The sequence below is a fragment of the Balaenoptera physalus genome (genome assembly GCF_965194825.1).
Source record: "Balaenoptera physalus genome assembly, chromosome: 6".
Taxonomy (NCBI): Eukaryota; Metazoa; Chordata; class Mammalia; order Artiodactyla; family Balaenopteridae; genus Balaenoptera; species Balaenoptera physalus.
The window spans coordinates 124,329,088-124,436,955 of NC_138885.1; the positions used below are offsets into that span (position 1 = coordinate 124,329,088).

Genomic DNA, 107,868 nt, shown 5'->3' on the forward strand with positions numbered 1-107,868 from the left:
GATGAATGGCTTCAACATAAAAGCTCAGTGTCACTCACATAAAAGATATTGAATTAAGGCTGACCTGGAAATGTGATAGTTTAACTTCCGGTCCCAACTCACTTGTGTTCTTTTCTTGTTTCTTCTTTCTCAAGAAAATAAATATATCTTTATGGTACTACCACTAAGCGCTCAGTTTTAAACTTAAGTCACTTTACTATCACAGGAACAACTGCAGCCAATTAGTTGCCATATTGAATTTAGTTTTTTGTCATCCAGTTTCATTTAGCAAACATTTATTGATATTTTACTGAGTGTCAGGCACTGGTAAGATTTCTGGGGACCCAGCTGCAGACAGAGGTGCAGCAGTGTCACCTGAAGTTTTGGGAACCTGTCGTGCTTCAGAAATACAAGATTTTAATGCTATTTCTTATTTATTTGTTTGTTTGTTTGTTTATTTAGGCTGCACAGGGTCTTAGTTGAGGCACGTGGGATCTTCGTTGTGGCATGTGGGCTCGTAGTTGCAGCAAGCACGCGGGATCTAGTTCCCTGTTGGACCACCAGGGAAGTCCCTAATTTCTGAACTCAAGACAATATAAGAGATAGTATATCTTGATCAAAAATAAGCTATTCTGGTGATATTCTAGAAATGAGCAGACTGCTTGCTGGTCTAATGAATTTCTTTTTTTGTTTTTTAATGAATTCCTTAAGGTTCTTCAAAAACATTCCAATCTGGGAGTGTTAAGGAAAATATACCTTTTTAATTTTTTTTTTTTTTTTTTGGCCACACCATGCGGGTTGTGGGATCTTAGTTCCCCGACCAGGGTTTGAACCCAGGCCCATGGCAGTGAAAGCGCCGAGTCCTAACCACTGGACCACCAGGGAATTGCCAAAAAAACATACCTTTTTAAACGGAGGAGTTTCAGATTCTGGTTTGATATCTATAGGTTTCCTCCATTATCCGAAAGCAGGGTGTCCTATGAAACATTTCGTAAGCCAAAATGGTATAAAAGCAGATAAAGCACAGATGCTTATAGACACAGTTCAAAGCTATGGCGGCTTGAGGCTGAGATGCTGACTGTAGCTCCTGGGGAAGGAGCTTGGCAGCGCCAGTCTCCTGTTCAGGGTGCCCGCTGCCTTTATAATGGCTCCCCGCAAAACACACACTGAACCCTATTTCGTTTTCTGCTTTTTTGTAAAATCAAAAATCCTCTTCAGATTTCTTTTGGTTATAGAAAACAGGTACTAATGCAGGTCTTTTGTAAAAGCCAAGGGGCGTAAAGCGAACTTTCGAAAAGTAAGGAATAACTATATGAGAAATTGTGTCAGTGAATATAAGACTTTAACAGGCCCTTTAGGAGATTCAGAAAAGCAATCTTTCTCTGGCTGTCTGTCTCTCACTCACACACACACACACACATAAACACACACATACACACACACACACATGGCTCTCAAGGATTGTTCATGTCAGCAAGAGATAGGGCACATATATAAATATTTATAATATAATACTAAAAATAAGTACCCTGGGAGGTACAAATGTAAAACAAAGGGGTCTTAGAGGAGGAAGGAAGGCTGGAATAAGAAAGGAGTCATGAAAGTGACACTTGAGCTGGTTATTAAAGAATCTGGACATAGGGAGGGGGTAAATAACATTTCAGGTAAAGGGAAAAAGTAGAACAAGCAACAGCCAAGAAGAAGAGTAATACATCGACCTGTGAAAGGATGGGATATGTGACTTGGAATTCAGATCATGGAAGGTCTCAAAAGCCAGACTAAGAAGCTGCATCAGCAACCACAGAAGCAAGGTAAAAATTTAGGGTGACAAGTGTGTAAATCGGTGAGGTGGGCAGGTATAGTGGTGGGGACTGTAGACGTCAGCAGTGCACACCCTCCAGCTTCAGTTGATTACTGCATGCAGATGTGCAGGCCCTAAGTGGCCAGTCCTTACAGTTTTTCAAGAGAAGGGGGAAAAAATCCAAGTTTTATATAAAATCACAAAATTGATTCCATTTTTCATACAGTGAGGGCCAAACAAAATTTGTATGCAGGCTCAGGGTAGCTTGTGGTACCCAATTTGTACCTCTACAAAATTGACTTCTTGTGTGGATAGTAACATTATCTTTCTACTTCACAGCAGCCTCAATTCTTTTTTTTTTTAAATAAATTTATTTAGTTTTTTTTTTTTTTTTTAATTTTCATTTTTGGCTGTGTTGGGTCTTTGTTGCTGTGCATGGGCTTTCTCTGATCCCACTGATGGTAGCCCACGATTGTTTCATGTGTCAGGGTAGGTTCACCGCCCTAACCAACAAATCCTGGAGTTCAGGGACTTAACACCATAGAAGTTTACTTCTGTCACACATGTTTACTTCTGTCCAGTGTGACTATTCCTGCTTGGTTGGCTTTCCTGACAGCCGTTTTTAGGTTCCTTCCATCTCATGGCTCTCTGCCTTCTCTGGATCCTAGAGTATTTTCCTTTGGCTATAAACCGGGAAAGACAGAGAATGGAGGGTCACACGTGGGAGTGTTTTAAGAGTCAGACCTGCAGTTGGGCATATGTTACTTGGACCCACATGCCACTGGTTATGATTCCATTATGGATAAACCAAACTTCAAGAAGGGTGGGAAGTGAAGTCCAGCTGTAAACCCAGGAGGAAACAGGAAATGGTCTGGTAAACGAACATCTGGTCTCTATCATATTTTCCAAGCAGTGCTTTGGTTTCATCCAGCACTGGCTCCTTGACTCAGAACTACATGTGAAGGTCTTACTTCATAGTTAGGTATAAACAAGGTTGAAATGACAAGCTTTAGCTGAATGCAAGAAATGTCACATAATTCAATGACTTTTCTAGATCATTAGTCCCTTTTATTCACATTAGCCAAAAAATGTATTGCTCTTCTGTTCTCTCCTTTCACCTAAAACACGTAAGATATTCCACCTCCAAAATTCACCAATGCAACCTTGGTGATTCACTCTTTATCTGTAATCCAAGAGCAGCTCTTCTTTCTACTCCTATAATGGCACCCTTCATCTAAAGTGCACTCAATATACTTCACTTGTATCATTTAAAAGGGTGAAAAACATGCTTGAATGTCATTAGGCTTTTATTTCATACCAGGAAACAAGCTCATCAAATACTTTCATGAGGGGCTTCCCTGGTGGCGCAGTGGTTGAGAATCTGCCTGCCAATGCAGGGGACACGGGTTCGAGCCCTGGTCTGGGAAGATCCCACATGCCGCGGAGCAACTGGGCCCGTGAGCCACAGCTACTGAGCCTGCGCATCTGGAGCCTGTGCTCTGCAACAAGAGAGGCCGCGACAGTGAGAGGCCCGTGCACCGCGATGAAGAGTGGCCCCCGCTTGCCGCAACTGGAGAAAGCCCTCGCACAGAAACGAAGACCCAACACAGCCAAAAATAAATATAAAAAGAAATAAAAATGCAATAAAATTTAAAAAAATACTTTCATGAGGTAACACCTTTGATCAAGGCAAGATTTAATTAAGCAAATGATTAGCACTGGGACCTGATCAAAATATAAATGTCAATGTAGTGATTATTCTTTCTTCTTCTGTATAATGAGTGGTTCAGACTAGCTCACTTCCGTGATCCCATCTGATTCTGCCATTCCATCCATTCCAAAGAGCAAGTGCATGAACCCTGTCAGTGGTACATGCAGGACAAGCGTGAAGGCTCCCAATCCCTAGTCCATTTTGATGCTCTAAACATCATTATGACACTTAGTCTTATGTCTCAGAACATCCCTACCAGAGAGAAAACCCACTTGCTTGCTCTGAGACTGATGGGTGAAAATCATATACAGAAGTTTTAGAAATGATAAGCAATTATTTCCCATCGATTCAAAAGTTCACAAGAGTTGAACTTATATTTGAATAGCATTTGGATGGCTGCCTCAGAAAAATTCCTAAATTCAGTAATTATGCTCATACGATTTTGAATACAGAAAGCACAGAGAACTGATAGGGCGTAAATAAAATATACACACATGTAACACTTCCAGATGAGGTAGTCTGATTTTTACTTTATGATTTATCATTCTTGAGCTTCTTTGTGTGTAGGTAAAAAATTTAAATTTTCTTCCAACTTAATTTGCTCTCTGCTCTTACATTTTTAATGAAGTGTTCAACTAATAGTGGAAGTATGTATACATCATTTTCTTTACAACTATTACTATCATCATATAAGATTAGACATTTTAAGTAGAACATAATTGATTTTATCCATTTTTCTTATTATGTGCCTTGGTTTATTCACTCATCCATCCATCATTTCAGTTTTAGCTTTTAATATTATAATTAGCCAAACTCTGACCCAATAAAAGAGCATTAAAATTTGGCTTCAAGAAATAAAAATACTTATTTCTAAAAACAGGAAAATATAATCAATCCTTTAAATACAGATTCTCCAAAATTATTTAATCCTACATAAGTGAAAGTTATGTTTATAATTTAAGACATTTTTAGTTTATTTTATTAAAGGGAAATTAATATTTTAATACTTCCAACACTGACTGCATTCATCTTCAAAATTATATTTTTATAATTTTAAAATTTATTTTTGTACCATTCTTAAACACATAAAAACTTAAATTATTTTTGAAACAATTTTCGACCATAAACCCCTTACAAGTCCGTTAGTTTTTTTTCTTCACATTTATATAGTCTCAAATTTTACAGATATTTTTCTACCATAGAGGAAAAATTTTATTAAAACTGGAGGCTTCACAAATTCAACAGATTTCTCTCCCTCCAAAAAACAGTATAAAAGAGAGTTTAAAGTCACTATTAAAGCCGTATGAGGATTATCTCACATTTGGAACCAAGTGTTCTCGTAATTTTTCCTCTTCTTCAGTCTAAATGTCTTATTTACTTCAAAATATTATCAAGTAAACTATGCTGGCATCTTTCTACTAAACATCCACTTTACACAAGATTAACATTTTAAACATGCACAAGTATAAAATAAGAAGCAAAGTTCTCTTATAAATTATAGCAATATCAGGTGTAGCTCATAAAGCTGGTTATAAGATCATGCTAACAACAGCAAAAGCCCACATTAACTCACACAATTGCGTAAATGCTCTCTTTACCACCCTCCATGGAAACACTCACTATTTTCCAAAGGAATGAGTAAAAATTACCACTTTGGAATAATACTGTTAGTTAAACAAAGGACATGTCAAGGACATGAAAACAACTCTATCTAATCTAGAAGACGGTTAAGTCTACCCTTGTTAGGAACTATGCTGTTAAGCCCTGAAGGGAAATGCTTAGAACGTTCAATAAGGATTAAAAAAAAAATTTAATGACCCTCCCTTCACAAATTATTGAAAGAGTCATTGGCTTACTCACATTCCAGAGCATCTACTGAACTTAATTTAAAATTGCAGGGACCATGTGAAAAAAATATATTAACACTTACCAATAAAGTTTATTGATTAAAACTTAGAAAAGTAAAGTTAAAGACAGTTCTGAGTGATATTTCATGGGTATTATAACACAAATCCTAAAGAAGAATTACTAGCTGTAGAAGAACAACATCTGTTGTATGTTTGATGAAAAAGCTTTATACTGTTTTAGAAGACTTGACATGGGAAAAAGTTTGAATTAACAATTCACTTGGGCTTCCCTGGTCATGCAGTGGTTAAGAATCCGCCTGCCAATGCAGGGGACACAGGTTCGAGCCCTGGTCCGGGAAGATCCCACATGCCGCAGAGCAACTAAGCCCCTCTGCCACAATTAATGAGCCTGCGCTCTAGAGCCCTCAAACCACAACTACTGAGTCTGCATGCCACAGCTACTTAAGCCCGCACGCCTAGAGCCCGTGCTCCGCAACAAGAGAAGCCACCGCAATGAGAAGCCCACGCACCACAACAAAGAGTAGCCCCCGCTCTCCACAACCAGAGAAAGCCTGAGCGCGGCAACGAAGACCCAATGCAGCCAAAAATAAATAATTTTTTTAAAAAATTCACTTGATTTATCATAAGAAATGTCAACTTTACATTTGTTAATGAAAGAAAAGTAGTAGATTTAAAGGGTGATTGAGTCATTAACTACATGTAAAGAGATCAGATTATCAAAATGTGGGTGAATGGTGAGAAAAAAGTCAATAGGAGCAAAACAATAAATTCTCTTCTCTCATTTGCTGTCACCTGCTTATGAAGTTCCACCTTGATAGGTAATTGCCTAGAAAATGAAGAGGTTATATTAGAAGGACTTCACCAAGAATTATGGGTAGCAATTTCAAGCATAAAATCTGATTAAAAAAAAAATTATATTCATAAAAACATGCTCAAGTTCCTCAATAAAAAACTTAAAAAAAAATGAAGAGGTTATATTAGAAGGACTTCACCAAGAATTATGGGTAGCAATTTCAAGCATAAAATCTGATTTAAAAAAAATTATATTCATAAAAACACACTTAAGCTCCTCAATAAAAAACTTAAAAAAATTTTATTTGGAAGTTTTTATACAAGTTTAATATTTCTTATCTTTCCTTTCCCTTGGTGGTTTTATTACAATTATATGATATAAAGAAAACATAATGACAATTATATGATATAAAGAAAACATAATGACTATTTTCACCAAAGTCCATGTAAGATGTCCCCCAAATCCCTCAAATTTACCCCAGAGTGCCATATCATTATGTTCACGCTCTACGCGTGCTGTTGACACGAAGTCTGAGGAGGCCCCGCTATAACTAGACAGTGTCTAATATGGAATTCCCCAGAATATGTGGAGTACATTTGAATGAGATTCAATCAATACCTTCATCCAAAAATGGTGGAGAGCTTCAAAAGGACCAGAAAAACTTACATCAATTTACATAAAGTTTATCTTTACACGATGTTTTTTAAAATAAAGAGTTCTGCCATATTAAAAAAAAAAAGCTAAAGCACAAAATCAAAGATCTAAAGTAAACAAAGTGATAAAAATGACAAACTTCAATCTGATGCCCTAATTGTAAATACATGATAAATTTGAGGAAATATTAGATATTAAAAGCCCCATAATTACTTCATATACTAACCTGAAGTATTTCCTTTTAATAATGGTTATATTTTGGAGTTGGTCAATTTTTCCTCATGTTCTTCTACTCTTGTCTTGCCATCTTTCCCTAAATACGTCCGGCATGATGAATCAAAGAGGACATCTTCCCCTCATGTTGGATTCTCCAACAGCAAGCACACTCTTCTCTTAGGAAGAATACTAGAAGGTCCCTAACCACTGCAACATGATGACATTTGACCTCAAAACTAACATTGAAAATGCACAGGGAAGACATCAGAAGCGGGGCACCAGACGGAACAGTACAAGCTATTTCCCTAGAATGTCTGATCACTTCTACCACCTGGTTATATAGAACTTTCCAGGAAGCATGAATGTGACATAGTCATAATAATAACAGTCAGCAGCAAATATTTTCTTTGGGAGATGAGGAAAGAAAAAGGAGGAAAGGTACCTACTATACAGGCTGCAATAATATTAAATGCTCCAAGTAAGCCTAATAAACAGTGTCTTCAAATATATTAGATATACATGAAAACATACTGGAAACAAAAATCTCTCAAGCAACTAAGGGTGCTTGTAACATAAAAGATTATTAAAATAATAGTATTAATAAGTATTATTGCTACTGTTATTAATCTTTATTATACTATTTTTATAGTAAGGGAAGTTATAGACACTTTTTCAGATGTCTCAAAACCTTAATAAATACATAGAGTTTGTACAAAACACAACCTTATTGGAATGCCCCTTATATTCAATTAAAAGGTAAAATTAAAACCTCAGCCTAGATAGCAGCTTCCAAGGCATCAAAAACACTTAAGGCCTATACTATCTTTGGTTGTTGCCCTTAATTCCAGCTCTGAAAAATTAATGAATTCAGGACATTAAAATCAGATACACTGTATCTGGACTGAAATTACAGTATTAAGTGTATTAAAAATGTCTAACGTCATGTATGAACTCTGAACTATTAACATAATTTTGAATCATTATACAATTTAAAAAGCTAAACATTTAGAAAAAGTATTATCGATACAAGATATACTTTACATTCAAAATCATGGATAATGACAATATAGTTTACACCCTGTCAGTAGAGGACCAAATGCAACACAATAAATGTATTTAAATTAGCTCAAAAATATGACATGGAGTTAAAACACTGCAAACAAACATTCAGCCTATTGAGCAATGAAGCAGTTGTTTTAACATCCAAGTAGTCATATACAGTATAATACAGACACGAATAATGATAAATACATTATGTTAAACAACTTTAATTTTTGCTAATTAAAAAAAAATCCCTTTTAAGTTATTTTTGGCATGGTGCCAGAGGCTCTGTCAAATAACTGGATGCAAGGCACTGCTTATTTACAGGTTCACAACATGTAGCACTTGGAGTCTTCAAGTAGATGCATGGTTAAAACGTAGGCTTGTTCATATATTCTTCCATTGTCTGAAAGAGAACCATAGATTAGAGCAATTTTCCCTTAAACCACATCCTTTAGCGGACTGTGAAAATTCTTCATTCTCTTACTCATTTATTTTGCCATTAGAGGAAAGAAGTTTTTGTTTTTGTTTTTGTTTTGGCTGCACCACGCAGCTTGTGGGATCTTAGTTCCCCGACCAGGGATCGAACCCAGGCCCGCAGCAGTAAAAGTCCAGAGTCCTAACCACTGGACCACCAGGGAATTCCCAAAAAGAAGTTTTTGAAGTGTACATGGTCATAAATCTTTGCATTCTAATCAAGAAAGGTGGTTCAAAGTTTGAGTATAATTTGTATACACATCCATACGGCTGGAATTAAATAACTTTCAACAGAGAAATGGCTAAGCTTGACCATGAAAGGAATGTCTGATAAGAGAAATGCTAAAGCAACAGCTGCGAAGCTATCACTGTTGACTTCAGAAAAATGTGCCTGCTAAAATAACCGTGAGGACTACCTCCAGACACAGGCATTAGAGAAATTTGAATTGTATTTGTATAACGTATGCATCATTACATACATACATAACATGCGTATCATTACACATACAGAACATCTTATTGCCAAGACATAAGGGATAAACAGACCATAATTCTTAAGAATTTCTTTCACGTATTTTGAAAAGGCTTTCCTCCAAAGTACATAAATTATGTTCCTTCATCCTCCTCATCACTTACCAAGTTTGTTAACATGCCACAAGGCCCTAATTTTTTCCCAGTACTTTAAAAAAAATGTTTAAATGGATTCACGACCACAGGCAGAGTTCAAAGTTACAGTCATGCTGCAAGCCCTTTATTATGCATGATGGATGGACTTCCTCTTCCACCCTCTCCTGTTATAAACATATGTTTGTGTAACAAATATATTTGTGTAACAAGGCCCCTGGGTTGAATCAATCAGGGAGCTCAAGGGGGCAGCCCTTGGTAACACCCCTACCTCTTCCATGGAAGTCACAGCACAGCCAGCAATGCTTAACCTGTTCTTAAGCTTGAACCCCAGGAGATGTGATTCACGTGCACCTGCCCGGGAAGACATCGACCAGCCTTGCCCAAAGAGACCAAGACCGTGGCTAAGCAAGACTGCTCAGAAGATACTAGGGTTAGAAATCAGGTTTTCTAACTGTGTTCACCAGCTCTACGTAGAACTCCAGTCCTCCTCTGCTGAAAATACCTGTGGTCCATTATCCACACTTTCTTATAAAGCTCTTAAACCTCCTGGATGAGCAATGGCCAAGAGAAGCCCACACCTTAAGACCTCTGCCCTGTCTCTCCTCTTACAGATACTGCCCATGTCTGTCAACTTGGCAGGGGTATCACATTGGCCAGGGGCCCATGACTGTTTCTTGGTACCTAGAGTTTATCCCATTTAGAAGAGTATACAAAATTACAAATATAAAATTGGGTATAAAGTTTACTTAGAATGAGAAAAAAATGAAGGTAGATTACAATTTTGTTTTAAATTACAAATATCACAAAATCCAGAACAATAGCAGAATGGGTTTTATTCATTAAGTGCCTGACACACTTCTATAATATCTTATATGTTCATTATGTGGCCACAAATTCTTTGCAGCTGAGCTATCTTACCTTTGCAAATTTGACCATATAAGCCTGCAGCCTTAGAAGGGGTCTGGGCCAGGAAAGGCCCTGGAGTTGTCACTTCACTGGCTTCACAGTTCATTGGCCTCTAGCTATTGGCACTGCTTCACACCACCGGATAAGTCAATCTGCCTGAGACTACGCTGGCTGCCCTTTCTGAGCTGTGCTGTTACTTAGAGTTACATGAGCCAATGACATATGAGGTTCGTACTTTCTTGGGCTTGCCCCCTTTAAAAGCTGGAACAGACTTTTAAGGCTGGCACAAACTTAAAGAGCTCTGCCCTAGCCTTTCACAAGAGGACTAGGGTATCTTGGGACCCCAGTTATCCATCCAGCACAGCAGTGTTTCTCATGCATTCAGCACTATGCATGCTACGAATTTTTATTGCATTATGGTTTAACCTGGTTAAACTATAATGCAATAGCTGTTTAACATGGTTTGTGTTTTTAAGGGTGACAGTGTTGGGGTGCACCTAGCCAGTTCTCATGAATCCACACATACACATATGAGGAATCCCACTGCTTGACCTAATGAGGTACCATTTGACCCTCCCTTCTTAACTTGCTTTCTTATTCTGTGGTTGGAACATCTTCTGTTTGTCGCCCCCACTGGTGATCCCAAGAATTGCAACCTCTGTATTTAAGGATCACTACCTTCTCCTTTCAGAGTTTCTTTTTCCTTCTAATCATTTTTGCACCATTGTCCACAGGTACTTTCAAAATAAGGTACCTCTTAAAGTCATCCCCAACCAATTAAACTGTTCCTTTCTTTCCATATTATCAACACCTAGCCCCGGTACACTCAGAATAAGCTCTGAGCATTTAGGGCTTTAAGACTTCTTACTAAAAATGTAGAGACGGTCTTTTTATTCTAAAAAACTTACTAAAAATGTAGAGAAGGTCTTTTTATTCTAAAAAACTTTTATTGGGTAGGGGTCAGGGAAAAGACCAGGGCCTACTCTGAGATTTTCAGTTGTGCTAAAAGTAAAAGCAATATTACAAAGGCCTCCCTTAAACTTAAGCAACTAAGTTTGTATTCAATACAAATACGTGCTCAGGTCCAAAGGACAGGGAAAAAAGAAAGCAATAATTTTTTTCTCTTTATGCAATTATATTACTTGTGCCTATTCATATGCTCAACTGCTCTGACCAGATATACAAAGCAAACCATATATACAAAGTCAATTTTTCAGCCAGCTCCCCAGATGTTCATTGACTTAGCTGAAGTACCAGATCCCAAGAGAACACCGGTAACACTGTTTCTATTTGGCAGGTGCTGTGAATTCAGTGAAAGATTTAGAGGGCAGTCATGATACTGCCTGCCCACTATGGGGAAACGGCAGCTAAATGGAGGGTCCCCTGAGACTCACCTATCAAGACCTTCCACTCAATCACCAGGGACACCAGGGAACGACCAATTAATGTTTAATTGTGAAAGGCCTCTCTCTTGAAATAGCAGTCAATACCTGCTTCCCAGATTTAAATGGAACTAGAAGCACCAGATAACCCACAAGCCCTTTAAATTCTACTTCCTACAGAGGGGAAATTCAAAATAACCCAGGTATATCTTGGCCCTAATTCAAGGAGCTTTAATTACTGAAGTGCCAAAGACCCTGTTAAATGTCTGTTTCTCCTATAACGTGATTCCACAGTAAGGACTCTGAGGATAGAATTATAAATAACCCCCTGGCATATTTTAAGAAAGGTTATGTAGAATTTCCAAACCACTCGATTTCTCAAGTACCTTGTAAAATTCCCTTCCTGTGTCATTTGGAGAGAGCCAAGTGAACATCAGAAAGTTTAAATGCATTTTTTTGAGGTGATAACACGTCTAGAAATAAATGCATCAGCTTCCTAATAGGCAAGCACAGAGGCTCAGGGGTACCCTGTATCTTTCTTGGTATCCATTCACCTGAGGACTGGTTCCCTAGATGGGCAGGAGCAAGTAATCAGCTCAAAGATGTTCCAAAACTGTTGCTTGGAAGTCGTGTCTAATGTTTTATTAACTGAAGCAGGCTCTTATTTCCAAACAGCAGCAAGAATGGCTTTAATGTCAATTTTTAAAAGACACTTGATAATGCTCTGGAATCTTCTGACCAGCTATCATGAAAATAGAAAGATAGATTCAATGATGCTGTGAGAAGAAGAACCTAGAGGTGGCAGAGCTGGGATGGAACCCAGCTCCCCAAAGGCATGCTGGGAGGGCAAAATTCAGTGGGGTGAAGCGCTCTTTTTCACAGTGCCCACGGGAGGACTGAAGGGGTTAATGTAGGTACGTTCCGTTATTAGGGACGATGCCAATCTGGACTGTATCTACAAGAAAAGCCCCAGTGTATTTTATACAAGTATCACAGAGTCAGGACATGACCAAATGGCTGCTGCAGGGCCCATTTATCCCTTGACAAGCAAGCCACAGAATTCCCTATTTATTTATGCAAATAGGAGCACACATACAGCCTCCCAGGAAGGTAGGAAATTTTCATTAATATGATGATCGCCATCTTCAATAATCAAGCTCTAGTATCCCTGGCAAGTAAAATCATGAGGTATAGCTAGTCTCCTTTCCCAGGGCAGCACAGATATTTTAATGAAAGGCTTTTTATACCTCCCATAAAATTATTCTTGAAAAGAATAGCACCAAGTATGCAATCCCTTTTCGATAGTGTGGTATCCTCACTGAAAAGCTCAGACATGAAGAGCAAAGACTCTGGAGCCCAATTACCTGGGTTCAAATCTCTAACCCATGCTTACTAGCTGTGTGAGGTTGAGCAGTCATTAAACCTCTCTGTGTCTTAGTTTACTCATCTTTAAAATGAGGGTAACAATATACCTACCTCTTAGAGTTGCTGTGATAATTAAATAAGTTAATACACGTAACTTACTTAGAAACTGTACCCTGGGACTTCGCCGGTAGTCCAGTGGTAAAGAATCCGCCTTCCAATGCAGGGGACTCGGGTTCGATCCCTGGTCAAGGAACTAAGATCCCACATGCCACGGGGCAACTAAGCCTGTGCGCCACAACTACTGAGCCTGCACGCCTCAACTAGAGCCCGCGTGCTGCAAACTACAGAGCCTATGCACTCTGGAGCCCACGTGCCACAACAAAAGATCCCACATGCTGCATCTAAGACCCAATGCAGCCGAAAATTTTAAAAATAAAATAAAAATTAAAAATAAAGAATTTACCTTAAAAAAAAAAAAAACTGTACCCAGCACAGAGTAAACACCCAGTAAGTGTCAGCCAATCTATCACCACTACCACCATCACCATCACAGCACCACCATCATCTTTTCCCGGGGCATGAGAAACTGTGTACTGACCTCCTGTAACATATCAGAATCCTCAATGGCTTTAATAGCAGATTTCTTGGATGTTTCCTGAATTTCTCCACCTATTATAAACTCGTCCAGGATAAAATAAGCCTTTTCAAAATTAAAGATAATATCTAGCTCGCAGACCTGGTAAGACAAAAACGAATATTTTGATAAACTTGCAGTAGTATCAGGGGAAACATGGGCCAGTGATTCAAGCTGTTCAACAGTGACACCCACGTGGCACACCAAAGATAAAAATATCAGATGGTATTTTAAAGCCAGAAAAGTAGAACTACGGAAATCCGGGCCCTGAATAAAAGTAAAAGCACATTCTATTAAAGCAGAGCATGTCCTTAGATAATATTGTTTCATGTCACAACAGGAAATTTGAGACTCAGTCCAGGAGTCAAGCTGCCCAGCTCATCTCTCCATCCGCACAGATAAAAGCTGAGCCGCCCTGCGTTTCAGGCACCAGGGCAGTGCTTCGTTGCTCCTGCCCTCTGGTCTGTACATTTGGCTCCTAGCTTTAGAACTCTCAGAAGCTCATTCTTCAGAGGCAAATTAGCTCAACTGTGTTAATTTTTCTCAAAATTATGTCCCAGGCTGGTGCTTCTCAAACTACAGAGTATATCCCAATCACCCAGAAAGCTCATTGAAACACACACTACTGGGCCCTACCCTGGAGTTTCTGATTCAGTAGGTCTGGGTAAAGCCCGACAGTTTGAACTTCTAATGGGTTCCCAGGTGATGCTAATGATGCTGGTGTGGGGACCACACGTCAAGAACCGCTGCCACTGTCACAGACCAAAGCAGAGTCTGATAGATTTGGTTAAATGTAGCAAGTAGCAAGACCACTCCCCATAATCCAAATAAGGCTCAATTCCAATGCTTCAACCAGACAGCCACTCAGGCACCATCCTTGCTGTTTCCCTTCTCACATATCCCTCAACTGTCGCTTTCCACACCTTACGGAAGGTCTGCTCACTGAAAGTTTTCAGTCCTCTCCCACCTTTATGGCTCAACAGCAACTGATACACTTCACCCATCCCTTGTTTGAAAATCTCCTCTTGCTTACTCCCTGATGTTGGCAATACCACTCAGTGCCATTTTCCTCCGCCATCTCTGATGATCCTTCTCAGACTCCTTGGATGATTTATCTCTCCCCGCGCCCCCCACCCGAAACTTGCATTCATTTAAGAAGTATTTACAAAATGCTTGGGACACATCAATCGGCAAAACAAACATCTCTGCAGCAGGATGCTTACATTCTAGGGACCCATCTTCTTCTTAAAGACTGGTGCTTCCCAAGAGAGCCTCTTCTCTTTGCAACACGTACATTCGCCTAGATAATCTCATTGACTCTCTACAGCTGGGTCTTCCATGCAGGTGGCTTAACAAAGTGAGATCTTTGTCTGGGCCTGATCTCCCTCTGCAGCGCTAATCCAATATTTTCACCCACTAACCAGACATTTCTGCCTGGATATTCCTCAGTCTACGTCCCCGTATTCCAAGCTGAATCAGGCATATTCTTTTCCCTTTAGTCCCTATTTTGCTTAGCAGCTGCAAGCTCTATCTAGTGGCTCAATCTAATTCATTCTACAGTTCAGCTTAAGTTCCCCTCCCTCTCATTCCTCTCTCCCCCTTGATCTCATCCCTCTCAATTTGATCACCAATTTCTATTGATTCCACCTTGTAAATGAACCCCTAACCTCTTGTCCATTTTCGCCGCTGCTCAGGCCTGCAATGTCTCTCGCTTGGGGTGCTGCAGTGACTTTCTAGGTGGTGTCTACCCACGTGAGTCCAATGACCACTAGCACTTTGCTAAAATGCTGATCTGGCCTTTCCTGGGTGAGGTCTTCTGTTCAGGACAGTTTTGATTCCTCAGCATGGCATATAGGAATCTTTACAGCCCAGCTCTCTGGCTTCCTGTGCCGGTACCCACACCATGCTAAAGCTACACGTTCCACAAACTCACCCCATTCTTTCATGCCTTTGCCCTTTGCACATTCCAGAAATTCCTGGATTGTTCCCCAAATGTCTTTTCCTTTATTCTGCTGGCAAAATCAAACTCATTTTTCAAGGCCATATTCAAAAGGTATGAGCACAATGATTCCCCCAAATCCTCTTTTCTCCCATAGAGATTCTGCATCACTTCCTTTGTGTTCTCTTACATCTTGTGTGCCCAAGTATACGTTTACTTATCAATCACTTCCTCTTGTATTGTGAGCTCAGGTACAGAAATTGTCTCAGTCATCCATATACCTCTGGAGTCTGGCACATAGTAGGATGCAATAAATGTTCTCAGGATAAATGAATGAGTCGGCCACCACACAGGCCTTATTTTTATGATGCTGGGGACTAATGGCTTCCCAGATCAACAATCCTCTGATCCTGCTGAATTCTATGACTTTACATAAAATGGATGCCAATATTTTAACAAATTGCTCCATATATTTAGGATTTAGGTCAATAAACTTGCAGACTCTCCAAGGAAAATGGTTTATATTGACAGATTCAACTGAATCTAGAAGCATAAGAACAAATAAGTACAAAACCACTATAATAAATCGCCAGCTCAGAAAAACTAATCTAATGAATCTGCAAAGGTTATGGTCTCTTCATTCGTTAGAAAACAGCATCAAATCAACAAGTGTGTGTGTGTGTGTGTGAGTGTGTGTATATACACACACGCACAGCTAATTTCCCCTTCCCTACAGGGTCTGTCTCTTTCTCTCTCTCTCCACACATACACATACACACACATATATGTGTAAAACCAGTTGAAAATAAGAGTCTATTCACTGGGACATGATACTATAATCCAGGACTTCCCCAGAACTTTAGGGTTCCCTCTTGAGAACAACCATCAGAAAAAGGATGGCATCATAGGAGGAAATATTCTCAGCTTATAAACCCCTTTATTTCTAGAACACTCACTCCAGGAATTTGAATGAGACTAGAATTGAGCTTCCCAGGCAAAAATGTAGAGATCAGAGTACAGGTTAAAAGTACAACAATGGACTGGGAATAGTATTTGCAACATATATAACAGAAAGGAAAGCATAGTATCCATGGTATAGAAAGAATTCTCATGAATCCCTAAGATAAACACCACAACATAAAATATCAAATAAAGGCTGTCAAGAAGCAATTAATAGACAAGGCAAGAAATGGAAAAGGCCAATGCACATCTAATAATATATACAGCCTCACTAGTAATCAGAAAAATGCAAATTGAATTAATGACCATCTGACTATTAAGAAGAGATAATATCCATTGATGGTTAAGTGTATGGATAAATAGGTACTCGCACTCACTGTTGGTGGGATTTGTAAATTTTATAGGCATTTTGAAGGCTCAAATTGTAGTGTCCATCAGTTTCAAATGTATAAATCCTTTGACCCAATAATTCCACAAGGAATTTATTCCTATGCTATACCCAAACCAGTGCATAATAATATATATTAACAACAAGGATGATGGCAGCATCATTTATAATAAAAATTGGAAAAAACTCAAAAATCCAGCCATGATAGAATTGCTTAAATAAAGTATGGTCTACCCCTACTTGTGTATCATATTATATACCATGGGAATTCTATGAATAAAGTTGGAAAGAATGAAGTAGATTTCCATGAATAGATGTGGAAATAGCTCTAAGATAGACTGGTAAGGGGAACAAAAGAAAGTTGCAGAATAATATGCATAATACAATACCATTTTTTATTTAAAAAACTGTATATGTCTAGAAGGATATGTAACAATATGCATTATTTTGCAATTTTAAACAATATAGATAAACAGAAAGAAAGCACAGTAGATTAGACATTCATGCACATTAAAGAAGGTACAAGAAGTAAGCAGTTACCAGAGATCACAAGAGGTGGGAAGTCAGGATTTATAGTAGCAAGAGCTGGGGGACCCCAGAGTTCAAGGCAGGTGTAGACCAGGAATCCAGGACAGACAGGAACCTCATGAGAAGAAACGAGCAACCAGAATCCTGCAAAGTGAACTTGACAGATACTAATGCAAGTTCTCTGGGAACTTCTCATACCTCACTCTCCACTCTCCTAGCAGCAACCCATCCCCAAGGCTGCAGGGCTCGCCAATGGCCACAGGGCAATTAATTTACTGCACCTAGTTTCAAGGGGTAGGGATAAGGTTAGGTAATATGCAAAGGCAGATACACACACACACACACACACACACACACACACACACACACACCCCTTGATTATACAGTTACTATCTCCAGATTATAAGGGAAATGGCTACACAAGTTCTACTGGCCTTATAGAGAATGTTACAAACAAGCAAGTCATTCATATACAGCAACTTCAAAATACTACTCTATTTGCTATTCTTTGAGTCTAACCCCAAGGGGTTATTGTACCTGAGAGTAAGAAGAGAAAACACCTCAGAACCTGAGACATAATGTAGATTTCTTCAGCTACTGTCTAATTCCTCAAATACTACTCCTAATTCTACCTTCAGGGTGCTGCCCCAGTATATCAGAAATGTACCCTTGATGCTCAGATGAATGCACTCCATCTAATTCTGCAAAAGCACATGGCTTCTGTGTTAATAAACACATGAGCCTCTTTCCTTATTTTTTCTCATTTTCTCATATCTCTATATTCTGGAAGAAAGCTTATAAAAGGAAAAAGCAGTGGTAATTTAACGTTATCTTTGATCTCCTAGCCTTGTGCTTTACTACAATTTTACTATAATTTGGCTTGAGGAACTTCTGTTATAGCATAATACATGATGTAGTGAGATTATTTCTGGCATTTAAATAACTAAATCTTTTTGGATAGAATCTAAGAGGGACCTTCCTTTACTGAATTCTGTTCTAAAGTAAGTACAAAAAGTTCAAGTTATGTACAGCAAATGCATAAAAGGATGTATAAAATAATAATGCAAAGTACAGTTACATAGCGATTGACAGTTTATAAGTATTGTTAATTACACTATGTCTTTGATCCTCATAATAGCCCCCATGAGATGAGCGGAGTAAATATTTCTATTCAACTTTTTGAATGTCATTTTTCTTATCTGTGAAATAGAGATCTATGATGAGTCAAATCTTGGGTTTGGTGAGAAAGCCAGCTGACACCAGGATCCAGCAGGACACAGAGCACCTCTCCCCCGACAACAAGAAAACTCTCTGAATCAAGACAGAACCTCTCCAGCGCAGCAACCTCTGCACCGTCTGGGGGCATCAGTAAAACCTCCCATAACAGCCTGTAATGGGAAAATATGGTAGGTGTCTAAGTCCTCAAACTGACCCTTATCTACTGCGAGACTCTGAGGCATTGCCTCTTAGCCTCTATAAACTGGGCTTCATGCTACTTACTGAAGACCGAAAGATTAACTAGTTAATCCTTGTCAATCTCCTGGGAATTGAAAAGTGCTAAAATAAATAAATACATTAGTAGCCAGAGATTTTGATTTATCTGTCATAGGAAGGTAATATTTTCTAGTCTTACGAGAAACTCAGTACAGAGTTCTTTTCTGGGATAATATAAGGGTAAAATTCAAGGAAACCTTCAGGATTAACACAAGAGGAAAAGAAAACCAAAGAGAAATATATCATTCCTGAGACAATGTCATAAGAATCAGTATTGCTGGGCTAACTCATCACAGCGAATTAATAAGAATTGAATGGGTACTGGGCACAGAGGCTTGAACTGCTCTTAGCTGCTCTTAGCTTAATGAAAGATTCATTGAATTTTTTTAGTGAATTAAATTTTGGTCCATGACAAAGACAGAGCTTCTAAAGGTATGCCAAAATAGGATGAAAAATTAATAATGTTAGAGAAATAGGAATGCATTCTGATTCTACTGACACTTTAACTGGGCTTAGAATTACTGAAGTTGATTCAAATTCTCTCGAGAAAGCAACGTGTTCTGAAATATCTGATATTTGGTCAGATAAGATTGAGATAAAATTAAATCCCAATTCACATTACCACAGTTGGATAAATCTAAGAAAACACAACAGGTCAAACCAGAGTGCAGAAATGAGGGGGAAAAGGCAGGCTATGGGAATCTCTGGGCCTTAGGAGAACTCTTTCAGGGCTTTGCTAAAGGCCAAGTCTGTGGTTTATTTCAAAAGAAAGTACTGCAATGTCAGAATTCCTCTGAATAATTGAAAGCATAAAATTAAATAATCTCAGGTTTGAAAACTTGCCACAATATATTTTCAAATCTCTCTTTAAAAAAATGAAAGTAAACTTGGTGAACCAGGAGACAGCAAAAGAAAAATGGTCTGTCTTATTATTTCTATACACTGACCAACAAACTGAAATCTCTGAAGCAATATTTAGGTCTTATAACATAACTTACAAGACAAAAAAAAAAAGAAGAAGAAGAATCAAAGAGAGGGAGAGAGGGAGGGAAAATTATTTCAGAAACCTTTCAGGTACTCATCCTTGTGAAAACTGTTGCAACAAATCTGATAAAACCTTAAGCAATACTTCAACTGCTGTTCATTCCATTATATAGAATACAGTACAGAAAACTCTTCTGAAAGCAAATTCTCCTAACAGTACTTAATAAAAATCTAGACAGTGAGGAGGCTGGAGCAGCGGTCTGGGACCAATGTTTACAATGAGTAAATGCCAAGCTAAGAAATTTGAATTGTATTCATTAAAGATGGAGGAGAGTGACTGACTGTCACCAGAGATCTTTGCATTGGAAGGAAAATGGTAACAAACAGGCCAGGAAAGGCAGGCAGAGATGAGCCCAGAGGCAGAAAGGGGGAGAGGTGAGGTTTAAAGGAAAAGCAAAACTGTAATCCCAAGTGAAACTATACTAGTGAGAGTGAAAGGAGATGAATTTTCATCCAATTTGAATAGACAGAGGCAGACTTAAGTAAAGGGTGGAGAAATATGTAAGGAACACTGTCCTTCTGCATTGAAAGATCCTAGGACATAATAATTTCAAGCACAAGACTGAACAGGTTTTCAGGAGCTGATTTTTAGTTCTTGTCACGTGAAGACTGAGGTGACTGTGAGAAGCCCAGTGAAGACCGTCATCAGCAAAGTGAAGAAGAGTCATCTGGTGATGGATTTCCAGGAGAGAGAGTCTACTAGACACACAGGAGTGAAGAAAGAAAGAGCAGGAGGGCATTTAGAGGGCAGGGGGAGGGAGGGAGCTGGGGAAGAAACCAAGTTGGGGCCTTCAGAAACACAGGATGAGAATTAGCAGAACTCAGTGTCAGGGCAAAATAAAGAGGAGCGGATTTAAAGAAAGGATTGCACTGAGCAAGGGTCCAGTGCTGCAGAGAGGTTAAGGCAGGTGAAGATTAAAGCAACATCACTGGTGTTGACCATTATGATTTCCTTGCAGGAGTAAAGATGAAGCCAAGCCATAAGCTGCCGCAGAGTGAATGTGTTCTGGGGATCAGGGCACCTCGTAGAGTGTATTCCTTGGCACTAAATGCATGGAGACTGAATAGCAACGTGAAGGAAAAGGATTTTGGTTTTGTTTGTCTGGTGTTTTGTTCTTTTTTTTCTTATGTATAAATAATATTAAAGAACACTTGGAGCTTAGTAAAAGAAACCAGAGAGAGGATAAAAAGTCACAATAGAAAAGAGAAGACAGTCAATGGGGAGTAAAGGACAAAATATCAAGGAATCCTTCACAATTAAATTCTAGTTTATTGAAACAAGGTGTCTAGTGTGGCTGTGGTCTGGACATACACACACCGCCTGCCTCTGGAAAGCTCTGGATCTTCCATTTACTAAGAATTACAGGAAAGGGGGAAAGCCTTGCATTCTGATCCTCGGTGCAAATGCAGTTCATATTTTAGACTTGAGAGAGAGAAGGAATGTGATGACAGACAGAACTGAAGCCAGAGCTGAGGTGGAGACTGACTCAGTCTAGAGACCAGGACACCACTTACATTTCCAAAGTATTTGTCCAGCATCTCCACATAACGATGCACAATCTCTAGTGTCAAGAGCTCATTGTCCTGATTTTCTACTGCACAGCAAAAATATAAACTAGCATACCTTGAAAAGAAAAGAAGATAACGTAAAATATAATGGCACATTACACAACCTGAAGATGGTTTTTTCCCATGAATATGCAGTTACCACTTCCTCTCCGGGGATTCTCCTGTCCACATCCAAGAGGGAAATCATTATTCATCATATCCAATATCCTCCCAAAATGTAAAATAGAATATATAAAAAATATGGTGGGGATTGGGTTACTTCTGTTAATTATGTGAAAGGTCCTCAAAACTTTACCTTGAGGAGCTGTGATCAGGGGACAGAGTCCTTTGACCCATGGCAATCAGGGTGCCCGTTCATGCCCCGCCCTGGATTGTGAATTGTCCTTTCTAAACTCCAGAGCCCTGACCAAGGGGCCCAGGGGCCCACGTGCCCACCCTCTTACTTCATACTGTACTGCAGTGTGTCTCCCACCCTCAGCTTATCAAGTCCTCCCCTCCCATGTGTGTTTCTTCTGCCTAAAATACTCCTCCTCACCCCATACATGTGGCTCACTCCTACTTCTCCTGTAGCTCTGAGCTTGGATGTCCTTTCCCCCAGGAAATCTCTGTCCTCTCTGACTGCACTGGACGCCCCTGCTATGCATTCCTGTGCCTTCCTCACAGAGCATCCACAGCTCTTTCTTTTTTTATATAAATTTATTTTATTTACTTATTTATTTTTGGCAGCGTTGGGTCTTCGTTGCTGCATGTGGGCTTTCTCTAGTTGTGGTGAGCGGGGGATACTCTCCGTGCGGTGCACGGGCTTCTCACTGCAGTGGCTTCTCTTGTTGCGGAGCACGGGCTCTAGGCATGTGGGCTTCAGTAGTTGTGGCGCGTGGGCTCTAGAGCGCAGGCTCAGTAGTTGTGGTGCATGGGCTCAGCTGCTCTGCATTATGTGGGATCTTCCTGGACCAGGGATCGAACACATGACCCCTGCATTGGCAGGCGGATTCTTAACCACGGCGCCACCAGGGAAGCCCGCATCCAGAGCTCTTCATTCCGTATTTCATGGCCTGTCTCTCCCTCACTAAATCAGTGGCTTCCCAAAGGCAGGTACTGAGTCTGAGTTGTTCACCGTTGTTTACTCAGTAGTTATAGATATCTGTTGAGAGAACTGCTGAAGCCTATTCTTCATGTAATGGTTTAAATCACAACTGAACGCCAAGTTGTAGAAACCAGGCAGAGAGTAGGGACAAGCCTTTTGTCGGCAAGTATTTCTGGGACTCTGTCTTTCTATCCCTGGGATGCTTATCACTATAAGGGGCCTTTGCTGACATCTCCCACGATGCTAGTACGAAAAGTTTTGACCCTGGACCCAGCAAGAGAAGCTTGCTCCAGGCACTTCCTGGTAATTTACTCCATTGAATACAGCCTTTGATGTTACCTCTGTCTTTCCCCTTCCAGTTTTATAAACACACCTTGTGAGAGCAAACACATCCCTTTCTAATGTGTGTTTTCCCTCTGAAAGTTGCAGTATGATGTTGGATGCAGGGTCAGATCGGCTGTGTTCTGGTCCCGGTTTAGGCATCAGTTATCTGGGTCTTTATGAGCAAAATGGCTTTACCTCTCAGGGCCTCAGTTTCCTCACCTAGAAATTGAGGTCCCTTTCTAGTATGGTCTTGCCATGGCAAGCAGGTACAGTAAAGAGAGGATATACAGTCTTTAAAGTCAGAAAAATCTGGATTTGAATCCTGACTCTGCTGATTACCACTCAATTACTGTGACTGGGAACTAATTACTTAAACTCTCTGCGGCTTCAGTTTCCTCATCTGCAACGTGAATAATAAAGAGCTGCCATCTCTCTATCATGTTAACCTTTTTTCTATAGCATTTGTTATTAACTGAAACTGTTTTGTTTGCTTAACAGATGAATAAGTTCCAAGAGAGCAGGAATGTTCTGTGTCTTGTTTGCTACTGTATGCACAGTCATTAGAACAGTGCTGGAAATATAATAGATGCTCATAATTTCTTGAATGCATGTGTGCATTATCAACACATAAATTAAGTATCTAGAATAAGTATCTAGAATCCATCCTGGCACATGGAAAGCCTTTCAATAAATGAGAGTTTTCTTCTATTTAGTCTACTGGTACAAACATTCGGGCTCCAGCCTTCAAAGATTTCAGTAAATGATATAATTGGTGTTGCAATCTAAAATGCTCAGGACTAAACAAACCAAATAGTAATAAGAAATCCAGCTCTCATAAAGTTACTCACACCTTTTATAAACAAGTTTTAGCTCCTTCCAATCAACAAAACTGCTTGTCCTCTGACCACGAGAGAGAATAATCTGAACAATTTCCCGGGTGATCTTTTTCCTTTCCTTGTCAGGGAGAGTAGTGTACCATTTCTGCAGCCGTAATTTCCCTTGTCGACTGAAGAGCAATATGAAATGAATCTAGAACAAATAAAGGAGAGAAAAAAAAACAGAATTTGGTCAGCCAAATCATTCTACCATAGATATTAAAATACAGCAGCAGGGTTTACAAAGGATTATTCTGAACAGAGGAAAAAAATAATTACCAGCATGAAAACTATCCCATCTGACAATTACATTTAACCAAAAAAGAACAAAGAAATGTATACACCACAAACATAGCTTATTTATACTATAGGAGAGAGAGGTTTTCTTTTATGAGTCACAGACTCATAGTGAGAAAAAATATATCAAGGCAGAACAGAACTCTTTTGAGAAAATATTAAATTCTTCCTTCACAAGCCAAAAAAAAAGTTAAAAACAGTAGAAGGGTTTACTTTAAAAATTATACTCTTGCTTCATATCACAAGTATAGAAACCAAATGATAATATAGACATAAAGAAGAGAAGTAAGGGAAGGAAATAAGGATGAAGCAAGGGGGAAAAGTGAGAAAACTAGAAGGGGACCATATTCTAATTTTTTAATAAAAATTATATATATATTTAAGGTGTACAGCATGATGATTTGGTATACATATACATGGTGAAGTGATTACTATAGTCAAGCTAATTAACATATTATCTCCTCACACAGTTCTCAGTTTTTGTGTATGATGACAGCACCTGAAATATACTCTCTTAGCAAATTTCCTGTATTCAATCTAGTATCATAAACTATAGTCAGCATGCTGTACACCAGATCTCTAGATTTATTCATCTTACATAACTGCAACTTTGTTCCCATTGACCAGCATCTCTCCATTTCTCCCACCTCCCCATCCCTTGTAACCACTGTTCTACTCTCTGCTTCTGTGAGTTTGATGTTTTTAGATTCCACATATAAGTAAGATCATGTAGTATCTGTCTTTCTGTGCCTGTCTTATTTCATTTAGCATGATGTCTTCTAGGTTCATCCACGTTGTTACAAATTACAGGATTTCCTTCTTTTTAAGGCTGAATAATATTCCATTGTATGTGTACGTACATATATATACACATACACACAGCATACTTTCTTTATCCATTCATCTGTCAATGGACACTTAGGTTGGTTACATGTCTTAGCTATTGTGAATAACACTGCAATGAACATGGGAGTGCAGATATCTCTTTGAGAAACTGATTTCATTTCCTTTGGAAATATACCCAGAAGTAAGATTTCCCTTGGAAATATAGCCAAAAGTACTATCATATGGTATTGCTATTTTTTAATTGTTTGAGGGACCTCCATACTATTTTCCATAATGGCTGTCCCAATTTACATTCCCACAAACAGTGTGCAAGGGTTCCCTTTTCTTCACACCTTCACCAACACTTCTTATCTCCTATCTTTTTGATAATAACCATTCTAACAGGTATAAGATGATGTCTCATTGTGGTTTTGATTGGCATTTCCCTGATGATTAGTGATATTGAGCATATTTTCATATACCTGTTGGCCATCGGTATGTCTTCTTTGGAGATATGCCTATTCAGGTCTTTTGCCCATTTTTTTAAAATTGGATAATTTGTTTTCTTGCTATTGACTTGTTTGAATTCCTTATACATTTTGGGTATTAACCCCTTAACAGATGTATGGTTGCAAAAATTTTCTTCTATTCCATAAGTTGTCTCTTTACTTTGTTTTCTCCTTTGCTGTGCAGAGGCTTTTTAGTTTGATGCAATCCCATTTGTCTATTTTTGCTTTTGTTGCTTGTGCTTCTAGAGTCGTATCCAAAATATCATTGCCCAGATCAACGTCAATGTCAATATCAATGTCAAGAAGCATTTTCCGTAGGTTTTCTTCTAATAGTTTTACAGTTTCAGGCCTTACATTTAAGTCTTTAATCATTCTAAGTTGATTTTTGTATGTGAAGTGAGATAATGGTCCAATTTCATTCTTCTGTGTGTGGATGTTAGTTTTCCCAACACCATTTATTAAAGAGACTGTCCTTGTCCCATTGGGCGTTCTTGGCACCTTTCTCAAAGTTCAAACTAAGTCTCAAATGTAAGCTCTTTACTCCACTTTGTGGGTTACTTGGCTGAGAGTTTTAGAATCAACCATCTCAAGATACAGTTTGGCATCACAATAAATGTTTACAATATAAATAGTGTGTTGACCACATTAGGAAGAAACCTGATTTTATTTTCAATTAAGTTTCAAAGTGTGTATTTGAAATGCACATTCCTATTTCAATGAATTTTGAAAGCTTTCAATGAATAGAAGACGCTGTAGAAATTTACTGTGGAGCCTGGGAGGTACGGAAGATTTGTTTTTCATAAATTGTCAGATGGTCCGATCTTTATTTTATGAGATTAGGTTTTCTCAATCCACGGTATGAGAAGATCAAGTTTAGAATCATAATTTATTCTGTTGCGTGTTTGTTTTGTTTTTAAAAAAATAACTTTCATTATTGAGGTTAACTGTGTCATGGAGGGAACAATATATACTAGGAGCCAAAATAATTAAAATTTTAAAACTTTCTACAAATAAAATATTCAACTCTTTTTATTAAAGAGATTTGGCTCTGAATGTCACAGCACAAATCATACAAACTCAGTCGGTGGATAAATCCAAAGCCAACAGAAAACAAGTTCTCTCCTCAGAGCATCCCCTCCCCCAACCTATAGAATTCGAGGTCTTCTTTTTTTTTTTTTTAAACATCTTTATTGAAGTATAATCGCCTTACAATGGTGTGTTAGCTTCTGCTTTATAACAAAGTGAATCAGTTATACATATACAATATGTTCCCATATCTCTTCCCTCTTGCATCTCCCTCCCTCCCACCCTCCCCATCCCACCTCTCTAGGTGGTCACAAAGCACCGAGCTGATCTCCCTGTGCTATGCGGCTGCTTCCCACTAGCTATCTATTTTACATTTGGTAGTGTATATATGTCCATGCCACTCTCTCACCCTGTCACATCTCACCCCACCCCCTCCCCATATCCTCAAGTCCATTCTCTAGTAGGTCTGTGTCTTTATTCCCGTCTTGCCACTAGGTTCTTCATGGCCTTTTTTTTTTTCCCCTTAGATTCCGTATATATGTGTTAGCATACTGTATTTGTTTTTCTCTTTCTGACTTACTTCACTCTGTATGACAGACTCTAACTCCATCCACCTCATTACAAATACCTCCATTTCATTTCTTTTTATGGCTGAGTAATATTCCATTGTATATATGTGCCACATCTTCTTTATCCATTCATCCGATGATGGACACTTAGGTTGCTTCCATGTCCTGGCTATTGTAAATAGAGCTGCAATGAACATTTTGATACATGACTCTTTTTGAACTATGGTTTTCTCAGGGTATATGCCCAGTAGTGGGATTGCTGGGTCGTATGGTAGTTCTATTTGTAGTTTTTTAAGGAACCTCCATACTGTTCTCCATAGTGGCTGTATCAATTTACATTCCCACCAACAGTGCAAGAGTGTTCCCTTTCCTCCACACCCTCTCCAGCATTTATTGTTTCTAGATTTTTTGATGATGGCCATTCTGACCGGTGTGAGATGATATCTCATTGTAGTTTTGATTTGCATTTCTCTAATGATTAATGATGTTGAGCATTCTTTCATGTGTCTGTTGAGGTCTTCTTAATAAACTCTATTCTTTCTTAGAAAGGAAACATCTGTTAATAAGGACTTGAAAACCAAGACATGGCCAGTGAAAAGAAAGCAAGTTAAAAAGCCCTGCTCGGGCTTCCCTGGTGGCGCAGTGGTTGAGAATCCGCCTGCCAATGCAGGGGACACGGGTTCGAGCCCTGGTCTGGGAAGATCCCACATGCCGTGGAGCAACTGGGCCCGTGAGCCACAACTACTGAGCCTGCGTGTCTGGAGCCTGTGCTCCGCAACAAGAGAGGCCGCCATAGTGAGAGGCCCGCACACCGCGATGAAGCGTGGCCCCCGCTCGCCGCAACTGGAGAAAGCCCTCGCACAGAAACAAAGACCCAACACAGCCAAAAATAAATAAATAAATAAATAAATAAATAAATAAATAAATAAATAAATAAATAAATAAAAGATGTTCATGAAATATTAAAAAAAAAAAAGCCCTGCTCAACTAGCAGCTTTAAGAAAAATCACCCTCAGTCTGGAATTTTAAGCATCTGCTTAGAACAGAGCATTTTCTTAAATACACATTTCACTATCAGCACAGGTATAGATAATTCAATAATGAAACACAGCTACCGCTTTCTAAGAATCACATTGAGAAAGGTATTTTTTGCTTCCAAGAAGAGACCATCATAAAAGTGACATTCTAAAAGTACACAATTGAATGGGAATAGAATAATAAAACCCCAGGATCTTGAGAACAAGGTTCAGCTTTGGATTCTCACCGGTGGCTAAGACTCTTCAATCCTATTATTTCTAGTGACTGGTCAGACCTTTGCTGGAGAAATGAAATCCACACATTTTCTTGGTGTTTACTTTGCATTTCCTGTCAGAAAATTTTCTTCTTCACATCTAACCTAAATCTTTTCTGTTACAATTTAAACCGATTTTCCCTGATTTTATCCACAGAGCATATTAAAAGACAATATATCACTACCCTTGAAATAATAACGAACTCTTCATATACTTGAAGACAGACTTTAAAGTGTACCTGGTGTCCTTCCCTTCCGGAAGAAACCACCCTGGTTTCATGTCTTCTTATTGGTTCTACTATCAGATTTCAAAACCATCATTGTTACAATTCCTCCAGGATTACTTCATAGATAAATGTCGCTTTTAATTTAAGGAGCTCAGATCAAGGAGCTCCAGTGAGTGGCTGGAACTATTGCTGAGTTTAATTATGGATTACTTTCTATTTCGTCTATTGCAACTTTCTCTCAAGATCAAGTGCCTGCCTTCTTAAACCGCTCAACAAGGTAGACAATAAACAAATAACTCTTTTTCATTCTAACAATGAATTCAAAGAGAAAGGATGATCAGGAACGTAATACACACATCCATAAAGTGATTTAAAATATTAAAATGTGTTTCAAATTCAAAAGAAGTAACAAATAGGTTCAAGTTTATCCAATAATTGCATTGCATAAGACAGTGTTGACAGATTTCATCCTCTCAAGTTCTGCTCTGAGGGAGAAGTAGTGTCGCTCTCTCTCCAGAGTTAACAGTGTAGCATGAGAAAACTGGCGGAATGAATTGTAGTGATTCACAGGAGTTCATCACCTCGAGCAATTAATTGTATCCAATTTATCAGTTTAGTCATTCAAGGCATATTTGGATAATATGTTTCAAGAGGTTAATCAAATACCATTTTTGATTAGCATTAGCTTGGGAGTATGAGAAAAAGGCAATTGGGAGGGTTTGGGTTTTTTTCCAATATTTACAAAGAGCCAACTTCAACTCAAGTTGATGTCATAAACAAACTTCAACTGACTTCAGAACACCCAGGTATTTTGTTTCAATAATGGTGCTGGCAAGAAAGGAATAATGGAGAGGCTGATTGGTAATCCTCTTCTGGGAAACGCCAACTCCAGAAACAACCATAACATCCAACGAAGTGTGATGAGCAAGGCTGACTTCTTACATTTGGCCCAAATGCTCTGGCCTTAGGTAAGGCATCTGATTTCACTGAGATCTCCCCTCCCTCATTCAAGGTTAACCTGAGACAATCGCAGAGGAAATAATCACATAGGCAGCTGAATTAATTGTATTGTAGAGACCTTAGGGCACAGATCATTTATTCACTCAACGCATATTTACTGAGGGCCTACTCTGTGCACTATGAACCTACAACGTAAAACTTGGTTCTTTACCTTGAAGTGCTTTTAATCATGATAAAGAATACAAAAAAAAAAAAAAAAACCCAAAGTAAACATATTGAATTAAACCACAGGGCTTTATCTCCTCTACCTCCCAAACTGTCACTAAAATGACAATAGTAGAAGTTTCTTAAATGCATTAACCCTCAAAGACTAGGAGAATGACAGGGGATGTGATAGCAGCCAAGAGATTTCAACAAATCTTTGGAAGATGGAAGGAGACAGAAGAGTGATAACTAACTTAGCAAAATAAGGAAAATCGTAGCTTAAGAGGCAGATTACAAAGACAAACCAGCCAACTCTCCCAGAGAAAGCCTGAGGGCAGCACTTGTGGGTACCATGGCTCCACAAAGTTCTAAAAACAGGGACACCGGCTAAAGGTCTACCTACAGAGTGGTTGGCATGGACCACCCGTGGCATTTCCAGGGGATTACAGCTAAGTGAGGACACTCACGCATGTGTACACACATAGCACACATGCACAGACAAGCACTCCTCAGTAAGTTCCCAGCTGCTTTATTCAAGGGCACAGAAATTTAGTGGAGGTCATGCAGTTGAAGCACCTCTTAGCTCGGCTTCCTCTGGCCCCCCGTCAGTAATGGATACCAAGCAGCTGCCAATGATAACCCAAACAAGGCGCGGTTTACTCAACCCGAGAAGCTCAAGTTTGTGCACTGCCGCATTTCTTCTCTGCTTAAGGCTCTCAGAGACCTTACACAAGCAATCTATGCCCGTAAGAAGAAATATTTAGAGACACCTGCAACCCTCCTGGATCTTAAACGTAATTCAGAGCCTGCAAAGCTATATATGTATCTTCACTAAGAGAGAAACATGTCCCTGCACCTCTACCACCAACTCTGTTGTATAAAAAACCCATCTCCTAATCAGGAAATGGAATGATTCCTCCCTGGAGACACTAAATGGCAGAGAAAAGACCTCTAGGTACTAACAATGGAGATTTTCAGGCCACCTGACTATGCCCTCAGAACTGCCTATTGGCATCTTAGCACCCACTTTTAAATATGAGCAGAGGCCAAGGATTACCAGACATTTGAGAATAGTCTCTAATGTCAAAGAAAGAGACTGAGAAAAACAAATAGAAAAAAAGTAAGCACTGGATACAGTAAGAAAGCATGGCGCAGGACAAACTGTTACACACACACACACACGAACATGAATATGTTCAGAGAGTTCAAAGAAGATGGAGTTCCTATATCAATAAAACAAAAAGCATTCTACTGGGGAAAAAAGAAAAAAAAACTCTTGCAAATTAAAAAGTATGGTAACCAAAATAAAGTCAGAGGACTCTCCAACAGATCAGAACAAACAGAAAAAGATGGAAAATTACAGGAAAACATAAAACTATTAAGGGGTCAACCCAGAACGTACAAAATCCAGAGAGCTACAACAGAGATAATGGAGAGGAAGAAAATCTCAAAGAAAGAATTCAAAAAATGTCCTAGGTCTAACAAGATGAGACTTCAGATTAGAAGGCTCATCACGTGCCCAGCACAATGAATTTTAAAAGTACATTGCATGAAACTTCAGAACAGTTATGATAAGGAGAGCAGCCTAAGAGATTCCAGGAGGACAAAAAGTTCACACTCAATGGATCAGTAATCAAAAGAGCATCAGGGGACTACCCTGGTGGTGCAGTGGTTAAGACTCCACTCTCCCAATGCAGGGGCCTGGGTTCAATCCCTGGTCAGGGAACTAGATCCCACATGCATGCCGCAACTAAGAGTTTGCATGCCACAACTAAGGAGCCCACATGCCGCAACGAAGGAGCCCATGTGCCACAACTAAGGAGTCCACCTGCCGCAACTAAGACCCAGCACAACCAAATAAATGAAGAAATAAACATTTAAAAAAACAAAACAAAACAAAAGAGCATTGGACTCCTCATTTGCATTTGTTGGAAGACTACACGCCTACATCCAACCAAATTATCAATCGAGTGAAAGAGGGGAAGTGACCTTTGAATTTTCACACTTGCAAAGACTAAAAATAGAGAAAAATAAAGAAATTTGCACTCAGTATATCTTTCTTAGGAAGCCACTGCAAGACGTCTCTGAGCAAAGAGTAGAGAAGAGTTAGATATGGTTACCTAGGGCACAGGGAACGCAAAGCAAAATGATGCTGAAAGGAAAGGCCAGAATGACAGCCACATATCAGACCAAGAAAGCCAGCATTCCAGATGGAAGTGGCGGAGGCTGGAGGAGGGGGAGGGGAAGGGAGAAATAGAATTTATTGATCATTTCATTTCTTTTTACAGTTGGAAAAAATATTGATAGCCATCTGAAAGATCTGCTAGTGCGTTGGTGGGAAAAAACAGGGATAGATACATAGAAAACCAGGCCAGTGGAAAAAATATAAACTCCAGAAAAAGAAATGATACAAGCAAGAAATCATCATCCTTAAAACTACTTTGGGAGAAAGAGAAGTGAGGAAATATGCGTGTGAGAAGGAAGTAAATGCCCAATTACCATGACAGGAAGGCAGGAGACAATGTAAAGAATTAGGAGTAGAAAACTGCCAGCATAAGCATATTATTTAGAAATATAGATGTAACTACCCAAAGAAAGACTGCAATTATTGAAAGTAATTACCTCTAGGAGAAGAACATGGTAAAGGAAAAGAGTTGCTGTGTTTCATTATAAATTATATGTCTGTTTGATTTTTTTTAACTATGTACCTATATTACTTAGATTTTAAAATTTTTTAAGGAATTAAAAATAAATAAATAAGGGATGGTGGAATGCCTATATTTGACAGTGACATTAAAAGCATATTCTGAGGGGCTTCCCTGGTGGCGCAGTGGTTAAGAATTCACCTGCCAGTGCAGGGGACACGGGTTCAATCCCTGGTCCGGGAAGATCCCACATGCCACGGAGCAACTAATCCTGTGTGCCACAACTACTGAAGCCCACGTGCCTAGAGCCCGTGCTCCGCAACAAAAGAAGCCACCGCAATGAGAGGCCCACGCACCGCAACAAAGAGTAGTCCCTGCTCGCCGCCAACTAGAGAAAGCCTGCAGGCAGCAAGGAAGACCCAATGCAGCCAAAAATAAATAAATAGAAATAAAAAATAAATTTAGTTTTAAAAAAACGTATTCTGAGATATTTTCTCTTCTCCCTCCTAATATTAAACTCTGAAATTTAGAGGGAAAAATCCTTAAATACATTAACTATTCTAAACTATCAGTTATGAGCTCTCATTTGATTTTATCTGAGGCAGTTTTATCTTTCAACCTGTACCAGTACATGAATAAGAGTGCCATTACTTTACTAGCTTCCAGGTGGAATAATACATTTTATGCCCTGATTTTACTTCAAGCACATAACATTTGACCAGAATTTTACTGTTCCTAATATAATTTTTAAAAAGAGAGGATGGATTAAAAAGTTTTTGCAGATTCTGTACCTATCCTTCATGTACTAACAATTCACTATACATCCCCCTTAGCTTTCACCTGTGCAGCAAAGACATTCACCTCTGAAGCTTCTTTTCATACCATGGGTTTCTCAATTCCCTTATCATTTTGCATGTTTCTTCCTGGATCATGTCTAACTCGACTCTTTGCTCATAACAGGGACTTAGTAAATATTGGTGGAAGTGTTGAATTTTGAGAAACGGCAACTAGCCCTTTATTGATATTCTGAGTAGAGAACTGGGTTTTCTATAAGGGTTAGAGAACACTGTGGTTTGGGGTTTTACTGGGGTCATATGCTTGTAACTGGGATTACTTTTCTCCAGATGCAATAAACTCAACTCTCACTTGCTGTATTTGCCAGATCTTCTGGCAGCTTATCCTGTCCGGCTTAACAGTTCTCTGGCCAGAAGAGCTTAATAGCATTTAAAAACCAAGAGCTCCCGCTGCCCTATTCTCTCTGCTAGATCAGTTGTAAAAAATGTTACCCACAACTGGTCTGGGCACTCATTCCTTCGGGGTCCCACAGTTGATACTTGCACGTAGGAATGATCCCTTTAACAATTAGCCTGATTTCCTTCCTCTAAGCCTGCTCGGAAAGCGACAAGACCAACCCTCCAAGGCTCCTGCCTCTCATGCATCTCCCTTTGGTCAGAACCCCTATCAGAGGGGTTTCCAGAAAGTAGAAAGAAGGGATATCCACTGCTTCTTCACCAGCCTCATGTATTCACCTTCTCATTGGGCTCCAGTTCCCTCTTCCACAAGCCAAGTTTCCTTCTCTCCAAAAAGGTCATTTGCTTAAGCTTCCAGTGATCTACCTTTATTATAGATGTTACCAGCATGCCCCAGGTGGAAATAAGAAGATGATGTCAGGGCTTCCCTGGTGGCGCAGTGGTTGAGAATCTGCCTGCCAATGCAGGGGACACGGGTTCGAGCCCTGGTCTGGGAAGATCCCACATGCCGCGGAGCAGCTGGGCCCGTGAGCCACAATTACTGAGCCTGCGCGTCTGGAGCCTGTGCTCCGCAACAAGAGAGGCCGCGATGGTGAGAGGCCCGCGCACCGCGATGAAGAGTGGCCCCCACTCGCCTCAACTAGAGAAAGCCCTCACACAGAAACGAAGACCCAACACAGCCATAAAAATTAATTAATTTAAAAAAAAAAAAAAGAAAAAGAGAAACCGCAATTTGAAAAAAAAAAAAAAAAGAAGATGATGTCAGACCGCAAAGTTTCCCAGAAGTCATTTACTCGTGTCCTTAGGACAAAGGTTCATGGACAACTGGCTAGACCTCTAACTTAGTGACTCTTTGAAACTAACTAGTTGCATGCTGGAAATTTTTTTTTTTTTTTTTTTTGGCCGTACCACACGGCTTACAGGATCTTAGTTCCCCAACCAGGGATTGAAACCAGGCCCCTGGCAGTGAAAGCACTGAATCCTAACCACTGGACCACCAGGGAGTTCCCTGGAAATTAAAATTTTAGTTTTTTCAAACTCGCTATATGCCACCCAACCCAAATGGTGTACCTCCACCGCTGTTTCAGATTTGATCCAGGACATGCTGTGCGTTTACCACCAGGCCAACCCAAATTGGATTCAGCACATGAAGGGCATTTATCACTAGGCCAGGCCTTGGCCAGGGCTGGGGGGCAGTAGAGCCGGTTGGTTGTTAAGTGGGAAGACTCTGGTGATATAGGCAGCTTGAGAGTTTGCATTTGAGTCCTGGTTCTGTCATTTGTGAGCTAAGTGGACTTGGACAAGTTACCTGACCTCTCTGGTCCTCAGTCTCCTCATCTATAAGATAGGGATGACAACAGCAATGACATCAGTAATGTTAGAGGGATACGATGATGTCACCCGTCTACCTTTCAGTGCGGAGCCTAGCACAGAGTAAGCTCTCCATAGATACTTGCTATGGCTAACGAATCATCCAGGAGCCAGCCCAGCCCGTTTACAATCCCATTTATCTTCACTGAGGCAAGCAAAAAATTCCCTGCTTCCACCTTTGGAATCACTCCATGTCTACCCCGTCACTTTTCCACTCATTGGTCCCCACATTCTGATGGGAAGTGTCTGTGACAGCCATTTCATAGGTACCCAGAAAGGCATTCTGCTGTTTCTTTGGATAATAAACCATCCAATTTCTAGCTGATTTGCTACCTTGCCTTCTCAGTCACTCTGTCTCATCAACCACCTTCTCAATGCTTAAATAAGGAGCTTGGTCCAGAGATAGCCCAAACGTGCAGGTAGTCCTATAGGGTTCCTTTCTTTCTTTGAACTGCTGACCAGTGGTATTCTGATCATGTATTTGTTAATTCTCTCCAAGTTCCCTGTAAGGTTTTTACTTGGGGGTTCCTCATTTTTTCACTTGTGTGTCTGTGTATGGCTCTAGTTCCTTTTTCTATAATTGAGTAACAACAGGAGTTCAGGTTTTTCACCTTCCCTCCTGACTCTTTGTTTGAACTGCATCACACTTCTGTGGCGGGTCACGCTCACACCTTCCCCACCAGATTCTCTTTCACGGGGCAACAGGGCTCAGCGGGAATTCCGGGGCAGGTGTGGCACTGAATCCGCTGTCAGCTCCCCTCTCTGGGCCTCATCTCCTCCTCTAAGAAACAGGAGAGCAGGGTCACGTATTCAAATACCTTTCACAGGCTGGGCAGAGGCAGGCAACATTTTCAATGAGAGTAAGGGTTCCGTATTCAAAAGGGATGGAAGACACAAAGTCAAACTGTAAATCACAAGTTCCATCTGAAGGGACAGCCTCAACTCAGCCATAGGAAGGTATTGCCAAGAAAAACATTCAGCCAGTATTGCCAGGCCTTCAGATATTTTTTTCTTTTTTCCAGAAGAAGCCTGAAACCTGGATGATTATGTGAAATACTGGGATTGTTTTAATATTGGCAATTAATAGGAATAATGATAACAAAACCCTGTGCAAGCCAAACAAAGCACATTGTGAGTGGCTGTGGTCTGTGAGCTGCATTTGGGCTGCAGGCCTCATTTGAAACTGCTGAATTAAATGACAGCTGAAGAGCCATATTTCACGAATGCCTTTCTACAGCTTTATTGCGCTCAACAGATTTCCCCTTTTTTTGTGGTTTCTGAATCTACCTGTTTGAGGAAGTGGCCCTCAGACCCCAGAATCTGGCTTCCACCTCTCAGCCTACTATTATTGTTGAAACTATTCTCAGATCAGTGTCTCCTGTTAACTCTTAGTCATCAAAATTTTTAACTTTTTTTTTTCCTCAAGATTTCCAGCTCAGGTTTCTGCTTCCACAGTACAGGAAGAGAAAATATATATGGAGAAGTAAAATCTACACAATCTCAGGATCTCATTTTTGGCTAATTATGTCAACTTTCTTCCTGAGTTAAAATGTTGAAAAGCTGCCACATCGGCCAGTGTGTTTCAAATCCTTTCCCAGGCCTTGCACACCATCTGGTGGCAAAACTATCTATTTATAACAAGTGAAATGCTCAGTGAAGAAGGAAAATTAGGTGAATTGGGTGAAGAAGAAAGAGTTAGGAAGAGTAAAGTAAGAGGGGCAGCAAGAGAAAAAAAAAAAAAAGGAAATGAGATGGAAACAAAAGTCATGAGTAAGCCACAAATTAAAAAGTCAACTGCTGAGAATTAGCTCAAGACCATTTATGTAAAGCTTTAAAGATGCTTCTAAAATTGTCTGTTATCCATCTGCTTGTATTACACAGTAATGTTTATTGGAAGAAAGGAAGGAAGGTAAGAAAGAAGGATGGAGAGATGGATAGTTATACAAAAAGGACAGGATAAGCAGCCTGTTAGGGGTTGAATTGCATCACCCAAAGATTCATATGTTGACATGCTTCCTAACTCCAGCACCTCAGAATGTGACCTTGGTCACTGCAGATGTAATAAGTTAAGATGAGCTCATACTACAGTAGGGTGGGCCCCTAATTCAATATGATGGGTGTCATTATAAAAAAGGGAAATTTGGACAAGACATGCACACAGAAAGAACACCATGTGAAGATAAAGGCAGATCGAGGTGATGCAGCAGAAGTCAAGGAACACCAAAGATTGGCAGCAAAGTACCAGAAACTGGAAGAGAAGCATGGAACAGACTGTCTCTCAGAATCCTCAGAAGGAACCAGCCCCGCTGAAACCTTGATTTTGGACTTCCAGCCTCCACAACTATGAAACTATACATTTCTATTGTTTAAGCCGCTCAGTGTGTGGTACTTTGTTACAACAGCCCTGATATACAGCTTGTCTCTGGCTTTTCATTTTGTCTTTTTTTTTTTTTTTTAAATCTCAAAATCACCACCATTGTTTTCTGTCATTACAATTCAATATCATAAAACTAAATCATCGGGACTTCCCTGGTGGCGCAGTGGTTAAGAATACGCCTGCCAATGCCGGGGACACGGGTTCGAGCCCTGGTCTGGGAAGATCCCACATGCTGCAGAGTAACTAAGCCCGTGCGTCACAACTACTGAGCCTGCGCTCTAGAGCCCGCGAGCCACAACTACTGAAGCCCGCGCGCCTAGAGCCTGTGCTCCGCAACAAGAGAAGCAACCGCAATGAGAAGTCCACGCACGGCAACTAAGAGTGGCCCCCGCTCGCCGCAACTAGAGAAAGCCTGCATGCAGCAACAAACACCCAACGCAGCCAAAAATAAATAAATAAATAATTTAAAAAAAAATACGAGGGCTTCCCTGGTGGAACAGCAGTTAAGAATCTGCCTGCCAATGCAAGGGACACAGGTGCAAGCCCTGGCCCGGGAAGATCCCATATGCCGTGAGCCACAACTACTGAGCCTGAGCTCTAGAGCCCGCAAGCCACAACTACTGAGCCCACGTGCCACAACTACTGAAGCCTACGCGCCTAGAGCCCGTGCTCCGCAGCAAGAGAAGCCACGACAATGAGAAGCCCGCGCACCGCAACAAAGAGTAGCCCGCGCACCGCAACAAAGAGTAGCCCCCGCTCACCCCAAGTAGAGAAACCCCGCACACAGCAACGAAGACCCAATGCAGCCAAAAAATAAATAAATAAATAAAATTTAAAAAAATAATATGATCATCTCAATAGATGCAGAAAAAGCTTTTTAAAAAAATCATCTACATTCCAGAGATAAAGTCAGCAGATTCCATTCAACTTAGCAAATATTTATTCAGTGTCTACCCTAGTGAGGTATTTAAAATGAAATAACCACTCATTCCTGGACTCACAAAATGCTAATACCATTAGAAAGGACAGCAGAGCTGATTTGGTGCAAACCTTATCTCAAGACAGAGAGCTGGTGACTGGACCCTCAGTTGGGTAGTTAGCAAGTGGCAGAGTTAAGACAATCTCCTGGCCCCCAGCCCAAGGCTCTTTGCACTTGGCACCTCAAACCACTTTTTTCTGGCAAAGCTAATTAACTACTACTTTTTTTCCCATTTATGAAAATAATTACAATAGGCAAGTCTTATGCTAATCCCAGAGACCTATTTACAATGACTGGCATGTGTTGAACACGTGCCAACACCATGCTAAGCACATTACATGCAGTACCTCATTTAACCCTCATTAAAACTGTAATATGTAGATACTATTATTACCCTCATTTGATTGGTAAGGAAACTGGGTCCCAGCAAAGTTAACGCCAATTGACGCCTAGGTTCATGCCCCTAGATTTAGGTCCCACCCATGACTCTAGCATGACACAGCAGCCAGTAGCTGAGCACACATCCCAAACCCAAATTAGTGGCTGCAAATCTACACTGCCAACACGGAGGTGGAACCACTAATTATCTCCACAATGCACTCTCAAGTGAGCATGTGTGCTTTGCCAATGCCATAATCACCTTTCTTCCAGTTTTCCCGGTCCCTGATTCCAAACTAGGGGAGGTTGGAAAAGACAAGACTCTTCTGGATCAAATGAAAGGAAGGGGAGTTTCTAAAGTAAGGATATTAATGGTAAAATTTACAAATTGCATTTGTATGTATGTCCATCTTGAATATTGAATCTTAGGTGAAGTCTTAATTTTGCAGCAGTGTTGTAGGGAATGGGCACTTTGTTTCTAGTTAGTTGCAAACCACCTTAAACTAACAGCTAAAATTATACAGGCATTAAGCTCATATGTGTACAAGTCAAGTAAAACGAACCTGTGAGAAAACATTCCTGGAGAAACAAGTGAAGTAAGAATCTGCCTCTGAATGGCCAGCAAAGAAAAGGCCAACGTTGAACAGAAGCCTTTAAATCCATCAGTGGGCATAGGAAGTAGGAAATAGTGGCCATTACAGCTTTAACATATGTTGATGTACAATTTTCCAAAATACTTCTGAAGATTGTGCCTTTATATTTACAATATATGGTGCTACACTTCTGGTGTCAAGACAAAATTATTTAGTCTCAGAGTTTATTCCGCTTTAAAGTATCCATCGGATACTTTAGATGTGTGTTTAATACCATTCCAAATTACTTTAACAAATATATGCTTAATGCCTCGTTGTCATTCAGAGCTACATCTGACTTCTTATACTTCTAAAAAAAAGTATTTTGGTTTCTCACAGGCTGTTCCTCGACCTACTTTGCTTTGAAGTCTCAGAGAGGGTTTTCTTTCCCCCTTTTGCTTTACTTGTTTTACCCAAGTAGTATACATAATTGAGTTACAATTTTTTTCAGAACTTTTGCAAACGATGGTGAATCTGAGGTTAAATTTGAATACTTTCCGTGCCTTCACTAGTTTAAGTATACCAGAAACCTCCATTTCTAACACTGATCAAGTACAGAATCAAATGTTACAGGAGAGCTGGTGGTACTAAGTAAAGGTTTTAACAAATGAGAGACAGAGAATGTCAAACTTTTAACTTCTAGAAAAACAAAAATAAAGACAAACTTGAGTACAAACACTAGAAAAACTGCATAGCTCTCTAGCAGGTATGCTTGCCAAGTTAAAAAGAAACCAGACAGGTTCCAACTGAGTGGATGCTTTCACTTTTGAAAGTGCCAAACCCAAATAACCCCTCCTGGTAATCAGGCCAGTAAATGCAAAATGTATGTCTTGTGAAATTCATGGTCATATTTCAGTTTTTGGTATAAGGGAAGAATTATTTTTATATCATTTTAGCTGTATATATTTTCATATCATTTAGCTATTGTTTTTATATAATTTTATGTCCTTTAGCTGTATTTCATATCATTTTAGCTGCATATCATTTTAGATTCCCCTTTTTTCTTTTCTTATTTTTGGAAGTTAACTTTATACTTTCACTATTCAGAATATATGTAAATACTTATATATAGCTATATAATATATATATGCTGAGATATTGTTCATGTTTACTTTTTATAGTATTTGAAGAAAAAAGTAATAGTATAAACAACATTGCAGTGGTTCTCCCAAGGCATCATTTCAGGTAGTTTTTATTTTCTTCTTCACATTTCTGGGGTTTTTTCCACGTTTTCTATAACAATTGTGTATTAGTCACAATTTTTAAAAAATTTAAGTTACAATTCCTAGGGAAATATAGAATATAGTAGCTAATCCAACACAGGAAGGGAAGAACTGGGCTTTCTGGAATGCTGGATAGCTAGAGGCAGAGCTATTACTCAGGGACACCAGAGCAAGGACTCTGCCACACACCCCAGCCCATGTCCCAACACACTCCAGCCAAGAAAATACGGCTTTGCTGATGTTTGGCTTACATCAAGAAAGAGACTAATACGTGTAAGAATTTCCTTAATCAGAAGTGAAAAGGGGCTTCCCTGGTGGCGCAGTGGTTGAGAGTCTGCCTGCCAGTGCAGGGGACACGGGTTCGAGCCCTGGTCTGGGAAGATCCCACATGTCGCGGAGCAACTAGGCCCGTGAGCCACAACTACTGAGCCTGCGCGTCTGGAGCCTGTGCTCCGCAACAAGAGAGGCCGCGATAATGAGAGGCCCGCGCACCGCGATGAAGAGTGGCCCCCACTCGCCGCAAGTAGAGAAAGCCCTCGCACAGAAACGAAGACCCAACACAGCCAAAAATAAATAAATAAATAAATAAAATTTAAAAAAAAAAAAAGAAGTGAAAAAATCGGTAACATAAATTCTTCCCAATGGCAAGATAAGGCCTGAGAACACAAGAAGGTCACAGAGGTAGAAAGGGCTTCAAGGATTTGGAGAAGCCCATCTTGTCACCCTGTCTTCACCAGCAGCTGCTAACCAACATCATCCCTGAGGGCCCCCGGAAGCCAGGCTGAGGAGCTCTGCTTCTGCTTCTCCCTGTGTAGCCCCATCCCTTTGGATGAGTTTTAAATTCTAGGCTAATTAATGGGGATTTAACGCTACCTGGAAGGGGGATTTTTTTTTTTTTTTTGGTCATTCCATAGGCCGCTGGAAGCATTACAGAAGGAAGGACTCTTTCCAATCACTTTTCATTTGAAAGTTGTATGATGTATAAGTTCTAATTTTAAATGACATCTTATCATTAATGCAGACCCAAATAGGCCCCTACATTTTGATTCTTTGATGGCAAATCAACTAGAATGCACTAGCGTCATGAACTAGAAAACAATGCAGCTAAATTTCCTTGGAAATATTCAACATTTTCTTTTCAATAAATTTTGACAGGCTGGAGAAGTTTTAGGAGAGCTCATTAGGAAGATCATAACAATTACTTCCACCATTGCCCCCTTAACATCTGTTCTTAATTCAGCAGCCAGATCGATTGTAGGTCAGAGCAGGTCATTCTCCTCCTCAAACCCTTCTCTCCAAGCAAGAGCCAAGTCCTTACCATGACCTACACGAGGCCTTACTCCACATGCCCCTCTCTACCTCTGAGGTCATCATCTACTCCTGCCCTCTGCTCAATGCTCCCTTCCCCCAAATATCTGCTTGCCTCACTCCCTCACCTCCATCAAGTCTATTAAAAAATCTGCTTCTCAGTAAGGCCTACCCTGAACACTCCGTATAAAACGTGCCACTCTCACTACCCTACCTCAACACTCCTACTACTGAACCCCGCTCCATTACTTTTCACAGTATTTTTGACCTACTATTTTACTTATTATGTTGTTGCTACTCCACAACCCTACAATGTAAGCTCCAGAGCCAATGATTTTGCCTTTTGTTCACTGTTGTTTCCCACTCTTCCAGAACAGTGCCCAGCACATAGTAGGTCCTCAAGAAATACCTTCTGAATGAATGGATGAAGTTCTATGGCAGATCAACTCTTGTGTGAAGATGACAGACAACGATTTACTTAATAGTAGTTCCATAATACAAAAAAGAAAATACAATGTGTAAAATGTAATCACTTAATTAACTTACAATAGAACTGTGAGAATTCAGAAGATTAATGTTTAGAATACTGATGGGTTTCGAATTATGTCTAAATCCATTGCTGCCTCACATTTTAATGGCAGATTTTGCCTGTGGGAGAGGAGATAAATTAATTTTTTCTGGAAATTGTTGATGTACTATCAGCATACAAGTATATTTGGTGTCAATCTCTGATGGATAATTCCAGGACAACATACTAAAAGCAACATGAAAACACTAAGAATTTTCCTTCCTGTAAATGTCATTGTAAAAAAAAAAAGATGCAATGATCCATCATAGCAAAGTCAAAAAACATCTCCCTTAGCCCATTTATTGGTAAGACTAACAATCATAAAGTAACTGCCATGGGGACTGAACATTTACTTGAACTCAAAACGAAGAAATGAGCATTTAACTTTTCCAACTGGCTACCAAATATCTGTTTTTCCAATACATTCAACATTATCCCCTCCTAGAAAATGAGACAGAGACAATAAACAATCAGAAAACAAATAATGGCCAAAAGAAAAGTCTTGACAACACAAAAGTAGACTAGGCTGTGCATCTGAGATGCACCTAGATTATGAGAATTCCCACTGTACAAAAGCAGAAAACAAGCCTCTACCTAAGGACACTTGAAACTGTAGGTAAGTATGAATTGAAATTTAAGAGTTTTCTTAAAGACATTATTAGGGGTAGCCATTTTACTTTTTTGTTTTTCTGGAAAAACTTAAGTTTTAATTTCCAAGCCACTAAATTCAGAATGGGGATCCAAGCCTTTGTCATCATCCATCCCCTTCTCTTCTCCTTATGATTTTTCTAGGTGTCCTTCAAGTCACAGAACAGCAGCAACGTCCACCAGCTGCAGAACGCTAGAATGAGTGAATAACTGATTCCATCAGCACTAGAATCAAGGGCTTCATAACAGTTTTCCCAATAATGCTTCTATCAATAATACTGAGAACGATGTAATAGAACACCTTCTAAAATCAAGAGGCCTTTACATCTTTGACCATGGCCCTTCTCAAGTCAGGGCTATTGACTGAGTCCACTAGGCTTCCTGTAGTTCATTCAAAATCAATCTTGGAGTTTTTTTGGTTTAGAAATTAGAAAAGAGCTATATGGATCAAGAGCAGAGAGCAAAATCTGTGTGAGCGATTTTTCTATGACTTTCAAAACCTGTCGTTTAGAATTGATACCTAGAGATGGAGTACAGCATCTCCATGTGGTATATTCCTGGGCCTTCATCTCCTACCTGAGCCCAAGAGCAAGAGAACAAATAGATTAAAATCTTGGGGAGAAGAATAAATAGTACAACAAATAACAGTAATTTATCACCATTATACATTATTCGGAATATCATTTGCTACCAGTCAGTTTCCATTTCTTAAGTTGGGGCAACTGAGGAACAGAGAGGTTAAGTAACTTGTCCAAAGTCACACAGCTATAGTTGATAGAACTGGGCTTGGAAGCCAGGCAGGTTGGCAGCAGATCCCCAACTCTGAATAATTTTTGCCAACTATAGCCCTGTTTGGAGGACACAGCCTGGCTAAGCCCACTCTGACACAGCCCCTGCATGCCTCTTGTAAGCCATTTTCCAAAATATGGACACTATGAGTGCCAATGTGTGGGACAGCAAAGACAGACAAATCAGCCTCGGAATCTGAGGTAACCCCACTGAATGAAATTTAGAATCATGCATTACTCAGACCGTCACAGAAAAAAACCAATGAGTCTGAAAGAGGCATTCTTTATGTGGCTATTAGCTTGTATCCCACTACCAGTTCAAGATCCTGGCATACACAATGAATCAATATATTTTTATAAATCCTTAAAATATTTTGCAAAAGGCAAAATGGAAGTGCACAGAATTTTATGAACACTGCATGTATTATCTTGTTAGGCATAAGGTTTGAAAAGGTGCCACAATACCTATAGCCTTGTTTGGGCACTTCTTTGTTTTGTCACATGCCAGTGGCTTTAGACTATGGAAGTGGCCTGGGCTTTGTGCCCCCTCTGCCTCCCAGGCTCTAACCCCCTGTGGCTCTCATTGCCAGGAAGACTGCGCTGGGCAAGTCAGAGAAAAATCACAGAGAAGAGACCACGGTGGACACAGCTGGCGTCATTGAGTATCCCACCCTCTGTTCTTTGTTTCGTCCGTTAACCGTGGTAAGCAGCTGTTCTCTGCCTTTCCTTTTCTGTTCTGCTCTGTTTAGTTCACAGCTTAGGAGCAGAGACCATGCCCATCAGTACTGAGCTTAACAAAGAGGCAAAAATGACAAAGGGCTGGGCTTTCTGCTTCTCAGACATCACCTAATTCTGAAACTGAATATGCTTGGAAGCTAACATTTAAACCATCCCTGGCCGCCCTCTAGGCCACAATAATCAGGGGCATGTGGCCAAGACAGGTTTTCCAATGACCCTACCAAACAGCACAAATAAAATTCTCACTGATCATGTAAACAGCCACCATTTGCAAAATATGTAGTCTCATGTTTCAAATATAGTTGTACTTCAATCAAAACGAGGCTTGTACATTAAACAAAAAAATACTAAGACTGTATAGGAGATTTCAGGCTGACAATAATAACAAAGACCCAATCTTTATTTTAAATGAATGTGATTTCATTTTTGATTTGGACTTTTGGACTTTTAATTCATTCTACCAATAGGAGAGATAAAGTTAGGAAAACAATACCATTGATTCTGAAAGTAAATATCAACGTTCTATAAACCACATTGGAAAACCTTTGAGAATCTTTTGCTATAAAACTAGGACATTCATTGGTTCTCCTTGGTTGGTAAATTTCAGTTGTGGCCTCCAGTGTAGGTCATATTTTCTTTGAGAGGAAGAGTCTGAAGGAACTCATTCTGGAAGAAACCATCCAGGGTTGATTTTGGATGTAATTCAAGGAAAGCAGAGACTGGGTTAAATTCTAGACAGACCCAAGTAATGATTCTTCAGGGTCTGACTCAACTCTCAGATAACAATCACTTTCCCTCCTATGTTTATGAACTAACTTCAAACTCCTAAGGACTGTGGTAGAAACAAGCCTAAAATGAATATTGCATAGATTTGTGAAACCAAACTAACATGTGAACCTTGTGAGAAAAACAAAGGCAATGGGTCCTAGTTGACTTAAATCTAAAATTTTTTAAATTCCACAGCAAATAATCCAAGCACATAAACCATTCTTATTTATACATTATTCTGCATTCCACAGAACACAATACTACTAGAATGAACTTTGTCATCAGCTAGGTTAATTGGTTAAATTAGGAATGTAAGTAATATAGTCAATGATAAATCTCCATGACAGATAGTAGATGATTATTTTTTCCATCCCCATGCCTTTGAAAAAACTACTTCAGCTGGTCACTTGCCAAAAGCGAATCAATAGATCAGATGGCCCTTTCTGCACAAAGCCAGGGTTCCAGGCATGAACACGCAGCACTGCTAAAAGAAGCAGGAAATGTAAGTAGTCACAAGCTATCACCATCAAGATAACCACCAGTAAGGAACAGATAGTGAGTGTTCATTTGAGGGCATGGATAGATGCACCGTAATACCTACATTCATGACTGAGCTGTAAGGCTAGTAAATGGCAGAGAGGGATTCCAACACAGATCTGACTGTAAAGCCTGAGGTCTTCCCGTTATCCACACATCAGTCCTTCCCACAATCAAAGGCAGTCTTCATATGTGCACAGTGTAGATGGGACTGCTTTACACTACATGAGTCTTTTGAGTCTGTGTTAAATAGATGCATAACACTAGGCTCAACAATACTGCAGACTGTTCACAAATGACTACGTGCAATCCCCATAACTTGGCAATTAAAATAAAATAGTCCATAGGCAGCGTGATTAGCCCTCTGCAGAAGACATGTTCCAATCAACACAACCACGGTGTGGTCAGAGGACGACACGGCTGGAATGACAATCAGAAAGTGGCTCCAGGATCTACTCTACAGGAGCCTGTCTGAAGAAAGCTGTGTTAACAGCAGTGGTCTGGTTAGATTCCTTGAAAAAGAAGACAGTTTGGAAGAATTTGTGAATGCACCTCCAGGGGCAAAGGTGCCCCCATCTGGCCTCTGTGATTATCTGCTGTTGACTTCTTTACCTCAAGTGGAGACAGATGCAACAGCTATGAGTTATATGACACTAGAGACATTGTCACCGGCCCACCAACTCTCACTACTCCGGTCCTAAGCCCCCCAAAAATCTTCTGGTCATCATCTAACTTCTCAGGGGGCCTTTCCTCCAGGAAGATGCGAATCTGCTGACCAACTAAAATGAATGCAGTATTCCACATGACAATTATAGTTATCAGTAAAAATGGCCCACTGCATGGCAGGCACAATGCTGGGTATGTTTATATGCATTATATTGTTTAATCCACATATCGAGGCAATATACCAACATTAAAGACAATAATAATAATAATAATAAATTAAGTTTCTGACACTTAAAAGACTTTCCCGGAGTCATCAAGCTATAGATGGCAGGGCTAAGTATTGAATTCAGGTAGCATTCTATAGCTTTACAAGAAATGTCCAAGGTCTAAGGATAATCTGTAAGAGAAAGGTAGACTTGTTGGTAGACTTCCTAAAAGTATATTTTGGATTTATGAGTATTGCTCTAAGGACAAAGTGCAGAAATTTTAGCAGATTTCCGAAAGGATTCTTACCCCAGAAAACTTTAAGAATCACCAGCTGCTTTGAAGAGGACATTATTTAATAGTCACAGATTTAAGCTTCAGTCATGGAGAAATAGTTTAAATATATTTTAACTGCCAACAAAGTAATTTCAGGGCAGTTACATGATAGTGAGTCTGGGCTTCTGCTCAAATCTCATTATATAACCCCTTTCTGGGCTCTCTGTATTCTTATAACGTGATGAGACTAAGGCTGGGCAGTAAATAAACGCGCACCGGCTAGAGTGCACCCGTTCTCTACCTGGTGGTCTCCGGCTCCCTACACAGCAGTAGCTCAGGGAACACCAGACCACACCCAGCACTGGCCTGGCCCATCTTGGGTTCATGGCAATCAGCCATGTGCAGGCTGAAGACGGACTTGACATCTTCAAGTCTGAAAACTTGTTTCTTTTTTCATTGGACCTGACAAATAGTATCACTTTTTTAAGGGGAGGATGCGACAGATATTTTGGGGTCACTTTTGCAGGAAATAACCATTCTTTACGTCATCCAGCAGAGAAACAGGCAATGAAAGAAAAGCACACTCTATTTTTCTCAATTCTTTCCCTTGCCTAACATTTTGAATACTCATTTAAAATTCAGAAATCTAACCTACTTTTAGCAATGTATAACTACAATATAAACTGTAAAGTCATTGGCACCCATAAATAAATATGGCAGTTGGCAGTAAAACTGATGTTTAATTATAAATCTTTCAAGGATGTTACAAAAAGAATACCACTCCAAGATGCTTTGGTCTATTATATCTCAATAAAACTGGGAAGAAAAAAGAAGCTTTGGAAAGAAAAGTTCTATTCTGTTTGTGATTATTTCACAGTTAATTAAAAAAGAATTTGTGCCTTTTTTTTTTTTTTTTGGTCACTTTTTCAAGGTCCAAAATTTTTAGCTTCCATATCTAAGACTCTAGTACAGAATATAATTCTAAATTGGAAGAATATTATGGAAGCATTCATGTTGTAAATATTTGCTAAAAATATAATGATTATCGCAGTTAGTTATCTTAAATATTCTGTTCTTGAGCTCTTACTGATAAAACACAATTGTCTTCACTGGTTATAAAAAGGAGCTCAGAAAAATGAGATTTAAAAGCTGACTTTGTTTAAAAGTCTTGACATAATTCTTTTTAGAAAGATTTAGTGGGGTCTTTAAAATATCAACGTTTTGATCCCAAAACTGACTTATGTGCAGCAGAGATGGCGCTAACGCAAATTTTATTGGCATAATGTTTGCTAAGCAGTTGCTCCAAAAATTACTATCATGATTTAAAAGGCATTTTTGATACTGATTTTACTAATAAATATGGATCAACATCAGTTAATCACACAAGCCCATTATTACAAAGCAAGTCACTTTAAAAAGGTTTTTTCTCAGACCAAAAGTTATTTGTCTTACAATTGACATAGGGTAAGTCTTTTTCCAAATGCTTTTACACAGGAGCAAGAGTTGAAGTTTTCACATTGGTCCATTATGTTTTAAAATATTTTATTCTTCAATAAGTTTAATGGTTTGAATTTAAACAAGCAATGACATATAGCTGCTCAATAAATAAATATATTTGGCCTGAATTTCCTTAAAATAATGACCATGGGTGTTAACTAGACATATTGCAGTGATCATTTCACAATATATACATATACTGAATCGTTATGTTATATTAGTTACACCTGAAACTAATATAATGTTATATGTCAGTTACATCTCAAAAAAAAAATGTTTATAGCAATTTGGCATTGCCCCAACACCCAAGCTCATGATCAGGAGGTTCATCTCAATAAAGAGGAAATAAAAAAGAAAAAATTATGAAAGACAGATTCAAGTATTTCTGAGATATGGGTGTAGTTGTTCAACTTACCTACTATAAAAGAAAATGAACATAAAACTTTAAATTTCACTTTAAAATCTTTCTGAACAGAAAACAAAAAAGCCAGACCTTCCTGAACTGTCCTCCCAACAAATGACAGGGAGAAAATCTCCTCTGGCATTCAACATCCTCCACCAAATGACTCCACTTTTTCTCGGGAACTAGGTTTCTGTGTGTGTATGTTTCCCAAACTGATTCCCAGATGCAGCCATGCCAATCTGCTTGCAGGCCCTGAAACGCGCCTTGTTAGAACCCATCTCACACCCCAGCTCCTCCTTCCTCTCCCGTGCCCGAAATATACTCCTCACCCAACCAAGTCTATAACATCCTTTCAGAATCTCTCATAAAATTTACACTTTTCCCCATGTACCCTATCCCATCCCAGCTACATCTCTATTTTCGACATTCTTGAAAGAAACGTGCAAGTTGTTCTATTTATGTTTTCCCTCCCTGTGGGATAAGAAGCATAATTATTTCTGTCTCCTTTATATCTCTTAATAATCTCCAATTCCGGGTACAGACCACACAGTGGGTATTCAGTAAATGTGTACCTACAGCAAAATAATAATGCTGTGCTTCTTTTACACTTGATTGAAACCAAAAGTGCACTTAATCCTGTGCCTAAACACACAGATAGATGTGTGAGCAATGCAATGATTCGATGTAAAGTTACGTGAGCTCTGTGGGTATGGCCTTCATGGTACATGACAACCCCACCTGCAAGCTGCGCTTAAGAGGAGCCCAGCTCCTGATCAACAGCAGCAGAAGAACGTATGAACCAACAGTTCAGCAGCAGGCTTGCCCTGCTTCTGAATCTGACACATGCAGAAAATAATGTATATTGGGTTTGGAGAGGCATATGACTTTCTTGTAGCTGATTACAAACTGTGAGAGCCAGAAAGGATTTTTAAGATTCTCTCTCACCTCAAGTGACAGCTGAGGACTGGCCCCGGGAAGTTAGGTAACGTGGTAAATAAAGGTCATGGTTATTGGCATAGCTGGGTACAGGACCCGAATCCCCTTATCTTCCCGTCTAGCAATCCTTCCAAGCGTCATGCTCTTGTGTCTTTCTAGTGATGTTTGTCTTAGGCTGCTATTAAAATAAGCTTTCCTTTTCAAAACATTCATTAGAGTGATGGAGGAAGGTAACAGCAATTGTTTCTTAGAGAAACACAAGGAAACTAGCCCACTCAGAGACAAAACACACACACACATCCCTGAACACACCTGCAACTTCAGTAACATTGTTTCTTGGCTGCTAAGAAGGCAATCCATCTCCAAAACTATGCAGCTGCGTGAAGTGAGGCTCCTCCTGACTCTGGACAAGCCTAGAGCCCGTGCTCCGCAACAAGAGAAGCCACCGCAATGAGAAGCCCGGCACCGCAACAAAGAGTAGCCCCCGCTCGCCGCAACTAGAGAAAGCCCGTGTGCAGCAATGAAGACCCAACACAGCCAAAAATATAAATAAATAAATAAAATAAAACTGATTAAGAAAAAAAGGTGCATCTTTAAAAAAAAAAAAAGAAAGAAAGAAACCAGTTTGTCATGGTAGACCTTCAGCAGGCCCTCCTCCAGGACTTACATTTTCTTAACACCACCTTTCTGTGTTCTCTACTTATTAACCCCATCCCACTCACATACATACCAGACACACACACCCTTTTCTAAAAAGCTGAAGGGAGGGTCACCTGCTCCTCCAGGCTCAGCCCCACGCCTGTCTCTCCCATGAGCCCCTCCCATGTCCTCCTGCATGGAATTCCTGCAGCAATTATGTAATCTGAACGACATACTTCACAGCTTAATTATCTACTCCCATACTCATCTAGGTTTCCTACGCATGTGAGAAATTTCTTCCCAACAACACAAGTTTCTTGTAATCAAGAAACAGATCTCACACTTGTGGGGTTTTCTTTTCTAATAACCTCCTTGGTTAAGAACACAAGGATTAACAAATGAAGAAGAAAAAAAAAACCCTGAAAAGTGATTCATGTACTATTTCTCCATTTATCATTTCATCTGGACAAGGTAATCAACTTAGGGTATATCAACAATACCTGTCGGTGGTTTAATTTTGTCTTATAGTCAATATGTCCCTAATTAGGTTTTCTCCTGGAGTCTTTTGAGAAGCAGACTGGCCTTTGGTTCTATTTCAAATCATTCAAGGAGGAAAAGGTCCTAGAAATAGGGAGCAGAAATTCCAAGCAATTTTCAATTCGCCTTTGAAGTCGAATGAAACCTTAATAACTTGGGACCCCATTCATATTTCATAGTGATGCTTATTTGATCTTTCTTAATGTGAATTTTTTTGTGGCCGGGAACAACTTGCTATGATTACTATGCTAAACTCAGTGCCCTGCATCGTAATGATCACTTAAACGTTTATTAAGAACCTTCCTTTTTCTTCCTATTGCAGCCTATACTCCACACTCATTAAAAATCTGTCCCCAGGGCCTTTATACCTCGACAACCATGCCAACGGTTGTGCACAAAATTTAAGAGGTGGGAGATTGCACATCCATCATACTCTTTGAAAATTCAGGTTCAATCTGACAGACAGACCTGCCTTGTTATATAGTCAAGCCTCCTCTTTTCCCCTTATTTTTTTTACAAAGATTGTCAACGTAGACTAGATTTTCTGCATTCTTAAAGTATCCAAATCGTGAGGCCAAACAGACTTAGAAAGGTAGGACTCATACACAGGACACTTTGAATTGAGGACCTGACTTCTTACAAAGAAACTGGAGGCAAGCAGTTGTTTCAGAAATAAAAGGAAAACGTTCTGTACACACTCTGAGTTTAGAATCACATTTTTTTAAGTGTGGTATTACAATAACCCTTATCTTCTCCCACTTCCCCAATATCTGCAGTCTGTGATATTTTGTTTCTTTGTTACATCTGTTCAAATAAATTTCTCATTAAAAAAAAAAAAAAAACTTAAGAACTATTTTTAAGTTTTTCATTAGCTTTTTCCTATTTCCCTTAAAAACGTCCTGGCTAACGTTTATGGAATGTATGCCAGGTGCCAGCCCCCGAGCTAAGGGTTGAACTGGATTGGCTCATTCAATCTTCAGGGAAATTTAGGAAGCGGGCCTGGTTACGAGAGCAAAGAACAGAGCCTCCCAGATCACGCAGCCTGCACCCAGGAGCCCAGGGCCGTCTGCCTCACCACCACGTCACACCTGTATCCCACACCTGCCTTGGAAATGAGCACAGGCAGGCTTCCTGAAACGCTGTAGGCATGTCACCTCCACAGGCAACGTGTGGCTCAACATTTACACAACAGAGATGTCTCCTCCAGCAGCACTTCTGCCTCCCGAGGAAGTTCGGACACTTCTCTTAAAAGAAACAGTCATCTTTTTCAGGCCTCTTGTAGCCTCACCTGCATAATGAAAAGTTGCTGCCCTGATTTTTTTTTTTTTTCAGGGAAGCCGAGAGAAGCTGTAGGTGGGCAGCAGACACTGAAACTGGGGGCTGAACTATTCAGTCACAATCTGAATCTGGTACTGGGCTTGACTGATCTTTCCTGACTCTTTCAGGGACAGGACTTCTCAATCTTGCTAGAATGTTCCGCTGTCTACTGAACACAGTGAGGCCAACCCTAGTTCATCTGACAAGCATCTCTGTGCTTTCATGGTTCCGTCCTGTGAAGTGACTAGCAATATTATTTTACCTTTTTACCAAAAGTTTTCAGAGTCGCTGAAGTGAGAAAGATGGATCACATTTTTTTTCCCCTCAGCTAGTCTCGATTCTCATTCAAAAGCAAGGTACGGGGCTTCCCTGGTGGCGCAGTGGTTGAGAGCCTGCCTGCCAATGCAGGGGACACAGGTTCGAGCCCTGGTCCGGGAAGATCCCACATGCCGCAGAGCAGCCGGGCCCGTGCACCACAACTACTGAGCCTGTGCTCTGGAGCCTGCAAGCCGCAACTACTGAGCCCATGTGTTACAACTACTGAAGCCTGCACGCCTAGAGCCCGTGCTCCACAACAAGAGAAGCCACCGCAATGAGAAGCACGCACACCACAACGAAGAGTAGCCCCTGCTCGCCGCAACTAGAGAAAGCCCGCGAACAGCAACGAAGACCCAGTGCAGCTAAAAATAAATAAAATAAATAAATTTATTTTTAAAAAAAAGCAAGGTACAAACAGGAGTCCTGGAAGCCTGACCAAGAGCCCAAGTTAAAGAGAATAGAAGAGAGAAAGTGTGTGTGTACATGTATGTATGTGCACATGTATGTGTGTGTACATGCATGTGTGTGTCTATGTGTGTGTGTGTGTGTGTACGTATTTTAAGGAAACTTCTGCTTCCATCCCAATTCCAGACACATCCAGGCTTAAGAAGTTACAAAACATAGGGAAAAACAAAGCAGAGTTTTGCTGGAGAAGTAATATAAATGGGAACATTTTTTAAGTCATTTTTCATATAATTTAAAAGGTGCTATGTTCAAATACAAAAAAAACTGAGATGTCTAATAGAACACACAATAAAAAGTGACTCTTTTTACAACACCAGATGCTTAGAGCCCTTCCCAGAAACCATCACTGTCTCTAGCATACCCTTCTACAAGTTTTCTGTTTATTTGCAGGTATATCTATGTCATCATTTTACACAAATTTGTCTAAGCTGACAAATTATACCACACCTGACAATCAGGGCAGACCCAGGAAGAGCTGGGGAAGCCATGGCATCCCGTGCCCCGGGCTCCGCTGGGACGTGGACAAAGGCAATGAGAGTAGCAGAAGCACTGACCCAAGGATCTAACCTGCAGCAAACGCGGGGAGAGGATACGGCTGAGAACTCCCCATCCAGTCAGAACTGGCTCAGGAAATGGCCAAGCACAGTCCGAGCCAGCCGGACGAACGGCCCCACGACCTCAGGACAAGAAGGGAAGGGGTGGCAGGGCCTGACGTAGCCACCAGGATCAGCACTGCTCGGGTCCCCATGCCACCTGCCTGGGAATCATCTACAACTTCCATGAAGTAAAAATGAGATAAGGACGAACCAGTGCTTTAGAGTATAATCCTCTTCTGTATGCTTGATACAAAACACATCTTAAGAAAGTTTAGAGAACTTCCCGCCAAGAACGTGGGCTCCAGGAGAGCAGGAGAGCTTCTGGCTTGTTCAATACAAGCTCTGGGGCCTAGATCCAGGGCTGGCTTTTGTGGACACCAGAGCCCTGGGTTCACAAAGGGAGCATCCTTGATTTAATGCTCTGCTGCCATTGTCTTGAAATTCCCAATAAATTCTGAACGAGGGATCCTACATTTTCATTTTGCACTGGGCACCACAAATTATATAGCCAGTCCTGCCTGGAACACTGCTTGTCATAGGGCAGGTGTCCAATTTATTTGTCAAATGTACACATGAGTGAATTAATGGAAGTTGCCTGAAAACATGGGTCTACAGAACAAACTCAGCCTCCAGGCCAATTCTGGCCCTCCACCTCTTTTGGTAAATAAAGTTTAATTAAAACACAGTCACAAGGCTTCCCTGGTGGCGCAGTGGTTGAGAATCTGCCTACCAATTCAGGGGACACGGGTTCGAGCCCTGGTCTGGGAAGATCCCACATGCCGCGGAGCAACTGGGCCCGTGAGCCACAACTACTGAGCCTGCGCGTCCGGAGCCTGTGCTCCGCAACAATAGAGGCCGCGACAGTGAGAGGCCCGCGCACCGCGATGAAGAGTGGCCCCCACTTGCCGCAACTAGAGAAAGTCCTCGCGCAGAAACGAAGACCCAACACAGCCAAAAACAAATAAATAAAAATTAAAAAAAAAAAAAAAAAGCTCAGCCCAGTGCTAAATGGCCTCCGTTTATTTTAAAATAAATAAATAAATAAATAAATAATAAATAAATAAAACACAGCCACAGCCATTTGCATCTTGTCCGTGGCTGCTTTCACTCTACAACAGAGGGGATGAGTAATAGTGACAGAGACTGTAAGGCCCAGAAAGCCTAAAATATTTACAATCCGGCCCTTTACAGAAAAATGTTTCTGACACCTGCCTTAGAATACTGTCTCAAATTTCTCTTCCCAAATAATTGGAACTGCAGAAAAGGCAGGTAGCCTTGTGAGACCTGGAGGGTCAGCCTTAAGCAACTAGCCATAAACAAACTATTTCTTAGGCTTTTATCTTTAAAGTTTATGTGAATTTTGCCTCTTGGACCCAAATGCATTGATGTTTTAATGCAAAAACAAAAAAAAAAATTTTTTTTAACCTATAATGAGCTGGATGAGTTGCTTTAACCCCTGGAGGTCCCCCCTTGACAAGGGTGAGTATACAAAGGGTAGAAGCACCACAGTTTGCAGATTGTGGCCTTAGTTCCTCCTCCTTAATAGACCCAGTGTAGAAGGAAGGCTCCAGTAGCATCTAAGTGGCCACTGAACCTTGCCACACACCCATCATTTCTTACCGGCCCAGAAGCCCTGCTAGAGAAGATCCAACAAGGACATTAAAAACGGAATCCTGCATGCCTATGTTCTTGACTGAATGTAATATAGGTCTATGCCCCATCGCACTGAGGGACTAACAAGCGGTTATATTATTTTTCCCCAGGCAGTTTTCAGAAACTATTTAGAGAGAGCTATTTCAGAACCCAGCTCTACCTGTTGGGAAGTGTTCAGACTTGGGACTTTGTGGGAGATTTTTTGAAGGAAGGACAGCTTCCTCAAAATGGTCAGTGGCATTTCATTTCTAACTGAAACAGTGTGCAGTACCCCCTTTCCACTGTAAGAATTCTTAATTTATCCCACGTTAGCAGTCATGCAAGAAGTACATTTTCTCTTGTTAGTCAGAGTGCTGGCAAGACAGTTTAGTACACCCCTGAGAAGATTTTAGGGGTGCTTGCCTCTGATCTCTGCGTACATTCTTTTACATCACAGGATCTGGAAAGGGAGCGTCTCCTGGGTAAAGGGCTAGAAAACAAAGAATTGCATCAGAGAAAAACAAGATTCGTGAGAAAGGGAGACTATTAGAGAGGCAAGGGGACTTTCCCTGGTGGCGCAGTGGATAAGACTCCATGCTCCCGATGCAGAGGGCCCAGGTTCAATCCCTGGCTAGGGAACTAGATCCCACATGCATGCCACAACTAAGAGTTCACATGCCACAACCAAGGAACCCACGTGCTGCAACTAAGGAGCCATGAGCTGCAACTAAGAGGCCCATGAGCTGCAACTAAGGAGCCCACGTGCCGCAACTAAGACCCGGTGCAAACAAATAAATAAATAAATATTAAATAAATAAATAATTTAAATAAAATGGTGTAGCTGCTGTGGAAAACATTAAAAAAAAAAAGAGAGAGAGGCAAAGACAGGCCCCAGGAAAGAAGGAACACCAGTGAAATCTCAGCTCACTCGGACAATCTCTGTACAGTAACAAGAAAATAAAATTGAAAGAATGATTCATAGAGATGTCAAGGAATGCTAATCTTTGGGCACTCATACAGGAACTTTATTTGTGTTAGGGGAAGGGGTGACTTTATCCATTATGTCTTCATCCGTAATAAAATAATTCATGGGACCCAAAAGGACAGACATTGGAAACAGTGGGGCAAATACACAATCTGCTGACCATTTCCTGCCAGCTGTTGTCAATAAAATACCACACAAAAATCATAACCTGCTGACAGTATGTGTCACAGAAACCAGTAATGGGAACTCAGATGTAACAACCCTGGGGAGGGGTAAACACAAGTCTCACTGGTGCTGTTGGGAGGCCCGTGGGAAGGGCCTGTTGCGGGTGAACCCTCTTGGGAGAACTGAACACCGCAGAGGGTCTCTTCCCAACCCCTCAACCCCACATTAAGTGCTGGCCAGCAGCCCAGACCACGTCTCAGTGGAGGACGGCGCTCGCTACCGCTGCCATAATAGGCTTCCTCACTCTCAAGCTGGAATTTAAACCATCAAAATAACAATACATACTAATCACAATTTACTTAAGCCTCAGACAATAAAATTGATATATTGGGTGTTGGAGACGGTGTCACATGCAGGATCTCCAGGTTCAGAGTTAGATATCTCCACCCTCACCCTCTCGGCTTCTCACCGTTCCTATTTCTCTGTAATACAGTGAGATTATGATGAACGTGGGAAACTTGGAATTACCCTATTTAGGAAAAGGAAGCACTCATGCTGTTTCTAACATAAATTCAGACAAAGAAATAACTTCAGAGTTCAGCTTGGGAAGGTGAATTTACTGTATTGTCTTGCAAATTTAAATAGAGAAAAATTTTAGATACTTACTGATTCACTTAAAAATTATAATCAACCTATTACACATTATCAGAAACAACTCTTTAATGAACAGTAACAATATTTTCCAAAGCAAAAAAAAAATTAGTCAGAAGAGTGGCACTGTTTTACTTTTTGGCAAATTTCCTTAATGTCTGGCTCAATAGGAGACAGCTGGACTCTGCTACCGCTTTTGCATTCACTCTGTTGCACTCTCCCAGGTCACGTTAGCCTTGAGAAAACTTCATGTACAGTCATGTAGGGATGAACGTGTAAAGGGCAAAGAATATCTCTGTGCTATTATGAAAATCGTTTTGGCCTTGTGGACCTCTAAAGTCTTGGGGACGCCTAAGTGTACCCAGACCACACTTTGAGAACCACTGCCTTATGAGTTGGGAACAGTTATTATCTCCATTTTACAAATGAGCAAACTGGCATAGAGAGGTCAAGTCATGGGCCAAGGACACATTGCTGGGACAGGTCAGAGCAGGTAAAATACAAAGAGCATGATACCCTCATTTGGTTGTTTGTTGCAAGAACTGACTGAGATCATGAAGGTAAAGAGTTGAGCATCCGCCTATCACAGGCACTCAACGACATCAATATTTCCCATTGGGCTAGATCTAGTAGAAAAGCTAGGGAAACTGCACATTTCTGATCAACTCATCATTTGACACCAGCAAGAAAAAATAAAATTCCACTGCAGGTGTTGTCCAGAGCATGGACCCTACACAAGCTCTCAGGATGGAAGATTTTTGCTACTCAGAAACTCCGGGGCCTTACTCCACCCTCCATTAGGCAAAAAATGTGGCGGGCTATACACATGTCACCTTCTTCCTTGGGAAACCTGAGCAAGCCAGGAGAGCTGCTCCATTATTTACAGCCTCCTTTTTGCATCATGCTATATTTACAAGGAACCCTCAACAAACAACAATGGCGCCTCCAGTCTGTGCAGCCAAACCTCTCCTTGGAAAGCATCTGTGGTCTTCCCGTCCAGGGGCTCGGCACTCCACATCTCTCTTTGTCCATCAACTATCATAACCCACAGGGCCCTCCTCCTCCTGCCTGTGGTGGGTACTCAAGCCCAGAGTGCAGGTCACTTCTGTTCCTCCTCTGAATGGGAAGTGAGCTCAGCTGGGGAAGTGGAACTCGTGCAGTTCAGGCCACCGAACTCTCAAAACACTACCCTAAACAGAAGGCAAGAACAAGAGGTGCCTGAAGCTATTGCTTCCATCCAAGTGCAGGCAACCAGGATCTCTCACCTGGAGCACTGCAAACTGGTCTCCCTGTCTCCACTTCCACACCTCCTCACACACGTACCCCAGGCTACTCTCCACCAACAGCCAAAGCGATCTTTAAAAAGTATATAAGGGATAAAGTCAGTTTTCATGTTTAAACAGCTCCCAAGGCTCCCCCACTCAGTGGAAATAAATTCCAAACTCCTTCACTTCGTTTCTTAGGACCTGCCTCATCTGGCCCCTGCCTACCTTTCTCCCTACAAGCAAGGGTCCCTTCTCTCTGGCCTTTGCTCTCTCTGCTCCCACTGCCCGCAGAGCCCCCCTAGGACTTCCAACAGCTCAGAGGTCACCTCCTCAAGGAGGCCTTCACTGCCTGCCCGCTCTGCAGCTGCCGCCTCTCCATCCCTCCACCCGGTTGTACTTGAGACTTTAGAGCACTTACTCTAGGAAGTTATCTTCATTTTACTGGTATATTACTCATCTCCCTCCTTCCACATCGTCCTCCTAGAAGGTAAGCCGCCTATAGCAAGGGCTCCACCTGGTCCCCGCGACATCTCCAACCGCCTGGCACCGCGCCTGGCACAGACTAAGCGCTCAGCAAACGGTGGAATGAATGAAGCGGCAGTGCCCGAGAGTCCCAAGCTGGCGTCCCTAGCGCCCCGGGCGCATCCGCAGCGTCCGGGCGCCGGGACTACAGGCGCGGGCGGGCCGGCGGGGCTGGGGGACCGGCGGGGCGGGACGAGGCTGCTCGCCCACCCGGCCGCGCGCCCGGCTCGGCGCAGCAGGTGCCTCCCGGGAGCGCGCACACACACGTCCGCCCTGGTCCGCGCCGCCGCCCCGCTCTCCAGCACTAACCATGGTGGCCGGGCCGCCGCCGCCGTCCCCGCGGGCGAGAGACGAGCGCGGTGGACTCGAGGGCGAGAGGCGAGCGCAGGAGCCGGCGCGGCTGACAGGTGAGGTGCCCGCCTCAGACCATGGCTGCTTCCCACAATGCCCTCGAAGCGAAAGTTTGCAGACTCCTCCCCGCGCCTCTGCCCTCCCTCCCCTCCTGCTCCTACCAGCTCCCTCCCTGCCCCCTCCCTCCCCCCTCCCCCTTCCTCCCTCCTCCCCCCTCCCCCCTCCTCCCTCCTCCTCCTCCTCCCGCCCCGCCCCGCCGCAGCTGGCCCCGCCCGGCGCCGCGCGGGCTGCCCTAGGTGCGAATACACCTGCGCGCGCGCCTCTGCCTCCAGCCTCTTAGGCCCAGGCGCCCGGAACCAGACCCTGCGGGCTCCGCGCTGAGCAGCCCCGCGCGGGGAGCGCCGAGGGGGCTGCTTTCCTGACTCTGCGAGCGAGTGTGCCATTCATTCATCCCACAAACGTTGATCAGACCTGGCTAAGAGATCTCCGGAGACACTTGCGGGAAGTGTCACTGGTTGTCTTGTCCTAAACCGCATAAGGGGGGGAGCGTTTGGCAGATCTGGAACTCTGCTGGCAAGAAGCGATTTCTTGCCTCGGATTTCTTTCTTTTCATATATATATACATAATCACACATATTCATGCATTATATATATATATCTGCAATCCAAGGGCATAGGTCATTTTAAACTGGCCCGGTTTTAATAGGTCTCTCCTAAGACTGTGGCGTGGAGCCTCTAATCTCTCTCCTTCTCCCCTTGGTTTTTCTTGTCTGGAGTTTCCACCTGGGCCGTTAGGAGTCTCCAAACCCCCAAGTTGTAAGCAGAGTTATGAGTGCATTTTTATGTTCGTTTGGGAGAGTCGGTTTTATCAAATACCTAAAGAGATTTGTGACCCTAAAAGAGATCTGTGCCTGAGTGGTTTCTGGAAGCCAAAATTGGTGAAAATCCTCAGATCTGCCTTCTGCGGTGTGGTCCAGCCCAGGTGACCTGGAAATAAGGGAAGCTCCATCCTTCTGTGCGTTGATGCCACATTAATCAGTGCTTTCTCTGTGCAGAGTCCTACAGAAGGAGGGTGGGAGATCCAGCTGGGAACAAACAAGCGCTTTCTTCTGAAGCTTATAATCTCTTGTGGCTCAACAAATAATAAACAAATAAATAGATCATTACAAAGTAATGAGTGCTAAGTAGGTGAGAAGATTACCAAGAAGATGAGTACAGGTTGCTGGGACAGGCACAAGGGAAGCTACATTTATTTAGCTGGGGTGTCAGGGAGAGCCTCCCCCTGAGGAGGTGACATGAGATGTGGAGGTGAGATACCAGTGCACTGAAGGAAAAAAAAAAACAAGAGTTGTCCTTCTCAAAAGACCCCAAAGAGAGCCGCTGTGTCTGGAGTTAAGTGAGAGGAGGTCAGAGGGTGGGCAAGAGGCAATGGGTCTTCCCTACCTTAAGGCAACCCATGCACTAAAAGCCACCAAGACAACCCCAGTCTCCAACCTGGAAATTCTCAACTAGAAGAGGATTATTTAAGCAATAATTAAACCCCAGGCTATGGGATGATCTGCAATTTACTGTAAATTTAGGAGAGCTGCTTTCTAAACTAATTCTACCCCCAGGGTACATTTTCTTCCTTTCTTGGGCATTTTGGCTTCGTCTGAACTTTGTGCCTCCTCCTTTCTATCTGACTTCAGGGCAGGGCCCAGCCCTGTCCCACCCACCTTGCCCATTCTGTGAAGCTTCTGCTTTAAGGATTCTGTTGCTAGTGGAAAGAGATGGGAATGCTAAAGGTGAGGCTTAAAGCTATAGAAGTCTCAATGCTCTTGTCATGACAGTTAAGTAAAAGATAAAAGCAGAAGAAAAAAGCCCTTACTGTGTGGCCCAGGTTAGGAAAAGCTTGGGTCAAGAATAGGAGCATCCTTTGCCTTCCCTCACGACCTTGCTGAGATGGGCAGAGGACACTCTCCTGAGCTTCTGCCCCCTAATGTTCTTCCCTCCAAATTCCCACATCACAGCCAAAATCACCCTCAGGGCAGGACACTTCACATAGGTGGTCTTATCTGGCCTTCAAACAACCTGTAAAAGAGGGGGTGCTGTGCCCACCGTACAGATGAGAGCCTGAGTCTCAGAGGCGGTGAGACCAAGGCAAGCATAGACGGCTAATGAGGCCGAGCTGAGCCTACAATCAAGGCACCAAGGTGAAACAGGAGGAAAGGAGGCAGGGCACAACATTTGAAAGAATGACATAGCCCGAGGACATGACATAAACTGATTAGAACCAAATGGGTCCAAGATGGCAGACAAGTCGACTTCCACTAGACCTTGAGCCTAAGTATACGCTCACTGTAACACATCAGCAAGCTAAGTGACACACCCACAGGCTCCATGACAGTTCCAAGACCAACCATAACGATCAAAAAGTGGGCAGTGGCCCAGTTCCTGGAAATCCTCGCCCCTTCCCGAAATAGCTGGAATACTCCTCCCACTCATTAGCCTATGAAATTACCCACCACTATAAAAACTGACAACCCCATACCGTGGTGCCTTTCTCACCTTCTGAGATGGCCCACACTCTGTGGAATGTGTTTCTCTCTAAATAAATCCACTTCTTACCTGTCACTTTGTCTTTCACTGAATTCTTTCTGCAATGAGACATCAAGAACCTGAGCTTCATTAAGTCCGGAAACCAGGTGTGTGATCTCAGTTGGAAGACTGTGGGTTTTGGCTGGGTTCCAGTCCCAGCCACGTGGGTTCAAGTCCCAGCCTGGGTTTAGGCTGGGTTTGAGTCCCGGCACATGGGTTCAAGTCCCAATCTGAGGTGCACGGTTTCAGCTGGCGACCACGAAGGGATAGTGATTAGGTAAGAAAATGTTGAGAGTTTGGTCTTGGTTCTAAAGAGGCCCATGGGATGCCACGAGCCAGGCACACTGCGGAGGACGCTCTGTCAATTGTCTGCTCATTTTTGACCGGCAGGTCAACCCCATATACTTATGCACGTCCAACAGCAGATCCACGACAGAACTGTCAATTCCTATACTCTTCTCCTTGACTCTGAGGTTTTTCTCCTACCTTCTTGCATTCTTGTTCATTCCTGCTCTATTTCTTTCTTTCTTCTATTAGCCCCAGAAGACCTGTGAGACCACCAAGGTGTACTTTTTATTACTTTTACTCCCCTCCCTCTGACCCTTACAAGTGCTGACCCTTCATTCCCAGCTTATAGCTAGACCAACCCCCGCTCATCGTCAACACCATTGGGGACGTCTTCTGTGCCATTTCTTTGCAACTTTTGGGGCCCTAACCTGGTTGGGAGACTACCTTGGAAAGGATAGCATCTAAAATCATAAGTGCAAATCTTGACCAAATTGTGCAGTGGATTTTGACTTAAGAGTGGAATTTGGATAGCTCAGGAGTTAGAGACGTCACCTCAGGCTTGTCTGAAATGGGCCAGGCTGCATCAATCCCAACCAATACCCCCTGGACCATATACTCTGGGACTGGGAAAGATTTGGACAACAGTAATTAAAAGGAAAACCTTAGTAGGTTATGTAATCAGGTTTGGCCACAATATGAGTTAGGAAATTTAAAATGAAGTACCCTATGTTCAAATTTTCATGGCCTTGTATCTAAGCAATGAAACCCAAAAGAAATCTAAGGCGTGTGTAGCTCAGACGGATAACTCTAGGAAGGACACAGAGGACTTTTTAACTGACCCACCCTACAGGGCCATGGATCCTGAACGTGGATCCCCCTTCCCCCGAGGTACAGGCCCTTTTGGCTATGCATTTCATAGCCCAGTCTGCCCCAGACATCAGGTGCAAAATTCAGAAAGCAACTGCTGGTCCTCAGACCCCAATAAATGGTTTGTTCCAATTGGTTTATTTGGTTTTCAGTAATAGGGATGTGGCCAAAAAGGCTGAACACACCCAGAGAAATATGCAAAAGACCCAAATGATTGCAGTAGCTTTGTCCGCTCAGAGACCACCAAAGGGGAAGCTGCCTTTTCTGGGCCAATCTGGCCCTGACAGACCCCAAGGCCCACGGGTACCCATATAAGGCCAGTGTTACCCTGTGTGGACAAAAGGGGCACTGGAGGGAGGATTGTGATTGATGTGCCCTTTGCAAACAGCCAGGGCATTGGAAGAGAGAATGCCCCAGATGCCAGAGAGTGACGGGGCCCCCTCCTCCACTGATGGTTTTGCAATCAGAAGACTGAAGGGGCCCAAGGCCGAAAGTGGCTCTGCCTAGAGATACCATCTACATGGCTAATGTCGAGCTGGGTGGTCACTGATGTGGCAGGCCGCTTGATAGAATTTCTTATAGACACAGGCGCAAGCTTCTTGGTCTTAACCCAAAGGATTGGAAACCTTAGCAATCATAAGGAATATGTAAGGGGGTTGTCAGGGAAGAGACAGGGACACACTTTCCTGGAACCCCTTTTGTGCAAGATCAAAGGCCAGCTGTTTTTACATTCCTTTCTGTTCATGCCTGACTGTCCCATCCCTTTAATGGGAAGAGATTTATTAACTAAGTTAGGGGTCACTCTGTTTCTCGAGGGGCAAGGGAACCACCCTCATCACCAAATGGTTCTAACAAAAAGCAAAAAGAAACAGATAAAATCTGAAGCTAAAATAGAAGCCTTAGTAGACCCTGGAATGTGGAATATCGAGGTTCCGGGCTTGGCCAAAGATATCCAGCCAGTGATTATTAAGTAAAAAGTGTTATATAGTGTCTGAATATAAGGTACAAATTTCTCAAACCTAGGGAAGATCCTCAAAGATGTTTGTAAGTAGATTACCAAAATAGGAGGCCACTGGTCTGACTAAGCTGACCATAGCTGATATTCAGAGCCTGATGGGAATTTTGGAAGAGGCCTTCTCCCCTAAGCTAAATGAGGAAAAGTAAAACTTAGGTGAATGGGTATGTCAGTCCTTCAGTATCATTGAGGTAACCACCCAATTCTTTGAAAAAGAAAACAAAACTGGGGACTTCCCTGGTGGCGCAGTGGTTAAGAATCCGCCTGCCAATGCAAGCAACATGGGTTCGAACCCTGGTCCGGGAGGATCCCACATGCCGTGGAGCAACTAAGCCCATGCGCAACACCTACTGAGCCTGCGCTCTAGAGCCCGTGAGCCACAACTACTGAGCCCACGTGCTACAACTACTGAAGCCCACTCACCTAGAGCCTGTGCTCCACAACAAGAGAAGGCACCGCAATGAGAAGCCCACGCACCGCAACAAAGAGTAGCCCCTGCTCACCGCAACTAGAGAAAGCCCATGCACAGCAACGAAGACCCAATGCAGACAAAAATAAATAAATTAAATAAATTAATTTAAAAAAAAAAAAAAGAAAACAAAACAAAACTGTCCTTGTTTGACAAATGTAGTCTTTATAGGACCAGAGGTGTGGCTCCAAAAATAATCCAAAACCCACCAATCCTTTTACCACTCCCAAAACATTACCTATTTATTTTAAGAGGCTTGTAAGTATTAAACAAAGGGGAAACAAAGTCATCCTAGGAGGAATTTGCCTGTACCTTTGAGATGAATATGTCCTATCTGGTCTTCTCAGGAAGCCTTATCTCTGCCATCTTTTTAAATGCAAATTTTTAAAAAGAGGGTAAAGTAATTTAGAACTTGAAGTGTCAAGGATAAATAGAAATCTTAAGTGTCTTTTCTGTAAACACTAGTAAAAAGGGTTTAGCCATCTAGGTAGGTGACCTTGATTTTCCATCTGCTAGAAGCCCAATTTGAATCCAACCCCTTGTAACTGATGGTTTTATGCTGTACCTGACTCAGGGCTGAAATTTTGGAATGGGAACTATGAGGCCTCTGTGTTTGTGTGTTCATATGTATCTATATGTGTGTTGTAGGTGTGTGGTATTGCCAAAAATGAATTCGTAAAAGAGCTCTACTTAATTGGCTTTAAAAAAAATAAGCAATTATATAAATACTCAGAAAGAGAAAATAATCTGGCCAGAATGAATTTCAGGTTCATGTCACCTGGAAAATATTCAGTACTAAACTGATATCTGGTATTGAAGGTGTCTTAAGCGTGTTGGTTTGGTTAATACAGGCAAGTTAGCGTCATCAATGTTGAGTATAATACTTGTGTTGTACCTAGGTTTATTAGAGGTCAAATAAGACCTTATTCTGTTACAAATTTGTCAACAAGAAAAGTAACTCAATGTGAAAAAAACTTCTAAGAAAAGTAAGATATGCGTTTTTAGTAAAAGAAGGTGTGAAGAATGAAAAATACTGAAAAGAGTTATGCATGATCAGGATTTTCTAAGACTGGATTGAATTTAGTTGAGTAAATGGATTTTGTTAGGAATGGGCTGGAACAAGACTGGATTTGGTTTCTCCCTCCAAAGTATTCTTGAAATTCTGCTTTTGACGACAGATTGTGTGAGTTTCTTTGCCTTTAAGTGACTTGTATTTGCTTTTGAGATCTTTTGTAACTTTGGTTAAGGAATAAGTATTGTCTCACAGTGACCTATGACCTTATTTGACCAAGTGTTTTAAAACTTTTTGACAAACTTCCCAAGTATCAAATTTTAATTGTTTCTTTTGATTTCCAGCTAACTTTGGGGTACTTTAGAGGTCCCCTGAGGTATCTTTTTTTTTTTTTTTAATAAATTTATTTATTTATTTATGTATTTATTTTTGGCTGTGTTGGGTCTTCGTTTCTGTGTGAGGGCTTTCTCCAGCTGCGGCGAGCGGGGGCCACTCTTCATCGCGGTGCGCGGGCCTCTCACCGTCACGGCCTCTCCCGTTGCGGAGCACAGGCTCCAGACGCGCAGGCTCAGTAGTTGTGACTCACGGGCTTAGTTGCTCCGCGGCATGTGGGATCTTCCCAGACCAGGGCTCGAACCCGTGTCCCCTGCATTGGCAGGCAGACTCTCAACCACTGCGCCACCAGGGAAGCCCCCCCCCACCCCGAGGTATCTTAAAGAGAAATATTTAACTAGGATTATTTGGTATGTTAAGTTAAATGTAATCAGTCAGAATTCTGGTTATTGTAACCAAGTTTCTTTATTGATTACAATATAATCATATGTTTAACCATGACTTTTAAGTCTTTTGTCATTTATAGATATTCTTGAAGTCTGATGCTGTTACAAAAAGTGCTTCATCATCAAGGAGATTCATAGAAAAGCTATGGAAGCAGTCACAACAGTTCCACACCAAGATGATGGCTATGCGAGGATTACAGCCCATACTGACTTAAAACAAGGAGCTGCCCTGCCCCTGGGGCCCCTGGATCAGGCATCCAGAGATTTTCACTCCCTGATGGGCAGGGTCCACACCCCCACGCAGCCCTGAAGCAGTTACAGAAGACGGACCATCGCCCTTCTGCTTCTCATAAGAATATGGGAGTAAAATCTCTGAGGCGGGAATGAAACAGGAGGGAAGGAGGCAGGGCACAACCTTTGAAAGAATGACATAGCCCGAGGACATGACATAAACTGATTAGAACCAAATGGGTCCAAGATGGCTGACAAGTCAACTTCCACTAGACCTTGAGCCTCAGTATATGCTCACTGTAACACATCAGCAAGCTAAATGACACACCCACAGGCTCCATGACAGTTCCAAGACCGACCATAAGGATCAAAGAGTGCGGGGTGGCCCAATTCCTGGAAATCCCCGCCCCTTCCCGAAATAGCTGGAATACTCCTCCCACTCATTAGCCTATGAAATTACCCACCCCTATAAATACTGACAACTCCATACCCTGGTGCCTTTCTCACCTTCTGAGATGGCCCACACTCTGTCTGTGGAGTGTGTTTCTCTCTAAATAAATCCGCTTCTTACCTATCACTTTGTCTTTCACTGAATTCTTTCTGCAATGAGACATCAAGAACCTGAGCTTCATTAAGTCCTGAAACCAGGTGTGTGATCTCAGTTGGAAGACTGTGGGTTTTGGTCGGGTTCAAGCCCCAATCAGAGTTTTGGCTGGGTTCAAGTCCCAATCTCAGGTGCACGGTTTCAAAGGCTCGAGTTGATTCTCGCTGAAGCCTCACACATGGCAGAGCCACTCAGGACACTCAGTGGGGGACAAGCCGTGTTTATTCAGAATACCCATGGATCTTAGTGGAATTACTTGCATTTTTGAGTCTTGACTTCCCTATCCCATCTTTGCTCCCTTTTGAACTCCACAGCAGGTCCACCAATAATGAGGCCAACCCCGGAGAGGACACAGAGGCCCTGTAAATCACGATGCTCCACTGGGAAGATGGTCCAATCCTGAAGGTGCCTTTGATTCCAAATCTACTGCCATAAGCAGAAGCCAGGGAGCACGGTGGGTGATGTGGTTCAGATCAGGCCATCTCTGAGCAGATTGGTGTGATTCTGTGCACAGAGCCCTGGTATTAGGTCAACTCGATTTATGAGTTTCACTTCTCAGATCACTCTATAACTACATAGTAACAGAAAGTACAGAGAATTCAGTAAAAGCCGCCATGGAGTCCATAGAGGGGAAGTGGGGTGGGTGAGGTTACAAATCAGGGACATGGGAATAAAGCAAAATGATGACAGTCTATAAACCAGAATATCTAGAAACTGATATTCTAGAAATTGAGGAAAGTAAAGCTACAAGTTTAATAAAATAAAAGAAGAGGACTTCCCTGGTGGCGCAGTGGTTAAGAATCCGCCTGCCAATGCAGGGCACATGGGTTTGAGCCCTGGTCTGGGAAGATCCCACATGCTGCGGAGCAACTAAATCCATGTGCCACAACTACTGAGCCTGCGCTCTAGAGCCCGCGAGCCTCAACTACTGAGCCCGCGTGCTGCAACTACTGAAGCCTGCGCGCCTAGAGCCTGGGCTCCGCACAAGAGAAGCCACCGCAATGAGAAGCCCGCGCACAGCAATTAAGAGTAGCCCCTGCTTGCCACGACTAGAGAAAGCCCGCGTGCAGCAATGAAGACCCAACGCAGCCAAAAATAAATAAATAAATTTATAAAAAAAAAAAAAAAAAAGAAGAAGAAGCAAAGGAGAAGCCAAGTTCAAAGCCAGCCTGTGCAATTCCTGCATGGCAGCACACGTTTGATTGAAGCCTGGCCCTGCTGTTCTTCAGTGCCTTCCCATTAGTGTCTTAAGCAATCAACATCTCCAGTAATCCCCTCTGCAGTGTTCAGGAATTCACCTCGTCATGGGGAAACTTGTGGTTTGAGGACTTATGTTTTTAGGAAACTTCTTTTCAAAACTGGACATTTTTTATTCCAAATTAAAGAACCCTATCCAATATGTTTCTAAAGAATATTTTTAGAAAATTTTCAGTTAAAAAATATTATAGGTTCACTGTAGATTTGGAAAACACAGGAAAGTGTTGTTTTAAAGCCCCACTCTTAATCTTACCATGAAGAAGTAACCACTGTTACATTTGGTATATTTCCTTTCAGACAGATTTCAGACAGAGGAGAGGAGGGAAATTTAGTTTTTAAAACAAATATTGGAATCCTACCATATGTACTGTTTTATATCCTACTGATATTTTTTTGTTTGTTTGGGGCTTTTTTTTTTTGGTAACTGAACAAATATTAATTGAGCATCTGCTTTGTGCCAAGAACTGTGTTGGCTACTGGGCATAGAACAATGAGAAAAAAAAAAAGGCATGGTCCCTCTCAAGATGAGTATGCACTGCTATAGGGAAGACACTTTTTTCTGTAACTAACATACATAAATGTGTGATTATCACAAAGGAGAAAGTGCTGTGCAAACAGGTAGTAAAAAAGTTCCTAGCAGACATTTGTTGTTTGCCTCTCCAGGATCCAGTCTCCCTGCCTCCTGAAGTCCCAGTTTAGGTTTGGGGACCCAACACACACATAACGCTTAGCCTTAGGAGTAGCACATGGCCTGACAGTGTCCTAGTGGATCAAAGCATTGCTTTCCCATGGTGACGATGATTGGTTCTAAAATAGGCATATGCTTGGAGTCAAGTAACCTAAGCCAACAAGACTAAATTCTGGGACACTTATTGGAATCTCCTTGGAGAAGTATATCCACTCTTCCTCCTAGGTTTGAAGGTGAAGAAGGAAGCCGGAGCCACTGCAGCCATCTTAGCATGAAAGGTGAGCTTCTCTTTGGAACCAGCACCAAAGAAATGCGGCCAAGAGACACTTTTTGAGTCCTGGATCAAGCCAGAAACTAATCCTGGATTTTGCAGTTACCTGAACTAATTTGGTTGTCACAGTTTGGGTGATTAAGATGATTTGAGGCATAAATGAGTCAGGTAAGGTTTCTCTGAGAAAGGGAGGTATAAGGTGAGATCTGAGGAATGAGTAGGAGTTAAGCAGGCCTGGAGCAGGAGGGAGGTGAGGAGACCAGTTGAAGGCAAGAAACAGCATGCTCGTGCTCAGGAGCCTGGAGCAGGTGAAGCTGCAGAACATGGGTCCAAAAAAGCTTGAGTGCAGGGACGGGGCAAATCACGCAGGGCCCTGGAGGTTGGATTAAGCATTCAGAATATGAGATCAAGAAGTGGGAAACCATTTAAGCCTTACAAGTAAAGAAGTGTCAAATTTGTATTTTAAAGATGTTTATTAACAATTTGCTGTGGTGCGGAGAATAGAACTGGTGGCAGACAGGAGAGGATACAGGGCGTCTGAGTGGTCTTTGCAATATTTCAAGTGAAAGATGATACAGTGACTTTGACCAGGATGCTTGTAATGGATTTTTTAAAAATATATTTATTTATTTATTTGGCTGCATCGTGTTTTAGTTGCGGGATCTTTCGTTGCGGCACACGAACTCCTCTCTAGTTGTGGTGCACAGGCTCTAGAGTGCACAGGCTTACTTGCCCCATGGCATGTGGGATCTTAGTTCCCCTGACCAGGATCGAACCTGTGTCCCCTGCATTGGAAGGCGGATTCTTAACCACTGGTTCACCAGGGAAGTCCCTGGATTTTTTTACTTAATGCTATTTTGTGAGAATCTCTCAATATCAATTTCTAGTTAAAAAAAAAAACAAACAAAAACACAGTGACTTCCCTGGTCACGCAGTGGTTAAGAATCCGCCTGCCAAGGCAGGGGACACGGGTTCGAGCCCTGGTCTGGGAAGATCCCACATGCTGCGGAGCAACTAAGCCCATGCACCACAACTACTGAGCCTGCTCTCTAGAGATGGGCGAATCAATAAGAAACCTGTTTGGACTTCCCTGGTGGCACAGTGCTTAAGGATCTGCCTGCTTATACAGGGGACACAGGTTTGATCCCTGGTCTGTGTGCCACAACTACTGAGCCCATGTGCCACAACTACTGAAGACCGTGCGCCTAGAGCCCGTGCTCTGCAACAAGAGAAGCCACTGCTCGCCACAACTAGAGAAAGCCTGCGGACAGCAACGAAGACCCAACGCAGCCAAAAACAACAACAACAGCAACACCACAATACTTAAAGGACATATAAATAGCCTATTCTTGGGCTATGCATATTCTATTTCCTTATAACTGACACATAATGAAATTCCAGGAATCTAAGTCCTTATGACTAAATACTGAGATTGTTTCCACTTGTTATTTTATGAATATTATTCAATACAATGGAAATCTTGTACATAAAATTTTTCTCCAAGCTTCTGGTTACATCAGGATAAATTCATAAAATTCAAATTACTAGTTGAAAGAATAAACCTTTTGAAGCATCTCTCTCTATATATATCCAGCTCACACTGGTCTATATTCCCACCAGTAATAAACAACCCACGTAACTCTTGAATTAAGAATAAATTTCAGTATAAACAGAGTCAGCTGAATTCAGTTGGAGAAAACTCACAACTCTGCTGGCCTGTCTCAGTTTAAATTCCTGCCCACACATTTAAATATCCTTTAGGGCCAACTGGCAGTCTCACCACATCCCCCAGCCAACTTGCTCCCCTCTGCTGAAGGACTGTTGAAGACCTTCCCTCCTCATACTTCAGCACCTCCTCCCCTTTCCTCCCAACAGCTTTTTATTCCACTGAGAAAATAGAAGCAATCAAAAGACACAGTACTATATTTAAAATAGATAACCAACAAGGACTTACTGTATAACACAGGGAACTCTGCTCAATACTCTATAATAAGCTAAATGGGAAAAGAATTTGAAAAAGAAGAGATATATGTATATCTATAACTGAATCAGTTTGCTGTACACCTGCAATTAACACAAAATTGTTAATCAACTATATTCCCATATAAAATAAAAATAAAAAAAAAAAAAGATAACTTCCCCAGCCTTAAAACACCAGTGTTCCAGCCTTCCCGAATTCTCTCATGTCTCCCCTTGCTCGTCCCTCCATTACTACCACGGATGGCCTGTCTGGACCTGTCCGCTTGGGCACGAAGTACCCCCCGCCCCTCACAGAGGCAAGGAGCCTGTTCTGGAATTGCCACACTTTTTTTCATCATCACTTCCTCCCATTCTACAAACCCACCCCCATACAACATTTAAACATGCAGTAATATCCTCCATCCTTTAAAAACAAGACAAAACTTCCTTTGGCCTCGTGTTCCCTTCTAGCTGCTACCCTATATCTCCTCTCTCCTTTGTAATAATGTTAGGGGAACCACTGACTGAAACCGCCCACCCGGGCCAGGCACCACAGTAACCATTTGCATGAGTTATCTTGCGACAGGAGGTTGTGGTAAGGAACGCAGAGGTAACAAGCCACCACCAACCAGAAGAATTCGGGAAAGGTCAAAAGGAGAGAGGAGACCCCTGTCCAAATGTCCTACCAACTTCCCAGAATCCTTCTCGCTGGAATCCATCTGGGCTGAGCGATGCACGTGCCACCAGGAAGGACCCTGAGTCAAAGTGATTGGCCAGAGACAACCCGGAAACGAACCCCATCACCATAAAACCTGAGACTGTGAGCCACACGGCAGAGCAGGTCTCCTGGGTTCCCTCACCCTCCTGCTCTCCGCCCTGGTGCCCCTTCCCAATAAAGTCTGTTGCTTTGGCAGCACATGTGCCTCCTCGGACAATTCGTTTCATAGTGTTAAACAAGAGCCCGCTCTCGGGCCTGGAGGGGGTCCCCCTTCCTGCAACAATAAAGACTCAGTTAGCTGTTACTCCCTGTCTTTGCCTCCTCTGATCCCACATTCTTTTGAACCCACTGCCATTAGGCTTTTGCCTCCACCACACTGCTTTTATCCGGATCGCCAATGGGCTCACGTTGCCCAGCCCCGTGGGTAGCACTCAATCTTCATCTCAGTCCACCCATCAGCCAGGTTTGACCAAACTGCACGCAACCTCCTCCAGGAAACACTGTCTCCTTGGCCTCCAGGACACCACTCTCTCAGCTCTCCTTCTGCTTCACTGGCCCCGTCCTTTTGCCTTTGCTAAATCCCCCTCATCTTCCAATCCTCTAAGCATTGGCCTACCCAGACTCAGTGTTTGGACCTCTCTCATCTTCACACTCACTCCCTAGTTTAGCTGAGATGTGGCATGAGTGAAGATAGTATTTCAAAGCCACTAGTGTGTATCTGACCCAATTTTTTTTTTTTTTTTTTTTTTTGGCTGCGTTGGGTCTTCCTTCCTGCGCTCAGGCTTTCTCTAGTTGCAGAGAGCAGGGACTGTTCTTCATTGCTGTGCGCAGGCTTCTCATTGTGGTGGCTTCTCTTGTTGCGGAACCTGGGCTCCAGCCACATGGGCTTCAGTAGTTGCAGCACGCGGGCTCAGTAGTTGTAGCTCGCGGGCTCTAGAGCATAGGCTCAGTAGTTGTGGTGCACAGGCTTAGTTGCTCCGTGGTATGTGGGCTCTTCCCAGACCAGGGATCAAACCCGTGTCCCCTGCTTTGGCAGGTGGATTCTTAACCACTGTGCCACCAGGGAAGTCCCCGGACCAATTTTTGAAGGGCCCTAATGTCAGTCAAATAATTCCTGTTTTACTTTTAGACAATGAGGATCTATTGAAGTTTTTATAGTGGGGGTGAGCATGTCAGGAGGGGTTTCAAGTGGAAAAGGTTAGCGTGTGGCTGAAACAAAGCTGTGCTTGAAAGAGATTAACTTGAGAAGGTATTTGTCTGCAGGGCATAAGGACATGATGCCTGGAGGGACTGTTCAAACAACTAGATGCCCAATCAAGTGGGACTTTAAGTGTACTTTTTGAGATTTGAGAAGAAACTAGTAACCTGGCCAAGAAATTCAGTGTGTGTATGTGACTTAATTCATTGACATGCATGTAGGCACATGCACACATGTGCATACACACACACACACACACACATCCCCAATAAAGGCAAAATTTCCACAAGAATTCAGTTCCTTTGTGTTATGGCTTTTATTGATTATTGAAACCAATCACCAGGGAAGGCAGTCCACAAACTCTCAAGCTGTTTCCATTTCTATATAAGCTTGTTTCCAACATGATTTTCATGCAGTAGGGATTTATGGAAAGAGGGGTGCAAGCCCTAGAGCCAGAGTTGTGGTGGGGCTGGGAAATATCCTTGAGGAAGGTGGGAAAGCCAGATGCTGCAGGTTTACTGTTGAAACCAAGCGGGGCCCTGTGGGGCTCCCAGGCACGGAGGCCCTTTTGTTCCCTGTTCCTTGTAGGCAAGACTGCAGCCTCCATGACCTTCCCTGCGTTCCAGAGTTGAAGATTTGCTAATCAAGGGAGGAGTAGCCGAGAAACCACCTGAGGCAAGATTAAAGGGACCAGAGAAGTTCATCAAGATTAGGAAGACCAACCACCTGAGACGAGATGAAGGGAGTGCAAGCCCTGCTCACGCCCTCATCTTGCTGGAGACCCCACCTTTGAACCATTGTTATAAAAGCCCTCATCAAATCCTCCCGGGTTGCTACGCAGTTTTTCTAGGCAGAAGCCCAGTGTGTCCCCCTTTGCCCGGCAAAGTAATAAAGCTGTCCTTTTCTACTTCACCCAAAACTCTGTCTCTGAGACTTGATTCGGCCCCGGTGTTACCAAAAGAGAGGCCAAGCTTTTGGTAACACTGTCACCCCTACAGGTTCTCAGTGGCGGGTACTTTGAGGCTCTCCCTCTTAGGGGAAAGTCCTAGACTGCCAGGCCCCATTGGTGCCTCCATAAGTTAAGTATGCCCATTATCTCTAGAGACCACAAATTGGCTTTAAAAACATAGCTACATGCGTATCACCAAGAGTGGGCTGGTCTAACATCTCTTCCTGACATACTGAAGGATTCATGCAGACATTGCAAATCCCTGAGAATGTGAAATTATTAAAGCATGAGACAAATATCCCTGCAGTTACCTGCATTTCTGCCTTAGAGGTTTAATGGTATCTAACCAGAGGTATGTACTGATTAATACTATTCAAATGTTAATTTATCACACTGTAAATGCCAGATTGTCTTTAGAAAAGAAAAAAGGTACAAAGTGTGCCTTTGTGTGTGGGGGGGGGGGGAGTGATTATGCAAAACCCTTCCTGATTGCATTCTTAACAGTAATCTTTGGAATCTGCAAATAAATGAGACTTACTGATGTCATCAAACAAGATTTGTCAGGAAATGTACAAGGTCATTCTTTTTTCCTAATCATAATGGTAATCTAGTTAAAGGCTAACTAAAATAAAAATAAATGGAATGGGAGGAGTAGTCCCTGGGTTTCTCATTTTGTTAATCTGGTCAAATACAAGATACTTCAACAAAGCAGGCAGATGGTTATCACTGCCACACCGAAGGAGAAAAGAAAATGGAATGCAGATACACCTTGATATTGGCTGGCAGCTACAATTACCATTAACAATGCAGAATATGTCAGTGTAATGGATGCCATGGAAACTAGAGAGCCTTAGAAACAATTTATTGTGTGAGAGCTGGTCTTCTATTTGATCCTCCAGTCATGTTCAGAGACTTGCCTTCCCCATTCTGGGTCTTAGTTTCAAAGGATTGGCATCAGTCCTGACTGCTGCATTGCGCTTTTGTCTGACTTCTGCCACCATTTTCTCACTACTTATATCCACCCGGCTTTGAATTCTGAATGCTCAAACAATCACCATGGTCCAGGAAGTTCTTGTGGCCACTCACAATACCCAGTGGTGACGCTGATGAGTTGCCCAAGACATAGATGTGATGTTTGGGGCCAGATTTATAGCTGGGTAGGAGGGGGCTTCAGTTTGTTCTGAAGCTTAATGCCACATTGGTATCATACATTGGCAGTCTCCTGTGAAATATACTGAACTCCCTGGTTGATATTTAAATTTCACATCAACTAGAGAATCCTTTGCCTTGGTGTTCCTGATAAGCAACAACTTCTGGTTTTGTAGCATTTAGTCGAACTCCCCATGTAATCCTGTGGTCATGTGTAGGCTAAGCATGTGTACAGAGTCACTAGATAAATGTATATGTTGGGCAAGAAACTGAACGTCAAAGCCAGTGATTTCAAAATCCAGGGCGGGGAGTGGGGAGGGCGATGGAGAACAATTAGAATCACCTGGTCCTCAAGTGAGTTGGGACAGGGAAAGAGTGGAGAGCTAACATCTCCCCAAGGTAATGTGCTAGGATTGTCTTATGGGAGGAGAGGAGTTTCTGCAATCAGATGCCCTGAGTGCAAGTCTGGTCTCTCTTCTTACCCGCCATATGAATTTGGGCACCATGTTTAACCTCACTGTGCCTCAATTTCCTTATCTTATTCTTATGCCTCCTAAAGATGTTAGCAGTATTAAAAAGTCCACACTCAATAATTATAGCTGTTACTACCACTAGTAGTAAATTTGATAAGTATTAACTTTATTTAAAAGCTGCCTTGTATACTCACTGACCAAAACATCTTTTCCAAAGCTGATGTGCCTTCTTAAAAGCATGTTTCAAGGCCATGGAGAGAGCTAAGTGGGATGCATGGTAGCTCCGTGGGTCCAGCCAGCTTGTCCGTAGCAGTGCAAACCACACTTGACTTTCACATGAAACTCAAGTAATAAGCAGAATAATAATCTGCACACACAAGCAGGACTTGGGCGATCACATGGTCTCAAGGATCTTTAGGGTAAGTGATGTGAATGCCTAGGGGAGATGGTTACCTAAGAAAATGTCAGCTCACTGCCTCCTACATTCAGGAATTTGTGAGAGAGTATTTTTCCTCCTTCTGTTGAAAGAGATCAGGTTCTCTGCCTTCTAATTTCCGTCCTTAGAATATTATGCCATCATAAATACCTGATTACATGTTGGCTTTTTTCTTTTTCTTTTTTTTTAAATAATATAACGAACATTTATTAACTGCTTACTGTGATTGCAGTAGAGGGTTTTAAATGTATTGCCTTATTTAATACAATTATCCATTGATATAGGTTGTATGTACTATTTGCATTTTTTTAAATTGAAGTATAGTTGATTTACAATGTTGTGTTAGTTTCTCGTGTACAGAAAAGTGATTCAGTTGTATATATATCTACATAGATATATTCTTTTTCATATTCTTTTCCATTATGGTTTGTTACAGGATAATGAATATAGCTCCCTGTGCTCTACAGTAGGACCTTTTTGTTTATCTATTTTATACATAGTAGTGTGTATCTGTTAAGTCCAAACTCCTAATTTATCTCTCCCCACCTTTCCCCTTTGGTAACTGTAAGTTTGTTTTCTATGTCTGTGAGTCTATTTCTGTTTTATAAATAAGTTCATTTGTATCATATTTTAGATTCCACATATAAGTGATATCATGTGCTATTTGTCTTTGTCTGACTTACTTCACTTAGTATGATAATCTCTAGGTCCATCCATGTTGCTGCAAATGGCGTTATTTCATTCTTTTTTTTATGGCTGAGTAGTATTCCATTGTATATATGTACCACATCTTCTTTATCCATTCATCTGTTAGTGGACATTTAGGTTGCTTCCATGTCTTGGCTATTGTAAGTAGTGCTTACAATAGGGGTGCATATATCTTTTTGAATTAGAGTTTTATCCAGATATATGCCCAGGAGTGGGATTGTAGGATCATATGGCAACTCTCTTTTTAGTTTTTTAAGGAACCTCCATTCTCTTTTCCATAGTGGCTGCACCAATTTACATTCCCGCCAACAATATAGGAGGGTTCCTTTTTCTCCACACCTTCTCCAACATTTATTATTTGTAGACTTTTTTTTTAAAATAAATTTATTCATTTATTTATTTGTTTGTTTTTGGCTGCGTTGGGTCTCCATTGCTGTGCGCGGGCTTTCCCTAGTTGCGGCAAGCGGGGGCTACTCTTCATTGCAGTGCACAGGCTTCTCACTGCGGTGGCTTCTCTTGTTACGGAGCACGGGCTCTGGGCACATGGGCTCAGTAGTTGTGGCTCGCGGGCTCTAGAGCTCAGGCTCAGTAGTTGTGGCACACGCACCGAGTTGCTCCGTGGCATGTGGGATCTTCCCGGACCAGGGATCGAACCCGTGTCCCCTGCATTGGCAGGCAGATTCTTAACCACTGTGCCACCAGGGAAGTCCCTATTTGTAGACTTTTTAATGATCACCATTCTGATTGATATGAGGTGATACCTCATTGTAGTTTCGATTTGCATTTCTCTGATAATTAGCAAAGTTGAGCATGTTTTCATGTGCCTATTGGCCAACTGTATATCTTCTTTGGAGAAGTGTCTATTTAGGTCTCTTGCTTATTTTTTGATTGGGAGGTTTTGCTGTTGTTATTATTGAGTTTTATGAGCTGTTTGTATATTTGTAAATTAAGCCTTTGTCAGTTGCTTGGCTTTTTTCTAATATGGGTCAGTATTCTAAAAACAGTGTTAGGAGGTAACAGATACTGACAATTTTATCTTTATTTCAAATATTCTGCCCTTTTGATATAGTATTTTAAGACTTGGGTGAAGCAAATAATTAGCAGGAATTCATTCAGCCGTGAGGTTTTCTATGCAGGCTCAGCCCCCTCTTTATCTATTTTCTTAAACCACAGACTTTTCCTCTCTGGTCATACTTTTTCCACTCTTGTTTCCTCCCTAGTCACACATTTTGGAAAGTACTGAGATTGTTCCAGATATTCTGTGTAAGTTATTATCTCTCTTTTGTAGATGAGAAAACTGAGGCTCAGAATGGTGAAAAACTTGTTAAGATCACCTCACTAGTAAAGTGCAGAGCTGGGGTTCAGATTGGGCAACCTTGGCCCCAAAGTCTAGTATCTTTCCACTAAGTGATCTTTCAGCACCCAGCCTGTGTTTTATCCAGACCTTGAGCTTTCCTTTATTCTTGTCCTCTTTATTCCCAACTCCAAAACTTCCAGCATTTTCGAGCACAATCCTGAAGAAGGTTCCCTGTTCTGCACACACTGTTCACATCTCCTTCTCAAGCCTGATGTATGGGAGTCCCCATCCTGGACACAGGCCAGGGTCCCACGGATGGGAAGGACGAACTCAAACACCCATGAGAAAATTCCTGCCATGGGAAGCCATGAGAACTCTGGCCCCACTCACTAGAGCCAGTGGACCCCAAACGTCGGTGTGCACAGAAATACTGAGGAAGGAACATGCTAAAGATATATATGCCAGCCCCTCCTGAGAAATGCAGACGCAGGAGATCTGTTCCAGGGCACAGAGTGAGGTAGTTATGGGCTCACATTCTACTACAAGGCTTTGATTTTAGTCCTGGCCTCACCACTTACTAGCTCTGCCACTTTGGACTGACTGCCTAGCTTCTCTGTGCCTCAGTTTCCTCATCTGTAAATGGAGATAACACCAGCATGCAATTCAGTTTTGTTGTGAGAATGAACCACAATAATAATACCTGAAAAGTGTCTAGCGTGGTACCCGGTACATAGTAAGTGCTTAATAAAAGTTAACTGTTCTTGTTGATATTAAATTTTGTGAATTTTTTCTTAGGCCAAAACAAAGATCTCACTCGGACTGTTTGCCCCCAAGACTAGTAGAGGAGCTGGAGTTCTGAGCTTGCCCTCCCTGCCCCTGACACCCACACACATTCTGGAGCCCCACAGGCAGTTATTTTTCAGTTCAGTTCTGTCTGGAACGCTCCCTAATAAGACGCTCTCCCTGAGAGCTGCCTGGGTGGAGAACCCCAAAGTCAAGGCAGAGACTACCCCGAACTTTCCAGCATAAATGATTCGAGGACTCACAACTTGTGAAGAACCCAGAGCCACTTTCCTTATTCGCAAGCACTGCTCCATTCACCACCATTTCTTTCTTTTCTAAGCCCAATTCAGAAATTCTTTATTTTGTCCCTACTATGTGCTGGGCACTGAGCTAAGTGCATAAGCACCAGTGGATGCAACAGACAGTATCCAGTGAATTATAATCTAGTGGAGGGATGGAAAGTAACCAGTACACCAACAAAAACACTATAATTGGAAATTGTGGTGAATTCTATGATGGATGAAACCAGTGGCCAGAGTATAATGGGGAATCTAATTAGAAAGGGAATAAAGGGAGAGAACGTCTGATGAAGAGACCTTTAACCTGAGGGCTGAAAGGGGACCAGCCAGGTAAAGGGGATGGGAGAGGACAGGTGAGTGCTTGGAGGAGCTGAAGGAGGGCAGGTGGGGCTGGAGCACAATGGAGAGCAGAGCAGTTGAAGAAGACCTTGGTCCCAGGTGAAGTAGGCCTCGAGGGCTCTGATAGAGCTAGAATTTTATTTGTAAAAAATCTCTTTCTTTTATCTTTCTAAACAAAATGGCACCCTAATCTCATGAGTTCCTATGATTAACAAATTCATGAACAGAATGCTCGTTCCCCACTCCTCTCTCCTCTCTCTGAATCCTTCTTTAAATGGTGTCACCTATCTCAACCCTTGGCTATGGGGGTATTTGCTCACCTGAGCTCCCCTAGACAGCACAGGAAATCATTTTTCTTGGAATGTGGTGATTGGGAGTGATCCACATTTTTCACTGCTCCTAATTAGTAATCATTGAGCATTTGCCTAGATAGTTCTCTTGCATTAAACCTACACTTCCAGGCAAAAGGGGAGTGTGAATATTAGCTCAGAGTTTGACTTCTGGTAAAATGAAGTTCCCAGAGCAATAAATAACTTTTCTGTTCCTGCTGGATTTAAAGACTAGATTCTAACAGTCTTATGAGAGTTAGATGTTAGTACAGCTTTCAAGGAAAACCAGAAGAGTGAGCTAATTTCAAGCCAAGACATGGCAGTAGAGACCCCCTGTGTTCATTTTGAGTAATAGCTACCAGCATGAACCTGTTTTTCTCCTGACTTTTAAGAAAATTAGAGGAGGGAGGGATAAATCAGGAACTTGGGATGAACACACTCACACTACTATATATAAGGAAGATGACCGAAGGGGACCTACTGTATAGCACAGGGAACTCTACCCAATATTCCATGATAAACTATATGAGAAAAGAATCTAAAAAAGAATGAATATATGTATATGTATAACTGAATCACTTTGCTGTACAACTGAAACTAACGCAACATAAATAAAATTAAATTTTAAAAAAAAGTGAATGGATTCCAATTACATGCCTTACAGACAGTAAGAATGTAATCAATGTTTGCTAAATTGAAATGAATTGAATTGAATACTTGGATAATAAAAAAAACACAAAAAAATAAAAAACAAAGAGATTTCTCCCTAAATTGTATTAATAAAAATAAGTGACATTTCACATAAAAAAAGAGAAAATTAGAGGAGTTAAGTGGAAAAATGTCCTTTATGCACCAGGGCCATTCTTAGAAACTTTATTTTTTCTATAATTAGTTGCCACCTTTCCAAATAAACAAGTCAGCTCAGATTCAGTGGTACTAAGAAGTAGGGCCAGTAATGAACTCTCCTTCAGCCATACTGAGCCTTAAGTGTTACCATCTGTGAAAATATAAGTTTGGTCCATGTACTGCGCAGCGGCCGTTTCAACTCTAAACTCCCACACATACATATTGTATGTGATGAGGACTGGAGATGTGGATTCTAGTCTTGCCTTTGCCTTGGGATGGTCAAGTCACTGAGCCTCACCAGGTCTCAGGGTCATAGAGGAGCTGGGGGATTGCATCAGTGCTCTCCTAGGCACTTCTCAGCTACTTTAAACTTGTAACCTTCAAAAGTTCCACGCAACTTCCCAGGCTTAAAAGAGTCACCATTGCAACTTGTCCAAATCTATGGCATTCCCCAGGCTTGGCTCTCAGACTGGGCGGCTCCCATTACACTGTGGTCTCTGTCCCCAAATGAGAGGACATGATTACAAAAGGCCAGTCAGGAACCAGAGAAGAAAGACTCAGACGTGAAACCCTGGGATGCAACTTGGGCTTTTCAAACACCCCGTCATCAAGCAGGGCTGGGAACTGGGTCTGGGATCTGCCCGACACTGTCTTCGCCTTGATGACAATACCCAGCCTCCACCTGTTGGGCATGAGGGCCCTCTAAGTGCCTAGCAGGCCTCTGAGATGCATTATTATTCTTTGAATTTCTAATCTTCTTGCCCACTCTGGTGCATCAAAAAAGTTCAAATTTATATCTATAGAATGGAATACTACTCAGCAATATAATAAGTAAACGAAAGGTTCACTCAGCAGCATAGGTGAATCTCCAAGTCATTATGCTGAGTAAAGGAAGACATACAGAAAACAGTACACATGGTACAATTCCATTCATATAAAATTCTAGAAAATGAAAACTAATGTATAGTGATGACAGAAAGCAGATCAGTGTTTGGAGACGGAGATGCAAGGGGGATGGATAACAAAGGGACATGAGGAAGATTTGAGGGTGAGGGCAAGATCCATTACCTCGCTTGTGGTGATAGTTTCATGGGTGTGTACACATGTCCAAACTCCCCAAAGTGTACACTTCAAAGATGGGCAATTTATTGTATGCCAGTCGTACATCAATTAAGTTGTAAAAAAATATATATGCATTTATTATATAATTTAAAAGCTATTGAAAAATATAATAAAAAAACAAAAAAAGTTCAAGTTTACTGAGCATTGAATATGCGGCAGGCAGTGTGCAAAACACCTTGTATGTATTAACTAATTTAATCTTCACTACAAGACTGTCTGCAGGTAATTACTCTCCCCACCTTATAGATAAAGAAATCTTAAGCCAGAGGTTAAATAACTGGTCTGAGACCACACAACTCCTAAGGGAACTTGCAGTCCAGGCATTCGACTCCACAGCCCATGGTCATGGCCACCCCTCCCCCCAACCGAACCCTAACAGCTTTGCAGAGTGGGTGCTCAATGAATACATGTTGAATGAATCAATTTTTTAATTTATAACTCCAAATGCTCTATATTTATTTATTTAAATATTTATTTATTTGGTTGCGCTGGGGGCAGGCGGGCTCATTAGTTGAATGAATCAATGCTGAATGAACGTTTGAATGAATCAAAATGGAACTCACTTCAAGAGTCAAGATCCCGGGTTTCCCTGCTGGCGCAGTGGTTGAGAATCTGCCTGCCAATTCAGGGGACACGGGTTCGAGCCCTGGTCTGGGAAGATCCCACACGCCGCGGATCAACTGGGCCCGTGAGCCACAATTACTGAGCCTGCGCGTCTGGAGCCTGTGCTCTGCAACAAGAGAGGCCGCGATAGTGAGAGGCCCGCGCACCACGATGAAGAGTGGCCCCCGCTTGCCACAACTAGAGAAAGCCCTCGCACAGAAACGAAGACCCAACACAGCCATAAATAAATAAATTAAAAAAAAAAAAAAAAGATTCAACATCCCACTGAGGAGTGTTCCTGGACTCCAGATTCTCCTAGCCCCTTCCCTTCCTTTCTGGCCCCTAAGGGACTCTTGGCCAGCAGGTCTATTCTGGGCCCATGGAGGCTGTTTCCCCTCCATGAGTACAGAGCACTCTTGGTTACCCTTGGAGAGGCGGCCTCACTCAATATCGCTCAATCCTGCTCAATCAGATTTTATGGTTTTTTTTCTTTGATTGGTAGTCAGCACCCCTGGGGCTGGGTCAGGGAACACTTGCATGCACTGCCCAGTATTGGCATTTTGTTCTTTTTAGGCCATGAACCAGGAACTCAGGATGCAATCAGACCACACACCTCAATTCTCCAACCCAAAGTAGGTTTTGCCTCAAGGGGCATATCCCACGCACCGCTCTCCTCTTCTCCATCGACTTCCCCAAAACATGTTCAATCTCCACTTCATCGCCATCATTTCTAATGAAAGGGAGGGAGAGGAAAGAAACTAATATCTATTATGGATACTAAGCTAGCTACTTTAAACACCTTGTGCTTTACATACGCAGTATTATTGTACTCATTCTACAGGTAATGAAAGCAATGAGTGGCCCGGATGTTTGCATAACTTGCCAGTGTTAACATATCCAATGAGCAGCAGCCCTGGAATTCAATCCCAGATAAACCTGGGAGCAAAGTCCGCGCACTTTCTACCCCACGCTGTCTTGAAAGTGTTTATTGGCACTTCCTGTAGGCTTCCTCTAGGAAGTCAGAATCAACGCTTGGGCAGAAAAACCAGAATTTGAGGAGCATTTCTTCACCTGTAAAATAGGAATAAAAATAGTTCCTACCACAGAGGGTTTTTAAAAGGATTAAATCAAATAACCCAGATGAAGAATTTAGCACCGCATTTAGAAAAGAATAAGCACCACCACTCCTCCTCCTCCTCCACCTCCTCTGGACCTCAGGGAACCCACACTGGACCTCACACAGGAGAAACAGTAATGCCAGGCCATTTGGAAGATGAAGCAGCAGCATGGTGGTAAAAAATAAAAGGGGGGCGGGGGGGGGGAGTAAAGATGTAACTTTACATCCAGACGGGCTTGGCCTCAAATGAACACAATTTAAAATCATATGCTGGCAGCAAATATGTTTTGAATAGAGAAATTAGCTAAGCTCTAATTCAGATTTTTAAATGAACTGCCGAAAATCCAACAGAGAAAATGTACAAATGCAAAGAGAAAGCAACAAATAACAAGAACACAGCATACTGAAGATGTTATGTGCTGTAGGAATTGGGCCTGACCCCCGTGCTAAAATGTAAGCATTGGATTCAAGAACAAAATGCAATACAATACATATTCTGTGCCTTTATAAATTTTTTTAAAATTTATTTATTTATTCATTTTGGCTGCGCTGGGTCTTCGTTTCTGTGTGAGGGCTTTCTCCAGTTGCGGCGAGCGGGGGCCACTCTTCATTGCGGTGCGCAGGCCTCTCACTATCGCGGCCTCTCTTGTTGCAGAGCACAGGCTCCAGACGCGTAGGCTCAGTAGTTGTGGCTCACGGGCCCAGTTGCTCCGCGGCATGTGGGATCTTCCCAGACCAGGGCTCGAACCCGTGTCCCCTGCATTGGCAGGCAGATTCTCAACCACTGCGCCACCAGGGAAGCCCTCTGTGCCTTTTTTTTCAGCATGCAAGAGGCCATTCTTTGAAGGTGGACATTTTCAATTTTATTTTTATAAAAATATGGTAAATGGAAAGAAACAGGCTTATTAAAATTTAAGATTACAGTTAGGGACTTCCCTGGTGGTGCAGTGGTTAAGAATCCACCTGCCAATGCAGGGGACACGGGCTCTATCCCCGGTCCATGTGCCACAACTACTGAGCCTGCTCTCTAGAACCTGTGAGCCACAACTGCTGAAGCCCACTCCGCAACAACAGAAGCCATCACAATGAGAAACCCGCGCATCGCAACGAAGAGTAGCCCCAGCTCGCCGCAACTAGAGAAAGCCCATGCGCAGCAACGAAGATCCAACAGAGCCAAAAATAAATAAATAAATTTATAAGATTACAGTTAGAGGGAACCAATGTGGGAAAAGCTGTAAATTAAAGCTAAAGAGGTGAAACTACATGGACCTATGCATGTTTTAAAAATCTTTAGTATGCAGTAGCTTCTGCATAACTTCCTACTCACAGCTTTCTCTCTTTTCCCCAGGGAAACACTTTAATTAAGTTGTATATCTAGATCTGTATCTATATCTCTATCCCCTAGGGATTCTTCACCAACCAATCTAACTAGTCCTTCACTAACCATTTTCACGTCCTACTCAGTGCTCCCCTCTCAACACAACTAAGGAGTCATCTCCAATTAATTGAAGCTTCCCAGGAAGATGGACTTTTCCTTCTTATTAAACTCTGTGTATCGCCCAAAAGACCCTGGAATTTTAATTAAGGTCCAGATAGATTATAAATAGTCCCTGGACACCAAAATGTCAGCTAACCCTTTCTGTTTTATTCAATCATCGTGTAATATTATATCCAGCACTCAGAGATTCATGTGTTTTATTTATTGCTATATCCCTAGTGTTTCGCTTCAACTGGTGCCAGAAACTAAATATGTGAAGAGGATATTTGACTGAATGAAAAAATAAATAAATAAATACATGAATCAATATTTACCCTCTTTGAAACATTGGTTCTTCAATGCTCTACTTTTTAATTTGACTTTGTTGAAATCGCCAGTTGGCTGTAAGTGATAACCCAATATTCTTTCATTTCACCAGAGATATCTAGAAGAATATATTGGACATTTTTGTTGTCGTTGAATTAACTCTGAGCCCTGTGATGTCAGAAAAAAAAAAGGCAACTAGGTTTCAAGACTTAAAGCACACACACTTCCTTTTATGTTTCTTTGAATATTTGCTTTCTAGACACTAAGCGCAAACACTGAGGCAAATTCTGTAATGGTATTTTATTTTCTGAGCTGTAAATGCCCCTCCGGATCCTGCTGTGACTTGGGTTTGAGACTTAGGCAATAGGTGGAAATAAATCCAGCGCTCTGCATTTAATTAGAAGCTTTCACTGCATTCATTAGAATGCGGATAAATAGTTTAAATAGGGAGATTAAAGAGCATTTGAAATGATTATAGGAGTACAGAAACAACTTTGCTACTAGGGAGAATTTTCCTAAATGTGCAATTGCATTTTCAACACCATTAGGTACTTAATTGTGTACTATCCTTAATTAATACATTTTAACACATAAGCCATTAGATTGAAAAGCAAAAACTACCCTTGTCTACTGCCTTCTGGAAATCTGAAATCTGAAAACTATTTGGAGGTTCCTCCCTACCCTTTACCCAGTAAGTTTTGAATGGTTCAAATTCACATAAGTATAACCTGCTTAATATTTGTAAACAATGCTTAAAGTTTTTCTAAAGAATTTGTTAGGAATAAAATAGATAAACAACCACAAGGACCTACTATATGGCACAGGAAGCCATATTCAATATCTTGTAATAACCTATAATGGAAAAGAATCTGAAAAAGAATATGTAAATATATATGTGTATATATATAAATATACATATACATATATATAGATAGATAAAACCAAATCACTTTGCTGTACACCAGAAACTAACACAACATTGTAAATCAACTATATTTTAATAAAAAGTCATCTGTTTTGAAAAATAAACTTCATATAATATTCAAAAATAAATAAATAGAAACAAAACGAATTTCTAAGGAGCCATGTGAAAGAAATATATATCACAGTCCCAGACACCAGCTACAAATTTAACTTTGTTGTATAATTAGGACTTTGACATTTGTTACCATAATTAAATATGAAGGTTTGAGAAAACACTATATTAAAATGTACATTTCTTAATTTTCATTTTTCTGCTTTTACAAGTTGTGGTTGAAATGTGGCAGAAAAAAATCTTCAAGTAATTCATTGTAACTATATCACTGATGTCCAGGTTTTATGAAGACTAACAGGGTTTTTTTTGGTGCGGGGAGAGGGAAACACAAAATTGTTTAAAAACCCTCAGTACCCAACCAATAAAATAATTCATTCAAGAAGCAGGATATAAAAAAAAAAAATGGTTCTGAAGAACCTAGGGGCAGGACAGGAATAAAGACACAGATGTAGAGAATGGACTTGAGGATACGGGGAGGGGAAGGGTAAGCTGGGATAAAGGGAGAGAGTGGCATGGACATATATACACTCCCAAACGTAAAATAGCTAGTGGGAAGCAGCCACATAGCACAGGGACATCAGCTCGGTGCTTTGTGTCCACCTAGGGGGGTGGGATAGGGAGGGTGGGATGGAGACGCAAGAGGGAGGGGATATGGGGATATATGTATACATATAGCTGATTCATTTTGTTATACAGCAGAAACTGACACAACATTGTAAAGCAATTTTACTCCAATAAAGATATTTAAAAAAGAAAGAAGCAGGATATAATTTCAAAAGACAAAAACAAATCAATAACCTTCATAATCACAATTACCAGTTAGAGGATATAATAGCTGAGAAACCTGCATTTACCCTAACAACAAAAATGAAAGAAAAAAAAAACCACTTGGGAATAAATTTAACACAAAATGTGCAAAACCTTAGAGGAGACCAAAATTTTCCTGAAAGACACAAAGTAGATTTGAACAAAAGGAACACATTCTCTTTTGCACAAGATGACTCAACATTATAAAGATGTCAGTTCTCCCTAACTTAATTCATAAATAACTTATCCCAATAAAAGTACCAAGGCATTGTTTACAGAGCTAGACAAGTAGAAATAAAGTTTATATGGAAAAATAAACATTCAAGAACAATCAGGAAACATTTTAAAAGAGCTACAAAATAGACTAGCCCTACTAGACACTAACACATACTACGAAGCCTTTAGAACTAAAGCAGTACAGCACTTTGTGACAGGAGCAAATAGACCAGTGGAATGGCTTATAAAGTCGAGAGACAGACCCAAGTCTATTCGGAACTTTATGACAAAGCTTATCTCGAACCACTGACACAAAGATGGATTTTTAATAAATGGTACTGGTATACTGATTTACCATTTGGAAAAAAATAAAGTCAGGTCTAAATGTCACGCCACATGAGAGTAAACTCCACAGGAATCAGGAATCTAACTGTAAAAAAGAAAGAAAGGGAGGAAGAGATAGAAAGAGAGAGAGAAAGAGGGAGGAGGGAGGAAGGAAGGAAGGGTAAGAGAGAGAGCAAGAGATAAAGGAAGAATGAAAGAGAAAGGAAATCACACAGGACTAAAGAAAACATATAAATTCCTCTTTAACCTGTGTATATGGAAGAGTTTTTCTAACAAGAGACAAAATCAATTAAAGATTGATAACTTTGGCTACATAAAATTTTTAAAAAAATTTTTATGGCAGGAAAAAAACACCATAAGTCAAAAAACACATGAAAAACTGTGGAGGGACTTCCCTGGGAGTCCTGTGGCTGGGTTAAGACTCCACACTTCCACTGCAGGGGCCACAGGTTCAATCCCTAGTTGGGGAACTAAGATCCAGCATGCCACATGCAGGATCAAACAAGACAAAAAAAGAAAAACTGGGGAAACATTTCTTGCAACATAGCCACAGATAAAGGGCTACTTCCCTAACATAGAAAGAACTTCTCAGAATTGAGAACAAAATGATCAAAATACCTGACTGAAAAATCTCTCTCTCTCTGTCTCTCTGTCTCTCTGTCTCTGTCTCTCTCTCTCTCTCTCACACACACACACACACACACTCACACATACACAAGTTGTTTTTGTTTGCTTTTTGTTTTTTACTGAGGTATAATTGACATCACACAATGTTTTAAATGACCATTAAATATATGTAAAGATGTTCAACTTGAGAAACGCAAATTAAAACCAGAGATTCCTCAACTTTTTGGTTAAGGATCGATCATTAAACAGTATGACAAAAAACTCTGTTGGCAGGCTGTGGGGAACAGGTTCTCTCATCCATTGCTGTGGGAATGCAAACCGGTTCAACCCTTATGCAGGGTAACTTGGCAACATCTAACAAAACTATATATGTGTTTACCTTTTGATCCAGAAATTCCACTTCTAAGAACACACTTGAAGATACACCTCCAACAATACAAAAATACAGTGCACAAAATAAATCTCTGTGACATTATTGGTAATTTCAAAATATTGGAAACCACATGTAATCCATGCATAGGAGGCATCTAAATAAACTATGGTACAGCTATACTCTGCAGCAGCACAAATGAATGAGAACTTCCGTGAACTGATGTGGGTGGTTCCCAGGATATATTGTTAAATGAAGAAAGCAAAGTACAAGAGTATGTATAGTACGCTACCTTCATACAACAAAAAAGAGCAAACAAAACACACGTGCATCTGCCTCTTGTGCAAAGGGAGCCTAAACCAGGCACTGTCCGATTATTTACCCAGAGATAGTGGGTGGGATGGGAGTGGAGAAGCTAGGAAGGGGCTAGGGGAATGTCACTTCTCTACGTATAGCTCTGGGCACAGTTCTAACATTTGGATCCAGGTTAATGTTTCACATCTGTATTAGTCAGGGTTTCCTAGAGAAACAGAACCAATAGGATGTTTATATGTAGATGACCCCCAACCTATGATGGTTCGACTTATGATTTTTCAACCTTACCATGTTGTGAAAGTGATACGCATTCAGTAGAAACCATACTTCGAAATTTGAATTTCACTCTTTTCCAGGGCTAGCGATACTCAGTTCCATATTCTCTTGTGATGCTGGACGGTGGCAGTGAGATGCAACTCCCAGTCAGGCGATCATGAGAGTGAACAACTCATACATTTAAAAATATTCTGAATCCAACAACCATTCTGTTTTTCATTGTCAGTACAGTATTCAATAAATTACAGGAGATATTCAACACTTTATTATAAAATAGGCTTTGTGTTAGATGATTTTGCCCAACTGTAGGCTAATGTAAGTGATATGAGCACGTTTAAGGTAGGCTAGGCTAAGCTATGATGTTTGGTAGGTTAGGTGTATCAAATGCATTTTTGACTTAAGATATTCTTAACTTAAGATGGGTTTATTGGGTTGTAACCCCGTTAAGAGTCGAGGGAGATCTATATAGAGAGAGACATTTATTTTAATAAATTGGCCCATGCAATTATGGAGGCTGACAAGTCCAAAACCTGCAGGGTATAGTTTTTGGACAACATCCCCTCTGGTTAAAGATAAAGAACTGTTAAATACTGGATCAGAATTTAGGAAACAAATTCTTCCTCTTCTCTCTCCTCCCCCCAACTCATCCTCCTTCTTTCCCTTCTTCTTTGGAGATATAGATTAGGAATTCTAAAACTATTTCCTGTATGTTCTAGGATTCAGCAAGTAAGTAAATATATTATGGGTCATGGGAGACAGGTTTCTCACTGTTGTAGAAGGGAGTCATAAATGCAGAAAGAGTGGGTGGTAGAATGAACCCTGTAGTGATGGCTTGAAGTTGGAATTATCATTACGAATGCATGATAGGGAATTCCCTGGCGGACCAGTGATTAGGACTCCATCCTTCCACTGCAGGGAGCACAGGTTCGATCCCTGATTGGGGACCTAAGATCCCACATGCTGTGTGGCATGGCCAAAAAAAAAAAGAAAAGACAAGAAAAAGAATGCACAATAGAGGTACAGAATAGATATAGGTGTGTGTAGATATATATGTATATGTATATGTGTGTGTGTGTGTGGAGACATATATCTATTTCCTAAACTCTCCTTTGAAAAGGCCTAAAATCGGTAATACCCCAGAAGCAATGAGCCCACCTAAAACCCAGATCTTGCTTCTATATACCATGAAATAAAACAAACTTTGAAGAAATGACAGGTACCAGGGCTGACAAACGGAAAGTATAAGAAAAGCCTGGAATGTCTTCTTGTGCCAGAAAGTAAGCAAAGAATGATAGTGACATGTTAAGAGGACACAAGAGCCAGCTTGCAAGGACTCCCACAGGAAAAATCTAAACTAATTCAAGCAATAAAATAATAATAAAAAAGGATTATAACCTATTGGATAAAATAAGAATTCACTAGTTTACATGGATTGATTTATAAACAAACAAGAAAACAGATGAAGGGAAAGGCAAAGCTTTTTTTTAAAATTTAATTTAATTTATTTATTTTGTATACAGCAGGTTCTTACTAGTTATCTATTTTATACACATCAGTGTATACATGTCAACCCCAGTCTCCCAATTCATCCCACCACCACCCCCACCACCCACTGCCACTTACCCCCTTGTTGTCCATACGTTTGTTCTCTACATCTGTGTCTATTTCTGCCTTGCAAACAGGTTCATCTGTACCATTTTTCTAGATTCCACATATATGCGTTAATATACATTTGTTTTTCTCTTTCTGACATACTTCACTCCGTATGACAGCCTCTAGGTCCATCCACATCTCTACAAATGTGGATTTCATTCCTTCTTACGGCTGAGTAATACTCCATTGTATAGATGTACCACATCTTCTTCATCCATTAGTCTGTCGATGGGCATTTAGGTTGCTTCCATGACCTGGCTATTGTAAATAGTGCTGCAATGAACATTGGGGTGCATGTGTCTTTTTGAATTATGGTTTTCTCTGGGTAGATGCCCAGTAGTGGGATTGCTGGGTCAAGGCAAAGCTTTTCTTACTAGAAAGCAACTAATAAATGTAGAATAAATGCTGGAATTAAAAAAACCATCAAGCAGTCTTGGTGAGTACCAAGAAAATCATCAAGCAAGAATCACCAATGGACGCTGAAACTAGTGGGTGAAAATTTGAAGAGTAATAGGGTGTTCATAGAGTCTCAAAGTATTCATTACATGTGTTACTGAACCAGGTTGGTTTGCCCAAAGCACCCCAAGCCAAACACTGAGATGCCAAGGGTTGTAGCAGAGAAGGGGTTTCTTCACAAGGCAGCCAAGTGAGGAGATGGGAGAACAATTCTCAAATCGGCCTCCCTGAGGGCGAGGGGCTTGGGATATTTATGGGTAGAGTATAGGGTGGTCAGAGGTGCAGGGGAAGGTGATTTGAGGCAGGAAAAAGGTGAGGTAATTGCTGCTCTGCACAGACATGTCTGAGTTACGTGCTCTTCATGGGATGCATGTTCAGAAAATGGTGGCATTAGCTTGATCTGAGGCTGGAGATTTTGACCCTCTGACGTCAAAAGGTCAGACTGGACAGCTGCCCAGGCCCAGTTTGAGGGTTGGTGGTCCCAACCAGTCTTAGCCAGCTGCAACTGTCACGACAGCAACCCATAGGTCAGAGGTATTATCCAAGGGGGGGGGGTGGAGTTAGGGAGTCTTGCGATATATTACCAAGACTGTGTGAAACTTGGAGGGTATACAACTTGCACAAATAATTAAAGCGAGCTTAGTCAGTGAAGGCAGTTTACAGGACATTATTTATTAAGAGAATTATAGTTTAAGGGATCTAACCGATGACTGCCTTCAGTTTCACATGTAGTAAAATATTAACATTTGGAGAATTTGGGAGGGCGCATGGGAATTCTTGCAACTTTTTGTAAGTCTGAAGTTGTGTCAAAATAAAAAGTTAAGAAAAAAGCAGTTGACAGCATTCCCAATTATTGATCATTGAGGACCAAGATAAATCCAACAGTCTTATGCATGTCCCAGATGATTGGAGTTTTTTAAAATAATGTTTAAACGCTGACAAATACACCAAGACCATTTGTCTTTTAAAAAAATTTTTTATTGAAATATAGTTGATTTGCAATGTTGTGTTAGTTTCAGGAGTAAGGCAAAGTGAATCCTTTTTAGACTCTTTTCCATTATAGGTTATTACAAGATATTGAACTTGGAACTAGGAGCTACTGTATAGTTCCCTGTGTTATACAGTAGGTCGTTGTTGGCCATTTGTTTTGAAGGACTTATTTCTGTAATATATTTTCTATTTTTTAAAAAGATGATTATTGTAAAGACAAAAGGCCATTGAAATCTTTTTTACCTGGGGTGAAAGTCACTGTGAAATCATTGAAAACTAGAATTTAGTTGCTCTTTTCTCTAGTAATCAATTAGCAATACTGTGTCAAAGTAAAGAAAGCTGGGTGTTTTGTGGGGGTGGCCGTGGCCAGTGGGAAGGAAGGAAGGAAGCTTTCATATCTTGAGAGAGGTGGTGGTTATGCTTTAGCTTTTAATTCATGAAATTAAAATGGAAGCTTTAAACATTTTAGATTAAAATTACATTATGAGTAAAATGATGTCATAATAGTTTTAAGTCTTGGAGCTAAACTGGAAACCTAATTAAAATCAACATATATATCACTCATAATTATGACTATTAAATAATGTGAATTAATTTCAAAATCAAAATAGAAATTAAAAGTGGAAAAATGCATCAAACATACTCTGTAGAAATAATAATTCAAAATCTTCTTTTCAAAATTTAATTCTAATGAAAATTGATCCTGTTTTAACTGGGTCTCTTGTAGAGTCTGATAGAAACTTTAACCTTGACTAATTTGGGGGACTATAACAAAGAAACAGAAGGAATTTGAGTATGACAACGTTTATATTTTATGAGAACTTGCAAGAGTGTTGGTATTAATCTAAAATTTGCCTCCCTGAGTAATATAAAGCCTGTCTGTTTATAGACAGAGAGGTGTTTATTTTAATTTACTAAGGCTTAATAAGCTGAATTTTGAATCTGCATAACATATCCTGAGCACACGTCCTATGTGCCAGGAACCATTCTAAACACTTCTACATGGATTAATTGATGTGGCCATAACAACCTCCCAATGATGAAGGCACCACCACAACCTTCTCTTTAGAGATAAGGAAACTAAGGCGCAGAGAGGTTAATTAACTTACCCAAGATCACACAGCCAGTAAGTGATAGCTGGGATTCAAGCCCAGGCATGAAGTCATCAGGGGATGCACTCCTACCCATTATCCCACACTGCCTCCCCTTCCCAAACAAAGTTAGTTGCTTGTAAAAGAAAGGGCTATCACCATTAACAACAAAAACTAAATTTTTTGAATTTATCAACTGTATTTATCATCAGTCCCAAAGAGGTTATTCTGTGCATTCTTTGAAATAAACTATGTGAATTTCCTACTCCTGGGACTTGAAATATGAAACACTGTGATCCGCTTAACCCTTGGGCATGGTGCCCCAGAGTTCACTGAGATTGACCAATGTTTCCTGACATGTATAAAGTGTTTAAATTAAAACTTGCGGAACTTGAACTAATGAAGAGAAGACACTAGGCAACTTTTTAGATAAATGAAAGGCCAGCGAAGGGAGAACAATAACCATTTATTTTCACCAAAAGCAAAAAAACAAAAAAACTTCCGTTTCAGCAAGAATGCTGAAGAATGCTGGGCTGGGCTGTTAAGAATGTCCTCACATTCTTTGTAAATCACACAGACAGGTGGTTTCGCAGAGTCCATATGGGAACGTGTATGGATTAGAGAGTCCCTGGGTATTTGTTTCAATCTAGATTAAAACGTGGAATAAGGGGCTTCCCTGGTGGCGCAGCGGTTGGGAATCCGCCTGCCAATGCAGAGGACACGGGTTCGTACCCTGGTCCGGGAGGATCCCACATGCCGCGGAGCGGCTGGGCCCGTGAGCCACAACTACTGAGCCTGCGCGTCTGGAGCCTGTGCTCCGCAACAAGAGAGGCCGCGATAATGAGAGGCCCGGGCACCGCGATGAAGAGTGGCCCCCGCTTGCCACAACTAGAGAAAGCCCTCGCACAGAAACGAAGACCCAACACAGCCAAAAATAAATAAATAAATTTATAAAAACAAACAAACAAACAAAAAACTTGAAATGAGAAGCAATAGTTCTTAGAAATGGAAGACTCCAGGGACAAAACTCTTTGTTCAATATCTCCTGACTCGACTCCAAATCTCTATTTTGGTTGAGTGTTCCCTTCACTAACTCATTCTCATGACAGAGATTTCCTGAGCACCTGCCATGTGCCAGGCACGGTCCCAGGTGCTGTGACCAGGGCTGCGTTATGACTTCTGTGGGCCCCGGGCCACTCTTGCCATCATGGCCCCCTGTCCCCATAAAAATATCTTAAATAGTGTATTTTATGACTATGTTGGTATAAAGACAAATATAATCCAGGCTAGACTCGTTATTATATATTCATTCTTCTTATCTTCATTTTTTCTTCTGATTTGAGAAGGAATTAAAATAAAAATGCTTTTGTGAGCCTGTAGGCATGATGCTTCCTAAACCTACTGGACAAGCAGGCTGTTTGTGACAAAGAGCTTATATTTTCATTGAGCTTATAGTCTAAGGCGAGAGAGAAATATTAGTCACGTTATTGACATTAGTAAATGAACGAAGAGGACAGCTTCAGATAATGGTAATTCCTAAGAAGATGAGGGTAACGTGACTCAGGTCAGGACTAGGGTGCAGCATGTGAGGCTCCCGGGGCATAACATTTAAGGAGTCAAAGCCACACAAGCTATTAATCCTGAGCTTGTAGGACCCTGAGGGTGAGGGTGATTCTGCACCATTTAATGGAACCAGAAAGCGAATGAAGGTGAACGAGCTTCCATTTAATTTCACTTATAATTAAAAGTAAGAAACCAAGATTTAAAAGCCCTGAGGCAAAAAAAAAAAAAAAAAAAAAAAAGCCCTGAGGCAGTCTGGAGCGGTTGTAGTTTTGCATGCACCCTGCATACCAGATCGCGTGCCACCATCTATCAATGATAAAGGTATCAGTGGACACTTCACCCTTTTAAAATGGTATATATAAAATTATTAACTACAATGGAAAAGAAAACAAATAAAATGGTATAACTGCAATGACTATTCCATGCTGGGATAATAAAATGTCTGCAGACCCCCTTCTCAAATGGACAAGCTAGGCATCTAACAAGGTATCCTGGACTAGTTCCCCACACCCACACCTCCCGAGGAGCTGAACAGTCCGGCAGGCATGACATTTATGCAGCAGTAATTCCCCTGCAAGCGCTGCCACCGTTCATCAATTCCCTCCTATTAAACATCTCCAAGGAATTCCCCGGCGGTCCAGTAGTTAGGACTCTGCACTTCCACTGCAGGGCGCACGGGTTCCATCCCTGCTCTGGGAACCAAGATCCCACATGCCGCCTGGCACGGTCCAAAAAAACCCAAACCAAACAAAAAACCATCTCCAAAGAATTCCCCGGCGGTCCAGTGGTTAGGACTCTGCACTTCCACTGCAGGGCGCACGGGTTCCATCCCTGCTCCGGGAGCTAAGATCCCACATGCCGCCTGGCACGGCCCAAAAAAACCCAAACCAAACAAAAAACAATCTCCAAATAACAGAAGTCTAGAAAGACGTAAAAATGTAGTTTATCAGGCATTCCTAATTCACAGATCATCTGGCACCATAGTGAATCCAGATGTCAAAAATAAAATGGTGCCAAAGTCAGCATAGCAAAGATACAGAAACTATAGGTAACTCATATACCTTCTCTTAGAAACCTTACATACTTAGATACCTATGATTAGCAATTATGTATTTATTATGAGAAAACTATAGGTAGGACCCAAAGCAACCTGGCTTCAACAGCCTTTGGCAGCAATGTGTTCAAGCGATATGAGACAATAAACAGTAAGGACAGAAGCCATTCAAGTTGAATAAATGGGTAAATGCAGTGGATTTGTAGGTATAAAGATACTGGAGGATCTATTGATTCAGGAGAGGGGAGATTTAGAAGGCAGTGACACTTTTTAATCAATAATTAATTTTGTCTTACACAACTGGACAGTTGAGTAACATATTATGAAAAACAAATAGTGAGAACAGTCAGCTCTACCCACCACCAGAGCCTCCCATCAAGCCTCTTAGATAGCCTCAACCACCAGAGGGCAGACAACAGAAGCAAGAAAAACTACAATCCTGCAGCCTGTGGACCAAAAACCACAGTTACAGAAAGATAGAGAAGATGAAAAGGCAGAGGGCTATATACCAGATGAAGGAACAAGAAAAAACACCAGAAAAACAACTAAATGAAGTGGAGATAGGCAACCTTCCAGAAAAAGAATTCAGAATAATGATAGTGAAGATGATCCAGGACCTCGGAATAAGAATGGAGGCAAAGATTGAGAAGATGCAAGAAATGATTAACAAAGGCCTAGAAGAATTAAAGAACAAACAAACAGAGATGACCAATACAATAACTGAAATGAAAACTACACTAGAAGGAATCAATAGCAGAATAACTGAGGCAGAAGAACGGATAAATGACCTGGAAGACAGAATGGTGGAATTCACTGCTGCGGAACAGACTAAAGAAAAAAGAATGAAAAGAAATGAAGACAGCCTAAGAGACCTCTGGGACAACATTAAACGCAACAACATTCGCATTATAGGGGTCCCAGAAGGAGAAGAGAGAGAGAAAGGACCAGAGAAAATATTTGAAGAGATTATAGTCGAAAACTTCCCTAACATGAGAAAGGAAATAGCCACCCAAGTCCAGGAAGCGCAGAGAGTCCCATACAGAATAAACCCAAGGAGAAACACACCGAGACACATAGTAATCAAAGTGGCAAAAATTAAAGACAAAGAAAAATTATTGAAAGCAGCAAGGGAAAAACGACAAATAACATACAAGGGAACTCCCATAAGGTTAACAGCTGATTTCTCAGCAGAAACTCTGCAAGCCAGAAGGGAGTGGCATGATATACTTAATGTGATGAAAGGGAAGAACCTACAACCAAGATTACTCTACCCGGCAAGGATCACATTTAGATTTGATGGAGAAATCAAAAGCTTTACAGACAAGCAAAAGCTAAGAGAATTCAGCACCACCAAACCAGCTCTACAACAAATGCTAAAGGAACTTCTCTAAGTGGGAAACACAAGAGAAGAAAAGGACCTACAAAAACAAACCCAAAACAATTAAGAAAATGGTCATAGGAACCTACATATCGATAATTACCTTAAACGTGAATGGATTAAACGCCCCAACCAAAAGACATAGACTGGCTGAATGGATACAAAAACAAGACCCATATATATGCTGTCTACAAGAGACCCACTTTAGACCTAGGGACACATACAGACTGAAAGTGAGGGGATGGAAAAAGATATTCCATGCAAATGGAAATCAAAAGAAAGCTGGAGTAGCTATACTCATATCAGATAAAATAGACTTTAAAATAAAGAATGTTACAAGAGACAAGGAAGGACACTACATAATGATCCAGGGATCAATCCAAGAAGAAGATATAACAATTATAAATATATATGCACCCAACAGAGGAGCACCTCAATACATAAGGCAACTGCTAACAGCTATAAAAGAGGAAATCGACAGTAACACAATAATAGTGGGGGACTTTAACACTTCACTTACACCAATGGACAGATCATCCAAAATGAAAATAAATAAGGAAACAGAAGCTTTAAATGACACAATAGACCAGATAGATTTAATTGATATATATAGGACATTCCATCCAAAAACAGCAGATTACACGTTCTTCTCAAGTGCGCACGGAACATTCTCCAGGATAGATCACATCTTGGGTCACAAATCAAGCCTCAGTAAATTTAAGAAAATTGAAATCATACCAAGCATCTTTTCTGACCACAACGCTATGAGATTAGAAATGAATTACAGGGAAAAAAACGTAAAAAAGACAAACACATGGAGGCTAAACAATACGTTACTAAATAACCAAGAGATCACTGAAGAAATCAAAGAGGAAATAAAAAAATACCTAGAGACAAATGACAATGAAAACACGACGACCCAAAACCTATGGGATGCAGCAAAAGCGGTTCTAAGAGGGAAGTTTATAGCTATACAAGCCTACCTAAAGAAACAAGAAAAATCTCAAGTAAACAATCTAACCTTACACCTAAAGAAACTAGAGAAAGAAGAACAAACAAAACCCAAAGTTAGCAGAAGGAAAGAAATCATAAAGATCAGAGCAGAAATAAATGAAATAGAAACAAAGAAAACAATAGCAAAGATCAATAAAACTAAAAGAAAAAAAAAAACAAAAAAAACAAAAAAAACAAATAGTGAAAATGCCAGCTGCTAAGGTCCAGTGGAGGAAGAGTGTCCCTGAGGGCTGCAGCAGAATCTACAGGCAGTAGAGTCAAAATGGAATTGAATCCCAGCTCCTCCACTTAGTAGGCTGGGCAAGGTCACTGAACTTTAATGTCTCTGAACCTTTCAGAACTTTAGTTTCCTTCTCTGTAAAATGGGGATTCGTTCTCATTCATGGATGTTGTGTGAAATAAAGAAAAAATGCACACGGAATATTGGCTTGGCATCTGGTCAGTTCTGAGTATGCTGGGTTCTTTTTGTGGTACGAGTTCAGATCAGGGTTCCCCAGCATCTACTTTTCAGCTCAACAACTGATCGCAATTCTGAGCTATATGGCAGCCCCACCCTTCCCAGTGCTCAGGGGAAAACTTGGAGCGTTTTTTGACTGAGCCGCCATCATTTCTCTCCTGGATTTCTTCCCAGCCTCTTCAGCTACCTGCCTGCCCGCATCACTACAGCGTATGGGCAGCAGAGCAGCCAGTGATCCTCCTAATATGCGAGTCAGATCACGTCACTCCTGTACTCAAAGCCTTCAGGTGGCTCCTACCTCACTCCGTAAAAGCCAGCATCCTTGCAGTGGCCTCCGTGATCCAGCCCCCACTGAGCTCTCACTTTCTCTGCTAAAACTCTCCCCTTCACTCATTCCACTGCAGCCACTCTGGTCTCCTTGCTCTTCCCCCGACACATCAAGCTCACCCCTGTCTTGGAACCTCTGATCCAGCTACCTTCCCTGGGAACTCCTTCCTTGATTTCCACTTAGCTATCTTCCTCACCTCCTTCAAATCCTTTGAACATTTATCACCCTGATCACTCTATTTGGCAAACTACCCCTACCCACCACCTGCATGCTCCATTTGTGGCAACCTGTTCTTTGCCTTTTCTCCATAGCACTATTAACTTCTAGTATACTGTATAACTCATCTATCTATTAGGCTGACTGTATTGTCTGTCTCCCTCTGTAGGAATGTAAACTCCACAAGGGCAGGATCTTTGTTTTGTTCATTTTTTTTTTTTTTCTCAAGGATCTAGAATAGTACCTATACGTGGTAGAAACTCAGTATTTTTTCAATGAATGGTGGTGTGTCAATAAAAACACAATATATATGATGTAATACACATCACATATAGTAACGTTTCAGTGCTTGGAAAACTGGGAATTCCGTAATTCAGAACTCTCCATGCCCTAATCATGGTACATAACTTGCATTTACATAATGGGCAAAAAACATTGAGAAAATTAGAGCGCCCTTAATTATGGCCAATATAAAATCTGAATATGCTTAGTACAGACTGGGTTAATTCAAAACCAAATTCATGAGGCAGCCTGGATGGGAGGGGAGTTTGGGGGAGATAGTACAGACTGGGTTAATTCAAAACCAAATTCATGAGGCAGCCTGGATGGGAGGGGAGTTTGGGGGAGAATGGATACATGCTGTGCACCTGAAATTATCACAACATTGTTTTTTGTTTGTTCGTTTTATTTTATTTATTTTTGGCTGTGTTGGGTCTTTGCTGCTGCGCGCAGGCTTTCTGTAGTTGCAGCGAGCAGGGGTTTCTCTTCGTCGCGGTGCGCAGGCTTCTCATTGCAGTGGCTTCTCTTGTTGCGGAGCACGGGCTCTAGGTGCGTGGGCTTCAGTAGTTGCGGCATGCAGGCTCAGTAGTTGTGGCGCGCGGGCTTAGTTGCTCCGCGGCGTGTGGGGTCTTCCCGGACCAGGGCTCGAACCCGTGTCCCCTGCATTGGCAGGCGGACTCTTAACCACTGCACCACCAGGGAAGCCCTATCACAACATCGTTAATTGGCTATACTCCAACATTAAATAAAAAGTTAAAAAAAGAAAACAAGTTTAATGTGGCCAGAAGGGAAATCTCAAAGAAAAATTTGGAGTGGAGGTAGGGCGATGGGCTTGGTGGGTAGGAACGTGGAGGCAATCTGAAGAAAGATAATGAGGATCATGATGCTCCCTGGAGTACCCTTACGAGAAAGAAACCCAGTTGTTTCTGAAGAAGCTCGTGGGTACTATGTTGCCTTGGGTCCACTTCTCTTGCTTGGGTTGGCGGGTGGGCAGGGACGGTGCTCTGCCCTATGGCTCCCAGATGAGGAATTAATGACTTGTTGTTCAGGTTACTACTGCTGTGTAACAAATCACCCCACAACTTAACAGCTTAAAATAAGCATTTTATCTTGTTCACAGTTTTGTGGGTCACGAATTGGGGAAGGGCTTACCTCGGCAGCCCTCGCTTGGCTCCTCTCCTGCTGTGGCAGTTGTCAGCTGGACCTGCAGACATCTGAAAGCTCAGATAGGCTGCCTCCAAGATGGCGCACCCACGTGGCTGGCAGGTAATGCTGGCTGTCAGACGGAGCTCAGCTCTGCCGCCGACCACAACACCTGGTGGTCTCAGGTGGCTGGTTTCCCGCAGAGAACCAGGTGGAAGCTGCGTGGCATTTTCTTATCTAGCCTCAGACACTGCACGGTGTCACTTCTGCCATATTCTATTGGTGAGTCACTAAGGTTGGCCCAGATTCAAGGGGAGGGTACCTAAATCCCACCACTCAACAGAAGGAGGGTCTAAGCATTTGCAGAAATATTTTTAAACCATCATACCCATCAAACATGAAGCTGCAGAGTGTTGTCTTCTGATTAGGTCTTAATGATGACCAGACTCCCAGAACTAGTGTTTGATGTTTTAGAAACATCTCATGTCCCCCGTGTACTCATCTTCTATAACCTCTCTACACTTTTCTCTAACTGTTCTTTCCAGCCTCTGGAAACTGTAATAGTAGCTTGGAAGGTGAGACAGGGTGGGTAGGAATGATGGTGGTGGAGGAACAGGAATTTCACACTACGGACTCACTCCCTAAGAAAATTCACCTAAGTTTCTTGGCATTTATGCACACAGCACCCAAACTGTACACAAACAGGCATCATTATTTAAGTGTCTATGGTGTGCCTGATCCTGAGCTCCATGCTGTGTTTGCACAAATTCTCTGCCCCCTAGAAGGTAGAGAGAGGAAAACAAGAACCGCATGGTTAGACAGGAGCAAGCAAGGAGAACACGGAAGTCAGGGAGATAATGACGGGACAGTTTAGAACTTGGGCTTCTACTGTGAGTGGGGTGGAGTCGTGAGGGTTTTGTGTACGGAAATGGCATGATCTGAGCCGTGTTTTAACAGGTGTGTTGAGTAACAGGCTGTTAGGGGCAGGAGGTGGGAGACTGGCTAGGAGGCCACTGGAACAACCCAGATGACAGGGAACTGGATCACGGTAATAGCAGCTGAATGGTGAAAAGTGGCCGTACTGGGATACATTTTGAAGGTAGAGCCAATAGGCTTGTACTGAGGTTTGTGTCTGCAAGCTTGCCTGTATTTTCAGCACACATTTGCAACTTGGGATTCATCTGATAGATTACAGCTGACATGACTCCTGCAGCAAAAGACATTTGATGCCATGTCAATAAAATACAAGAAATAGGTAAGTACAATAATAACGCAGAAATAAAGTCCCAAGTCACTTGAGCAAAGAATTATTTTTACACAAGTAAATCCAGAAATAAAACAAATTTGTTTGACCGTATGCTTTTTCCTGTCCCTTCCTCTTTTTGACACTGCACTGGGTTAATTCAACCAGATGTTCCTACTTAATTTTAGAAGTTGCTCTCCAATTAGTTCCTCTAACTCCAGGTAACAGCTCAAGGAAGAGCACACAAAACGTTCAAAGTATTCAGCCTAATGTGGCATTTTCAAAGGATGGGAAGAAACAATACAGACAGAAAGGCTGGTCCCTGCCTTTCAGAGGCTGTCAGGCAAGAACCAGAGCACATGTTAGCAGGCCATCACCATGTATGTATCAAGTCTCCTGTCGTGAGTTAAAGCATGTGGGGGGTCCAGAAGAAGAGTTTAAATAAGCCTGCAATTGTTCGAAGATAATTTTCCTTTCTGTGACTTAAGGTATCTTGAATTCAACAAACTGTGCAATCATGCAAATTTTGCTATCACAGCATTAACTGGAACAATCTACAGCTATTGAAATTTCTGGTTACCAATATCTTGTCAAAAGAATATCATATTATTTAATAAGGGAATGATACTTTGAATTCTGAAATAGTAAAATCATGTAACTGTTTTGTGACTTTATTAGTTGGGTCTGATTTTGGTGGAGTCACGGGCTATTGGCTATTCTTAAATGTTGCAGGAATAGAGGAAAATCCCCGTTACGAGAGCAGATTTAAGTAAAAGTCCCTTACCAGTGTCACAGGCTTAACAGCCATACTTTAGAAGAGTGATTCCCAAGTTCTTTCAAATTTATTAGCTTGATCTGGGGACACTGTTACATTCTTTGCTGTGCATTAATGTGAATCTATTTCAGATAAAAATACAATTTACTTTCTGGAAGGAATTTTTTAACAGTTTCAAAATGATGTATAAATAGTAGCAGATTATAAATATCATAAAACACAGATTAAGAATCACTGCTCTTTGGAGTATACGGGAAATGATTGGTTTGTAAGAAACCTGGCGTCATAAATGTCACCACAGAAGCCACCTATCAGTGACACCACTGATTCATGAGTCCGGGGTGCGGGTGAGGGGGTGACAAATAGAATTCTAATGCCCCTCTTGACCTTAAACTCTAGGGTGAGGGAAAACATACCACACATCCCTTGCTAATGGTGTAACGAAATTTCTATTACTGTATCTTTCTCCAGGATCTAAAATTTCTTCAAATATGAAAGACCCAGATGGGGTACTAGAAAAAGAAGCATGAGTTTTGAGGTCAGACAGACCAGAGCTTGAATCTTCAGTTTTCCACTTGGGTTTGACCTGGGAAGCTATCTCACAGGCTCCATTTCTATACCACAGGTGACAAGACTAAAGTCAAGAAGGTGGTCTCATAGTGTGTTACTCAACTGTTGTGGGAAACTATAGGTATCAATATGTAATAAACTCCCTAAGGGATGGTTTGTGTGTGCAGTGAAAAGATTTAGAAAGAGATCTAACTATAGTCAAGGAAACTTAGGGACTAAAGAGTGATGGATGGGAAAGGAAGCTATAACTCAAGTATCAGCATTACCCTGCCGAGAATGTTTTTATAAGTGAGCCAGGTGAAACCTACAAAGGGAAGGCAGGAAACAACTTGCTGGTCTGTTTCCACTTTCCAAGGGAAAAGCGACCAGCTGACTCTCCAGCACCCTTGGCAACAAGCACATCAGGCTGTCGTAACAGCATCGAGGTCATCCAGCCAACCTTTTATCCCCCCAATCCTTGTCCACCGCACAGCCTGCCAGAGGTGACCTGGCTTCTATCTAGACTGTCTTACAGAAAGCCGTACATCAACAAACTGGAATTCCATAGATTAAGACACTAAGCTACGCCTGTTTATTGCCTATTCAAAGGAACAAATTCAAGTGTTGGCAATGGTATGAGGATATTAGCAATAAGAATAAACACAACATGCATTTTCTTTGACCTAGCAATTCCTACTTCTAAGAATTTATCTTAGAAGATATTAATATATTATTATATTAATATCTTAGTATATTACCTTATTAATATAAGATAATATATTATTTATCTTAATTGGAAAAATGGGAAAAGATGAATATACAAGCATGCTGAGTTTAGTATTTTAAGATATTTAGTGTTTTAATTAAAAATTCAAATATTCAAAAGATGTATAATCTAATTTCAACATGGGATTGGTGACATAAATGATGGTTCAGCCACATAATGGAACAATGGCATACCGCTGTCCAGGCTAAATTATGCTGCAGCTAAAACCTACACACATACCCTGCCTCAGTGCACTAAGACAACAAAGATTTATTCTCCCCTCACGTAACGCCCACTGCAAGTCCAGGGCAAGCCGGGTTCCACGGGGTGGCTCGGCATTATACTCCTCTAGCAACATGCACTTCCGTGACCGCTCGGGAAGAAACTGGTGGTTGAGCCTCTCGCCTGCAATTAAATGCTTCTGCCTGTACTTCATTGGCCGAAGTCAGTCACGCGGCCTTACCTAACCTCACAGAGTTGGAGACGGGCAGTCCCAGTACACGTTCGGCCAGCACAGAGCTAGCGTCCACTGCAACTTTGCAGCAACTAATAATGCTAACAGCGTGCGCAATTTTTTGACACGGGCCAACTATCCGTACTACATCAGGAGGGGAAAAAAGGTAGTCACCCATGAACACCATATCTATAAGTGTGTGTTCTATACGTACATGTGCATTTAAAAAAAACCCTGGAAAGATACACAGCATAAGTTTAACAGTGGTTTCCCTGGGTGGTTGGACTAAGGGGTTTTAAAAAAATCTTTTAAATATTTGATATTTAAAATACCAAATATTTTTGGTATTATCTTTTTATTTTCCTTTTCTTTTTATTATAATAAACATATTATTATTATATTTTTTTCTTTGGCCACGCTACACACCTTTCTGGGATCTTAGTTCCCCGACTAGGAATCGGACCTGGGCCCCTGGCAGTGAGAGCACCGAGTCTTAACCACTGGACCGCTAGGGAATTCCCAATAAACATATTATTTTGATGATGAGAGAAAATAAAGCTTTAGTGTTTAAAAAAAAAAAAAATCAATAAACTGCCATTCTGATCTCTAAACCAACCGCTTATCAGTTAAGCTGAGGACTCAGTTCTCCTGAGTCTGAACCACCCTGTGTTTCTTCATAAGACTGAGCTGTTGGCGAGGGGACCTAGGGAGGGATCATGGTGTTTCCACGTGGCTCAGGGCACTCAGGGGGCCTGTATATCCTGAGTGATCCGACTCCAGGGCTTCACAAACTTCAAAACAGATCATACCTACTTCCTTTATATAAAACTCTCATTACACGCTAGCACATCAAGGCAGGCGGTATGAAGAAGGCACATGCTTTCAAGTCAGACAGACAGTAAGTATCTACTTGGTTTTCTCATTTGTAAGACGGGGAAAACAATGCCTTGCAGAAGTGTTGCCGGGACTGAATAATGCAAAGTCCGCAGAGTACCCAGCACACAGACACTGCTGAACCCCGGTAGCTACTACTGCTGCCCTAAGTCCAGATCAAACATAACAAAAGCCAAATTAAGCAACAGAGCAACAAGCAAGGAACACTTTATTGTACGCACGCACGTTCTCAAAAAACCCCACAAAAACAGAACCCGCAAATAGAAGCAAAGAACAAAGTTTTCTAGCTGTCTGGGACACGCAGGGCACCCTATCTTATAGAAACATAGCTAGTACAAGACAAAATGTACTAATCAACATTGCCCTTTGCTTCCCCAGTCAAAAAAGTCTATAGAGAAAGACACTTTAAATTGTATTCTAATATAAATTTGTTGCACAATTCAACTTCAACTTACTCAAAGAGCTACTGTATAGTAAATAGCAGAAAATAGAGTAGGCATTCAATAGTCTGCTCACAATTAACAATTAAGCAATAGACACTTGAATAAATATAGCATGTATTACTTACTTGTTAAACTTCACATTTATAATGAGGAGATGGTTTATCATTAATAGTAACGGGTTTCTTACATTTTAGGAGATACCAGGTCCAGTAACGGAAGTAGGACGTAATTTAATGAAAACGGATTTTAGAAAATATCTCCTTGGGTCTGAGCCACTATGGTATTTATTCCATACTTAGGCCAGTTTCAACAGTTTACAAATGTGGGTATTAACAAACTGAATGCTTCAGGGGGAGAACAAAGTGACACCATCTTCTAGAGCAATATGTTTTGTTTATATCCTCTAGGCAGCAGGATAGGACTAGGACATAGTAAACAGAGATTTATAACGTAATGAATAATCTGCTTCCATCTCATGCTATAAGGGTATATTCCTATCACTTGCACTAATAAAGAGCAATTTTAGAACGTGTTTAGAATGAAGAATTGGCAAGTCCTGATCACAAACATACTAGATCTAAACAGAAGGATATTCTCTAACATTCTGTACTTTGTGATCCCTAATTGCAACTCAGCGTGAGTATTCAGGAATGGAGAAACCAGTAAACCCTTACTCGAAGAACTATTTTAAGTGACCCGTTTAAGAGTAACGCAGTCAAAATAAGGCAATAACTAGAAGTCTAGCTGTACTCTATGTGCCCAGTCACTAAAATTGTGAAAATAATTTTTACCCACCTTTATAAAAAATATTACCCCATTTGCTACCTAGTGTGTGATAGAGACAAGGCAAGCCTGTCATGTGCGTTTCAAAAAAAAAAACTGGTAATAAGCTCTGGTGGAGAAAAAATACATTGAAACATTCTCCTTTCCTTTTCTGGATACCCTGCTCCAATTCTTCCTCACACAGACCTTTCCTCCTTGACTTAGGTTAACCCCTTAGGAAGCGCTATATCAGCCTTATATTCTCTATGAAACACTGAGTTTTTCATTAAGGATTTTTTAAAATAAAAAAAGTCTCAAAGCTATGGCATATTCTCAGCAGCTGCGAAACTCTGCTCAGTCTACCACAGACATCATAAAATCACATTTTACAGAGGTTAAAGGAAAGCAAAACCACAGTTCGGCCCTCTTCAACATGGCAAGGGATAGATCACATTCTATTTTCCTTGCAGGACTTCATAAAATCCCTAGGATAGCACCTTTGTATGAGCTGAACCATTGACTAAACTAAGCTAACATTCAACACTGCCATTCAAGTTACCATCACTCAAATTTTCTTCTGGATTATGTTAGTAACAGACATTATGCAAAGGGCCTAGTAAAAATTTTTAAAGAAAACACCTTTTTCAGGTGATATAACACAAAAATTACAAGGAGCAACAAAGTCGACTTCTACTGCAGATCATTCTAGAACATGATGTGCCTGACCTCCTTTCCTTATTTGTGCCACTTGGCCATTAAGACATCTTAGTTTAACTGCCTGTCTTAAACTATTATTTAAAAAACTCATACAGAGTGAAATAAGTCAGAAAGAGAAAAACAAATACCATATGCTAACACGTATATATGGAGGAATCTAAAACAAAAATGGTTCTGATGAACCTAGGGGCAGGACAGGAATAAAGATGCAGACCTACTAGAGAATGGACTTGAGGATACAGGGAGGGGGAAGGGTAAGCTG

General features: G+C 41.3%; 1 protein-coding gene and 2 long non-coding RNA genes across 5 annotated transcripts; 1 reads left to right on the plus strand and 2 right to left on the minus strand.

Moving 5' to 3' along the window:
• Positions 1 to 657: 657 nt before the first annotated feature.
• Positions 658 to 95,345, minus strand: LOC309662235. Its single transcript, XR_014264609.1, has 2 exons — positions 88,508 to 95,345; positions 658 to 1,430 (listed from the first exon to the last, which is right to left on the minus strand). It is a non-coding gene; the product is annotated as an uncharacterized lncRNA (long non-coding RNA).
• AP1S3 (adaptor related protein complex 1 subunit sigma 3) lies at positions 4,678 to 59,322 on the minus strand. Of its 3 annotated transcripts, XR_014264583.1 has the most exons (7): positions 59,161 to 59,322; positions 23,635 to 23,813; positions 21,323 to 21,431; positions 13,419 to 13,556; positions 7,033 to 8,469; positions 6,152 to 6,185; positions 4,678 to 4,746 (listed from the first exon to the last, which is right to left on the minus strand). XR_014264583.1 is itself a non-coding variant. In XM_082464694.1 (5 exons), exons 1-5 carry the CDS (start codon positions 59,161 to 59,163, stop codon positions 8,434 to 8,436), a joined length of 465 nt encoding a protein of 154 aa, XP_082320820.1. In that variant the 5' UTR covers positions 59,164 to 59,322; the 3' UTR covers positions 6,434 to 8,433. The 3 variants fall into 3 exon arrangements, 1 of the variants encoding a protein (XP_082320820.1); XR_014264584.1 differs by having other exon boundaries at positions 4,678 to 6,185; XM_082464694.1 differs by lacking the exons at positions 4,678 to 4,746; positions 6,152 to 6,185 and having other exon boundaries at positions 6,434 to 8,469.
• LOC309662233 lies at positions 8,476 to 13,245 on the plus strand. Its single transcript, XR_014264607.1, has 2 exons — positions 8,476 to 10,957; positions 10,998 to 13,245. It is a non-coding gene; the product is annotated as an uncharacterized lncRNA (long non-coding RNA).
• Positions 95,346 to 107,868: the final 12,523 nt, after the last annotated feature.

What these genes read in the sequence shown, in the direction of transcription:
- AP1S3 (XM_082464694.1), bottom strand. An exon ending in CTAAAACTTGTTTATAAAAG is followed by an intron (nt 21,432 to 23,634) that starts GTGTGAGTAACT and finishes TTTCTTTTCAAG; the next exon opens with GTATGCTAGTTTATATTTTT. An exon ending in TGGACAAATACTTTGGAAAT is followed by an intron (nt 13,557 to 21,322) that starts GTAAGTGGTGTC and finishes TTGTCTTACCAG; the next exon opens with GTCTGCGAGCTAGATATTAT.